General features: G+C 34.5%; 2 protein-coding genes across 2 annotated transcripts in view; one reads left to right on the forward strand and one right to left on the reverse strand.

Annotated features, from left to right (window-relative positions):
- Window positions 1-375: 375 nt before the first annotated feature.
- Window positions 376-42694, reverse strand: LOC145268231 (adaptin ear-binding coat-associated protein 1-like). Its single transcript, XM_080123552.1, has 7 exons — window positions 42549-42694; window positions 23187-23287; window positions 16076-16177; window positions 12433-12514; window positions 7647-7755; window positions 3656-4008; window positions 376-1209 (listed from the first exon to the last, which is right to left on the reverse strand). The coding sequence occupies exons 1-7, from the start codon at window positions 42635-42637 to the stop codon at window positions 1173-1175; spliced, it is 873 nt and encodes a 290-aa protein (XP_079979678.1). The 5' UTR covers window positions 42638-42694; the 3' UTR covers window positions 376-1172.
- Window positions 42695-79908: 37214 nt separating this feature from the next.
- Window positions 79909-118397, forward strand: part of LOC145268232 (DNA fragmentation factor subunit beta-like) — a 71781-nt gene continuing 33292 nt past the window's right edge. The window contains exons 1-3 of the mRNA XM_080123553.1: window positions 79909-80228; window positions 110213-110342; window positions 114329-114523. Of these exons, the coding sequence (XP_079979679.1) occupies window positions 80097-80228; window positions 110213-110342; window positions 114329-114523 (457 nt within the window). The 5' untranslated portion in view covers window positions 79909-80096. The remainder of the gene's footprint in view (window positions 80229-110212; window positions 110343-114328; window positions 114524-118397) is intronic.

Raw genomic sequence — 118397 nt, forward strand, 5'->3', positions numbered from 1 at the left:
ATACTCATGAATGTGATACTTAAATGTTTATGTAAAAATAAATAAGTATATATATATAATATATATACACACCCACCCACATACACACACACACATACACACACACATAAGTATGAATAATAACAAAAAAGAAAAAAAATTGTAAATATAGGAACAGAGGAGAAGGTAACTCTGAGAAAATAACATGCTGACAGCATTTATAATCCATTTTTGTCAGTAACCAATGAAGAGAGATTAAGCCTTGCCCTTTTGCTAATTCATACATCGTGGAATAAATATTTTTCTCTGCTTCTTTTCATATATAAAAAGAAGGAAAAAGGTGTAATTTCCTTTCTTGACTTTCGGGAGAGAAATTGTGTCCTGCTTAAAAAAATCTTTTTTTTTTAGAGTCATATGCAGGTGATAAGTGGTCCAATCCAGCTAATAAAATGAAAAGTCTAAGAAATATAATCTTGCATTCTGAAGAAATCAAGATGTCTCTTGATACAAAAGAATTCTTCAGTGTTAATCACACAGATATTCAAATATATGTAAACAATATTAGTGGCATTAATTATAATAACCATTACTCCAACAGTGTTGTAAAAAAACAAAAAGTAGAAAAAAAATTTCAAAAACCTTAGAAAACTATAAAAAAAAAAAAATGTCTACCTTTAAAATAAAATAAATTGTAAAAAAAAAAAAATAACGTTAAAAACTAAGATTAAAAAAAAGAAAAACGTTCTGAAAAACCTTAAAAGGATATCAAAAACAAAAGTCCAACTTTTAAAAATAAATAAGTCTTAAAGAAATAAAGTTAGAAAAAAAGATATTTAGAAATAAAAAAAAAATATTAAGAGAAATTTTCTTGAGAATTAGACCAAACCTGAAGTTGAAAGTAATGAAAGGCGCTTTTTGAACAATTGATGAAACAAACTCAGATATATAAAAAAAATAAAAAGGAACATAAAAAAGAGACACTGAGAAAGAAGAAAATAAAGGCTGTAAGCATTATGAATTCACAGAAACAAAGAATTGGCGGGGATGATAGTGAGAGTATAGAGGAAATAAAGAAGCAATGATATATTCATCTCAGTCTGCTGCCGGCAAGTAGTAATGTTCCTCTGTGAATCCTTAACTTCTGACTTTAGCCCAATTATTTTTTTTTCTATTTTACTTGAGGAATTTTCCCATTAAAACTGAACCCAGTTACTTGCAGAACTGTGTGAACTGAAAAAGAAAAGAAAAAAAATTAACAAACAAAAATTACAAATTCAAATTTCAAAGAGCTATTTAGAAAAGAAAAGTAATAATTTTATTAAAAAAAAAACAAAAAAAAAAAAAAAACAGCTTGATTAAAAATAAGAGAAAAGAAAACTGAAACAAAAATGAAAATGGAAAGATCCCAGGTAACATCAGGTGAATTACAGCAAGTAAAAAAAAAAATCAAGAGTCTAGTAAAATATTTGGGATATAAAAAAAAATCTTTATTTACCATTTATTTGAAACTATATTTTATTTTAATAGTCATTTTATTTGTTTCTTTGGGGTATTTTAAAAGGTTTTAAATATTAATTTTAATATTAGCACAACTTGCCATTTGAAAATTCAAATATTTCAGATTTGCATTGAATTTAATCTATAGTCACCGAAACACCAATTAAGCAAAATTTATTGAATTTCTTAAGACGCCTTAAGCTTAAGCCTCAATTTGTAGATATTTTCTAGAATTAAAAACATGTCATGGATTTTGATCAAAATTGGAAGAAGGATTCTAAACATAAGATTTGGTACCATTAAACTTGATTTTAATCTTCATAAAAAAAAAGTTCAAAAAGTGCAACACTGTTCTGGTCAGAGAATTAAATTTACAATTTACTCTTCCTTAAATGAGTATTCTAGTTTACATCTCTATCTCTACCAATACAATCTGATTTTAATCAACATTAACACCCTTACACAGCCTAACATCACAAGTGCATTTGAAAAGTTTTATCACTGCACAATCAGATGAGCCCAGCATATAAAATCAACAGTCTTTGATAAGACAGAGGTACATTTGAAATGAATGTTTCTATTTAGAGCATAATTGAGCCATGATACTTGATCTTGCATTTTGAACTTTAATTCAAGCCATTATATAAAAATAATTTTATAAAATCAACAATATGTTCTCTACAGTGCAATGTAGACTATAATGTCTTGTGGACTGTCACTGCAAGGGAGGCATATGAGCTTCCTCCTGGTGCACTGCAGTGGATCCTTGACTAGAGCAGGCAATCAATTGATTTGATTGAAAAATAGTTAATTTCAATGACAATAAAAATATTGGAAGTGTGAAACGGTCGTTGATCCTCATTAAATCAATTATTTTGTAAAACTCTTTAGGGATATTATTTTGTATATGTTCACTGCACCGAGGATTAAACCAAGCTTGTTTTTTGTGTCTATTTCTCTTATTCTAATTAGGATTATTACTATTATATACTTCATTATTTTTAATTTTATTCTTATTATTTTTATACCTATTTTTATTCTTAGTATTTCTTCTTTCTTTCATTGCCATGTTATATGATATTGTATAGTTTATTCTGCTATGAAACAGTTCATAATAACACTTGGGACAATACTTATGAACCGTAAATACACAATATGATGGTCTCATTTTATATTATGTTGTTTTGATTTTTGCAAATATATATATATATATATATATATATATATATATATATTTCATTAAATAAAATTAGTTTTTGTCTATTAATTCTATTTTCGATCTTCCAAACAACAGTCTTCACTTCTGGCAGGAACTGGCTGATGTAATTATCATATTTATCATACGACCGAGTACTTTTCAATACTTCAGGATTCATCGTCAGGGATAAATTGATCCAACTGGTTTTGAACAATTTATAAATTTTTTTTTATTTGAACTTAGGATAAATATGGTGATTACATCAGCCAGTTCCCACCAGAAGTGAAGACTGTTATTCGGAAGTTGGAAAGGTTCGAAAACAGAATTAATAGACAAAAAAGTCTATTCTATTTAATGAAATATGCCATAGAGAAAAAATGCTGCCTATATATATATATATATATATATATATATATATATATTTATTCACATTTCAGCCCGGCATTGCCCGGGTGTTTGGAGGTGTATGCTGAGCAAAAAAAAAAAAAAAAAAAAAAAAAAAAAAAAAAAAAAAAAGGTCAATTTTTTAAACTTTAACCCCTATTATGACCCCTTAAAATTTATTGTTTTGGGCTCAAATCGAGTTATTAAGTTAGATCCATTTCCAAGAACCCTATATCTAAAATTTCAAGTGTTTAGACCGAAAATTGTCGGAGAAGTTTGGTAGAGTTCTCAAAGGTCAAATCGTTGAACTTTGACCCCTTAACAGCCGAAAACCGATCACATAGATTTCCCAAAATCTCAGTACCCTGTATATCAAATTTCGAGTCTGTAGACTGAGTTATTGTGGAGGAAAATGTACACAGACACACACAGACAGACACATTCACTTTTATAGATTTATATATATATATATATATATAAAAAAGCCATAGGCATCAGGGATTACCTAACTCCCCTGCCTCCTTCATTGTGAAAATGATGATCAGCAAGGTTCAGTTAATCTAAATTTCTAAAATTCTGTTTCAAAAATATTCTTACCTGGTGAAATCACCCCATCCAGATGAATCAGAGTTGGAAGCAGCAGCAGATTTGGAATCTTCATTTGTTCCTTTTGATGCCAATTCAGAAGAAGGTATAGGATTAGTCTTGCTGCCTGGAGCAGCACCAATGCCTGATGCGTCTGCAGATGGATTCATAGAGAGTAGATCCAACAAGGGATGTGAGGCAGATGAAGAAGATGCATCTTGATTTGCAGAGTGTTGGATACCAACATTTGGCCCAGATCCAGGAGGGGGAAGTATTTTTATTCCAGGTCCAGGAGGTGGTGGTAAAAGACCACCAGCGCCACTGCCAGCATGTGGTTTTGGCCGAGATTTTGTTGCAGATTGTCCCTATTTAAAAAAAAAGAAAAAAAAAAAAAAAAGAAAAAGTTACTCAAGGCAAGGCATGAAGCCATTTGATGTAAAGAATTAACAAGAACAAGAGATGATTATTGCAAAGACAGAAGATGCCTATTGACCTTAGTCTTGAAAAGACCAAGGCTGTAGGCAGGAGAAAAACAGTGAGCAGGAAGAGAGTTCCACAGTGTTGCAGTTCTTGGAAAGAAGCTACTGGAATAAGAAGCTGTATTATAAATATGGGATTATTCCACAAAATGAAAAATAAGGCACACACAGAATTTGAACCAGAAGAGGGATCACCTAGCACAGGTATCATTTTAAACTCCTTCATCAAAAATGTGTCGCAGATTTTGTACAATTTCAGCCTTTTTTAGATGTTCAGCTTGTTAGTCAAAGAATCTAAGATAACACTCATATTAAAAGGTCCCTTTTATGCGGTACAGGTTCAAATTTTGTACATTATTATTATATCTACATTAATTTGTCTAGTCACCTGACTAGATCAACCAATCAAGATCTATTCATACAGATTAACCTCAGGGTTAGTATAACCTATCTATAAAACTAAATTACCATAAAAAAATATTCTTAGTAAACCAATAGTTAATATGGTTACCATATTTTTGTTAATTTCTACTTTGATAATTTTTAGTCCCATGCAAGCGACTCTATAAGTCAGTCTGTTGGTCCGTCGGTCTGTCCGTAACACTTTTGTGCTTGGCCTTTTTGGTTAAGATCAAAGGTCTGTTGTTAATAGATGCTGTTCTTAGCTTTTTAAGCTTTTCTTAGCCTTTCTCAAAGTGTAGTATCTGTTCCGGCAGATACTGCAAGCAAAGACCATATGTGGGGACGACCCCACATATAAAACTTTGGTCAATGTAGGGGTAACCCTTCATACCAATTGTCACTATCCAGCTCCTCTACTCCCCGGGGAGTTGGTCCCCATTTCCCCATCACTCCTCATATAAAAAATCGGCCTTGTGCCTAATTTGCTCGGTGGGGGAGCAAATAAATACTGCTTTTCCTGGCCTTTTGGCCAAGATTAAAGTGTAGTATCTGCTCTGGCAGATGCTGCAAGCAAAGACCATCTGTGGGGGCAGCCCCACATATGACACCTTGGTCAATGTGGGGGCGACCCTTCATACCAGTTGTCATTATCCAGCTTCCCTACTCCCCGGGGAGTTGGTCCCCATTTCCCCTTCATTCCTCACATTAAAAATCGGCCTTGTGCCTAATTTGCTCGGTGGGGGAGCAAATAAATACCCTTTTCTTGGCCTTTTGTCCAAGATCAAAGTGTAATATCTGTTCTTACTACATGCTGTACTTATGTTTGTAACTTTGTGATATAAAGTGGGACATCACTTTTCTGTATTAATTTAATGTAAAATGATCACCCACTTTACAACCAATCAGTCTCAAAGCCATTCAAGTCATTCTCCAGATCATTCAAGTTGTTTTTGAAGGATTCCAGTTATTTTTTAAGCATTCAAGTCATTCTTAAGGTCATTCAATTCATCCTTAAGTTCATTAAAGTCATTCTAAGTCATTTACTTTTTATTTATTTAAGTCATTTCAGCCCATTTTTCGGTCATTTTAGTTTATCTTTACGAATTTCATGTCAACCCTACATTCACGCATTCATTCATTACACAAGAGCACGCGACTAATGGCTATCGGCCTTGTTGAGAGAGAGAGAGAGAGATGAACCAAGTTATATGTTCATCAACGTTTCATCTTTATTTCAAGACTTCCTTGGGATGATTAAATTAATTGAAGAAAATAAAATACCAATACAAGATTTGAAAATATACTTGTCGCTTGTTCCATTTCAGAGTTAGTGAGATTTATATATGTCATATTGCCATTTAGATATTTAAAAAAAGATAGGATACAATTTATGTTCATCTTTAAATAAATATAGCTGTTATATATCAAATGTGTGTAATTGAAATGAAATGAGTATCTTTGTTTTGTTATTTATTGACTGATTATTTATATTAATTATTATAAGTAATATTTTTTATAATGTGAGTGAGTTAACCAGTGTCTAAAGTTAAATTTTGTACTTTTAATACAAATTTACTTATTAAAAGTGAAAAATGTAGAAACCTCTATGCTATTTGATTGTGCTTGAGTTTGTAATAAGCATGGATTCAAGAAGTCTTCATCGAAATTTATTTAAAATAAATGTAACGGTTTTTATTTGTTTGAAATTAAAAGAATGATCATGCTGCAATGAATGAAAGAATAATACATTGAGGGAATTGCTATTTTTTATATCTCTTATGTTTATTGAATCTTTTTTCTAGTCCATGTTGTTATATATATATATATATATATATATATATATATTTTCTCGTCGAGTTTCACCAATATAATGGCAATTATGGTGAAACTCATTGTGGACTACAGAAAACACTCAAGGAACATAAAAAACAATATCTGAAGATATATCATCAAAACTAAGTTGATTTTAAATAGATAAATATTTATTACTAGCGAGAGGTACCTGGCGTTATCCGTGTGTGTGTGGGGGGGAAAAAAAAAAAAAAAAAAAAAAAAAAAAGTATGAGGATCGAACCCGAACCGTTGAGGCAAAGTTGTGAAAAACAAAAAAAACGTGCGACGTTAACCATTATTGCCCCACCGCGACATGCTTACGGAAACACGTTTGAATTTATTTAATTACTTGGATTTAGCACGTGCTCGTTTTAATGAGTTAATGAGATCAAGTTTGACTGCAGGATTTCATTCAATGCTGAATGCCCCCCCCCCAAAGATGTTATAGGAAAAAGACTAACCCACATGCGGCGAGCGACAAATATTGAATATTTATCTTCCCGAAATCGAGCAAATTAAATAGACAGGTGAGCTTCGTTGTTAACTGTGAGATATTACAATTTATATGTGATATAAAAAGTTTTAAAAAGTTGTGAAGCGAGCGACTGCTTCTCTGAAAAAAGCCTTTTGTAAACATACAGAAAAAGCAAACACACATACAAACATACATTTTCGCTTTTATATTTATAGATTAAAAGTATATATATATATATCTGCATTGATTTGACTTTGAAAACTTACAAATATATATTAATATTTTGATTTATATGAGCATGTACAAATGCAACACTGATATGACAATGTTTCAATTGGAAGTTATTAAAAATATGGGGTTTTGTCCAGAATTCATTACATTAAATAAAAAAAAAATTGTATGATGTATGGTACCAGAGCTGAAACGAAAATATCATATTCCAAAAATCACATAAATTGATCAAGTAGTTTGATTTTTATAAAAAAAATCATTTTGAAGTGGTTAATAGAAATTCTTAAGTTTTACAACGAAATTTCACATTTGAATTATTGTTCAGTTATCTCCCTTGTTTCTTGACATAATTTTCAAGATGGCGATGAGAGACAGTCATTTCTCTATTACTGATAAAATTTGATTTTCTTAATTAAAAATAAAATTATTTGATCAATTTATATGATTTTAGGAATATGATATTCTCGTTTTGTCATGGGTATGTACATCATAGAGATTTTTGCTTTGTATAAGTCTGGACAAAAAAAAAACACACTATGGTTATATAACAATATTTAAAAATAAAAAGTACGAGAACACTTACAACAATATTTAATTTCATTGTTTGACCTTCCTTTAAACTTAAATCAAGTTTTGGACCTTGATCAAAATTTTTTGATGATTTTTCAAGTTCTGCTTCTTGTTTCAACCACCTGAGAAAAAAGATGAAAGAAAAAAAAGTGTTTGTATTGCCATTAAAAAAAAAAAAATATGCAAAATATCAAAAAGAATTTAAAGTTGTTGCATAAAATGATTATTTGGATTACTATTTTTGTCTTGGTTCTTTCTGTAGATGTAAATGACAACAAATAACATTCTAGATGAGAGCTCATCCTTCAAGGAAACATGTATTGGAACAAATACATTGAGGATATTGCCAAGGCTGTGCAAAGAAAGTGGGCTCCCTCTACTTTGCTAAAATATCAATCACACCAGAAAGCATCTTATACCTCTACAAAGCCACCATTCACCATGCATGGAGTATTTCTGTCACATATGGGCTGGTGCATTTACAACAAGTCTCTCACTCTTAGATAAGGTAAAAAAAAAAAAAAAAAAAAGATGGGGCATACTACTGGATTCCAATCATTCACTTATCTAGTACATTCCAATCAAGAGACCTTTTCAAGATTCTAACCAGATGCAATTGATTGTATCTCTCTTGCACTTGGTTCACCAGGTAGTTTTTGAAATTCATTTTCATGAGTCTGGTTGCTCCACAATTACTGGAATGATGCAGATCTTCCTAAGATTCCAGTTTCTTTTCATGTCATACATAAAACTTTGGTATTTCATTATCTTTTTCCTTTTCAGCTCTGTTTAATTCAGCACCATTAAGAGTACTAACTTCTAAAGTTAAAGTTGTTTCTTTTCATTGTCCCATATTACTATGTCAGATTTAATAGCTTCATTTCCAAAGTACGTAGCTGTAGGAATTGCATAGTCATAATGGATGGTGTACAACTTATTACCAACTGTTGTTTCTGGTATATGCTCCCAGGACTTGCTGCTGCTGCTGCATTTGATATTCACATTTTTACAGATGATCCAGGAGGTATTTACACACTCCATTATTGTGTCGCATTATATAGTAGCCATCTTATAACTGTAAGTGGCTCATACTAGTTCTGTGTGACAGAACTTACACTTTCTGGCATTGCTGAGACCACTCTTCTTCTTAAAAGCATTGCTCACGAAGCCTTGATCTTAGGCAGCCATTGAAGTAACTTAGCCAGTCTATATAACCTTCTTATATATATATATATATATATATATATATATATATATTAGTGTGCATTTAACACACTAATAAATACATTCATTTCTTGTTTAAAAAATAAATAAATAAATAAAAATCCAATTACGCATGCAAAAAGAAATGAATAAACTTTAGAAATGCAAAGATTTCACGAAATACGCCCACGCAAATTCTGCGGGGAAGAAAACTTTAAATGTGTTTTATTAGGTGGACATAGCTGAAAGCATACCATGTGACAAAGTTGTGCACTTTTTGACGAATCAACACCCAAAGAAAGTCTTAATTTTCAATCCCTTTTCCCAGCTTGCCTGGGAGTCTCTCAAAAAAATATATAAATGTTGAGCAAACTTTTCCCATCCTCTTTTCTCCTTCTCTTGTCAATGTCTTTGTTGCTACTTCCTTTCGCTAGCATGACGAAACACACCTATTCACACTTACACATGCATATACAGAAATAATAATGCAGACATTCAACCGCGCACAGAAACATTTACTTTTCACTTCCTTTCTCATTACACACAAAAGAAACAAGCATGTTTCTCAATAAGAAAACAAATGTCATTCTCTTTTTTCTTTCGATCCAGTGAACATTCCAAAAATAACTTTTACATTCATAAAAATAACTGCCAAGACATGATTTTCGAACACTAAAAATGATTTTGTTGTTAATTATTAATTTTGTGTAAATAAACAAAGTTTATTTCGCATATTTGATTTTTTTTATTATTTATTTTTATTTGTGGTGGAAAACAGATCTAATCGGACCTGGTTACCACTAAAATAGTTTTGAGTCAATTCATCCAGAAAATACTCGGCACACTGTCTCTCTGAAGCCAAAATTATACTATTACTTCTATTAAGTATTCTGAGAAATAAGTCTTGGTGTGGAGGAATAGGCTACTCATGTTCAGCACTTCTCTTCATCAGGGTTCTGAAGGCACTGTTTCATTTCATGCGTTCTACACTGAAGTCCCATGATAGCTTTTGCATGCAGAAGGTCTTGTTATTGTAGATTCCCTGGAAGAGTGCATCTCCAAATTGCTCACACGGAACATCGGCATGGAGAGGAAAGAAAATAAACATGAAGACAAAGTTTCTAATCTTCATTGCTGATTGTGACATGCTTTTCTGTACTGCCTGTTGCAGAAGTATAGGTGTAAACTCTAGGGTACTCTCAGAGCAAATTGAGTCCACAAGAAGTGTAATGGTCTTACTGTGAGGCTGGCAGTTGATGTTGACACTACCATCTTCATCATCTATTTAGATGACATGTTGAATGCTGGTGATAACTGCCAACATGCTATCACTGCTTGCTGTTGTGTGTCTTGGGCAATGTTAAGGGAGCTGCTGCCAATCTTTACATCTACAAAGTTTCTTTTAATAATTCCACACTTTATGTGTCACCAGAAACTTGACAATCTGTCTTCAGTGCATAGGAAGCAATATGATTCCATGTAACTTGATATCAACTCATATTCAACTGCAGGAGATCTCGCCTCGTATTGCCATCTTTGCGAGTCTGGGACACTTGCAGCACTCTAAATACCAAAACCAGATGAAGACAACATTATTTACAGATTACATTTTTACACATTTATAAACATGCTGTGCAGCACGTTTTGTTAGTGCAAGTGAATGGTGGGCATTGCAATGAGAGATGCTTTGCTAGAGGAAGAGGAGATGGTGCAGAGAACTGAAAAACATCTCTGACCAGTCAGACCACTCAAGAGATATTCTTCCTATTTAAAAAAAAAAAAAAAAAAAAGCTGCGTGTACGTGGTCTTCCTCTGGTGCTGCATGTGAAATGACGCCACAAAAAATAGTGAAGAAATGATGAATGTGAGAAGAGTGAAGAGCCAAGTTTCAGAAAAATCTAATGGATGGGGCAAAGGTTATGGGGTAAAAAGTATCATTTTTTGCAATTTTGAGGCATTTGTGACCCCTTCTGAGCTCCTGGGAACGCAGAATACCAGTGAAAATGGACAACAAATGGTGCAGTTTCACACCTTAAGACATGTATATTTGAATTCAGCACCATGGAAAACCACTATATAGACATACATAAGTTTTTGAGTAATATGAAAAAAAGAGCTTCAAAAAAGTATGTTTTTTTAGCCCTAAAAGTCCCAGAGAGATGCGAACCAGAATTTTGCCAGGGTCACTCATACTGAATTTATATTAAGAACAATGGCCTCCACATTTTGGTCAAGTTTCAGGAAAATCTAATGGATGAATCAAACACTATAGGGCAAAAAGTGTCATTTTTTACCTCTTTTGAGCCCCTGGGGACACCAAATCCCAGTGTAAATGGATAATGGTACAGTTTCAGGCCTTAACACATGTATATTTGAGTTGACCACTGTGAAAAACCACTATATAGTCAGACATATCAAGTTTTTGTTGAGAAATTTGAAAAAAAAGATCCATCGTTTTTAGCACTAAAAGTCCCCAGGGACACAAACCAGAATATTGCCAGGGTAACCCATACTGGATTTATAATAAGAACAATGGCTTCCACATTTTGGCCAAATTTCAGAAAAATCTAATGAATGGGGCAAAAGTGTCATTTTTGGCCATTTTGGGGCATTTTTGACCTCTTGAGCCCCTGGAGATGCAATGGGAATTTTTGCAAAAAAATCTTTTTTTACTGCGCATATCTATTTAATGAAATACAATTTGTGGTAAAATTTCAGGAAAAACTAATGGACGGTTATCTGGTAATCATCCGGACTGATAGACGGATGCTACTGAAAATATAGGTCCCTTGCCAATAAATTGGGGGACCAAAAAAAAGAAGTTGCTCAGTTGAGGAAAGAATCATGCTGGGATAAACTTTTGTAAGGAAAGTGGTTTTCATAGAAACAGTACTAAACGTCATTTTCAGTGGAAGTCTGTACTCTAGTAACTGCTGAATGCTGAACAATGACTACTAAGAAAAAGCCAGAACCAATCAAGGGTGAAAAAATCCCAAGAGAATAGAAAGAGAGGCAATTATAGGCATCCCTACCCGCCAGAAAGAGAAAGAGTGGGAATTTCAAGTTTAAGGGGCAGTTAGTTCTGGGGAGAGCTAAAAGTCAGTTCGGGTGCGCTTCTCCAGTCAGTTGGGGCCCTTGTGGCTCTCAATAGGGGACCTTGTTAAAAAAATGGGACTTGTGTTTTGGTCTGATCAAGCATTGATTTAATTCTGCAAGTCTTTTATTTACTTAAGTAGACTGGACATGACAGATAGTTAAAATTCTTTGGCCATTAAATGAAGGTGGACAGTTTGGAAAAAACTTGATGTTAGGAAAAAAAAAAAAATCACCGGAAAAAAGAGCAGAGGAAGACAAGGAACAAAGTTTATTGACATCTCAACAGGGCCACTGGGAACACAACTATGGATCTCATCAGAAAGACTGAATGCAGAGAGAACTGGACTTCTGGTTTTGCTTAATGTGAGGACTATTCATTGTAGTGTCAACTAGATGCAGAGACAGCTTTTGCCCAGTGCGACAAAGGTATGACAAAAAAAATATCTGACGGAATCTGTTTGTATTAAGAATTATTTGTTGTAGTAAAATAGAGAACTCACTTGAAATGATCTTGAAGGGAAACATTAAGATCAAACGAATCACTTCTGTCAGTAAAACCAATTCCAATGAACGCACTGCGTTCTGAAATAAAGATTAAACAATTTTAGATTTCTTTAAATGTACTTTTGTTCAACATTTATTTATATTCATATACACATTATTTACTAGATTATATTATATATAAAGATCATATAAAATTTACGATACCAAAATTAATAACAAAAAGTATGAGGTTTTTTCACAAATACATTTCAGGTATAAATGGAAAATGAAAATGGTTTGAAACATTGCTTACACCAACTTCATATGAAAATAACAAAATTGTCTCAGTCAAAAAATAATGTGGTTCACAATCACCGTTTCCTCTGACTTCCCTATCTCCCTCTCCTGAAGTCAGCAGTTTTCAGACATAAAATAAGATCAGTTAATTTTGTGTAAGAAGAAATTTGTGGGTTCAACCTTTTCTCTTTTTTTAGGTGGATTTGCTTATTACAGTCCAATAACTAGTTCTGCTTCTCTTAGGTTGAGTTCAATCCTCACTAATAAATTACAATTTTGATATTATTTCCTTTACTGATTTGGATTTTTTCCGTCATAATTGAAAAGGGCTCCATATTTTATATAAGAAAACAAATTGAATTTGGTTCTTCTTGGTCATTGTAGCGAAATTCTAAAAGTAAAATATTGAATTTCAAGAGAAACTAATGGTATCTACTGAATTGTCATGTCACAGTAATAAACATATCCAAATATTATGAAAAACGATAAGACAGAAAATTAATTATTAATGAAAATAGTTTTGGATACAATTAATGAAAATTGAATGTTGCAAAAAAAAAAAAAAAAAAAAAAAAAAAAAAGAAACCAGAGAGTTCTAATTGTAACAAAAGAGAGGTAAATATTTTCTGAAAACTGAAAATCCTTAGTTAATTTATTAAAACTTAATTTTTGCTAATTGTCTTTGAAAATTGTTTTCACTTTGTTTATTTTGATTTTTTTTCTGATCTTAGTTAAAAGGTGTTTCCATATAAACAGTCGTCTGGACAGAAGTACATCATTTTTAAAATAAATTATAGTGAAGTATTTTATAATGCCAATAACATGGTGCAACAATAACAAACGAAAATTGGCTTGTCACAATCAAAATTTGATATGTCAGCTTAAATGCTATTTAGGTACAACATTTGAAATCTCACAAGTTATCTGTATATGTTAGATTAATATATTGCCAATAACATGGCGCAACAATAACAAATGAAAATTGACTAGTCAGAATCAAAATTTGATATGTCAGCTTAAATGCTATTTAGGTACAACATTCGAAATCTAACAAGATAACTTTATATGTTAGAAGATATATATTTGTTATAGCAACACACATGAAAAAATTTAAATGGCTTAAAATATTTCAATATTGGTATATATAGAAAGAGCTTCATAAGCTAAGAAAGAATCTTTTTAAATTTTTTAAATCCAATTAAAATCAAGGAAGTTATGACTAATTTTATGTCCTGCGTGTTTGGATATTTTCTTCTCTTTAAGACCATATGCATTTTGTCACATTTTTTGCACTACCTTTTCAGTAAAAATGCTATATCTTTGTTAAAACACAAGACTAAGCAATGAAATTTACCATATAAGTGTATTTTTGTGCAAGGAATCTGAATATGCTACTAAAAATATCCAGAAAATGAATGGTTTCCAAATAATCTGCAGTAAATGCACATAAACATGCTGCGATTGCTTAAAAATGCCATGTATTCATTAAAAGAAAAGAAGTTAGAGAACTCAAAATTTAGTTGTAATGCATTTTATGTGCCAAAAACGGAAATCGAAATCTAGAATTGGTTAAAAATGAATATATTGCAATATTTCTTTGGTATTATTGTAGATTAATACTTTCTGCTACCCCTCCCCATCTGACCACCTCTCCAAAATATGTAATTCTACCTTTATAGACAATTGCATGTGAACAACTTGAAAAACTTTAATAAAAGATAACAAAAATTATTTTAGAATTTAATGTAAAATGATTTCCCATTTTGAATCATTCAAGTGTTTTAGGGCAGTTACCCCCCAACCTTTTTCCTATGATAGATAAATCCTGGGTGTTTTTTTGTTTGTTTTCTAAAAGGCGATTATGTGTGGTTTTAAGAGGGTCTTTGTGCAATTATGAGAAGGTGGGGGAGGTTGCCACTCTGACTTTGGGTTAATGATAGGGCTAAGGAAAATTATGTGTGAACATTCTGAAGACTTGATAGAAACAAAACAAAAACAATTTTAGAATTTAGAGTGGGGGTTGGTTTCACATAAATGTAAAATAATCCACCATTTCAAGATGATCCTAGCGTTTTAGGACAGTTGACCAATTTATTTTTTTATGGGAGATTAATCATGTGCACTTTTCTTTAAACGTTTTTATGCTTTTTTTTTACACTTATATGAGCTCACAGAGGAAGTTTGCTTAGTGGGGAGCTCTGCCACTTGTACTTAGTGTTATTGTTAAGGTTTTAGGAGTTTTTGCTAAAGCTGACAAAGTGTTAAAAATTTTGAATTAATGTTATTTTGATTTTTAATTACATTCCATGTCTTTTCCTACCGTTTTTATTTTTTAACTGAGCACCTTCTACAAATATTTAAATATTGATTATTTTTTTTAATTTTTTTTCATTTTTTAATAATCGGGTAGATTAGTTTCCATTTGATAATGATTCACTAAAAACATTTTTTAAGGGACGAAAATTAGAAGTGTGTTACCGTTCGTACATGTGAACCAAAACAATTATATTTCACATTTTCGCTTGTTAAAATATTTTAAAATTTACTACTGCCCAATTTTTAAAAATATTTGTATGGTTGATAACAAAATAGCTCTAACTTAACATGTAAGAAATTTTTTTTATAACCAGATTTTCAATTTAAAAAAAATTGATTTGGAATAAAAATGAACAACAAAAACAAAATGTCTGTTTACGCCATGTTATCGCGGCTGCTGCTATCACTAATACTACAGAAGTCTTGATTCAAATTCATAACGATTTTTTTCGGATATCATGTTTTTAAATTGCTACGTATCACTAGAGAAAACACTGTTCAATCATCTTTTTAACGAATAAACATAGTAAAAAGATTGTTTTATTTAATAGTGAGTGTTACTCAATCATTTTTAAATCTTTTTTTTTAACACAACAAAAAAACGAGTGATCAAATGAATTTCGGACACTCGAAATTATAAAAAATGACATCTCTTTTGGCTAATTTCCAAATTTCATTAAAAAATTCTTCACAGAAACATGGTACGAATGTTGAGAAATCAGGGGGGAGTCATTACAAAATCTTACCGAAAATGCCGTTTTATGATGTTCACATTTTTATCACTTTATTTGCTTAAAACTCTTAAAATATATAATGTATGTTATTATTTACTAATTCATTTGAAAGTATATTCATTTCTGAACAAAACGGTGGTATTTTGAAGACTTAAACTGCTTTGGTTTTTAAAATGTGACTATTTTAGCAGAAACCCCTTGAAATCTGTGATTATCGAAAGCATTTTAACGGCCATGTGTATTACTATTTGTTACATGTTTTATTTGCAAATATTTTTCAAACAAATAAAATTGTCCATCAAAAATGCCTCACCTCCTTCTTGAATCCGGATAACAAAATATCTGCTAGAGTCCATCACTGGCTCAACAGCCACTCCTGGATAAGAATCCACTGGGCATTTTGCAAATTCTTCACCTGTAACAATAATTAACAGATTAAAATATGTTTTTCTTTTTTGCATTAATGTTAAACAATTCTAATTTCATATTGCTTGTAACAGGGATACAAGTAGCTAATGGCAAAAAAAAGACGTCTCTACAAAAAAATATTGAATTTCAAGTGAAGCAAATAGTACATATGTAATTGCCAGGTCTCAAATGGTAACATATCCAAAAATTACAAAAAACGATAAGGTAGAAAAATAATTATTAATAAAAAAGGCCAAGATCACAGTGTAGTATCTGTTCTTATGCTGCATTATGCTTTTTTTGATCTCGGTTAATGGAGGAGAAATCCTTTATGACTGATATATTTTTTATTTTTGTAACTATCCAGAGTGCCCCTTTTTGGGGAGCTGGTTTTCCCCTACATTAAAAACAACCTCGTGTCTAACTCTGCCCTTGTGGAGAGACAAGTAAAAAAAAAAAAAAAAAAAAAAAAAAAATTGTGAAATGAAGTAAAATCAATGTATTACGCTTACCGAAAAAGAGATAAGTTGACAGGGGAGATAATTAAGTTCTGTTGCTTACGTCACATGACAAACGTGATTCAAAATGTCAGACAAAATTTATTCCCCATATAAACTTTAGCGAAAACAGTTTTTCATTAATAATTATTTTTCTACCTTATCGTTTTCTGTAATTTTGGGATATGTTATTACTTGCAACAGGACAATTACTTAGGTACCATTTGTTTTACTTAAAATTCAATTTTTTTTTTGTTTGCATGATATAAAAGCACAGAATAATTGAAATGGAGATGAAGGTGTGTATGCATCTGATACTACTGAAGCCCCTCTCCCCCATCAATTGTTAGTAAGTAAAAAAAAAAAAAAGTTGATCAATGGAACAAAAGTATAGGAAGTGAGTTTAGTAGAAAGACAACAGGGAAGAAGTTGTTCACCAAGGCACATAAGGGGCATTCAAAATAGGATTGTTAATCAAGGTGTGGCAGTCATTGATAAAAGAGTAGACATAGAGGTCAATATATTTAGCATTTACGGTCAGTTTTAGGAGTGGCAGAGAGTTTTAAGACAATTTACAGACAGTCTTGAGTTTGCAACAGTTGAAGACAGCTTACAGTTTTGGACAGTTGAATGCAGATTGTAGCTCATAAATCAAGATGTAGATGTTAATGCTTAGAAGGTCGATGGGGTCTCACATAGACAGACAGACAGACACAGACGACTACACCAAAAGTACAACTGATATATATATAGAATGCGTCAAAATTTGTGTTTCTGCATTTTCTCTTGTGTTTTATATTTTATACATGTGAGCCATTGCACACCCCTTGGCAGCTACCAATGTAAGAGATAATGACACAACCAAAAGAGAAGATGAAAGAGAAAACAACCAGGGAAACAGGAAGTTGGTGAGTAGGAGAGCATGTGGTTGCACATGTGTGGAGAAGATAGTACAAAAACAACAAAATCAACTTTGATAATGTGTTAGTGACAAGTAGTAAAAAGTATTTAATTAGTGAAATATTAATCTTGATAAAAATAAAGACAAATCAGTTTCAACAAAGTAAAAATTAAGAGAAAAACAACTAGTACACATTGGAGGTGCGGGAAGGAGGCAGGAAGTCATTATTTCATGAAACAAGTCATTCAACTCCCCTACCCCAATCATGAATCACTTGCAGATAATAATTTTGATGGTTATTCATGCTAGTAATCTATAATATAAATCTCACATGTCTGTTTAATCTCACCATTCTGTATGTATGTATGTATGTATGTTTGTCTGACAAGACGTTGCAAATCATCATCACGTATGTTTGTATGTCTCACAAAAACTTACGACAGAGGCAACGGATTTTCACAAGATTGGTATCGTTTTGAAGTTCAACCCTTCAGATGACAAATATAGAAAAATTATCCAAAACAATGAATTCCTTCACCCTCAACTGGGCACTTTTCTATAGGGAGGGGTCGCTTTTTTTACCAATATTTTCAAAAGTCATTTCCTCTTTTCAAGTGTCTAACCTTAATTTAAACCTGTCACTTCTGGTTTGGTGATGGGCACAACAGCTAACATCACATTTTTTTTTTTTTTCACTCTCTTTTCATCCTTCGTGGTATGGATTCAAGCGTGCCTGCCTACTACCACTTTTTTATTTTGCGCTCGCAATTTTTCTTTTTTTGCTCAACCAAATCAACACCCTTACACATACAATTCTTTTCCGCCTTTGCATCACGGGTTCGAGCCTGCCTGCCTACTACAACCTTTTCTTTTGCTCAACACAAACCTCCAAACACCTGGACAGTGCTGGGTACCCATGCTAGTAATAATATAAATAAATGACAAATTTTGATATACAAAATTTACTCTTTTCTCCTCACAATTTTTTTCTCATTAGTTTTTTTTTACACTTCAAATAATGTTACTATTTTCAGCGATAGACAATTTATTTTTTGCGGGAAAATGTTGCAGGAGTAGGAGTTTGATTTCATGGCAAATCAACGCATTGGGTCATTCTATACGAGATATGGTTTGTACATGTATATGATTTGTATAACCTGAAAATAAATAGTTTGTCAGGTAATTCCATTGAATTATGCTCCTCCCCACCTTTTTTATTTGACCCATGATTTAGTGTTAAGTCTTGTGCTTTTTTAGTATCTTCTGTTCTATAGTATTTGTTTATGGTATTTTGATAGTTTCCTTTCAATTCCATTTTTTTCTATTGTGCAATATCTGTTGCATAACTCAGGTGTTTCATTTGTAGTTTTTGTTTCTTGTTTGTGTCTGGATTGGGATTGCTGACATGACTTTTTGTGCCGTTTAGATTTGGTTGAGGGCTGTTTATACTGAGTTTTATCTGTGTGTAGGTTCCACCAAGGAAGGTTGTATTTTGGAAATCTTGATGGTTTTGATTTTGGAGAGACTTTGGTATTTTATGATGGTATTAATTGTTGTTCTGGACTATCTTTTGTTGTGAAGATAAAGTTTTGGCATGAAAATTGTTTAGACTGTTATGTGGATGCCTGTAGTTCTTTTATGAAGGTTAAGAAACACATACATACATACATATATACATACATACATACACACAAAAAAAGGGATTATTATCAAATTGTATTTAAGTCCATTTTTTTATACAATCCAATCTGAGTTTTGTTTGTTTTATTGATTTACTATTAAAACAAAAATCTAGTTTGATCTCTAATGTGCTGAGTCATATTAAAAAGATTCAAAGTATTAGCTGTTGAAATCTTATATGAACTATAAAGCCGTTCATTTATGTTACATGTATTTTGTTCATTTTTTTGTTCATTCATGTTACATTTTTTTTGTTCATTCATGTTACATTTTTTTTGTTCATTCATGTTACATTTTTTTTGTTCATTCATGTTACATTTTTTTTGTTCATTCATGTTACATTTTTTTTGTTCATTCATGTTACATTTTTTTGTTCATTCATGTTACATTTTTTTTGTTCATTCATGTTACATTTTTTTTGTTCATTCATGTTACATTTTTTTTGTTCATTCATGTTACATTTTTTTTGTTCATTCATGTTACATTTTTTTTGTTCATTCATGTTACATTTTTTTTGTTCATTCATGTTACATTTTTTTTGTTCATTCATGTTACATTTTTTTTGTTCATTCATGTTACATTTTTTTTGTTCATTCATGTTACATTTTTTTTGTTCATTCACGTTACATTTTTTTTGTTCATTCACGTTACATTTTTTTTGTTCATTCACGTTACATTTTTTTTGTTCATTCATGTTACATTTTTTTTGTTCATTCATGTTACATTTTTTTTGTTCATTCATGTTACATTTTTTTTGTTCATTCATGTTACATTTTTTTTGTTCATTCATGTTACATTTTTTTTGTTCATTCATGTTACATTTTTTTTGTTCATTCATGTTACATTTTTTTTGTTCATTCATGTTACATTTGTTTTGTTCATTCATGTTACATTTGTTTTGTTCATTCATGTTACATTTTTTTTGTTCATTCATGTTACATTTTTTTTGTTCATTCATGTTACATTTTTTTTGTTCATTCATGTTACATTTTTTTTGTTCATTCATGTTACATTTTTTTTGTTCATTCATGTTACATTTTTTTTGTTCATTCATGTTACATTTTTTTTGTTCATTCATGTTACATTTTTTTTGTTCATTCATGTTACATTTTTTTTGTTCATTCATGTTACATTTTTTTTGTTCATTCATGTTACATTTTTTTTGTTCATTCATGTTACATTTTTTTTTGTTCATTCATGTTACATTTTTTTTGTTCATTCATGTTACATTTTTTTTGTTCATTCATGTTACATTTTTTTTGTTCATTCATGTTACATTTTTTTGTTCATTCATGTCACATTTTTTTTGTTCATTCATGTTACATTTTTTGTTCATTTATGTTACATTTTTTGTTCATTTATGTTATATTTTTTTGTTCATTTATGTTACATTTTTTGTTCATTCATGTTACATTTTTTGTTCATTCATGTTACATTTTTTTTGTTCATTTATGTCACATTTTTTTGCAAGAAATAATTGGGATTTTGCCTTATGTTTACACTGATTTTATCCAATAATTATTGCTCCCATTATGATTAATTTTTAAAACAACTTTATCTTTGCATAAATTCTATATTTGCTTGATGCATTTTTAGTTATACACTGAAAATTATACAGCACATGAGACACCAAATTTTTAAATTTCCAATGAAGCAAAACGGTCATAATTTAGTGGCTAATTGAATTAGCAAAATAAATTGTGTAACACTTTTTATGTTTTACGACTGAAAACTGTTCCTCTTGATTCTCCCTCTGCTGAAATCCTTAAACCCTAATTGATCTAAAGTTTTTAGATATAATGAAAATAAAGTTTGGGATGCTCATTATTTATTTGATCAGTTTAATAAAATTTGTATCCATATAAAAAACCACCGAATTTGCCAAATATTTTTTGTTAAATAACTCATCAATGATTTTTGCCAATTTTTCAATATTTGTTGTCCGAAGGGTCGAGCTTCAAAACAATACCGATCTTGTGAAAATTGGTCGCCTCTGTTGACTGTTTTAGGCAGACATACAAACATACATTTAAACAGACAGGTGAGATTTATATCATAGATATAAAACTAACCAGACTTTTTGTTGCGTTGTAGCCTGTGGCTTTAGAATGAGTACTTTATGCCAAATTGATGGTTGAATATGGTTAAATTTATATTAATTTTTACATTAATCCTAACTGTGGATCGAATGAATACCATAATACTTAGTTTGCTGCCCTGTATCCTAATATAGGTCCATACAAAATTTCAGCCAGATCATCCCAGTAGTTTCTTAGAAAAATTCTAGAGTAAACGTAACTAATCCCCATTAATCCCTAACCGTGCATTGAATGGATACTATAATACTTAGTTTGTTGCACATTATCAAAATTTAGGTCCATACACAATTTCAGCCAGATCAGACTAGTAGTTCTTGAGAAAAAGTGTAACGAACAGACAGACTAAGAGAAATATGATATAGATTTTTTGATAATTATATTAAACTAGCTTTATCTATTTGTTATTACCCTAAAGTCTTGAATTTTTTCTTTAAACAAATTATTTATATTTTTTAAAATTAGAAATTTTTAAAAATGTTCTATACAAAGAAATACTGAATTAAGACTACAGTTTTATGAAACTTTTTGACACTAAAAGTGTTCAAGGTTGGTAAAGACGTGGTTATACATCATCAAAGTTGATGTTGACCCTAGCTCAGGTCCAAAGGTTTACATTCTCAGATTTCTGTATTGGTTGACTATCGTGATATTCCTAAGTTTTATGCATTCTCTAATTAGCTTAGCAGCCTCTTTCTATTGCTAACGGTTTTATGATAATCTATTCTATAAAGGAAAGCCGTCTGTGTGTTTGTATGTCCAAATGGAAATTCATGTTGATCCGGGCAACGCAGAGTATCCGTGCTAGTGGTTTAATAAAGGAAAAAATAAGTGTTTGCCCTGGTCCCAGAACTGGCTATACATCACTATCTTGGCTGCTACGGATTATTATGTACAGTCCATGTTCATCCAGGAAGAGTCGGTGCAACCCATTCCTGGGTGAATGTTGCCTTAAGTCAAATAAAAGTGTATTACAAGCCCAAAACTTGAAGTGATTACAAAGTGAATCTATTTGTAGCTGTAAAATTATATTTCAATAAAATAAAAAAATATTGATATTCAATCTTTAAGTATATTTGCTACATGTTAAATTGCAATCTAATTTCAAAACTAAAAATTAAATAATCACACTAGGATGACATCTTTTGAAAAGAGAAATTAGAATGCTGAACGAATATAACCCCCCACCACCACCCCTCAAACCAAATTAAATATTTGCACCTTATTATTAATTAAAAGCAAAGAAAAGAAATAAAACCTACCTATATTTATTTATAACTAACAGGCTGCCTGGAATTGCCCAGTCATAAAATATGCATAAATATGATATTTTAATTCATGAAAGGTTGGTGCAAAAATAATGTCCTTCCTTATTAGATATACATATGTCAAAAACCAACGTTATTTTTGCACCAACCTAATATCAATGTACAGCAAGAAAAAAAATTAACTTTATAGGTATATAGATTTGATTCTATTCTGATGTTTATTTTAACCATGGTTTCTTTTGTATTTTAAAACATGTTTAAGTATTAAAGAAATGTAAAAATGCCTGGTACACCTTAATTCTTTTTTATGGAGGAAGGGAAGTCTACATAATTGTTTAAATTAAAAAATTTTCTGCTTTTTAATGATTAGAACCTATATTATTTATTAAATTAAATAAAATGGTATTTTAATCATTTTCACCGTTGAAAAGTACAAAATGTATTTATTGTTATTATTTTCATTTAATGTAGAGTTAAGAAAAATGGTGCATCAACAAAAATGTCAAACTTATTAATATTGTTTGTAATCTTAAAAAGAAAAAAAAAAAGAATTCAGAAAAAATATCACACACACCTGAAACTTTATCCTCCAACCTAAGTAATATGTTTTTTCCTTTAGCAATTACTCTTAACCTTCCCGTCCAGTCCGGGGTATCAAGTTTCCAATCGGAAGCTCTGAAAAAAAGTTGAAAAATAAATAAATTTAATAAAACAAAAAATAATGCAAAAGTCAGTTATATTTTTTTTTTTATAAAACATTTGTGAATACTTAACTTTTATCTAAAGAACTTTCCTAATATTTCTAAAATAACTGCTTTCTAAATATTTCATTTCTAAGGATAATTCATAAATACCTATCATTCTAAAATTTAGTTATTTACATTTGACATAAACATTTGTTGCCAATTAGAATTGTAGAGTTAAAAAGTGAAACTAAAAATTCATTGCTTTAGAAGTGAAAAACAAAAAATTAACCTATTAAAAACAATGTCCAAATTACTTCCAAGATACAGTACATTTTTCAGCATACTTGATTGGGATTATTATAGTATTATTAAAATTATAAATGTCAAATAAAAAGTTTTTAAAACTATAGAAGAAACACAGGGAAGAAACAAACAGGGGGAACAAAAATAAACGTGGGTGGAGGCAAAAGGGGGGGGGGGGTTCAAAGGAAAAACTTGAAAAGGAAAGATAGGTGGGGAAAAAGAAAGATGGGTGGGAAAAAAAGATGGATGAAAAAAAGGAAAGAGAGGGAAACAAGAAAAAGAAGGAACAAAATAAAAAGAGGGGGAAAAAAGTAAGAGAGGGGGAAAAAGAAAGAGAGGGGAAAAAGAAAGAGAAGGGGAAAAAGAAAGAGAAGGGGAAAAAGAAAGAGAGGGTGGGGGAAGAAAGAGAGGGTGGGGGAAGAAAGAGAAGTGGGGAGAAAGAGAGGGGAAAGAAGGGGGAAAAAGAGAAAAAGAGATGGGAGAGAAAAAAGAGGGGAGAGAAAAAAGAGGGGAGAAAATAGAAGGAAGAAAAAAGAGAGTGAAGAAAAAAATAGAAAGGAAATAGAAAGAGAGGAAACAGAAAGAGAAATAAAAAATGATGGTGGCAAAAAAAGAAAAGGGGAAAAAAGACAGGGTGGGGGGAGATCTGGGAAAGAAAAGAAAGACAGGAAAAAAGATGGGGGGGGGAGAAAGAAAGACTGGGGGAAAAAAAGAAAGAAAGACTGGGAGTGCAGGGGGGGGGGGAAAGACAGAAAAAAAAAAGAAAGATGGGCAATGAAAAAAAAAAAAGCCAGGGAATAAAAAAGACAGGGTAAAAAAGACCGGGGGGGGGGGAAAGACAGGAGTAAAAAAGATGGGGGGGGGAAGTTGGGGAAAAAAGGAAGATGAGGACAAAAAGAAGAAAGATATGGGAAAAAAAGAAAGATGGGGAAAAAGAAAGATGAGGAAAAACACATAAAAAGGGAACAAGGAAAAAAAAGGAACAGGAAATAAAAAAGAAACAGGAAATATAAAAAGGAAACAGGAAATATAAAAAGGAAACAGGAAATATAAAAAGGAAACAGGGAATAAAAAGGAAACAGGGAATAAAAAGGAAACAGGGAATAAAAAGGAAACAGGGAATAAAAAGGAAACAGGGAATATTTTAATTAATGCAGAATTCTTATTTCTTATAAACAGAAATACCGTAGGTATGAAACAATGTTAAATTCCTTTAACAAATGTAAAAAGGAAAAAAACTGAGATATGTACATGTGAGTATCATGTTTTTTCTAAACAGTTCACTTCTTGAAAGTAAAAAAAATAATACTCGAGCTGAGATCGAAACCAAAACCAAAAGACAGTGAGTCAAATATGATAACGATTAGGCCAGCTTGACATGATCTTTAAAAAGTGTTTTCAAAGCTACTTATTCTTAACATAAGTGGTCTGTCATGTGAACCATTCACACATGCACATTTGTGAAACAGTTGGCAAACAGATAAAAAATCCGATGACCCCCACCCACATACCAATTTTGAGCACTTTTTTTCGGATGAAAACCGGTTAAAAAGTTGTCCATATACCTGAATACCCTATAAACCAAATTTTAAGCCTGAAGATCATTAATTCGTTGAGTATATAGGTTGAGAAGTGTCCTCACATACACACGTTATCAATTTAAAAAAAATTATAATTCCATTTTTTAAATAATTTTACTTTTGACTCCCAGGTAGGATCAAAATATGGTATCTATTCTGTTTTGTCAGAAGAGGAGAAATTCTGCTCAACTGACAATTTTTATTTATCTCCTAGAGGCCCTTTTCGGCAGCTCAATTTTCTCCTCGAGTCCAAATCTACTTTTGTTGGAAGGAAAATAGAGACCGACAAAGCTATTCAAACAGATGCAAGATGGAAAAAAATCTAGAATTAAAATATAAACATTGTGGCTCTTATTCCTTGTCAATTGTAGAAATTTCTAGCAATACTTTCAAAGGTCTTACTAAGGTTCTCTTAATCTTCAATCATATTTCCTGATTGTAATACAAATCACCTTAGTTAAGAATATAAAGTGAGGTAGAAAAGAAAGATCAATACAAAAATCATTTCAGCTATAAAAAATAGAGATACATAATCCAAATTTAGAACTTATGCAGATGAGCTGTGACTAAAGTAATTCATTATTACAAAGAATGTATTAACATTAGGATAATCAGTTTTAATAGCATTTAGGTTGTGTGAAAAATAGAGAACACAATCAAAACATCAAGGAGAGAGAGAGAGAGAGAGAGAGAGAATAGAAACAAGAACCAGAGAGAAAAAGAAAAGGAAAAGATATAGAGAAAAAAGAGCAGGTGAGTGAGGGAGAAAAGAAAGACGAGAGAAAGTGAAGAGAAAGGGAGAAAGAAAAGGAAAAGAATAAGAGAGAGAAGAGAGAAAAAAACGAAAGAGAGAGAGAAAAGGAAGAGAACGATAGAAAGAGGGACAGAGAATGAAAAGAACAATAGAAAGAGGGACAGAGAATGAAAAGAACGAGAGAGAGAGGAAAAGAGAGAGAAAAGAACGAGAGAGAGAGAAAAGAAAAATACAAGAGAAAGAGAAAAAGAAAAAAACAGACGTAAAAAGAGAAAAAGAAAAAAACACGAGAAAAAGAGAAAAGGAAAAAAACGAAAAAGAGAAAAAGGTAAAGAACAATAAATCCAGAGAGAAAAGCAAAAACACGAGAAAGAGAGAGAAAGGGAAAAGCGAGAGGGAGAGAGGGAGAGAGAGAGTGAGTGAAAAGGGTAAGAAGAAGAGAGAGAGAAAACGAAAAGAACAAGACTTAGAAAAAGAGAGAGAAAAGGAACAGAATGAGGAGAGAGAATAGGGAGAAATGTAGATAGAAAAGGAAGGGAAAGAGAGTAAAAAAGAAAAAAGAATGAGAGAAGGAAGGAGAAAAGGTAGAGAAGGAAGGAGAAAAGGTAGAGAGGGAAGGAGAAAAGGTAGAGAGGGAAGGAGAAAAGGTAAAGAGGGATGGGAAAAGAATGAGAGAGAGAATGAAAAGAACGAGACGGAGAGACAAGGGAGGGAACGAACGAGACGGAGAGACAAGGGAGGGAACGAACGAGACGGAGAGACAAGGGAGGGAACGAACGAGACGGAGAGACAAGGGAGGGAACGAACGAGACGGAGAGACAAGGGAGGGAACGAACGAGACGGAGAGACAAGGGAGGGAACGAACGAGACGGAGAGACAAGGGAGGGAACGAACGAGACGGAGAGACAAGGGAGGGAACGAACGAGACGGAGAGACAAGGGAGGGAACGAACGAGACGGAGAGACAAGGGAGGGAACGAACGAGACGGAGAGACAAGGGAGGGAACGAACGAGACGGAGAGACAAGGGAGGGAACGAACGAGACGGAGAGACAAGGGAGGGAACGAACGAGACGGAGAGACAAGGGAGGGAACGAACGAGACGGAGAGACAAGGGAGGGAACGAACGAGACGGAGAGACAAGGGAGGGAACGAACGAGACGGAGAGACAAGGGAGGGAACGAACGAGACGGAGAGACAAGGGAGGGAACGAACGAGACGGAGAGACAAGGGAGGGAACGAACGAGACGGAGAGACAAGGGAGGGAACGAACGAGACGGAGAGACAAGGGAGGGAACGAACGAGACGGAGAGACAAGGGAGGGAACGAACGAGACGGAGAGACAAGGGAGGGAACGAACGAGACGGAGAGACAAGGGAGGGAACGAACGAGACGGAGAGACAAGGGAGGGAACGAACGAGACGGAGAGACAAGGGAGGGAACGAACGAGACGGAGAGACAAGGGAGGGAACGAACGAGACGGAGAGACAAGGGAGGGAACGAACGAGACGGAGAGACAAGGGAGGGAACGAACGAGACGGAGAGACAAGGGAGGGAACGAACGAGACGGAGAGACAAAGGAGGGAACGAACGAGACGGAGAGACAAGGGAGGGAACGAACGAGACGGAGAGACAAGGGAGGGAACGAACGAGACGGAGAGACAAGGGAGGGAACGAACGAGACGGAGAGACAAGGGAGGGAACGATTGAGACAAGGGAGGGAACGATCGAGACAAGGGAGGGAACGATCGAGACAAGGGAGGGAACGATCGAGACAAGGGAGGGAACGATCGAGACAAGGGAGGGAACAATCGAGACAAGGGAGGGAACAATCGAGACAAGGGAGGGAACAATCGAGACGGAGAGATAAGGGAGGGAACGAACGAGACGGAGAGACAAGGGAGGGAACAACAGCGAGAGGTGGGAGGAAACGACAGAGTGAGGTGGGAGGGAACGAGAGGTGGGAGGAATGAGATGGGGTTGGAATGAGAAGGGGTAGGGAACGAGATGGGGTGGGAATGAGAAGGGGAGGGAAGAGATGGGGTGGGAATGAGAGGGGGGAGATAACGAGAAGGGGGAGGGACTGAGAAGGAGAGATTAGAGGGAACAGGGAGGGATTGGAGAGAATAAGAGTTTGGAGGGAAAGAGAAGTAACGAGAGGGAGAGAAGTAACGAGAGGGAGAGAAGTAACGAGAGGGAGAGAAGTAACGAGAGGGAGAGAAGTAACGAGAGGGAGAGAAGTAACGAGAGGGAGAGAAGTAACGAGAGGGAGAGAAGTAACGAGAGGGAGAGAAGTAACGAGAGGGAGAGAAGTAACGAGAGGGAGAGAAGTAACGAGAGGGAGAGAAGTAACGAGAGGGAGAGAATTTACGAGAGGGAGAGAAGTAACGAGAGGGAGAGAAGTAACGAGAGGGAGAGATAGTGAGTGAGAGAGACAGGAAGGGAAGAGAGACCCAAAAGATGTGCGAGACGAAAGATCAAGAGAAAAAAGGGGGGACGCAAGATCAAGAGAGACGGGGGGGGTACGAGAGACCAAGAGAGACGGGGGGGGGGTACGAGAGACCAAGAGAGACGGAGGGGGGTACGAGAGACCAAGAGAGACGGAGGGGGGTACGAGAGACCAAGAGAGACGGAGGGGGGTACGAGAGACCAAGAGAGACGGAGGGGGGTACGAGAGACCAAGAGAGACGGAGGGGGGTACGAGAGACCAAGAGAGACGGAGGGGGGTACGAGAGACCAAGAGAGACGGAGGGGGGGTACGAGAGACCAAGAGAGACGGAGGGGGGTACAAGAGACCAAGAGAGACGGAGGGGGGGTACAAGAGACCAAGAGAGACGGAGGGGGGTACAAGAGACCAAGAGAGACGGAGGGGGGTACAAGAGACCAAGAGAGACGGAGGGGGGTACAAGAGACCAAGAGAGACGGAGGGGGGTACAAGAGACCAAGAGAGACGGAGGGAGGTACGAGAGACCAAGAGAGACGGAGGGGGGTATGAGTGACCAAGAGAGACGGAGGGGGGTACGAGAGACCAAGAGAGATGGTGGGATGTGGGGGTACGAGAGACCAAGAGAGATGGTGGGGTGTGGGGGTACGAGAGACCAAGAGAGACGGTGGAGTGGGGGGTACGAGAGATCAAGAGAGACGGTGGAGTGGGGGGTACGAGAGATCAAGAGAGACGGTGGGGTGGGGGGTACGAGAGATCAAGAGAGACGGTGGAGTGGGGGGTACGAGAGATCAAGAGAGACGGTGGAGTGGGGGGTACGAGAGATCAAGAGAGACGGTGGGGTGGGGGGTACGAGAGATCAAGAGAGACGGTGGGGTGGGGGTACGAGAGATCAAGAGAGATAGTGGGGTGGGGGGTACGAGAGATCAAGAGAGATGGGTAGGAGACGAGGATTAAGAGAGACGGGTAGGAGGCGAGGATCAAGAGAGACGGGTAGGAGGCGAGGATCAAGAGAGACGGGTAGGAGGCGAGGATCAAGAGAGACGGGTAGGAGGCGAGGATCAAGAGAGACGGGTAGGAGGCGAGGATCAAGAGAGATGGGAGGAGGAGGTGAGGATCAAGATAGACGGGGGTAGGCGAGGATAAAGAGAGACGTGGGAGGCGAGCGATCAATAGAAACAGAGGGCGAGCGATCAAGAGAAACGGGGCAAGCGATCAAGAGAGACAGGGTGAGCAATCAAGCGAGACGGAGGGGGAGAGGTCGAGCAAGAGAGGGGAGAGATCGAGCAAAAGCAGGAAAAGTCAAATAAGAGAGGGGGAAAGGTCAAGGGGGGATATCAAGAGAGACAAAGGAGGATCAAGAGAGACAGAGGGGGAGAGACTAAGAGAGAGGTATAGGGGAAAAGGTCAGTAGAAGATGGAGGAGGCCAAGATCGAGATGGATAGCAAGAAAGATTGAAGAAGTCAGATAAAACGAGGCGGTTGTTTCACAGACAATGACATTTACTGAGAGGAATGTTATTTTTGGTCAGCAAAACTTATAAAAATCATCTCAAGCATAATTCAAATGCTAAACCAGACAATGAATGAGACATGAATCAACCTTTAAAAAGCCAAAAAATATTTTTCACTCCATTGATTTATTTCCAAATAATTAATTCACTGGAAATCAAAGATTTTCGATTCTCTGTGATAAAGCAGAATCATGACATGTAATTTTCAGTAACAAATAAAAAATTATTCTAGATTCTCTAGATAGAGTGCAATGTAGAATAAGTTACTGCATGGAGGCATGTGTAGCTTCCTCCTAGGCAATTTAACAGATTTCGCTGACAATAAAAATATAGGAGTGTGAAATATTTGTTTATCATCATTCAATCCCAGGCAACGTTAAGTCTCCCTGCTAGTATTTTATATAATTATGAATATTCTAAATCTTGTGAATTGAAAGCCATGTTTAATTTCAGAAGAGTTTTCGGTGAGTAGCTATTCTGTACAAGTCCTGGAGACAGAGTTTTCAATGGGTAGCTGTTCTGTATAAGTCTTGGACTTTAAAATTTTGCAGGAAAAAAGCAAAAAAATCTTTCTTGCAGGGACTTGAAAAAATTATGTGTGAGAATGCTAAAAGATTCAATTAGAACAATTCTAGTTTCTGATTGGTTACTGTGGCTACATTTGATTGGTCAGTTCCTATTGCCAGTGTCTATAAAAAAAAACTTATAATTTAAAAAAAATCATACTCTTTTTATTAGATCAAAAATATTGCAACATTAACTGTTCTTAATTTTTTCTAACACCAAAAATGTTTTTTTTCGCTTGATTTTTTTTGAACAATAATCTAAAGCAAAGTAATTTATTTTATCGAGACATGGAGAGAAATGACATGAGTAGATGACGTGGGAGTTGGCAACCTATAGGAGTGTGAGGGTCAAAAGCTTAGTGATTGTAAGAGGAGGGTCACACAGTTACAGTGTCATGGAGTACAACAATGTTATTAAATATGCAAATAAATTTTCTGTGCGTTTGAAGAAAACAAGTATTAAAAATAATATGCTTATATATTTGAGCAGAGTAAACCACAACAAAAAAATCCAGTTTGGAATCCTGATAAGCGAATGGTGATACACTGCAGCACCTTTCCAGCAACTCCTGCAGATGTGATGGCTCTGACCATATTGGCTTGCCTTTCTGCCGCACTTTGTTTGCAATGCCGAGAGGTAACTGAGCAAATCTAGGTTTCCTTATCACTTGCCCAAGCCTACATCCAAAGAGCCAATTCCATCTTTGGACTGTAGAGCCACAGCACATACTGCAGTGCACCAGATTAGATGCAGAATGTCATTGTCTTATTAGATATAAGGTTACTATCAATTTTCAATCCTTTCCTAGTACTGTTCATCCTTCAACTGCGTATTGGCTTGCCTTTCCATTGGACAGTCTTCAACACCAAGAGGGGAGGGACCCTGGTAACTGCGTAAACTTAAATCGCTATATCACCCGCCCAGGCCTACATCCATCCAGAGAGCCAATTCCAGCTTCGAAAAGTAGAGTCTCAACAGATGCTGCAGTGCACCAGACTAGATATAGAATCTCATTGCCTTATTAGACAGAAGGTTGTCATCATGTTTAAGCTTATTTTACTACAGGAATATCGAAAAGGAAAATTACAAACATATTGCAGGAATAAAACAAATTCTTATTACAATTAACAAAAAAGAACAACCATTTTTTTTAGACATTTTTATACTGAAACAGAATTAAAACCGAAAAATGACTTAATGAGAAACCGCCACTGTGATTTGGTTTATTTATATCGAGTCCTGATTAAAGTGGCATGCTAAACAAAATTTACACTGCAGACAAGAGGTTGCCGACTATCGATAAGATGGATGTATAATAAAAGTCTTAAAAACAGGATTAGATCTGATGACCTCAAATGACGATTAGATCTGGACAGTATAGGGAATGTGTACTTGGTTGGTTTGATTACATCAAAAGAACGGATGAGAGTGTTTGTAAATGTAAGACAATTGAGGTATTTATGCATCACTACAGGCAATAATGAGCAGGAACAAAATTTTAAATTTTATAACACTTCTAGGTTGGTAATAACGAACAGAATAAGAACATCTATCCTTCACTTCAAAATCTATAGATTCCTGGCCTTGACTAGCACATTCCCAAGCTTGCAAAGATGTATTTGAAGAAAACGGAAGGTTATATTGGCTGAAAGATTGTAAAAATGACTAGATAGAATAGTAGTCCGAATAAATCACATTATCAATCTTCATCTAAACAATTCCAAAGTATGAAAGTAAAGAAGCATTTACTTCATTAACTCTTTTAATAAAAACATTGGCATCGAATGTCCATGTTAATTTTTATGAAGCTATTTTTCGTTATTTTCTAAGAATTGAAAGGATAAAAAAATAAGTTATTATTCACTATCACGGTTACCTGCGGCATGCATAACAAAATAGAAGGTTTATAGAGTAATAAATTTTAAATTTCTCTTTCTCTCTGTCTACTTGTTATCCCTCTTTCCCCACTCCCCTTTATCATTCCTTACTCTATCAACCCTTTCCTTGCAAATGGGAGAAAAATCATTAATCAATTACTACATAAAAGAATAAATAAATCGCTCCAAATGCCCGCCTCCACTTATTTTGTCCCTTTTAACCCACAAAAGAATGAACATTGAAAAAAGAATTAAAAAAAAAAACTATATTTGGTCTGAGGCAATGGCCAAAAAAGAATATCAGCAGTTTTTTAGTTTGAGCTGGACACACAACTTTCCTTTCTGCAATCTGCTTTATCGTTATTTTCATGGCAAGTGCTCCGCTGAGCTCCAATCTATGGTCCCCCCCTTGCTAAACTTTCACAAGAAACACCCGTCTAGCAGAAATCACTATCAATAATTTCCCCAACTCTTTATCTGTACCTAAACCTAAACATAGATTCCATGAGCAAAGCTTCTTTATTAGAACTGCATGCCTGTGGAATTGTCTTCCGTTTTCCTGCTTTTCAGCTGACTACAATTTTCATTACTAACGATTGCTATATTGTCCAATTTCTACTGTACACTCTTTAACCCTTATCCTCGAGTGGCCTCAAGGCCTTGATAAGTGGTGATGCCTATGTAAAAAAAATAAAAAAATCTTAAGATCTCTATCATTCCAGTAATACGAGCAACTATACTAATGAAAAAGAAATGCACTCATAGAAAAACTACCTGGCAAAAAAAAACAAGTGCAAGCGAGATTCAAGCAATTGCTCTTAAAGGGACGGTCAGAATCTTAAAAAGATCTCTTGGTTAGAATATATAAGATAACAGATGAATCTTTGGCATCAAGTAGGCTGCCACATCCCCTGCTTGAACAAACAGATAAGAAGATCAAAAAAGATAAATAAATAATAACAGACTATCTGTACCTACTTAGTATCTCCCCACCCGAGTATCTTTTCTTATTTTGATTTCACATTTATTTTTAAAATTAGAAATACTTTAATAGTTGGAAAAAACAAAAAAACAAAACCCTACTTAACTTTATAAATAACTAACCTAGGTGGCCGGCGCTGCCCGGGTGTTTGAAGGTGTGTGTTGAACAAAAAAAAAAGTGGTAGTAGGCAGGCAGGCTCAAATCCATGACGCGAAGGCAGAAAAGAAAGTGAAAGAAAATCTGACATTTTACCGGTACTCCATGACATGACCGGAAGTTCGGAATTTAAAATTAGGCAAAGTCAATCCAACTAATACGATGACTTGCAAAAAAGGTTTGCAAAAAATCGACCACTCAACTGCCCAGTTGAGAGTAAAGGAATTAATGTTTTTGGCCAATTTTTTTATATTTGTCATCTGAGACGTCAAGCTTTAAAACGATACCGATCTCATGAAAATCTGTCGCCTCTGTCAAAAGTTTTAGGCAGACATACATACATACAAACATACATACATTTAAACAGACAGGTGAGATTTATATTATAGAGAAGAAGCCAAATCACCAAGGAAGCCGAGAGAGGGAGTGGGGGCTGATTATGTAAAGAATGCAGGAAGGAGAAACTGACATTTGTCTGGAGTATGAGAAAAAAAAAAGAAGGCGTTTGCTCAGTTATGTTGTAGTGAACATTTTATCTAATCTCATTTCACTAGGCTAAAATGTTTTCGTAAAATTTTTAAAACATGCATTGCAACATTTAATGCTGTTGAATTTTTTTTTTAATATCAATACATTAGCAATTAATAGTAAATAAAAAATCAATGTTCTACTGCTTAATTTATGCGCCCACAAACGATCTCAACTGTCTTTTTATACAAATATTTAACTGCTACTTTTAAAATGCTCGATTTGTTTGTCTATTTACAAACAAAGCGTTTGCGTTATGCTAAGTAAGCAGCACGCAAAATCATTTACAAAAGTGCTCTACTCAAGAAGAAGGGCGCAGCTTGCACACACACACACACACACACACACACAGCTTTGTACCAAAATTAAACATAGAATCACTACCTAGATCTACCAAGAGCATGGTGAAACCATGGATAGTTGAGATCATGCTTCCAGTAAAATTCTGCTCCTTTACACAAGGCCAAGACGACTTAAGCGTCGCTGCTCAACAACATCTCTAATCACTGGTCACCAGAGTTGTAGCCGCCTTTCTTAGCTAACTGCAACCCCATTTATTATTTCTTCTCGGATGTGATCAGGGCCAATGCCCAGTAAGCATGCTCACAACACAGTCAGACTTTGAAAGATTGTGAAGGCAGTCACTGCTACAGACAAGGACATGGTTGCCAAAGCACGAGACTTTTTGTGTCCATCTTGAGATGATGATCATTTACACCATGGCAACCATGTCCTTGTCTGTAAAAGTAAATACTTCCATAATGACAGCCATAACTAACTACTGGCAAAGAAACGGTCAGGTTCATATACAACTTTTGTTTTTATTGCCTAGTTTGTTGTCAAGTGTCGGATTTTGCTGCGACACCTTATATACATATATACACATACACGCGTGTGTGTGTGCGTGTTTATATACATACATGGAGTGTTTATGCATATTTCAATGTGTATGTGACACATATGTATGAATTTAATAGAGAGACTGCTCCACCCCCTTTTTAGCACAGCATATCGTTATCTGAGAATGTCTTCCTCTTCAGATAACATCTACGTTTAATTTTTTAACACTATCCATTACTCTTGAAAAATCATGTGATTCTTATTGAAAAAAACAAAAACAAAAAAAAACAACACTTTCCTTAATTTCCTCATTTTATAATTAGATCTGCTGAATTTCTGATGTTGGGCAGAAACAAAGTGTAGTATCTGTTCTAACACTGCATTTCATCTTTTCTGTCTTCGATCAGTGAAGGAGAAATCCTTTTAGATGAAGACAATTTTTATTTTTGTCCTAATTCATAGTTCTTTTAAGAGACTTCTTTTTTCCCCAAGTGGGGAAGAAACAAGTAAAGACGGATTCAGATTTCTTTAAATTAAAAAAAAATTGCTAATCAATGCAGATTAAAAAAAAAAAAAATTGAAATTTCATTTCCATTTTCGATAAGTAAAGTCTATTTAAATGTCTATTTGTCCCTCCTCAAGAGGATAAAATTAGACACGAGGTGTACATTAAAATGTGGAGGAAAAATATTCAGCTTTCCAAAAGAAATTCTTTGGATTGGAACAAAAATAAAAATTTCTAAGAAGAAGAATTCCTTCTCCTCTGACCGAGACCAAGACAGATACTATACTTTTATCCTTTCCAGAAAGTTTGTCATTAATGGTAGATTTTAAAAACGAAATCATTACTCATCCTGTTGATAAAATTCAATAAATTTAAGCTAGCTGTACCTACCTCATGTTTTATCCCTACTTATTTGCTCCTACCCACGAGGGCAAAGTTAGAAAATCGGTTTATAATGTGGGGAAAATTCAGCTCCCTAAAAACGGTCACACTAGATTAGGACAAAAATAAAAATTACTTCAGCCAAAAAGGATTTCTTCCTCATTGACTGAGAAAAAAAAAGTGTAGTAGCATCACAAATCAGAACAGATACTACACTTTGCTTCTAGCCAAAAGTCAGAGATTGTTATGCATTTAATCAAATGCTATGGTAATGTTTTCACATTGATTTATAAAATTATTGGGCGAAAATAGCTTCCAAAACTTTTTATTTTATACATAAGAGTTTGCTAAGAATTTTAAAGACAATTTAAACTAGTTTCTATTTGCTTCCAAATTCCTTAAAAATTTCTAAGTAACACAAAATAATTTATTCCATTTAAAAACATGTTTTTATTAAGAAAAGATTAAAATGACCGACTTCTTTACAGAGAAACTGAAATTCATTGCGGTAGATTTATCCAAATTACTGAAAGGCACATTGAAATTAGGGAATAACTTATCCCTTATTTACTTTCCTCCCCATGAGAGCAAAGTTAGACACAGGGTCGATTATTAATGGGGAGAATCCAGCTCATTCATATGGGCACACTGGGATGGAACCAAACATTTTTAATTGGTCAGTCTGAGGATCAAGATAGGTCTGCTAAATCACACTAAAATACACACACACACACACACACACACACACACACACACACACACACACACACACACACACACACAACAAAACAATCACAACTATTGGCTTATCGATTTTCATATTTATATTGTGTTTTTTAAAGACTGCGATAGTTTTAAAAGGAGAAAAAGAAAAGAAAAGAAAGAAAAAGCCCGACATTCAGAAAACCAATAATGTAGCTAGTGTATGTAGCCTTGGCTCAAAATGTAGTATCTGTTCTTTCTCAGAAGTTTATCCTCTTTTCAGAAGGAGGAGAGTACACTTGTCATTCTCATTCATAAGAGTGCATTTTTGTACCCATTTAAAAGAGGACTAACCCATCCACCCATATTAAAAACCAAAAAAGCAAAAAGGAAAAAAAAAATAAAAAGTAATATTTTTATCAGGCATTTTAACTAGAACAAAAGTGTAGCAACTGTTCAGTTCCAGGTGGTCACTCTCCCAGAAATTACCCTGTATGCCAGATTCGTTTGTCTCAATCTAGAACGGAACTGAGTTTTCTCTAACATTAACAAGACCGATAGCCATTAGTCACGTGCTCTTGTGTAATGAATGAATGCGTGAATGTAGGGTTGACATGAAATTCGTAAAGATAAACTAAAATGACCGATAAATGGGCTGAAATGACTTAAATAAATAAAAAGTAAATGACTTAGAATGACTTTAATGAACTTAATGATGAATTGAATGACCTTAAGAATGACTTGGATGCTTAAAAAAATAACTGGAATCCTTCAAAAACAACTTGAATGATCTGGAGAATGACTTAAATGGCTTTGAGACTGACTGGTTGCAACGTGGGTGATCATTTCACATTAAATTAATACAGAAAAGTGATCCCCCACTTTATATCACAATAAGTACAGCATGTAGTAAGAACAGATACTACACTTTGAAAACTAAGAACAGCATCTATTAACAAGAGACCTTTGATCTTAACCAAAAAGGCCAAGCAGAAAAGTGTTACGGACAGACCGACCGACGGAGTGACTTAAAGTCGCTTGCACGCGACTAATTAAAATCGACTTTATGTAATATGTCCTCGTGGGGAGAGGGGGGGGACAAAATAAAAAAGAAAAAGGGACACATTTATCAGAGCTTTTGGTTATGATTAAAATGTATGGGTAACATACTTAAAGTTAGATATGCAGAGAATAACCACCGACTCATACTTTTAAGACCTTTGTACCTAATTTGTTAAAACTGGACCACTGTTCTTTTAGCAAATAATACAAAGTGTAATATCTGTTCTGTCTTGGGAGGCTGTCTTCACACCTCCTTTTGGAAGGGGTGGGTTTTATTTCTTGTTACTCAACGTTCATTCGCGATGAGCATGCATATATATTTTTTATTCCCAATACAAAGTGCTCCTATTTTGGGGGAACAGCTGGATTTTACTTCCATTAAAATAAAAGTTTAAAATGTACCTATTTACTATGCCTCCCCACGGGGCAGAGTTAGACACCAGGGTCGTTTTTTAACGTGGAGAAAAGGTACAAAAATAAAAATGGTCTCAGTCGTGAAGGATTTCTCCTCTAACGAAAGAGAACAAGAAAATGAAGTGCAGCATCTGAAGAACAGATGGTATTTATTTGCTCCCCCACCGAGCAAATTAGGCACAAGGCCGATTTTTAATGTGAGGAGTGAAGGGAGGGGGAAGGGAAAAAGGGGACCAGCTCCCGAGAGGTGGGAAATGGGAGCTGGTTAAAGGTCAGGCATGTGGGGTTGCCCACACATCTGGTCTTTGCTAGTCATAGCTAGTCATAGCTTGCAGTATCTGCTGAAACAGATGGTATTTATTTGCTCCCCCACTGAGCAAATTAGGCACAAGGCCGTTTTTAATGTGAGGTAAAAACCAGCTCCCCTAAAAGTAGGCAAAAAGGGGGCACTCTGGTTACCAAAAATAATAATTGTCCCAGTATAGAGGGTTTCCCCTCCATTGACTGGTACAAATTATCTTAAGTGCAGCATCTGCCGGAACAGATACTACACTTTGATCTTGTTTATATATTTTATTGAGAAAGAAAAAATTGAACATAAAAAACGTACAAAAAATTCAATTCAACAAAATTAGGCACAAGGCCCTAACTTGACCAAATGTAATTAAGAGACCTTGCGTTCGTATTTACTTGTCGCCACCCCCACGAGGTTAGCCCTCGTAGGGGGCAGTGGCAAGTAAATACGAATGCAGCAGCTGTTCTAAAAGCTAAGACAACAGATCGGAGGTCAGCGCTGTTTATTTTTGCCACTTTGAACAAACACGAGACCTGGTGATCGACTCGCAACTTTTCTAGCATTCTGAAAATCAAACGAAACAGACATATGCCACGTGTTGTCTGGAGTCAGTTTTTGACAATGATAAATTTTATCATATGTTCACGAGTATCACGCTTAGTAAACGTGTACTTTTTTTTTCTTCTCATTATCGGATTTTAAATTATGTAATGAAAAAGGCATATTGCTTTTCATTTTTTTTTTTTTCCAACAACGTTTTTTTTTTTTTATGATGACTGTACTCGTTAGTGTCAGTTCCGTTAAACATGTTTGAACATTTCAATTACCTAAATAAACAGGTGCTAAGTAAATCAAAAACAGATAACATCTTGTGTGTGTGTGTGTGTGTTTCTCGCCTATACGTAACTTTAATCATCAAGTTCCGTCCGTCTTTACTGATATTCTCCGCCAGCTGATCTGATCTACACGAATGCCCTGGAAAAGTCACTTCTGGTTAATATTTACCAGTTTTAAAATATTCTGTTATTCTGAAACTGAGACAAGTTCGTTTACATGTTTTAAAACTGGAAAACATTAACAAGATGTGATTTTTCCAGAGCATTATCAGATCAGATGACAGAGAATGTCAACAAAGACGGGCGGAACTGGATGACAGCCCTTTAATAAATGCATACTGGCTTTTTAAATTATTCGCTATTAATCAGATATTTATCGAAAATAAAATAAGGAAAACTGAAATGAATTAAGAAAATGTAAACATGTCTAGCATTTTGAATAATTTTTTTCTAAGCAATATGGTCTCCATTTGAGCAAGCCGCATAATTACAGCTGTTTTGATGACTGTACCAACTAAAGAATTACCTTTTAAAAAGATTTGTTATGGTATTCGAGTCTGTTTTGAACGAATATAACATTTAAAACTGACGCCGACAAGTAGTTTTTATGGTATCAAGACTTATCCAATGTATTCCGTATTATTTTCACTGGTCGACATGTTTGTTTGCGCGCGAAAACAAACATGGCGACCAGTGAAAACAACACGGAATGCATTGGATAATCAGTCTTTAAAAACTACTTGTCGAAGACAATTTTTCGTTCAAAACAGACCTATATATCCTTAAAAATACAACCTTTTAAAAGTAAGTATTTAATTAGTACTCTAGCAAACATTGATCGCTGTTTTAATAAAAAAAATAATAAAAAGATTGTTGAAACAAAACTTAAATTTAAAGAAGTGAATGAAACAGAATTTGGGGCATTTTTTTCAATGGCTAATAAAATAAAAATGAAGCGAAAAATACTACCAAAGGCAAGATAAGTTACTAAATATTCTATTTACATAGACAAGTTTTTTGTGTTTTTAACTTAATTTAAAGCATTTATTTACTTTGAAACAAAACAACTGTTGAATTAGAATGAAAAATGGCAGTTTCATTAGAGCCCTTCAATGTGAATAATCACTCAATGATCGAAAATTAAGCAAAATATTGGTAGAAACTAATCCAATGTCACCAATCATGCGAAAATATAATGTTCTACAAGTATTTTGTTTAATTTTCTATTTTGGAGCGATTATCGAGGATCTAAATGATTTAACAAAGCCGCCATTTCCTTTCGTTCTAACTTAGACTTTACACTACTTTAGTGTCAAAGTAAACAAACGCTTTAAAATAAGTTAAAACGCAAAAACTTATCCAAGTATGCAGAAGAGTAACTTACCTTGCCTTTGGTAACGTTTACTTATTGTATCTTTTTTTTTTTTTTTTAATCTTTTTTGTTTTGTTGGTTCTAATCAAAAATGTTCTAAACCCGTAAAAACGAATAAGTAACAAAATTGGTGGGTGTTTCTACGGTTATAAGAAAATTTGATTAAAACTTTTTTTATCTAAAAATTAAAATTCTGTCGGTCACAAAACAAACTTATGTATTTCTGCAGTCTAAGGATCTTGCAATTTCTTCAAGTTAAATTCAATTTTGACGGTATCTTTTGTTTATCAAACTGGCAGTTGAAAGTATACAATGATTAAAAAGCCCCACCCTCTTCATGTTAAGAAGAAGAATGGCTTTCTAAATAATAGCGTTATTGTTTCAGAATGATTCATAAGCGGACGAAGTACTCAAATTAAAAATAGGTACTTATACACTTATTGAACAGTGCTGGCTGCTGAGCTGAAATAATGTTATTTAGAAAGCCATTCTTAACATGAGAGGAGGGTGTTTTGTAACTATTCTGTACTTTCACCAAACAATTTAATAAAAAGGAGTGCTCATGCAGATAGTGATCCGCACTATTTTTTAAAATCGTATTTCCAAGTTTAATTAAAGTTTTATATGTTTTTTTTTATTCAATTGTAAGGTTAAAGTATAGAATAGTTACAAAACACTCTCCCCATGTTAAGAATGGCTTTTTTTTAAATAATAACGTTATTATTTCAGCACGTCACTCTCTGCATGAGTACCAAAAGATATCGTAAAACTTGAATTTAACTTGAAAATACTATTTCAAAATAGCGCAGTTCAATCAGTGTCCAACTTGTACAATCTACAAGCACCATAAATAAATAAAATATGTAAACATTAAAAATGAAAATATTAAGTTTCTAGCATTCAACTTAATTGTTTTTATTAATATTCGTAAAAGTGTTTTCAAAATACAGGATTCAAATAATTACAATGAATTAAAATACGAAAAATAGTTGTCTTATTACTCGATGTTGCCCGGGTGGATAGTTTTAGGAAAGGTAAAAAAAAAAAAAAAAAGTCATGTTTACATTTTTTTTTCATTTTCATTTAAAAGAATTTGTTTGAATTTTTCCATTTTTTTTTTTTTTAATTTTTTTAAAAATTCCAATATGTAATCAATTAATAGTAAATAAACGAAAGAAAAACAAATCAAAAATATTAATGTACATTTATCAAAGTTACATATGGGCGACAAACAAATACACACGAATTTTTTTTTTAACAGTTTTAATCGTAATGCAGATTTGTCGTATCAAACATTAAAATGCATGTATTTTATTCGTACAATTTAACAAAAATTCAAGATAAGTAAATAAACTGAACTTGTTTGCAATAATAATAATTTTAATGCGAATAACAAAACTATTAAAACAAAACACGAGAAAAATTTTTAAAATTATTTTAGAATATGAAATAGAAAAGAAGATAGCGACGTTTTTTTTTTTGTTTTTTAATAGGAGCTATGTTTATTTGTAAAGATTCGTTTGTTTACTTAATTACTTTAATATATTTCTCGTAGAATATTGAAATAAACATCTAAGACATCTATTATTGTTTTAATTGAATGAACGAGCAGGTCTGATCAACAAAATCATTTACAATACATATAAAAAATAAATAAAATCTTTAATATTAAAACTACATTAAAATACAACCGATATATTATTTTTGAATGTAAGTTATTCATCCAACATTTTTTAATTATTTATAATTGAAATATATATATATATATATATATATATATATATATATACAGCATTAGAAGTTTACTTTTTCAATATATAGTAAAAAATAAAAATGTGATTAAATATAATGAAAACGAGGTACATCTTTTAAACCTGATATACACTTTCTTCCATTATTAAATAATTCGTTAACGAGCAAATATTAATTAATTAATGTGATTACATTTAAATGCATAAAAATTTGTGTTAGGAAAGAATTCTAAGTCGCCATGTTGAAGGCGCTTCGTAATAAATAAACACACCCATTTCGCCGAAGACGACGGGTTTAGGGCTAGTTCTTTCGATCTAAAGTGCCCGGAAAGTACCTGAATGTCGGGCCTAAACAAAGGAAATATATATCTTTGACTGTAGACCTCTTACCTGTATCCTCTGTTGGATGGACGGGGAGGAATTCGAAAGACAAACACTTCATTTTTTACGCAGACGACGGACTCGTACTCGGCGGCCATGATGGTTTGAGAACGAGGCTCGCTCTGCGTGGACAGAGGTCAAAGTTTAGAAATGACGAAGAGTAAGAGTTGGAAAGAGCGCCAAATACATTTTACCCAATGACATATGATATACCATACATAAAGAGATTCAAACAATTACACTTAAGGAGGCTGTTAGAAACTTAAACATGTCTTTGTTGAAATGTATGAGATAGCGGGGGGGGGGGGGGGAAATGTTTGGCATCCGATAGGATGCCCCATTCCCAGCTTGAATAAAATTATAAGAAAATAAAACAAAAAAGGAAGATAAATATGCGTCATTTTCTTTTTAAACATGAGAATATGGAAAAAAAAACAAAAAACTTTAAAATTCTATTTAATGAAGCTGAAATAAATTGATTATTTTTAATTTTAAACAAATATTTTACAATGTTTAATGCTTAGAATTAAATAAATCTATGGTAAAAATGACAAAAAGAAATGTAATGCGGATAAACATCTTGCTACCCCCCCTAAATCTTGTTGCTATCACAGTAGCTTCAATGGCAACATGTCTTGTTTGGGTTAAATAAAAGTAAAAAGAAATAAAAAAAAAAAGTAAAATAAATAATTAGTACATATACAGACTTTCACGCGCACAAAAAAATAAAATAAAAATAAAAATTCATATTTAATCAATATGAAAGAAGTTCTAAAACGAAATCCAATGTTTTTGTGTCTGAATTTTTTAGATAAGGATTGATGATTCGTACTATTTGAATTATTTCGACTACTGTTCTCATTTTGAGTGCTATTTTCTTATAACGTTTCGATAAATGTAACCTTTGACCTTCTCCAGGGGTATTTTGTTGAACTCGGGAATCTGGATGGAATTTTGAACGGAACTCTTTATTTAATCCACTGGGGTAGCATGCTCTCATTTTGTCAGCCATGACTGGATAGACTCCTAAGTAATTTGCGATTGTATTTTGAGTGTTGCCTGCATTAAAGATTGAACCTTCAACCTCCAAAAGAATGTCACTTACAATTCAATTTTACCAAGTACTTTATTCATTACACCACCTTGTGGCACATGGGATATTGCAGCCTTGCAATAATACAGATCTTTTATTTATTTACTATTTATTACATAACAGCAAACAAAGGATTCTGATTCATAGTAGTAAAATAAATTAATTTCTTAAAGTTAACAAAGGAAAGGTAACTTTCTTTTTTTTTTCTTTTTTTTTTTACAAGCTGGTTTTGAACTTTGTCATAGCAGGATAGGTTGCTCCGAGAAGTTACTGTTTAGACATGGCAACAGCACTCCATTTTAGAACATATTTGGCTCTTAAACAGGTAGAGGATTGTGTTGGAAATGAGATACCTTCTGGAGCGGTAGAATGATGCAACCATTTTCCGGTGATCTTGGCAACAGATTTTGAAAAAAAAAAGCAGAACACAACAAGCACCAACTAAGATCACACAACAGATACTACACTCTGACCTTATCCAAAAGGATACTACACTCTGATACTTACCCATAGAGTGTTTTTTTTTTACATAGGCAAACCACTTATCAAGGCCCAGAGACCACTCGAGGATAAGGTTAAGAGTGTACAGTAGTCAATTGGACAATATAGTAATCGTTAGTAATGGAAATTTGGTAAATTTGTAAACTTAAGTGGAACGGCTCATCAAGAGCTCGTTTACGTTGGACTTGAAGACAACCATATTGTAGTCAGCTGGAAAGCAGGAAAACAGAAGACAATTTCACAGGCCTTCAGTTCTAAGAAAGCAGCTTTGTTCATGGAATCTATACTTAGGCTTAGGCACAGATAAAGAGTACAAGGAATTATTGATAGTGTTTTCAGCTAGACGAGTGTTTCTTGTGAAAGTTTGGTGAGGGGGGACCATAGATTGAAGCTCAGTCGAACACTTTCCATGAAAATAACAATAAAGCAGGGCAAACTCGCAACATCTCTTCTGTGAGATAGAGGTTGCAGAGAAGAGAAAAAGACATCTCCTACGAGGCTACAAAGTCTATTTTGAACTCTATCAAGGCAGGACAAATCCTTTCTAGCAGCTCCTGCCCAGATGTGACAACAGTACTCTATATAGATAGAGAATTGCATCAGCAGTGAGATATCTACTGGATCAATAGAAGGATCCCACCATTTTTCCAGCGGCCTTGGCAACAGATCTAATATACATGTTCCATTTAAGATCAGGAGTAAAGGTCAAGCCCAGAAGCTTGTCAAAACATGAGGCCTCCCCAAGACGAGAGCCATTCATTTCAATTGATGCTAGATGGCGATCAGAATGTTGATGATGTAAAGATAGAAGCTTGGTTTTAGATGCATTAAAAGTAATCAGCCACTTCTTTTCCCATTATAACACTTGCTCAAGATCAGAGGAGAGAGAATTGGAGAGAACTTGGTCATTTATGGTCTTAGATTTGCTACCATAGATAGTAGTGTCATCGGCATAAATGTCTACGAATTATGTAAGGATGTGATTTGGAAGATCATTAATGTAGATCAGGAAAAGAGTTGGGCCCAGGATGGACACCTGAGGGACTCCAGTATTAATACTGTGAGCTTCTGATTTTTGCCCATCAACTACTACTCTTATGAACCTATCAGAGAGAAATGATTTAATAGTTGAGAAAACATTTCACGCTATACCATAGCTGGAGATCTTGTGAAGTAAACCTTTATGCCACACCCTATCAAAGGCCTTTGATATGTCAAGAGCAATTGCCCTAAAAAGGTTTATGGTTATTTAAAACCCTTACAAGTATCAGTTGACAGAATGACATTCATAGATATCATTTTTTTTTAAATTTTCTTATCTTTTTGGTTTTGTTGGGGATGGGGCATCCTACCGAATGATAGACTTTCACCCACTATTTCAGTGACTCCAACCAAAAGATTTTTTTAAGATTCTAACGGTTCCTTTAGGCACAATTGTTTGTATCTCTCTTGCACTTGCTGCACTGGGTATATTGAATAAGTAGTTTCTGAAATCCTTTTTATGAACTCGGTAGCTTCTATAATTATTGGAATGATGGAGATCTTCCTAAGATTCCAGTTTCTTTTCATGTTATGCATAAGACCTTGGTATTTTATTATCTTCTCTTTCTCTCAGCTCTAGTTAAGCTAATATTATTAGGGATACTGCTATGTTTTCCCTTTTGTCCAATATAGATAGATAGGCATGTGCATAATTAGTAAAGGAAGTCTGTATTTCTCTCTGTGTGTGTGCATGGTCAGAAACTACACAAGATACATTTGCTATATTTCTGTGTGTGTGTGTGTGTGTGTTTGTGTGTGTGTGTGTGCGTGGTCAGAAATTACACAAGATACATTTGCTGCATTTCTGTGTGTGTGTGTGTGTGTGTGTGTGTGTGGTCAGAAACTACACAAGATACATTTGCTGTATTTCTGTGTGTGTGTGTGTGTGTGTGTGTGTGTGTGTGTGTGTGTGTGTGTGTGTGTGTGTGGTCAGAAACTACACAAGATAAATTTGCAAACCTTACATCATTGGATTCAGTGTGACCCCAAGCTGGTTATAATAATAAAAAAAAAACAATACTCTAATATTAGTTCTCTTTGGGTCATCAAGGACCAAATTAGTGCGGGAGGCGTCGGGGTGGGTGGGTGATGGTGGGCTAAAATATTTTTTTTCATTTTTATTTGCAGTTGTTTAAAAAATAATACTGAAACTAGGTCTTATAGTCAGTGATGTGTAGTCGGGGTGCTGATGAGGTGGTGACTACTAGGCATCCAAATTGGAGAGGGAGACATCTAATCATATTCAAAGTATCCCTTTTTCTCATATTTCTCAGTACTAGGATTTATATTTGAGTCTTTGAACTATACAATCAAGGAATTGACACTGCTGGTCATCACCTAAGTACCACTTAGCTTTCTTTTTCTTTCTTTTTCTATTATATTGAACTAGTTTCTAGGGAGGAGGAGAGAATGGGAAGGCAGTCGAAGGGAGAGGTATATTCATAAAGTACAAAAAGAAAAGAGAGAGAAAAAGAAAAGAGAGAGAGAAAAAGGAAAGAGAGAGAAAGAAGATTAAGAAAAAAGGGGGCAATCAGAGGGAGAGATGTGTTAAAAAAATACAAAAAAGAGAAGCGAAAGAATGAGAGAGAGAGAGAGAGAGAGAGAGAGAGAGAGAGAAGAGAGATAAAGAAAAGATAGGAGAAGAGAAGGAGACGAGTTCAAAAAGTAATTTGACTCTAGAGAGAAAGATGTTTTTAAAGAAACACACCTTTTTTTGTTTTTGTTTAACTCTTCTATTTTGTTAGCCGAGTAATACTAACCCTACTAGCTAAAACTATTTCCCATTATATGATATGCTATGTAATTAAAAAGAAACAAAGAAAGTTCTTACCTGTGACTCAAAACGCTTTTTACAAAACGTTTTTTGTTCAAGTTATTTTTTTGGCCACTTGATTAGAATTGGTCAGTAGTTGTGAGTTAACAGATTGGTAGTTGAATTCTCTTTTTTTTTTGGCTAAAATACAAATGAAAATCATTTGACCAATTAATGACTTGTCTGTACGTTAAACACTTTTGGGTTTATTTGTTTTTCTTTTTTTTATTTTTTTTTTTACTCTTTTTTTATTCCAAACACGGCGTGCATATATCAAGCTATCATCTGCACCATTCTATTATAAGGCTGTGGAGCCTGGCCGATGAGAATTAGAGATCCACAAAAGTTTAAGGGGCTTGATCTCGACTGCTTGCATCGCATCTTTCGTGTTTGTTGGCGGCAGTTCATTTCAAATGCTGTTGTTCATTCTTGCTGCAACATATGAATAAAGAATTATTGTTATTAATCCTTTTCTGTCCCCATCCCACAACCAATTGTCAGTGATTTGCAACAAAGATCAAGTTGAATAAGTATCCTCTGTCTTCCATCAGTTTTTAGTTGATTTAGTCCTTTTGAAAGTATATCTGTATATATTAAGCTCTTGTCTGCAACATTCTATTATATCTCTGTAAAATCTGGCCAATGAGAACAAGTGAGATCAGCTTGAGGTGCTTGGTCCCTATTGTTTACAGCGCATCTTTTGTGTTTGTTAGTAGCAACTCATTTCAAATGCTGTTGTTCATGCTTGCTGCAACATATCTTCTCTGCAACAAGTTTTTCCTCTCAAAATGACTTCGTTGGTTCAATCACATTCTTCATCATTACCCAAATGATTTCATCCACAAAGTTATTGACACAGCTTCCCCTCAGGATTGGAAAAAATGATGAAGAGGTCAGCTAAAAACCTGGCTCAAAACAGTAAAACATGACACCCAGCTGATCCTGACATAAGGTTTCCTGCTGGAACTGTGATTGGCTAATATCTGCTACTGTGGTGGACCATCATGCTTGGTCAGCATTTGTTTGGAGTGCAGCAAATTCTCTAGATGAAACCGGCTCAACTGCTCCAGGGTGAATGCCAAAACAAATACAAACAAGACATATTGCCACTTGGATGTAAATGGCTACTATTTGGGACCATATATAAAGGGGAGTTGAGCAATGAGATGGGGAGTTGAGCACTGAGATGTCTGTTTGTGTTACATTTAAACTTTTGTATGTTAGTACAGTCAAGGAAACAGGAAGCAGGGAGGGAATTCCAAAGTCTGGCAGCCCACGGTAAGAAACAATTAGAGTAGGAGACTTTCTAGCATCTAGGGACCTCAATGGTAAAGAGGTGGGATTTTGCTGCTTGTCAGGTTAGCCGGGAATATATGTCTAGGGGGCACAACTACTATGAGCTCATTTCATCAAAGTACTTTATAAAACAGGCACAGGGATGCAACATTTCGGTGATGGGACAAGGGTTGAAGTTTGGCTGATAATGAGAGACCTATTAGATTTGAGACCCATTTTTGGAGTCTGACTAAAAGGGAGAGACTAGTGGCAGAAATTATGTATTTATTTAGATGTGTATTCTTTTTAGAATGCTCTAAGGTTTCTTTATGAAAGTAAAGCTACTACTACTACTACTAGTAATAATAATAATAACAACAATGATGATGATGATGATGATGATGATGATGATGATGATGATGATGATGATGATGATGATGATGAGGAGGAGGAGGAGGAGGAGGAGGAGGAGGAGGGAAAATTGACAAAAATTCTATTAATCACTCCCTCACTCACATCTGTGATAGCTCCAACTTCAGCTGATACAATGCAAAATAGTTGTGAATGGTCAAAGAGAAAAACATAGGGAGGAGAGCACTATTCAGACCTTCACTGGAAAACTGCAGAAAGTGCCGGAACATCAGAAAGGCTTTATGGATTTCGATTTTCGGACTCACTTCCTCATCTTCTGTGTTTTTTCCACTACGTTTCGGCCATATCATCCTTCGGCCTTCTTTAGGTGTATCTAGAACTCGGGAAATGTTTTTTTGGAATTTCGAACCCAACCCTTTATTGTTATGGGGGTACCATGTTCTCGTTCGATTCAAGCCGTCCCTGCTGCTACCGCTTAATGCTGTTGCTGCTGCGTCTATCGCTGTCACTGTCATTGTGTTGTCACTGCCACTGCTTTCGCTCAGGATTGAATTCAGCACCTTGGAGACTTGCAATGTCTGTTCCAACATCTTAGTCGCCTCCGCCATGTGTCACTAGGACGATAATGTATCAATTTTGGAAACTGTTAAACCTAAGTTGTTATTCTTGGTTCTCTCTTTATGATTAGAGGTTCCCAAATTGTGTTCAGTTCTATACTCAGTTTGCTCAGGAGGTTGTTATGTCCTAGCATGTGTGCTGTTTTCTTTTTTTCTTTTTGTTTTTTTTTCCCCCTTTCCAGTGGGGCTCACTGTTTATTATTTTAACTTCATCCCAGAGGAGGCTATGGTCACCCTTTTGCTTCCATACATGGTAGGCTATACCCGACTTTTCTGTCTCCCCTCTAGTCACTGCTTTTCGATGTTCCTCCACCCTTACTTTAAGAGGGTGGCATGTTTCACCCTTGTAAACCTTGCTGCAGCTGCATGGGATGGAATGTATGCACGATACACAGATGTCTTGAACCCACACTCTGTGCGTGTTATGAGTATATCCAGGAAGGCCAGTTGGTTATCTGTTTCCTTCTCCATTGTGAACTGTATGGACGGTTGCATTGTGTTCACATGATCCTGTAATATCTGGACATCTTCCTGATGAGGCCAGAGTATGAAAATGTCATCAACGTATCTGAGTCACATTGTTGGCTTTAAGGGAGCTGAACCTAATACCATGTCTTTGAAGTATTCCATGTATATATTCGCCATTACTGGTGACAACGGCGTACTTATAGCCAGACCTTCTTCTCGTCGATATATTTCAGTACCCATTCTGAAGTAGGATGATTCCATGCAGAAGGTCAGCATTTCCATTATGTTCGGCAATGGTACACATGTGTGCTCTTGTATGGTAGGGTCTGATGCTAGTTTGTCCCTAATTACAGTTAGTGCCTCACTTGTTGGGACTTTGGTAAACAGACTGACTATGTCAAGGCTAACCATTTGGTGCAAACCGATGGGTGCATCCTTGATCAGTTCTGTAAAGTGGGCTGAATTCTTAACAACCTCAGCAGCCACCAGCTAAGTCACTCAGAGGAAACAGTACTGAATAAAGGTCTCAACTTCGCAACAACCACCAAATGCATTCCATACCTAGGCATAATAACTAATATTGAGGAGGTAGCCTTGAGAATCCCCACGAGCCAAGGTAATGAAATAAGATGGAAAGTAAGACAAGTACTGGAGAAAGCCAAGCCACCCAAATCAAACATCACACGGGAAGATAAGCTGGCTATATGATCCCTACAGAGTGACAGCAGTATAATAATACTGCCAGCAGATAAATGTAATGCCACTGTGGTAATGGACATGTCGCAATACTCTGAAAAAATGGCAAACCTAATTGTAGATGGTAGCTACGGTAAAATAAAGGAGAACCCAACTCTGAAAACCGAGAGGAAGCTGTCACAGATCCTAACTAAGAACAAAGAGAACATCGCACCAACAAAGTATAAACAGCTGGTCCAGCATTACAGTAAGCTACCACACATGTACGGTCTCCCCAAAATACACAAAGACGGTATTCCACTAAGACCTATAGTGAGCTGCCGAGGCTCAGCATTACATCCACTGAGCCGCTACCTTGTGGATATAATAAGCTACATTAGCTAGAAATAAAAAAAAAGATTCTTTGTTTCTTTTCCTCTCTTAGTTTCCCCTCTCTGTCCTGCTCTAAGCAAGTCTGACGACCTAGTCCACAAATTCCAAAATTTCATCATGACGAGTTTCAAGAAAAAATACACGATTAAACCCGGTTCTCCAACTTCCAACGTAGACCCCTACTACCATGTCTCCTTCTCCAACATCAGGGGTCTACGTTCTAACCTTCCAGAGGTTGAAACCCAATTACAGGAGACTAAACCAGACCTTTTATTTTTAAGTGAAACTGGTATCGGACAGGCTATTTCCCTAGAAGAGTTCGCAATTAAAGGATACTCTAACTTAACTTCTAAATCTGACCCCTAAGATCGCCATGGGCATGGAATATGTGCCTATATTAGGGATAGCTTTCCATGTGGTAGGGACATCTCCAGGGAAGATCCTAACTTACCCTATATGTGCTTCCGGGTTGCTTTAGCTCACACTACGGCATTTATATTTACTCTCTATCGCCCTCATAACAGCAGAGTTACTATCTTTCAAAGCATATCTGAGAAAATTGACCAAGTCTTATCTGCTTATCCTTCAGCTAACATTCACGTATGTGGTGACTTCAATGTTCACAACGTCGAATGGTTGACCCACTCTAACAAGACCAATGATGAGGGGAGGTTTTGTCATGATTTCTCCATTGCCTATGACCTCACTCAGATTATTCAGGAACCCACCCGTATGCCCGACAATGACGGCCAGTATGCGAGCCTACTAGACCTTTTTCTCACAACTTGCCCTGAACTATGTTCAGTTTCCGTTCTGTCGCCTCTTGGCTCTTCCGACCACTCTGTTGTATCAATTAAGATAAAAATGAAATGTAATAAGTCCTCAGACGTACCTCTCCATCGTACAGTATATCGATTCACTAAGGCTGACTGGGATAGCTTCCGTACAGTTATATCTGATCTACCTCTGCATTCCATGTTTAAAAAGGATGTGTCCTCTATAGTATTAGACCTGACGGAATGGTTAATTGTAGGTATTGACCGTTTCATACCCTCGAAAAAGTTTCAGCAAAAACCTAACAGCCAGCCATGGTTCTCTCCAGAATGTGCTGCTGCCATTGCGCACAGAAATCACTTTTTCCACTGTTTCCAACGTAATAGATGTATGGAAACTAAAGGCGCTTTCAGGACTGCCAGCAACCATTGTAAGAAAGTAATAAAGAATGCAAGAGAGTTGTATGCTCAATCTGTTAAGTCCAAAGTGGCTGAACAGCGGCTTGGTTCCCACCAGTTTTGGCAAATAGCAAACAGAATCCTGAACAGAAGTGTGTGCTCCATCCCAACTATATTCAATGGACCTTTTTTTTTTTTTTTTTTTTTACACAGTGATCACCACTTATCAAGGCCCGGAAGCCACTCAGGGATAAGGGTTATTGCAAGTACATTACGTTAGTGTGGAGATTTGATGGAGTGTTTACTTAAGGGGGCGGTTCATTAGGAATTTGTTAACATTAGACTTGAAGACATCCAAGTTGTAGTCCGGAGGGAAGCAGGCAGACAGAACAAAGTTCCACAGGCGTGCAGTTCTAAGAAAGAAGCTTTGTTCATGGAATCCGCGTTTTGATTTAGGCACAGATATAGAGTGGGGGAAATTTTTCACAGTGGATTCAGCTAGACGGGTGTTTTTCGTGAAAGATTGGCGAGGGGAGACCAGGGGTTGGAGTTCAGACGAGCACCTGCCATGAAAATAACGATAAAACAAGGATAGGCTCACAACGTCTCTTCTGTGAGAGAGGGGTTGCAGGGTAGAGAAAAGGGCATCCCCCACTAAGCCACGAAGTCTATTTTGAGGTAATCTCGTTAGCATCAGACAAAGCCAAACTCTTTGTCAAGAACTTTGCAGCTAATTCTACCCTTTGCGACCAAGGCCGCCAACCCCCAATATTTCCTCCTGTATCAGAAAACACGCTATGTGATATACGTATATCTGTACGTGATGTTGCCAAGCTAATCAAAAACCTTGATTCCAGTAAAGTAACTGGCCCTGACGGTATTCCAATTATAGTACTCAAAAAACTTCAACCTGAACTAGCGCCCATACTTACAAAACTGTTTAAACGTTGTCTTAAGGAGAATAGTTTCCCATCTCCCTGGAAAATTTCATCAGTATGCCCTGTATTTAAGAATTCAGGTGATCGCTCATCCCCCTCTCAGTGCAGACCAATAAGTCTTCTGTGTGTCATGAGTAAGTTGCTGGAATCTGTGTTAAATACAGAAGTAATCAACCATCTCAACAAAAATAACCTTCTTGTGACACTCAATATGGTTTCCGTTCTGCTAGATCTACAGCAGATGTGCTTACAGTTATATCTCATAGGATTAGCAAATCTCTCGACGGAGGCAACCTTTCTAGGGCAATTGCTCTTGACATACCTAAGGCCTTTGATAGGGTATGGCATAAAGGTTTACTTCACAAGATCTCTAGCTATGGTATTGCTGGAAATGTCTTCTCAATTATTAAATCATTTCTTTCTGATAGGTTCATAAGAGTAGTAGTTGAGGGGCAAAAATCAGAGGCTCACAGTATTAATGCCGGTGTCCCTCAGGGGTCCATCCTGGGCCCAACTCTTTTCCTGATCTACATTAATGATCTTCCAAATCACATCCTTACATTATTTGTAGACATTTATGCTGACGATACTACCATTTATGGTAGCACATCTAACACAGTAAACGACCAAGTTCTCTCCAATTCTCTCTCCTCTGATCTTGAGCACGTAGTACAATGGGGTAAGGAGTGGCTGGTTACTTTTAATGCATCTAAAACCAAGCTTCTCTCATTACATCATCAACATTCTGATCCACATCTGGCATCAATTGAAATGAATGGCTCTCGTCTTCAGGAGGCCTCAAGTTTTGACAAGCTTCTTGGCTTGACCATTACTCCTGATCTTAAATGGAACACGTACATCAAATCTGTTCCCAAGGCCGCTGGAAAAATGGTGGGATCTTTCTATCGATCTGGTAGATATCTCACTGCTGATGCTATTCTCTATCTATATAAGAGCCAGGTACGTCCAAGGATGGAATACTGTTGCCACATCTGGGCAGGAGCTGCTAGAAAGGACTTGGCCTGCCTTGATAGAGTTCAAAATAGACTTCGTAGCCTCGCAGGAGATGTTTTTTTCTTTTCCTTGCAACCTCTATCTCACAGAAGAGATGTTGCGAGTTTGTCTTTGATGTATCGTTATTTTCATGGAAAGTGTTCGACTGAGCTTCAATCTATGGTCCCCCCCTCGCAAAACTTTCACAAGAAACACTCGTCTAGCTGTAAACACTATCAATAATTCCCCCCACTCTTTATCTGTGCCTAAACCTAAACGTAGATTCCATGAACAAAGCTTCTTTCTTAGAACTGCAGGCCTCTGTAATTGTCTTCCGTTTTCCTGCTTTCCGGCTGACTACAATATGGTTGTCTTCAAGTCTAAAGTAAATAAGTTCTTGATGAACCGTTCCATATAAGTTATCAAATTTACCAAATTTTCATTACTAATGATTACTATATTGTCCAATTTCTACTGTACACTCTTTAACCCTTATCCTTGAGTGGCCTCTTGGCCTTGATAATGTGGTGATGCCTATGTAAAAAAAAAAAATATAAATAAATAAATAAAATAAACCCATTGGCAGGCAAGTCAGCAACACATGTTAAGAAATACTACTGGATCATGTGAACACAATACAACCGTCCATACAGTTCACAATGGAGAAGGAAACAGATAACCAACTGGCCTTCCTGGATATACTCATAACACGCACAGAATGTGGGTTCAAGACATCTGTGTATCGCAAGCCCACCTTCACCGGACAATACCTAAACTTCAACTCCCATCACCCATACAGTGTCAAATATGGAATCGCATGCTGTCTACAACACCGAGCACAGACAATAAGTAGTGACCCTCATACGTACCATCAAGAAATGACTAGGCTAAGAGATACCCTTCGATGTAACAACTACCCTGATAGCATACTATCAACTAGAGAAAACAATCAAGTAAGGGAAGAAAGTGAGTCACAAAAACTTCCAACGGTCTGCCTACCGTACATACAAGGCGTCTCTGAAAGAATTCAAAAGATATGTGCCCCTTACAACATCAGGGTAGTATTTAAAAGTGAGTCAAATCTAAGAAGACACCTAGTCAAAATAAAGCCACCAATGGAGGAGAACCATGTTGAGTGGTGCATTTTAGTGGAATAGAGATAAAAATGAACAGGAAGTCAAAGGAGGAAAATAGACACACGTGTTGACTGATGAAAAGAACTCTTTATTAAGGGGGAGAACAAAAAAGGGATTATGGGATATGTACAGGGAAAGGGAGGTAATAGAGATACAAGAGTTATCGGACTTTCAACACCCCCGCTTGCTCTTAAAGTGTGAACATATTTTTTTTTTTTTTGTGTTTATAAAAAAGAATATGCGTATATATAAGAGCATCATATTGGCAGAAAGACGAATTTAAAGTCCAAATAAAAGTGGTTTGAATTTTTCTAGTTTTGCTCGGGTTGGGTCATGATGTCTGCGAGCATGTCTGTTGTGGGGCAATAGATAATTTTTATGTTGCCGTTGTTCAAAGCATCCCTGATGAAATGATATTTTATGTCTATGTGTTTGCATCTTTGTCGATGCACTGGGTCTCTAGAAAGTGCTATAGCGCTTTGACTGTCCTCGAATATTTTAATGGGTGTGTATTCCTTGTACCAGTCCATTTCTTTTAGTAATTGTGTGAGGTACATACCTTCTTGGGTTGTTTTTGCTAATGCCACATATTCGGCTTTGCATGTGGATAACGCTACTGTGGGTTGTCTTTTCGACTTCCAGGAAATGGGTGGACCACCTTTTGTTAAGCTGAAACAGTATCCAGATATACTGTGTCTGTCGTATTGGTTTGATGCCCAATCGGCCTCACTGTACGCGAATAACTGGAGTTGATCATTTGATTTTGTATAGCATAGTTGGTGTTGCATAGTACCTTTTATGTACCTCAGTACATGTTTGGCTGCCGTCCAGTGCTGCTCATGCGATTTTGATAAGTGTTGGGACAACTTGCCGACGATATAGCTTATATTTGGTCTGGTACAGATCATCATATATATTAGGCTGCCGACGACTTCATGGTACTTTCTGGGGTCGATGAGGTCAGAGTCATTTTCGGTTAGATCACACTTTAGTTCACATGGAGTTGTCCTGGGTTTGCAATTGGTCATATCGAACCTTTCCAGTATTTTTGTGCTGTACCGTTCCTGGCTCATCAGTATACGACTTTGAGTTATGTCGAAGTCTATTCCTAGGAAACGCCGGAGTTTTCCAAGGTCCTTCATCTGAAATTCGGACATCAACATCTGCTTGGTAGTGTTGAGTGAATCATTATTATTGTCTGCGATAATTAAATCGTTGACCCATGAGATGACGGTGATTCGTTCCTTGCTGTTGTGTCGCATGTAGACGCAATGATCCACTCTATTCTGAATTAAACCATTTTTGGTGAGGTGGTCGTGCAGGGTTTGATTCCAATTTCTGCCCAATTGTTTCAGTCCATATAGGGATTTGTTTAACATACAGACTGGTTTCTCACCCGTTTTCCATCTCACTTCAAATCCCTCTAGTTGCTCCATGTAAATCTCGTGGTCAATTGGGGGCATGGAGGTACGCCGTTTTGACGTCCATTTGGTGTACGATGAGATCGTATTGGATAGCTATTTGCATTAGTATGTGGATTGATGTGATGTCAGCTGTTGGGGAGAAAGTCTCTGTATAATTTACCCCCTTGGTTTGGTTGTAACCCTTTGCAGCAAATCTTGCTTTATATTTTGGGGATCTGTCAGGGTTTTCTTTAATTTTATATACCCATCTACTGCTGATTGTTGTTTTGCCTTTGGGTAGAAGTGTCAGCTTGTACATGTCGTTTTCTTTCAGGGAATTGATTTCCTCCTGCATTGCTTTGATCCAATGGTGTGCCACTGGGGAGGTCGTAGCTGCTTTATAGGTGTGTGGTACACCATGTGCGACTTTGTAGCAGTAGTCGAGATTGACAAGTGTGTGACCACTCTCGTCTTGAACTGTTGTTACATAGTCCTCTAAGTAGCTGGGCATCTTGTGTTCCCGCTCTGGGTATCTGCGTGTATAACTGCTTTCTTCTATGATATTAAGTGGTTTATCAACACTAGACTGTTCTTGGTCTTCTTTCGGTTTTAGATTTTTTGTCAAATCTCTTTGGAAGAAGTCCTCGTCATTATTGCTTGGTGGAGAAGTTTGGTTTTGTTGTACGTCAGAGTTGTTGATGTATTTTACTTGTCTGTGTTTATACACTTTCCCACTTTCAGGGTGGTAGATTAGGTATGCTGGGCTGTTTCTGTCGTATCCGATAAATATTCCTCTCTGACATTTTGGGTCCAGTTTCCCTCTTGTGTTGGAGTAGGTGTAGCACACCGAACCGAAGATGTGCATTTTTGAGAGGTCGGGTTTCCTCCTGGTTATTTCATAATATGGAGTTTGTTTCAGGCAGTTGTTGAAACACCTGTTTCGTATAACTGCGGATGTCATGACAGTATAGGTCCACAGGGTTTTGGGTAATTCACTCTCTATGATCACGCATCTTGCCATTTCGAACAGTGTCCGCCAATTTCTTTTGGCTGTTCCATTCTGGTGAGGTGAGTATGGTGCTGAGGTCTCATGTTTAATTTTGTTTTTGCGGACTAATTTCTGGAAATCGTTCGACTTAAATTCTGAGCCCAGAAGCTTGTCAAAACATGAGGCCTCCCCAAGACGAGAGCCATTCATTTCAATATATTTTTTTTCATTTTTATTTGCAGTTGTTTAAAAAAGAATACTGAAACTAGGTCTTATAGTCAGTGATGTGTAGTCGGGGTGCTGATGAGGTGGTGACTACTAGGCATCCAAATTGGGGAGGGAGACATCTAATCATATTCAAAGTATCCCTTTTTCTCATATTTCTCAGTACTAGGATTTATATTTTGAGTCTTTGGACTATACAATCAAGGAATTGACACCGCTGGTCATCACCTAAGTACCACTTAGCTTTCTTTTTCTTTCTTTTTCTATTATATTGAACTAGTTTCTAGGGAGGAAGAGAGAGTGGGAAGGCAGTCGAAGGGAGGTGTGTATTCATATATAACTCATCCTTGAACTATAGACAATTAATATCACTCAAATTCCAGAGAAGGCCAACGGTCATTGCCATTGCTGTTGTGATAACACAAAATGATTTGCAATGGTTACTGAAAGTTGTGGAGAGTGCTGGAACACCACTTGTTATTGCCAGCAAGCAACCACTAGTACTGACTTGTGTGAGAACTCCTAGTGAGTAAATTATACTAAAATGAAATATTGGGCATGGAAATGTGAATGAATAAACTCATTCAAGCAAGAAGACCAGACATAATAATATTCAATAAGAAGGAAAAAATCTGCCAAAATGTAGATTTCGCCATTCTAACAGTTCACAGAGTGAAAATCAAGGAAGCAGAAAATTAAGCAAATGCATTGAATTTGACAGAGAACAAAATGAAATATAAATAATAGTAGCACTAGCAAAAAGAATTGAAAAAAGACTAAGAGAAATTGGAATCAAAGTGAAACTTGACACTATACAAAACAAAAACAGAGTATGGACTGTGCTGAAATAATAACGTTATTATTTAGAAATTCATTCTTAACATGGGGAGGGTTGGGGTTGTACTTTCAACTAACAATTTAAGAAACAAAGGATACCATAAAAATTGAATTTAACTTGAAAAATCCTATTAAAAAATAGCATGGTTCATATTCTGCATTAGTTATCAATAATGAAAATAACTGAAATATTAAGAAAAATCCTTGAGTGCAGAAACAAACCCACATGAGGAGATAATGTTAACCAACTACAGATAAACTGATAAACTGAAATTATTATCAGAGTAAATAGAAAAATAACATAGTTTGACTCATTGCACCATTTAACAGGAAATAAAAAAAAACAACAACAAAAAATAACAAAAGCACACACACATGCGCATACAGGCGGCGATGACACTGCCAATAGTTAGTTAGTGACACAAAAATGTTTTTGAAGGAGAAGAGGGTAATATAAAGACTTAAGAGGAAGAGCAGCATCCACACCTCCATTGAAAGAGCATAGAGAGTACTAGAATTCTGATGATACGTGCTGTCATCCAAATTCTGGGAAAAAAAAAACTAGCAACCGTTATCAGTAAGAAATTAATGGTAAATGGCTGTTGCAAAAATGCAAAGTGATTTTCAACAGTTTTTTTCTTTATTGATCTTTTTATGGAAATTGGTTCAGACAAGGCATGAAGCCACTGTAATGAGCTAACACAGATGGAAGATGAGCATCGCAAAGATAGGAAATGCCTATCGAACTTAGTCTTGAAAAGATTAAGGTTATAAGTAGGAGGAAAACGGTCAGTAGGGAGAGAGTTCCTGAAGCCTGCAGTTCTTGGAAAGGAGCTATTGGAATAAAAAGCTGAATTACAATGAGATATCATTACAATAACAGCAAATTGATGGAGACCACTGGACCAATGAGTCAAATGAGCAGGAACAAACGAAGCAGAGAATAGATCAGACAATTCTGAAAGACACATGCCATAATAGTATTTATTGAAAAGACTGAGACTAGCAACATTAAATATGTTTCTGTGCCTTATGAAGAACCCTCAAATGGGACAGATTCATCAACTCAAATATAACAACAATACTCTGTTGCAGAAGGGCGAAAAGATGTGAAAGTGCCAATCAACCGTGCAAATTTATTTCTTTTTTTACATGGAGTTCACCACTTATCAAGGCCCAATGGCCACTCAGGGATAAGGGTTATTGTGTGTACAGTACTCAATGGGATAGTGTAGCAATAGTATTGGAGAATTGATAAGGTGTCATTACTTGGGGGGTGCGGTTCATCAGGAATTTGTTTGTGTTGGACTTGAAGACATCCAGGTTGAAGTCGGGAGGGAAACAGGCAAGCGGAACAGAGTTCCACAGGCGTGCAGTTCTAAGAAAGAAGCTTTGTTCGTGGAATCTACGTTTTGATTTAGGCACAGATAAGGAGTGGGGAAAATTATTGACAGTGATTTCAGCTAGTCAGGTGTTTTTTGAAAAAGATTGGCCAGAGAATGGAGCTCAGACGAGTACTTGCCATGGAAATAACAATAGAACAAAGACAGGCTCGCTACGTCTCTTCTGTGGGAAAGAGATTGCAGGGAAGAGAAAAGGGCATCCCCCACCAAGCCACGAAGTCTATTTTGTACTCTGTCAAGGCAGGATAGGCTGTTTTTAGCAGCTCCTGCCCAGATGTGGCAGCAGTACTCCATCTTTGGACGTACTTGGCTCTTATATAGATAGAGAATTGCATCATTAGTGAAATATCTTCTGGAGCGGTAGAAGGAAGAGTAGCAGTAGAAGGCAAAGAGGTAATGGCAATAAAGAAGGATAACAAACACAGATCCATTAAAGACGCAAGTATCCTGTCTTATTGTTTACCAAGAAAAAGGGTAAAATGTATGGTAATGGATTCAGAATTAGCCAGAGCAAGACGGGTGTCTCATGAGGTTGAGATCCTTGGGTCCTTGAGGTAGGAAGCTGGATGTCAGTGAGCACTGGAGCAGGTAATCAGACATCAGTGGGCACTGGAAACAGGTAGCTGGACATCAGTGGACACTAGAGCAGGTAGCTGAAAGCTGCTGAAGTGGCTGCAGGAGTAAGCTGACGTCGTTGGAGTCACTGCTAGACTCGATCCACTTGACTGGGCTCATCAAAATGCCTGTTAGAGCGGCTCCTTGCTTGCTCCTTGTGTTCTGACAATTTGTGAAAGCTGTTTGTTTCATGAAAAGCTATTCATGTTACAGTTGACTAACACCGAAAAAGAGAGTGCTGTAATTAATTTTAGATGGGTTTTCTTACATACAAAAATATTTATGGCGTTTATTGTATGTATATCTTCTATTCTTCGCCCCAAAATAAAAAGTCTGTTATTTAGTTTTGTTGCGAAAAATTGAATTTTGTTGTTCTTTGTTGTTGGAGAAAGGATTGTTGTTAGTTTTAGTGGGCATAGTCATGGTGTATTTCCAGGAGTGTCATATTTCAACCGACAGCTGTTTTTGTTTATGAACATGGGAGTGGTTATCTGGCAAACCATGACAACTCCATACATGGTCTGATAGTAGATTTATAGAAATAGAGAATAGCATCGTTTATCAAAAGAAAAGGAGAGTACTGGAAATATCCTCATATGAGTTGTAATTGTTCAAATTCCAAGAAAAGCAATTTGTTATTGCCAGTCAGCAATCACTGATAATGACCCATGTGATGATTCCTAGTAACTAAATAATAAGATGAAACGGACTCAGACGGATGCAAGAGAACTGACACTTCCTGAGTGTATACAAGGATCATTCCAAAAGTAAAGCCTCCTATCTTGAAAAGCTATGCAAACAGGAATAGCACTATTAAAATGAGCAAACTTTTGTGCTCCAGAATTTATTTTTCTACATGATCACCACCATCTCAATGCCCTTTTATCAGGAATTCAATGACACATCTCTGCTTCTGATGCACGTCCATGACAGGGATTACTTTTTCTTAGAGTCTCACACCGTCAACATCTGCAACAGAGTTATGAATCTTTCAGTTTATGAATGCATATGTTCAGTCATCATAACAATGCAATTTGCAATCCCCTCTGATCCATTCAGGAAAATAAAAAATAAGAGGCATTATTTTGGAATGCCCCTCGTATATAAGAAATCTGGTACTTATTCAGAATAAGGACTGTACCAATACCATTGTCGGAATTTTTTGAGCAGTTTGCATAAAATGCTGGAAGGTGCCCAAATGCTGAGCTGTGAAATTGCTGGAGTCAAAAGGAAAATAAAGCATACAGAAATAATTAAGGAAACATTAATTTGTGCTGTTAGTTTATTATGAAAAGAAAACTAAATATTTATTTTGCTTTGAACAAAAAAGTTCCAACGATAAATATTTATTTTGATTCAAACAAAAAAGTTCCAATGATAAATGCTTATTTTGATTTGAACAAAAAAGTTCCAACGATAAATATTTATTTTGCTTTGAACAAAAAAGTTCCAACGATAAATATTTATTTCAATTCAAACAAAAAAGTTCCAACGATAAATATTTATTTTGCTTTGAACAAAAAAGTTCCAACAATAAATATTTATTTTAATTCAAACAAAAAAGTTCCGATAAATATTTATTTTGATTCAAACAAAAAAGTTCCAACAATAAATGTTTATTTTAATTCAAACAAAAAAGTTCCAACGATAAATATTTATTTTGATTTGAACAAAAAAGTTCCAACGATAAATATTTATTTTGCTTTAAACAAAAAATTTCCATCGATAACAGGATCCTTATTCCACGTAAGTAACAGAATATCTATGATTTTACACCTGCCCCTCCCCCACCACAAAAACATGGTGGCAGTAAAGATAAGTTTGTACTATAGGGAGTGGTCATAAAAAGTCTTAGAGACAGGGAGAGAAAACACCATTTAGACCTGAGTGGAAGTGCATAGAAAGTGCTGAAATCTTGAGGATAGTGTTGCGGACCAGGATATAAATACCCTAACTCGCTACAAGAAAAAATAATGAAACGAATTGAATGAAGGAAACAAAGAACTTAAATGCTGGAATAAAATAAACATGTTGTTTATTTTCTGTTGAGAAATGTAAGTCTTGGGTATACACGTGTTCATTCGGCCATTGACGACTACGTGCGTGGAAGGAAAGGGGAATGTAATAGAGAAACGCGAAGTGGCAAGCCGGCCTGTAGAAAGAGAGGGTTAAGCTCAGTAGAGAGTCGTGCACATGTCTGTGGTGATGGACCAAAACGAAGGGGAGATAGAGTGAGAAAGTCAATCCAGTTCATGGAGAGAGAAAGCGTATAAAGTGTATGTGTGCTTATCTCACATTACAGTAGCAGGGAAAGTGACGTTCGGTTCGTTGACTCAACAGGTCGAACGCTGATCCAGACGAAAAAGGGAAGTTGACAGGTTTTGTTGTCTTTTATACTGAAGTTAGTGTTCTGACTGCTCATGTCTGGCTTTCATTTTAAAGGAAGTGACGTTACAGCTCGGGTGTGTGTGCGCACATTAGCGCGTGTGTGTGTATGCGCATGAATGTGAGTGTGTGTATGAGGATGTGTATATGCGTGTGTGTATGTGTATGTGCGTGCGTACGTGTGGGTGTGTATATGTGAAGAAAAGCATGTTCGAACAATAGTTATTGTCACTGAAATTCACTCTAAATAATTTATGTGACTAAAATAAGAATTAATCAAGCGTGCTTGTTCAGAATTCTCCTTTATATTAAAAAAAAAAAATGAATCATCTGTATGTTAAAATCCTGTATTCCAAAAATCACAAAAATTTTCTTCTTTTCTATTTTTAAATAAGAAAGCCATTTTTAACCGAGTTTGATTTTTATCAGTACACCCATGTTAAAAATGGCTTTCTAACATTATTTAATCATTTGTAGTTTTCTCCCTTGTTTTCAAGATAGCGTTGCGACATCATCCCTGTTCCCTTAGCCACAAAATTGGATTTTTCTATATATAAATAAAACTACTTGATCAATTTGCATGATTTTTGGAATACAATATTTTCCTTCCATCATACATATTCTTTTATTTTTGTTTTTTAATATAGGGAGAATTCTGGAAAAGCACCGAATGTTAGTTATATTCAGAAACGAAATTTTTGATAGTAGACTGGATAAACTATATTGATTGGATTATTTGATAGGTAGCATCAGGCAGAGAAAGACAGAAAGAATAAGAAAGTGCAATAAAAAGCAAAACATTAGAATGTAAACTACATTCTTAATTCAACACTTCACTCATACGTTTCTGTGATAGACATATTCATATTTAAATAAAATATATGGACTAACTAATTAAACTCTGACGATGTTGCTACCTTACACGCTTGCTTGTTTGTCACCGTGCACATTTAACTTGTTTTAGATGGTAGAAGGAAGAGCAAATGATGAGTAATAATAATAATGCATGCAATGATGTAAATTGTTAAGAGGGAGAGAGAGAGAGAGAAAGGGAGTGAGAGAAAAACGTATATATATTTTTGGTAAAATCCAAAACGGTAGAATTTAAAATTTCAATCCAATAGGTAAATTCTAAATGGTCCAAAATAATCCAAAAGGCAGAGTTCCTATATATATATATATACAATAGAACCCTGGAATACAGTGGCCCTAGGATACGTTTTTTCCAAGTTACAATGTGGAATACAATGTTTTTCTGGACCCTAGTTACGGTATTTGCCCTGCCTTATGGTGCTATTTATAATGTTATTTGATTATATACACGTGCATTATATACTGTACTGTATTTTGTTACTAATTTTTAATGTCGTATCCCGGGGTTCTACTGTATATATATTAGTGATGGAATGATCCCAATATTTTTCCCGATTCCAATACAATTACCAATTCCATACTAAATTCCCAATTCTGATACAATTACCAACTCTGATCCCGATTCTTTATAAATGTCTAAATTTTTTACTATAGAGTTGTTATTTTATTTCCAGTTACCATAAAAACACGTTAAATATGCAGATATTTTCTCAAACATAAAAATACATTTGTTTATAGATATTAATTTTATTGTTAGTTTAAAATCGATAAATATTTATTATTTTAACATTACTGCCAGCAGTTGAAGATTTTGTTTTAAACAAGATTAAATAAAACAGATAATTAAAAGAATCGTTTTTGGTATCGAAAAATAGGCACGCATTTTCCTGATTCCAACACCGATTCTGATGCCTCCAGGTTGTCAACTGCTGTGATTCCTCATTCACATGAATTAACCAATATCCCACCTTGGCATCAAGTTTACTGAACACTTTGGCTTTTACAAAGGCTGGGCTTAGTTCTTCTACTGTTGGCATTTTCTGCAGACATCTCTTGAAGCTAGTGTTGAGTTTTTGTGAGTCCAAGCATTTTTAGAGAGACCCATTTTTCTTTGTGTTGAATGCCAAACTGGAGCACCAGTCTGTGTGTTCCTTGACTTTTGGAGCACATGTACTGTTAATTTCCTCTTTCAGTTTGCCTCTAGGTGGATACTGCATTTATATGGAGTGTTGATGAAAGCTTCTGCATCTTCCTTTAGTACAGGGTAGAACAATAAAATTGTCGCTCTAGAAAAGAGGACATGATTCCATTTCCATTTGATGAAAGCCGGTTTTCTTTTTTTGTTGCAGACCATCTACTAGTTGGCCAATTGTATACAAATCCCATGAGTGATGGGAACCTTCTATGATGTCTGAAAGTGACACAATGTTCAATGAGCAAAATTGGAGATGCGCCACTGTACAACTCATGCTCTCTAACAATCCAAGTTATGACACCAGGACCATTGCTAGCACCCTCCAAATGCATTGCTTGATTTCCACAAATAACAAGGATGTGCCCAGGGGGATGAAAACAAAGTTCCCGGCCAGGGCTATGATCTTTCGTGTGGTTTCAAGTGAGAGTCACATCATTCCACCTCACATCTTTGAAGTCCACCAAAGTGTACCTATATGTGCTGAAGAGTATGGTGATTCCCTAGTGCAATCAGGTGGCCGCTGGCAGACCCTGGGTGTGACAGCAAGACTCTGCGCAGGCTCTCAAATCCAAAGAGACTCAGGCTTGGCTTCAGAAGGAGTGCTATAACTTTGTACCCTTCTCTCACTGGCTCTCCTCCTCCCCCGACCTGAACCTGCTAGACTACTTTGTTTGGTCATGCGTCAAGAACATCACCAACATGACCTCCCACAACATCAAAGCCAGCCTGATCGCCGCCATCCACTGAGTATTCACTAAGCTTCTGCCAGTGCTTGTGGAAAAGGCATGCTCCCAGTTTCTGAACTGTATCGAGGCGATGATTGAGGCTGAAGGCAGCTACATTGAATAGACGCCAGCTCTTCTACATAATCAAGTTACCTGAATTGATTTTTTTCAATAAAAGTTTTAAAATAAATCTTATTGTTTTCTTTAGGGCAACAACTTTATCATTCCACCCTGTAGTAGTTTGGTGGTCTCACTAAAATTTCAAATCCTATCAAACTACTTGGTGTATTTAGATATCAGTTGGGTGACAGGAGAAATAGGCGTATTTAAAGACTTTTGAAAGTGTCCACATGTATGGTTATTAGTTTCAGCTTTTCATATGTCAGGAGCCCTGGCGCTTCTACAACATAAAATGCTGTATTTGACTGGTATGGAAAGCTGATGGTTCCAAGACACTGAATCCCATGTGGTGTGTTCTGCATTTCAGGTGGTGTAGGTTTCGTCCCTGGCTTTCTTTGTTATACTATCCATCCATTTAGCACTGATAGTTAGAGAGTGGAATTGCTATAGGTAATCATTTTTATCACTTCCAGTATTGATGTAGTCAATGTTTTCGTTTTGTCTCCTGCATTCAGTCCTCCTGTCGAAATTTGTTGCTGCATCACAGTCCGCACACTTCCTGCTTTGGTTAATCCATATATACAATAAAAGTAGCGCAGTTTTTCCCCTCTGCACCAAAATACTGTAGGTTTACAACAACAGATGCCACATACAAATTTATTATGTTTACACTATTAGGCATTACCTTATTTAACTATAGAACAACATTCTAGACACATTAATTTATAATATCAAAACATTAGATTTAATCCTAGGAGCGACATCATCATCATCGCCATAACCTACAGAGGAAATAGTTCCCATTTTTTCCCCTATCCACCAAATACTCCAACGTCTCCCTCTTATACTGCATATTTTTATTCACAGGGTACTTACATTTAGACCCCTTCCTATGTAACTGATCTATTTACTATTTGACGTAGCATTTACCTTCCATTCTATACTAAAATACTAATGAAATAAAACTATTCCCTTCATTTGACGAACACTTTGCCAACTTACTGTCCTCAATTACCGATACAGACATATAATTACATTTTAGCCAACTATCATAATACAACAGTTTGATTTGTTTTTCTTTTCTTTGAGGAGATTGGGGGTTGGGCAGCAGCAGCAGCAGCAGCAGCAGCAGCAGCAGCAGCGGCAACAACAACAACAACAACAACAACGACAACAATAACCTTACTTTAATTTTTTTTTGCAGGTGGGGGAGGGGAACGCTTCCACTGAGCAACACCAGTTAGCAGGTGCTGCTAGTGCTATATATTCTTTCAGTTTGTAGTATTCTGAGCTGATTCAGCTGATCGTTTCTGGTGGTAAAGGCTTTATATTTCTGACTATTGGTCAGAACATAGCCTTTTCGTTTGGTATAGAGCATTTTGGAAAACTTCATATAGTGTTGAGAATATGATGAGCTCTATAAGTCTCTCACTCAACTCCTCATCCATGAAATCACATTTTTGTGCTAATGTTCTGGTTCATGTAATGAAGTCATCAAATAATTCATTTGACTTGTGGTGGTATTGCATAAGATGAAGTCGAGTTAGGGTTAGGGTTGGGTTATGCTAAAATTAATATTCGCTCTAAGAAGTTCCACAGGTCCTTGGGTGATTTCTTTTTTTGATCAGTGAGGCATTTGGCCCCCCTATACCTCAGCAAATTTTACTGATTTGTTTTGCTTCATCATTTAGCTCTTCATTTATATATGGATTCATTTTTTTTTTTTAAAGCGTTATGGATTCTTTCAGATCTGGGTAAGAACGGTTCACCATTGGCAGGAGATGTATCATATTATTTTCTTCATTTTTATTTTTAATTCACAGCATTTATTATTTCTTGTCTTCTGACAAGAGTTCTATATTTAAGGGATATGAATGACAAAGCAATGCCTACTCATGATATGCAATATGGCGTCGCGTGTCTTATTCCACCGTACAGTGTTTGCTGCTTTATTTTTTTTGTTTATGCTGTTCATCTGTTATTTTGTGTTCTGTAATGCTGTTCATATATATAATGCATAAGTTCAGTCATGATAGCAATGCAATCAGACAGAATAAAATAGCAGGCATTATTTTTTGAATACACTTCATACAAGTAAATACATTTTCATATATATATATATATATATATATATATATATATATATATATATATATATATATATATATATATATATATATATATATACCAAAATATATGTACTTATACAAGTATACACAAAGAAATCCTTATATAAATATCTTATATATATATATATATATATATATATATATATATATATATATATATATATATATATATACATTTACAGAATTTAGATATACAAGTATATTTATACATATACAATAATTTTATTTAAAATATTTATTATTTTTTATCAATAGGTATTAGTGTTTCAAGCTTATGCAATCTTCAGTGTAAAAAATAATTACTGCCGGTCAGTTAAAAAATTCAATCACAGTTGCAAAATCACCATTAATTCTGCAGTCAAAACTCATAATCTAATATATAAAAGGCTATATGTCTGTCTGTCTCCATATTTTCAAACTCTAATTGTCCGAAACTAAAAGTTGCAGAGCAGCGCTAGGGGTCTCAAATGATTTGATTTTTTTACAGACCGTTCTTTTATGGGTTAAATTAGTTTTTAGGGGTCAAAAAATGGGTCAAAATTGAAAAAATCATTATACATTTTGTATAGTTATATTAGTTTATTTTTAATTGTTTATTTTTAATCAGTTCCTCCTATGAGTGTCACGATGGTACAGTAGTAACATCACCAGCTTTGAATGCCGCAATTTTAGTTTCGATTCTAGCTGATGGTACCCAAATATTTTTTTTTTCCTTTTGAAGTCACGACTCTCTAATGATATATACGAAATCTAGACAAATTAAAATAATAAAATATCATATTTAAGTGTATTTTATGCCCGGGCAAAGCCCCTCCCCCTGTTAGTATATATATATATATATATATATATATATATATATATATATATATATATATATATATATATATATATATAAGAACAAGTAGTTAATAAAACATGTTAAAAAACACTTTGAAAAAGAGTTAAAAACATATTTAATTTTAAAATTGAAACACTAAATAAGTAGATAGTCCTTAATTCACAGAGTTTCAAAGAAATACTTTCCTTCTCATCAGAGGGTAGGATGCGGGATCGGATTTTGCTTGCAAAAGTATTTGATGAAACTGCAAGTAAGTTATAGATCTTACTTGATAACAAAAAGTGAAGCAGAGAGAATAGAGTGAATAAAAATGTGATTTCACGTGAATGGATATTCTGGTGAAGGGTAAAATATCCAATGACGGTAAAATCCAAAGATGCAGAATCCAAGAAAGTTAGTTAAATTTCCATTTGCACAAGTAAAATCCAAAGGAATCGCGTAATTGGAGATGATACAAAGTAATCCAAAAGGCAGAAATTCGTGGAATAATTCACAAATAGGTACAAGGAAAAGGGAAAGAATTCCAATATATTATTAAATGAAAGATAAAATGTGCTTAAAAAAATTTTACAGCTCGACTGTCGAGGCAAGGCTGAATTAAGGAAAATGCGTGAAGAAGAAGCAGAAAAAGGGAGGAAGGAAAAAAAAGTTGAATGGTGATTGGAATAAATTTAAAATAGAAAAACCAATGTGAAAATGATCCAGACAAGATGACGTTAAAGGCGGCAAAATTTTAAGCAAAAAAGAGGTCAACTGAAATGTATACGTTATCATTTAAGAAATAAATTATCAGTAGGAGTTTTTGAAGGAAACCAAATGAAATAAGAAGAAATACAAAATAAATACATACACATGTAAATACAAACATAGTACATATATATATATGAATACACACACACACACACACACACACACACACACACACACATATACATACACATACATATAAGTAAATAGATGAATAAATAAATAAATAAATAAATAAATAAAAGTTTTTTTTTTAAATGTAGAGGGAAGAGAAAGGCCGGTATCTGCAAAATCCCAGATAAAACAAATAAATATGTAAGTAAATAATGATGTAAGTATGTAAGTAAGTATGTAAGTAAATGCATATAATAAAGTATGTAAACATTCATGTAGAATATAAATGTGTAGGTAAATTGATATAATTGATAGATAGGAATATTTAAACGCTAAAACAAAAATTGCAGATGAAAAAACGGCCCAAAAAAGGAAGAAATAAAGAATTACAATAAAAAATTATAAAATTATAAAATATTTAGAAAGTATATAGAATATATATATATATATATATATATATATATATACGATAATGTTATAGAAAAGAATATATATATATATATATATATATATTCTTTTCTATAACATTATCGTATATATATATATATTCTTTTCTATAACATTATATATATATATTCTTTTCTATAACATTATCGTATATATATATGTATATATATATATATATATATATATCTAAAATTATCGTATATATATATATATATATATATATATATATATATATATATATATATATATATCTAAAAGGTTAAAATAATGTAATTTCAAATTTACCATAATTAAATTTGGACTTATATTTGCAGAAAGAGATCAGTTCGTTTTTAGAGTTTATTATATTGCTATAGGAGAAGTTTATAATTATAGTTATAACTTCGGTTGTGCAAAGGCGACATTACTTAGAGCCTGGAGTATAAGACTTAACCTTTTTTAGGGTAGTCCATTTGATTGAGAAAGGGGTATTGTTAGAATCAAGTATTTTAATTAAAGTGGTTAGAGAAGTTCCTTGGTTATTATTAAAATTTTGGTTGTTAAAAGAAGAAATGTGGTTTGATATTCTTTTCTTAATTAATGTTGAAGTAGCACCGATATATGTATATACTTTATTAAAAGCTCGAGGTCTGAAATTAATATTAATTTGCTGATTTGTATTAGAGAAATAGTTTGAATTTTGTTCATTGTGTTGAACAAATGGCGGGACAATGATTGTATGAGGACTGTTTTGTAGGCGATAATGAGTGTTGTTAGTATTAGGATGGCTGTTAGGAGAAATATTATTATTCTCATTATTATTATTATTATTATTATTGTTATTATTGTTGTTGCTAGTTGTATGATTATAGATGGAGGGGCTGCTCGTGTGGTATATTGGATTAGTAACTATATTAGATGGAGGATGGGAAGAGGGATAACTAGAAAAAAAATATTAGTGTCTGTTATGGGAGGATTGCATGGGAGCTCAGTAATTGTGCATGAATATATAACATCTTTATTGATGCAATCATCATTAAGTGGGCAAAGATGTTTGTTTAATTTTTTTGCTATTAGATGTTAAGATTCTTTGTGCTAAATTAGGCATAGTTGAATAAGAAATCCTTATTGAGTTTGTATTGAAAATAGAACTATATCTGTGTGGGCATTTGAAAAAGTTTTGTACAATGTTGAAGAATTCCTTAGGTATATTAGTTTTGACCTTTACGCTAAATGGAGGATTAAACCAAATATTTTCCTTTCTCCTGGTGCGATGGGTAGGTTAGAGGTATTATGATTAGTATTTTGGTTTGGATTATATATGTAGGTTCATTGCAATTGATAGCGGCAGATCTTGTTTTTTTAACTGTTTTTTTTTGCGAGTCATATTGTGTTTGATTACAGATTTAAGGCGGCCAGCAGGAGGAGCATAATGGTTGTATTTAATCTGTTCATTGTTTCCTGAGTTCCGTAAGGCATTATTGAAGAAAGTAGCATTTTGATTAAAAGTTTTTTATCGGCAGAAAGAGTAGAAATTCTTCTAGAGACGGATGGTACTATAGATTTTATAATTGAGTTGGGGTGGTTAGAAGATTTATGGACATATAAAAGCGTAAGGTTTGGCTTGTGATAGGGGCTATAAGTCTCGGTGTTAAGATTAAGTGTAATGTCTAGAAAATTTGAAGTTTATTTGTTCGGTTCGATAATTGTAGAAAGGCCAAAGTTATTAAAGAAGTTATGTAATTTTTTTAATTGTTTTGTTGTACTCTCTTGGCCTGGCTGTTGTAGTGAAAAGGGCATCGTCTCTATAAAGGCTCCCTTGGACATGTTTAAAGTGGTATTTAAGTTTTTTCAGTAAGAAGAGCCCCACTAAATCGGTAACTTCTGCAGAGTCAGAAGTACCAATCAAGATGTCAAAATTATTAGGGGTGTCTTTCGCGTCCAAAACTTATAGTTAAATTGTGTAAGGGACTTTCTCGCTAGGAGAATTAATTTAATTTCTAAATTAGTTAAGTCAGAATTTCTTTTAGCAAAGAGTAGAGCCTTATTCAAAAAAATCACAGAAATTGATTGATAATAATTTTGGATGTCAAAGGTTATGAAGTTAAGGAGGTGTTTATTTTTAAGGGAGACAAACCAATTAACAACGGAACCTGAATTTAGTCAAAGAGGGACACTTACTTTTTCTTTAATAAGAAGGATGATTCTATCTAAGATATTTTTGCTTACAGCACCTAAGTCAGATTTAGATGGGCAGATTAATCTGATGGAGGGGTTGTCATAAAAATTAGGTTTATGATCCTTGAGGGTAAATCTAGGGGTACATGGAGAAATTATTTCAGTGAAGTTATGAATATTCATAGAAGTCTGTAAATGTTTAACCTCAAAATTAATAGAATCTAAAGTCTTACAAGGGACTATTTTATAAGATTTATTAAGTTCTTTATACAAAAGTCTTTTATATGTAGGATAGTCAAGTTTATAGTGATTTTTAGTCTTATCAGCAGGGACGAATATACGTTTATTCTTTTTAATTTTCTCGGCAAAATTACTTATTTTTCAAGTAACTGGATTATAATGGTGTTTTTGTTTCTTACATTTAATTTTTTTGACTAAATTTAATATGGAATTCTCAAACTCCTCAAGGTAAGGGTTGTATTTGGGGTGGGCAGTGGCTTTTAATCAGTAAAATTTGGTAGCAAATCTTTCAATTTTCTTTTGTTCTCTATGAGAGTTAATAGTGAGTTCATTTGTTAAGATTTCTGGGTGAGGTTGGTCTTCAGAGGAAATAGGCGCTTTTATTGTTGATGCTTAAGTCATGGTGATAAGCCTTCCACCTTGTATATTTTAGGAAAGTTTTCAAAGCTAGACTAAATTTGCGGATATATTCTTGTTGGGTAGGAATAGGGATATTTTTTGCAGGCAGAGGAATGTGTTCCTACTCAAACATATCTGGAGAGAATAAAAAAGCTCAACCTGGCAGGAGCTTATAATAAAATAAGAATTACAATTAAGTTTACCAAAATGATTCAAAATGGCAAAACTAAAGTAAATTATAAATATTAAAGAATTAATATTTATAGAGTAATCTCAGCCAGATGTAAAAGCTCGATAAAACCAAATAGGAGATAGAGCTTATAATAAGAACAAGTAGTTAATAAAACATGTTAAAAAACACTTTGAAAAAGAGTTAAAAACATATTTAATCTTAAAAAGGAAACACTAAATAAGTGGATAGTCCTTAATCCGTGGAGTTTCGAAGAAATACTTTCCTTCTCATCAGAGGGTAGGATTTAGCAAAATGCGGGATCGGATTTTGCTTGCAAAAGTATTAAATGAAACTACAAGTAAGTCAAAGATCTTACTTGATAAGAAAAAAGTGAAGCAGAGGGAATAGCGTGAATAAAAAAGTGATTTCACGTGAATGGATAGTCTGGTGAAGGGTAAAATATCCAATGACGGTAAAATCCAAAGATATATATATATATATATATATATATATATATATATATATATATATATATATATATATATATATATATATATATAATAAATTCCCCTGCTGTCACCATGAAGTGATTGTTGTTAGTATTTAATGAGAAAGTCGTGCCGAATGATGGAGTGAGTGTGATAGTAACTTTAATCAGGAGAGCACCAGGTCAGTAATGGTTACATCCAGTCCAGGTAAGCACAGATGAATATTATTTGTGGTACTATAACAAGATAGACCGATAGAGAGAGAGAGAGAGAGAGAGAGAGAGAGAGAGAGAGAGAGAGAGAGACAGAGAGAGAGACAGAGAGAGAGAGAGAGGGGTATATTATAACATCACAATGTATTTTGATTTGTGAATTGTTTTTCACTATTTGGTCACCACTTATTAAGGCTAATTTATTTAATCAAATAAAAAAACATTACAGTTTAATTCAGGCATTACAGCCTGTTTGTTTTGGGGAACGAGGAGGGGGGTCGAGTATCATTAATTTGAAAAAAAAAATACTTTCACCAAAATACTGCATTCACTCCATGGTTTTAATCTTACTTAAAAATCCCCAATGGTTTCAATGAAATTTTAGCAAAGCCAAGAGCCACCTGAGGATAAAGCTTAGTGAGATAGCAACGGCAATTGAGAGATGGTAAATACTGTTAAAGAGTTAACATTGATTAAAGATAAGAAGTGCGGAGTAGTTTATAACAAGAATTTTTTGACTCTATAATCAATAATTATACACCAATGCCAAAGTAAGAAAGTTTAAAAAATATATTTTTAGTTCATGTTATCAATATACCTGAATTTCATTATATATATATATATATATATATATATATATATATATATATATATATATATATATATATATATATACATATATATATATATATACTAGCAAAAGTACCCGTCGTTGACTGGGTTCAAAAACAGCCTACAGAAAATGGACTCTGATTTATGAAAGTATGATAGGTTATGAAAAGGATGGGTTGTAAAGAGATAGCTTCGAATTTGGGGATATCAAAACCAAAGCAAAATATGATGAAAGTAAAAATAAAATAGATAAACCCCATAATTTATTATACCATACCTGTTCACACTGAAACACTTATCACAATATTCTGTGGATCTATATTAAAAAAACCTTGTTAAACTTTGTGATATTTCCATTCTATGGAGGTCAGGTGCGAACGCAGACCCCACAATTTTATTATACTATCCCTATTTAAGTTAAAACATACTTATCAAAGTATTATTATGTACATCTACATCAAAAACACTTGTAAACGTTTTTTTTTTTTAATTTTTAAATTTTTTTTATTTCCACACTTTGTGAACCAGGCGCGTACGCAGACTTCACAATTTTAATGAATCATCATTATGCCAGATCAAACATACCCATTCCTGTTTCTCGATACATCTTCTATCATTATATGTGCTCAGTTTTCGATAATAGTCAACCATATAGGAGGCTATTTGTAACCAGACACACACACAGACGTTCAGCTTTATATTATAGATATATATTGTATTCTTATGAGATAAGTCATTGGTACCGTCGGTTTCAAGCCCGATAATAAAATCCAGCCGAGTGCTCAATTAAAAGGAAAATCCAAAAATAAGAGCGTATTTGTGTTTTGTACTTTGTGTACAGAAAGTTGTTAGATGAGACAAGTCATTGGTACCGTCGGTTTCAAGCCCGATAATAAAGACCATTTAAGATATCCATATCAAGCTCTCTTCAGCCAATACTCAACTGAGATGAGTATTGGCTGAAGAGAGCTTGGTATGGATATCTTAACCGGTCTTACTTATCGGGCTTGAAACTGACGGTATCAATGACTTGTCTCATCTAACAATTTTCTGTACACAAAGTACAAAATATAAATATGCTCTTATTTTTGGATTTTCGTTTTAATTGAGCACTCGGCTGGATTTCTTCCCCCCTCCCCCAAAAAAACTAATCATATATATATATATATATATATATATATATATATATATATATATATATATATATATATATATATATATATATATATATGTCTCATAGGTAGTAAACGACAAAGTTCTCTCGGATTCTCTCTCCTCTGATCTCGAGAGCGTGGTTCAGTGGGGGAAGATGTGGCTGGTTACCTTTAATGCATCCAAAACCAAACTCCTATCCTTACATCATCAATGCTCTGATCCCCATCTGGCATCAATTGTGATGGTTGGCTCTCGTCTGGGTGAGGCCCCGTGTTTTGACAAGCTTCTGGGTTTGACCTTTACTCCTGATCTGAAATGGAACACGTGCATCAAGTTTGTTGCCAAGGTCGCTGGAAAGATGGTGGGATCCTTCTACCGCTCCAGAAGATATCTCACTACTGATGCAATTCTCTATCTATATAAAAGCCAAGTACATCCAAGGATGGAATACTGTTGCCATATCTGGGCAGGAGCTGCTAAAAACAGCCTATCCTGCCTTGACAGAGTACAAAATAGACTTTGTGGCTTAGTGGGGGATGCCCTTTTCTCTACCCTGCAACCTCTCTCCCACAGAAGAGACGTTGCGAGCCTATCCTTGTTTTATCATTATTTCCATGGCAGGTGCTCGTCTGAACTCCAATCTCTGGTCCTCCCTCGCCAATCTTTCACGAAAAACACCCGTCTAGCTGAATCCACTGTGAAATATTTCCCCCACTCTATATCTGTGCCTAAATCAAAATGCGGATTCCATGAACAAAGCTTCTTTCTTAGAACTGCACGCCTGTGGAACTCTGTTCCGTCTGCCTGCTTCCCATCAGACTACAACTTGGATGTCTTCAAGTCCAATGTTAACAGGGGTCTTCGTTCTAACCTTCCAGAGGTTGAAACCCAATTACAGGAGACTAAACCAGACCTTTTATTTTTAAGTGAAACTGGCATTGGACAGGCTATTTCCCTAGATGAGTTTGCAATTTCAGGATACTCTAACTTAACTTCTAAATCTGACCCCCAAGATCGCCATGGGCATGGAATATGTGCCTATATTAAAGATAGCTTTCCATGTGGGAGGGACATCTCCAGGGAAGATCCTAACTTACCCTATATGTGCTTCCGGGTTGTTTTAGCTCACACTACTGCATTTATATTTACTCTCTATCGCCCCCACAACAGCGGAGTTACTATCTTTCAAAGCATATCTGAGAAAATTGACCAAGTCCTTTCTACTTATCCTTCAGCTAACATTCACGTATGTGGAGACTTCAATGTTCACAACGTCGAATGGTTGACCCACTCAAACAAGACCGATGATGAGGGGAGGTTCTGTCATGATTTCTCCATTGCCTATGACCTCACTCAGATTGTTCAGGAACCTACCCGTGTGCCCGATAATGACGGCCAGTATGCGAGCCTACTAGACCTTTTTCTCACAACTTGCCCTGAACTATGTTCAGTTTCTGTTCTGTCGCCTCTTGGATCTTCCGACCACTCTGTTGTATCAATTAAGATAAAAATGAAATGTAATAAGTCCCCAGACGTATCTCTTCATCGTACAGTATATCGATACACTAAGGCTGACTGGGATAGCTTCCGTACATTTATATCTGATCTACCTCTGCATTCCATGTTTAAAAAGGATGTGTCCTCTATAGTATTAGACCTAACTGAATGGTTAATTGTAGGTATTGACCATTTCATACCCTCTAAAAAGTTTCAGCAAAAACCTAACAGCCAGCCATGGTTCTCTCCAGAATGTGTTGCTGCCATTGCGCACAGAAATCACTTTTTCCACTGCTTCAAACGTAATAGATGTATGGAAACTAAAGCCGTTTTCAGGACTGCCAGCAACCATTGTAAGAAAGTAATAAGGAACGCAAGAGTGTTGTATGCTCAATCTGTTAAGTCCAAAGTAGCTGAGCAGCGGCTTGGTTCCCACCAGTTTTGGCAAATAGCAAACAGAATCCTGAACAGAAGCGTGTGCTCCATCCCAACTATTATCAATGGACCTGAGGTAATCTCGTCAGCATCAGACAAAGCCAAACTCTTTGTCAAGAACTTTGCAGCTAATTCTACCCTTTGCGACCAAGACCGCCAACCCCCAATATTTCCTCCTGTATCAGAAAACACGCTATGTGATATACGTATATCTGTACGTGATGTTGCGAAGCTAATCAAAAACCTTGATTCGAGTAAAGCAACTGGCCCTGATGGTATTCCAATTATAGTACTCAAAAAACTTCAACCTGAATTAGCACCCATACTTACAAAACTGTTTAAACGTTGTCTTAAGGAGAATAGTTTCCCATCTCCCTGGAAAATCTCATCAGTATGCCCTGTATTTAAGAATTCAGGTGATCGCTCATCCCCCTCTCAGTACAGGCCAATAAGTCTCCTGTGCGTCATGAGTAAGTTGCTAGAATCTGTGTTAAATACAGAAGTAATCAAACATCTCAACAAAAATAACCTTCTTAGTGACACTCAATATGGTTTCCGTTCTGCTAGATCTACAGCAGATGTCCTTACAGTTATATCGCATAGGATTAGCAAATCTCTCGACGGTGGCAATCTTTCTAGGGCAATTGCTCTTGACATATCTAAAGCCTTTGATAGGGTATGGCATAAAGGTTTACTTCATAAGATCGCTAGCTATGGTATAGCTGGAAAAGTCTTCTCAATTATTAAATCATTTCTTTCTGATAGGTTCATAAGAGTAGTAGTTGAGGGGCAAAAATCAGAAGCTCACAGTATTAATGCCGGTGTCCCTCAGGGATCCATCCTGGGCCCAACTCTTTTCCTGATCTACATTAATGATCTTCCAAATCATATCCTTACATCATTTGTAGACATTTATGCTGACGACACTACCATTTATGGTACCACATCTAAGACAGTAAACGACCAAGTTCTCTCCAATTCTCTCTCCTCTGATCTTAAGCACGTAGTACAATGGGGAAAGGAGTGGCTGGTTACTTTTAATGCATCTAAAACCAAGCTTCTCTCTTTACATCATCAACATTCTAATTCACATTTGTCATCAATTGAAATGAATGGCTCTCGTCTTCAGGAGGCCTCAAGTTTTGACAAGCTTCTGGGCTTGACCATTACTCCTGATCTTAAATGGAACACGTATATCAAATCTGTTGCCAAGGCCGCTGGAAAAATGGTGGGATCTTTCTATCGATCCAGTAGATATCTCACTGCTGATGCTATTCTCTACCTATATAAGAGCCAGGTACGTCCAAGGATGGAATACTGTTGCCACATCTGGGCAGGAGCTGCTAGAAAGGACTTGTCCTGCCTTGATAGAGTTCAAAATAGACTTCGTAGCCTCGTAGGAGATGTCCTTTTCTCCTCCTTGCAACCTCTATCTCACAGAAGAGATGTTGCGAGTTTGTCTCTGATGTATCGTTATTTTTATGGAAAGTGTTCAACTGAGCTTCAATCTATGGTCCCCCCTCGCCAAAATTTCACAAGAAACACTCGTCTAGTTGAAAACACTATCAATAATTTCCCCCACTCTTTATCTGTGCCTAAACCTAAACGTAGATTCCATGAACAAAGCTTCTTTCTTAGAACTGCACGCCTGTGGAATTGTCTTCCGTTTTCCTGCTTTCCGGCTGACTACAATATGGTTGTGTTCAAGTCTAAAGTAAATAAGTTCTTGATGAGCCGTTCCATATAAGTTATTAAATTTACCAAATTTTCATTACTAATGATTACTATATTGACCAATTTCTACTGTACACTCTTTAACCCTTATCCTTGAGTGGCCTCTGGGCCTTGATAATGTGGTGATGCCTTTGTAAAAAAAAAAAAAAAAAAAAAAAAAAATTCCTAATGAACCGCCCCCTTAAGTAAACACTTCATCAAATCTCCACACTAACGTAATGTACTTGCAATAACCCTTATCCCTGAGTGGCTTCCGGGCCTTGATAAGTGGTGATCACTGTGTAAAAAAAAAAAAAAAAAAAGGCAGATAGATAGATGTGTGTGAAAAGATGAAAAGAAAAACAAATTAAACACAGGAATAAATTGTCAAAAACAAGATCTTTACCAGTTTCGTAAGAGCACTAACTTTTTATAATGTATTCCTATTTTTAATCTGTTTTTCCTTTTGTATTTTTTATTTTATTCTATTTATCTCACATCTTGTCGCCATTGCATTTCATTTTATATATCATGTATTTTATCCTCACAGGCTGTTTCAGGTCCCTAGGGCGTCGAGACCAACACCTGCCTCCCACTGCGATCGAAATTTGACCGCTTAGACTCCGTTCTAGTATTTGATAAAACCGTATTTTATAAATTTGTAATAAATAAATAAATAAATAAATAAATGAAATAAAATATGTACCCCGTAATGTAGACAGACATCCGGACCTTTATATTATGAGGGACTATTTTTTGTTCTGCACCGTCGAATATTGGGGTGATCAACATAACAAGGAAGTATTATGACAACATTCTATTCTTTTTCCAAACGGTTTGTTGTTGCTGTAATGCTGATCGTCCTGAAAGTAAATATAATATAAATCAATAACGTTTTCTCTGGTTTTATCGATCGTGCAATTAGCGTACGTGTATTACAAACGAAATGTTTAACTGGGTAAAGTCTTTATTGAGAGGTAAAAGGCCTTACAAAATACAAGATTTGCAGAAAAAAAGAGTTGGCGTTACGGCAGGAAATTTTCAAGAACTCATAACAAAAGGATGTGAACATTTTAAGGTAATTTATCTGAAACAGTGTAAAAACACCTTGTTGACACTTTCTATTTAGGTGCTTCTATAGATTGGTTATCTTTTAAACCAACACATTTCAGGTGGAAACATTCTTACGTACTTATGTGTCATGTTGAAATTGGTATAAATTCCTAAAAAAAAAAAAAATTATGAAAAATGATTCAATAGAAAAATAATTACAATTAAAAATAAAATTTATCGAATTATCAAGTTTTATGGGATGTTTTGATGTGGAAGAGTTGTGCGACCAATTCAGTATAACAAACTGACTTATTTACCCTGATTTAAAATTGACTTGAAGTGTCCGCCATTTTTAAACAATGTAATTGTGGATGGTTTTTATTTTTATTAAAAATACATCTAGCACATCTACTGGATCATTTTTCGTAAATTTTGGAATTTATACTTATTTCGACATGACACATAAGTACGTAATGTTTTCACCTGAAATGCGTTGGCTTTAGAAAATTACCGATCTGCACAAGCACCGCCATTTGTTCTGTTAGACTGTCGCTATTTGCAAGGAATGAGGGATCGAGAGGATGTCTGCTTTTATAGAGTCAGTTCCGAGTTTGACTGAGATTTCCGAGTAAATCTTGGAAACAGTCGAAGCAGTTTATAATTTGAAAGCCGCGAAAAAAAAAAAAAAATGTAAAAAGTCTGACGACACTAAGCATACGAATGGTCGTTTTGGGTTAGGATTAACAACTTTTTAATCATTCAAATAAGTAAATAAAGCTGAAAAACTTTATCAAGAAAAAAAAGGTGGTTTTCAAATCGTAAACTGCTTCAGTCATTCCCCGGACCGATCCAGCCAGGATCCTCCGTACTTTGAAATGCTGATTCCATAAGAACTGAAAAACTCTATGTGTCCATTCGCGACAAATAATTTTGTTAACTTTATCTGTGGTGGTTTGTTTTGTTTGCTATTGATTATCACTCGTCAAAAAAAGAAAAAAGTCACTTAAAAACTACAAAAAAGGATTCTTGTCCAGAATTCCCACTATATTAAAAAAAATAAAATTAAAGAAAAATCTCTATGTACCCATGAAGAAACGAAAATATCACATTCCAAAAATCACGTAAATTGATCATATAGTTTTTATTATTATTATTATCATACTTGCTTCCCCACGAGAGAAAAATGTGACACAAGGTTGTTTTTAAGCTGGGGGGGGGGACCAGCTCCCTAAAAAGGAATACTCTGATAGTAGTCAAAAATACAAATTGCCTTAGTATAGAAGAGTTTCCCCTACATTGACTACAGATAAATTAACTTAAGTGTAGCATCAGAACAGATACTACACTCGGATCTCGAAGGCCAGAATAAAAAAGAATCATTTTTAAGTATCGACGGAAAAAATGGAGGTAGGTGGTAAGATTTGTTTTGACAGAGCCTCTTTTTAAAAATCTACCAAAAATCAAATAATTATCCAATCAATATGAAATTTTCACCAATTATTAGGTGAAGAATAAACTTTATAACAGTGTACTTTTTTTTTCATAATCTATATATATATATATATATATATATATATATATATATATATATATATATATATTTTTGCCTACACCCCCCCTTCTTTATTTGTGGTTACAAATATGTTGAAATAAATCAGCCGAAACTGAACAAAATATATTGTATTGTGGGGAGGGTGAGGATTGTAGATAAAATAAACAAACAAACAAACAAACAAACAACAAAAAAAAAACAACTGCGCACGTATCAGATTTTAAGGCTTAAAATCCGAATTTTGCATGTTTAAATTTTCATCCATTGTCTTTTGAAGTATGAAATTCATTGAATATGTTAATAATAATTATTCTTTTAGATTAGCAAAAAAAAAAAGAAAGAAAAGATATATATATATATATATATATATCTTTTTCATTATTTTTACGAAAAACACTATTTTTAAATCTTTGAAAAATAAATTGATAATTTTCTTTTAGTGAGCCCAATATTGCTAATATACCATTAAGTAGGAAATGCTTTGAAGAATCGATACCAAAAAAGAAAAAATTGATAAATAATTGCGCATTTTACTAAAAATATAATTTCTTTTGATAATTTGTTGTTACGTATGATAGACCATAAATGCCTACACACAATTGTTCGTATTTACAAACAGTTATCTCCCCCTTTTCCTTTTTGCTGTGACTTGTGCTTGACTTAGTTTAAAGTGTGGAGGACTTGCATCTACCTTTCTCTCTCATCCAGAAACACTTGGTCCTGATGGCAAAGTAGGGTCAAGATGACCAAGCACTAGATGCAAGAGTTGTTTCCAACACGTACAGCACCTAACATTCCAAAAATGGTCACCTATCTGGTACTGGCCAGCCTCATTGTTGCTTAACTTTGGGTTTGGGGGTAATGTAAGCAACAAATATGTATATATAATATTTTCACAAAAACAAAACAATAAAAATAAAAATGATGGCAGCATATTGTGTATTTTCATATTTGTTACAATTGTTTTGTGACCATTCGGACGATTTCAAACATTATGTCATTCAAAAATATTAAAAAATAGCGACTCTGGTATATATAAATATTCCAAATAGCCACTCTGGTATATTAATATATGTATTGTATATGGTATGTATGGTATATATATATATATATATATATATATATATATGTTGTTTTGAAAAAAGAAAAACCGAATGATGAATTTATGAAATGATTAACGTTTCGTCCCTATTGCAGAGGACATCTTCAGGATATTATCTGCAATAGGGACGAAACATCGATCATTTCATAAATTCATTCGTTTTTTCTTTTTTCAAAACAACATAACGTCAACCATTGCTGGTATTTTTATTTTATTTATATATATATATATATATATATATATATATATATATATATATATATATATTGGTGTGTGTGTGTGTGGTTCCCTTGTTATTAATTAGAAACTAAATGAAAAATGATTCCATGAAATTAAAAATAAATTCAGTTTCTGAAAATAATAGAATTTATTTTAAATAAAATTAGAAATAAAAAAATTGTTCTGAGGAGAATATGAGAAATAATTTGGAAATTGTAAGAGCAGACTAAAAATGATATTAAAACTGATATATTATAATATCACAAATTTATCTTTGATATGAAAACATTTAAGAAAACAACAGTTTTTTATTCTTTTATTTCTTATTTTATTTTTTTTTTTGTAACCGGTATAAATTTCCAAACGTTTTAAAAGCTTACAATTCAAAATGTCATCTGTCAATTACATTATTGACTCGTTATGAAAATGGAATTATCTGAAATTCAGATATTAATGTTTTAACATTTTTTTTTCATATTCTTATAGTAAACGATCCATAAAAAAATTAGTTTAATTTTTTCATTTCTTCAAAAATATTTTTTAAGAAAATATTTAAAATTTTGATATGTTTTCATTTTAGAGTGAAAAATTGATACTTGATTGTTTTTTGGAAAAATTTTGAATTTAAATTTCTGTCAAAAATTATAGAAAAAATATATTATTCTGATTTTAATATGATAAAATTCAAGGTTTTATCTTTCTGGAAAAATTAAAATTTGTTCAGAAATATTGGATTTTAATAGATTTTAATTAGTTTTAAAAAAAAACATTAACTTGATTTTTCTCAGTGTTTTGGCCGACTATTGTGAGGATTATTCTAAAACAAGTGCAATTTTTAATTGATAATTGTAAAACCTTTTAAAAAATAAAACTTCAGGACAGTATTTTCCTGGCAAAACATACTTTCTCTTTGTTGCACGTGTCCAAATGCAAAATAATTCTTTCTTTAAGAAAAGAAATACAGTCACTTTTGGACTAATTTTATAAATTCATCGACAATTTCTTGGAGAATTGAAAGAGAAAAGACGATCCCCGTAATAGTAAGTAATTCTAATTTTCTAATTTTGGAGAAAAGTAGTATTTCAGGTTTTAGTGAAAACTGACAAATACTTTGTTTTTATTTGAGCTACCGGTATTACCCGAGGCATGAATAAGTTTTCAAAAAACAATTTTTTTTTTTTTTTTTGGTGTAACACTTTTACTTTATTGTTATTTTTTACCCCCTTCCCCTGATTACCTCTTTCTTGTGGCGTGGCTCCTGGCCTTGGTAAATAAGCATATGGTAGCATGTGAGAAAAGAAGTATGCATAAATAGTTTGATAATTAATCAATTGTTTCCATTAACTGAGATAATATTTTTTAGAGGCATATACTTCCTGCCAACTCTAAACAGTTCCATTGTTGATTAGATGATTAAAAAGGACTATAATCAAGTTCAAAATGATGAGCCACCTCTTTAAGTAATCTAATTTACCAAATTTCCACTACTAACGATGGCTGACATGTTCCCCTTGACCACTCTACACTCATTAACCCTTATCCTTGAGTGGCCTCCAGGCATTGATAAGTGGTGATTCCTTCGTAAAAAAAACCCAACAAATTGAGGACCTATAAATGAGATGCATTCCATCCAAAAACGTGTTAGCAATTGACTCGAAGTCAAAATTACAGTTAAAGGTGCAATCCCTGTCTTCTGGCAGAAGTTATAATATCAACCAATCAAGAATTTCATTTTATCTGTGTTATTTCTGACAAGTAAGAAAGAACAGACGAACACAGAAGGGACTGTTAACTGGTTGTTGTTCAATCATTTTATTCAGATTAGAATTTACAGAAAGTTATTGTCAATTTAATGACGAAAAGATTATGAGAAAAAGTTTTCTTTTTGAGTGACGTTCTTTTGTGATACTATTGCGTACGTTATAGCTGTGTGCGAAATGACATCATAGTAAGGAAAAAGAAAAAGAGGGTTTGTTGTACAATTCACAGATTCAAAAAAGTAGCCCCAAAAAATCAAAAATATAACAAATAAATGTTACCAAAGGAAAGATAAGTTACTCTTCTACCTAGCTTGATAAGTTTCTAGTGTTTTTACTTGTAAAATGTTTATTTGGTTCGACATACAACTACTGGCAACTGATACATGAGCACAAGGAAAAATGGCTGCAATGTATTTGTTATGCGGCTATTTTTTTTTTTTGTGCTTGTGTATGGGTTGACATTAGTTGTTTTTCGAGCTGAATAAATATTTTACATTAAGTAAAAACATTACAAACCTATCCAGCTAGGTAGAAAAGTAATTTATCTTGCCTTTGGTAACATTTATTTGTTTTCTATTTGAATTTTGGACTATTTTTTGAAATCTTTGTGGATTGTAAAACAAACCCCAGAAAGACCATAAAATGAATGTGTGCACAGACTGACAAGTACGTTAGAGAAGACAATTACATTCGAAATGTAGGTGATGTCACAGCTGTAATGAGAGGTTACGTGTGGTGGGAGAGTGAGGAATAAAGGTCTTTTCTTAAAATCTAAAATAGCGAGTTGAAGTTCTTTCTTATTCCATGTTTCCTTTGTCACTGAGCTTACAATGTGTTGGGTCCTAGATGTTTACATGTTAACGTGTGGGTAAACATATACGACATTACAGGAGGCCTTTGTGGTGATATCGAGTGGGGTTTAAACATGAGCTTTGGAGTAATATTTCTGTTTGGAGCCATCCTTTACGATAATATTAGAGTGGGTTTTAACTGCAGAAAAATATTTCTTTTTGGAATATGGGTCTCGCTGCTTGTTGAAGTTTAATTTGGGTTGTTCATTTATATTTGAATTGTGGTTTTGACTGACAAGGATTTGTTTGGCAACTACTGTTGCTGCTCTGAGCATCTCTTACTAGGTGAGCTTAGGTTCTTCCTTAGATTTAGAAGTTTAGCAGGTGCCTGACTCCCACAGCATCTGTTTTTCTGATTAGTTGAAGTTGGATCTTTATAACAATCAAACTTTGAGCATTTAGCTAATCAGAATTGATTATTTTTGCAGAAATCATTTTTTTCTGCTTCTGTTGATTCTGTTTCTGCTGCAACTACTGCTAATTTTTGTTGTTCTTGTCACTACTACTACTTTTTTATTTTGATACCTTTGACATTATACATTATATCAGTTTAAGAGAGTTTATGAGATCTTGACAATGATTTTGTAACAATAGAATCAATCATTTATGCTAGACCGACTGACCTGACTCAGGCTTTTCCAAGAGCAGATATGATTTCATATCCCTAGCAATTAGTCAGGGTCAGTAAGTTGATAATTTCTTTGATATGTCATCAATTGAAATCTTAAAGTGAATTGACATTTCCCCTTAACTTGAAAATCAATCTCAACTAAAACAATTAATTCTCATTTTTGCCTAGTCATGGCATTCAATCTATTGTTCAGCTAAAGACACATATAGATCCGCCTTATATCTACAAGTGGATGTATCTAATGTAATCAGGGCCTGTAGCAAATTAGCAAAAGGCTCCAATCCTATCTTGCTTTGCCTAGGGGGCTGAATTACTTGAGACTAGCTACATAGGTGAGGCACTGAGGTTCCATTTAAGTGACAGTGTTGATAAATAAATTTGGGTTAAAATTGTGTAGGTCAATATTTTCATAGTGTGAATATGTATGTGCAAGTAATATATGTATGTAAGTGTTTGGCAGTGTGGTATCGTGTATGTGTGTGTTGGTTTATTTTGTTCTTGTTAGTGTGTGTAAAACTATGAGTAGAAATTTGTCTCTGTTCGCTTGACCTATTAGTATATAAGAATGTGTGTGCAAGAAGGTGACTCGTATGTCAGTCCTTGTTCTTTTCCTCATGCCCAATAGGTTGCAAGGGGGTATTATTAAGTGACGTTCTTGGGTGTCAGCAGTTGTGGCTTATGAAGTCTCTGTGTTTCTAACTTTTGACTGTTTTCTTTATAGGGGTTTCTAACTCTGCATTATTTTACTATTTTCACATGTATGTGTTAATTTTTGGAGCTTGAAACGATTTTCATTAATTAGAAAATATTTGGGGTCCACATGTTGTTCTTGTGAAAGTTTCCTTACTTTGGGGAGTGAGGAGAAAAGCGAATTCCAACAAAGTGAAGAAAGAAAGAGGTTAGCAATTATAGACATTTGCTTTTTAAATTCTCAACCAATCTGTATAATATTATGTAGAAACTGCAAGATTTTTTTTTTTTTCAGAATTTTATTTCGATGAAATCTGTCATTCTGACACACAGACACACTTGAAGGCTAGGAAGAGGCAGAGGAATCTAAGCATAACTTGAATTAATTATCAAAAATCTTATGATAATAGATGCCTTGATTTACTCCTGATCTGAAATGGAACACGTACATCAAATCCGTTGCCAAGGTCGCTGGAAAAATGGTGGGATCCTTGTATCAATCGGGTAGATGTCTCACTTCTGATGCAATTCTCTACCTATGTAAAAGCCAGGTACGTCCAAGAATGGAGTACTGTTGCCACATCTGGGCAGGAGCTTCTGGAAAAACCTTATTCTACCTTGATAAAGTTCAAAATAGACTTTGTTGCCTAGTAGAAGATGCCCTTTTCTCTTCCCTGCAACCTCTTTCTCACAAAAGAAACGTTGCGAGACTGTCTCTGCTTTATTATTATTTTCATGGCAAGTGCTCTTCTGAGCTCCAATCTATGGTTACTCCTCATCAAACTTTCATGAGAAACATTCGTCTAGCTGAAAACACTATCAATAATTTCCCCTACTCTTTATCTGTGCCTAAACCTAACATTCCATAAACAAAGTTTCTTTCTTAGAACTGTATGCCTGTGGAACTGTCTTCCGTTTGCCTGCTTTCAAGCTGACTACAATATGGCCATCTTCAAGTCCAATTTAAACAAGTTCTTAATTAGCCATTCCTCCTAAGTTAACAAATTTACCAAATTTCCACTACTAACAATTACTATGATTCTGATACTGCACACTATTTAACCCTTGTCCTCAAGTGGCCTCTGGACCTTGATAAGTTGTGACTCCTATGTAAAAAAAAAAAAAAAAAAGAAAAAAAAAGATCCATCCCATAATCAAGAAAACCATGGCTGAACACAAAGATGTGGCAGACAACTATGACATTAAACAACAGAAAAAGAATAACAATCCATGATGTGAAGATCCAGAGAGGAATTTTCCAGTGGTATAGTCTAAGTAAACTACTTCATAAAAGTCAGTGTGTCTACAACCTGAGCCAGGGCTGCCAACAAGTTCCAAACAAAAAACAACCACCTGCTTTTTATGGATGACTTTGAACTGTATGCCAGTTTAGATGGTGATTTAAGTTGACTTTTATAGATTGCACATTCCCCAAAGATATTTATTGGAATGGAGTTTGGTCTGCAAAAATATATCAAGTGCTCCATCAAAGCTGTGAAGAAAGTCCAAACTGAAAACAAACATCTTGACAAGTTTATTGGCATCAAAGCTAAAAGAACAGAATCAGTAGAAATCCATTGGAATAGAAGAAAATGACTCAATCCAACATGGTAAAATGAAAGAGAAAATAGGCAGGGAATATATATGTCAGGTACAAAATAAAAACAAAGTAATTGTCATTAACTAGCTTGCCATGCCAATGTGATGAAATAATACCTTTGGCATTATTGACAATTCACAAAAGGACATCAACAGATTAGACACTAAAACAAGAAAAATGCTGACATGGTACAGAGTAATATACAGTAACCAGTGTCTACCAAGGCTGTATTTACCCATAGAAGAAAGTGGTATGAGTCTCTCAGAGATTGGCCAACAACACCAAGCCACTATTGTGAGTACTAGGCAATATCTGATGAGCTCCCAGAATCTAAAACTTAAAATAGTATGATGTTTCTGAATTTTTGAGATGAGGATTGGTTATTTGTATTATTTGGATTCATTGGACTACTGTTCTCATCTTGAGTGTGATTTTCACAACATTTCGGTCAATGTAACCTCTGACCTTCTTTAGGTGTATTTTGTTGATGAAACAAGAGAATGTTAATCCCATGAAGTTAATAACGGGTTCTGTTCAAAATTCTTTCTAAATTCCCGAGCTCAACAGAACCATTCTCAAGTTCAATAAGATACATCTGAAGAAGGTCGGAGGTTACATTGACCGAAACGTTGTTAAAATCACACTCAAGTTGAGAACAGTAGTTCGATGAATCCAAATGATACTTAAAATAGTATATAAACATCAAGAAACAAGAGCTAGTAGAACTACCTACATCACAAAACTGGATAAACATTTTGGACAAGACTATTTTACAAATAAGACAAGAACAGAAAGCAAGCTGACAATGAAAATAGCCCAGAATAGTCGACAAAAATATGTGAAGACCTTCCACTACAGCAAACTGGAAGAATGGGTGCACCAACAGCGTTCCAAGTATTTCCTGAATAAACCATCACAGGAATATATAAAGAAGGTTCTATAGACTGGCTAAAAAGTGGATTACTTCATTATGATCAGGAGAGAATAATGGCTTCCCAAGATCAAGGCTTGATGACTACTGCTTTTGAAAAGATGAGTGGACTTGGTCATAACAGCAAGTGCAGGTTTTGCTATGCAGAAATAAAGTGTGAGTCACCTGACATCCAATTGTAAAGTTCTGCTGGGCGACAGCTACTATATTATACAACACAGTGATATGTGACAAGAGGAAGAAAGTAGTAACCCTAGTTGAAGTAAGTGTCCCTAACGATGCTGAGAGAAAAAGGATAATGAATTATCAAGGCATTATTATTATTACATGAAAAGAAACTGAAATCTCCATCATTTCAGTAATTAGCAACCAGAGTCCTGAAAAAAAAAATCTAAAAAATTACCTCTTAAATATACCTGGTTAACCAAGTGAAAGAGAAATACAAACAATTGCACTAAAAGGAACGGTTAGAATCTTAAAAAGATCTCTTGGTTGGAATGATTGAAATAGTGGGTGAATACCTAGCATCCGGTAGAATGCACCATCCCCCTGAAAAACAAAATGCTAAGAAAAATAAAACACACACACACACACACACACACACACACACACACACACACACACACACACACACACACACACACACACACACACACACAATGGTGGCTGAGAGGATCACTTCACTAAACTTAAGCAGTTACATGTAGTTTTATGAAGCTTTTTATGTTGGAGGTTGGCTTGCCTCTTGAACGTAGGGTTAGTGATAGGTTAAGTAAGTTTTTGTTGTATTATTTTTTCAGCATAAAGTTACCGGAAGTTAAACAATAATCTTTGCTGCCATTTTGATTTTGTTTGTTGATAAGACAGTGTTTCAACAAAATAAAATTCTGTAAAAAAAAATAAATTTAACCATTTCCACATGTTAAAAGGATCCAGTTTTTTTTTTTATTATATTGAGGTGTAAATCTAGCAGAGAAATCTTCCTTGATTTCATCAGAATAATGTATATATATTATTTTCATCCATCCATTCATCTTTCAACCGTAACCATCTGTCATTTCCTGGATGGCTTTCCTCTTTAGAGATTGCATCAGACTATCTTCAACAGTTCGCTTTTTTCTTTTAAACTCCCAAAACACCATTCATTAAATTCCTTTGTCACCTCTTCAACAGCAGCTGAGTGTAAAGCTCGCCCATAAACACTATATTCCTGACACTCTGACCTCTGCTGCATCATCATCATCATCAGTATCCTCATCATCATCTTCTTCCTCCAGTTTAAGTATTTAAGATGCTGCAAGTGTCCTGAACTCTAAGGTAGGCAACACTAGGCAATGTCTAAAGCCAGGTTTTCCTTCGCCTTTTTACTTTTGTTTGCCCCAAACAAAACCTATTGCCACTTGGCTATAAAAGGGGTTACTATTTGGGACATTATGTAGGGAGTTGAGTAGCGGGATGTCATTTAAACTTCTGCAGTTTAGTACAGCTAGGAAAGAAGAAAACATAGAGTGAATACTAATGTCTAATAGTTCAAGGGAAGAAACTATTAAAGTAGAAGGCATTTTATTATCTAGGGATCTCAACAGTAAAGGGGTGGGATTTTGCTGCTTGTTGGGTTAGTCAGGAGTATGTATGTCGAGAGAACACAAGTGCTAGAATTTCATCAGAGCATATTCCATGGCTAAAACCACTTGATCTGTATGACATCCAAAATTCCATTAATATCAAGCTTTTGATAGAGCACTTCTAAAGGGATTTTTTCTAAAATACTCAAATTGTTACATGATATTTAATAAGATGGAAGATTACTAAAAATGTATTTTTTTTTTTTTTTTTGTAATTAAAAATCATTTACTGCGGTTTGACATAGATGCATATAAATACTGTATCTCTCCAAAACTAAATTTCGATTGGAAGAAAAATATTACGTTTGAAGAACATTGTCTAAAGGAGATTATATGTATTGATATGTATCAAAACATAGCTGGTAAACAAAAACATATTGATGACAATGAGACTTTGTTTTCTATATTAACTAGCAGATCTATCCATATATATATATGTTTCAGTTTCTAACCATTTATTATACATATTGAAATAAATTGTGTCGCTCTTTTCTTGCAATTTGAAATGAACGCTAATGCGTTGCAACAATTTTTTTAATTAAAAAAAATGAAAAAATACAACATTCTTCTTCCACAAACGGCTAAAATAATTCACATGAACTCTTTTGAACATTGTTGCAAAGAATGAACGCTGTCCAAAATAGAAATTTCCAGTTTTTTTCAATGTCTTTCATTTTCATTTCAATACTTTTTTGTGACCAAGTGCGGAAGAACTTAATGGTGATGCCTTTTTCTCTTCCCTGCAACCTCTTTCCCACAGAAGGGATGTTACGAGCCTGTCTTTGTTTTATCATTATTTCCACAGCAAGTGCTCATCTGAACTCCAATCTCTAGTCCCACCTCCAATCTTTCTAGAAAAACACCCATCTAGCTGAAACCACTGTCAATAACTTTTCCGACTCTTTAACTGTGCATAAATCAAAACACAGATTCCATGAACGATGCTTCTTTCTTAGAACTGCACGCCTGTGAAACTCTCTTCCATTTGCCTGCTTCCCAGCTGACTACAACTTGGTTATCTTCAAGTCCAACATAAACAAATTCTTGATGAACTGCCCTCTTAAGTAATCCAATCTACCAAATTTCCATTACTAATGACTACTACGATATTATCTTATTGATTACTGTACACTCAATAGCCCTTATCCTTGTGTGGCCTCAGGGCCTTGATAAGTGGTGACTCCTATGTAAAAAAAAAACATATAAATAAAAAATAACATTGCTTCCATGCTTCAAAAAAACCCTCATAACCTTGAAATATCTACTCTAGAAGCATACATGGACTTTTAACATATATATATATAACTACTTAATTTACTCACATAAAATTAATATATGAAAGTATAGATTTATGCGTAAACTTTAAGTATTTACTTCAAAAGTGCTCAATACGTAGGTAGAGCTAGTTAGTAAGTTATAAAATGTATATGGCGATTAAGCTACACTGAATATTCCGTGTTTCATCCACTCTAAGATTCTTCAGGCTTATGCGCATAAGCCTAAAGAATCTTAGAGTGGATGAAACATGGAATATTCAGTGTAGCTTAATCGCCATATACATTTTATAACTTACTATATATATATATATTAATTCACCTGTTATCCCTTTTTTAAAAGATAGAATTGCCCGATCATCAAAGACAAGATGTAAGCAAGCAAGGTTCACAGAGGTTTTAATAATATAGATTCATCTGGACAACACTGATCAAGAATATACTAACTTTATGACTCTTTTGTAGTTTTTGATTTTTAGCTGGACATAAAAACGCATATATACACAGACAACTTATATAATAGATGATTTAAACCTACACTAAGTCGTTTTAAAATAATGCTCAGTTTAATGTATAGGAAATTGTGTATTGAAAGAGCAGACAAACCTTGCCCTACAAATAAAATTTTTTGTTTCCATGAGAAAAGCTTTTTAGTTGGATGTGGTTCACTGAAAAAAGAAGTTAGCAATTGACTGATTTATACAACCTGTTTGTTATTTTTTTCCCCATGAACCATATATGAGATGCCTTCAATAAGTTTCCAGACTTTTTTGTACAGACATTTAAAATTGTCGTAGACTCTGGAAAATTCAGTATGTTATTGCTATACATCTTATGAAATTATTGATCAATTTTTATGATTTCAGGTTAAAATAAACAGCTACAGCAGGAATTGGAATACACCCTACTAAAACCTGATTGTTACAGCTGTTTAATTTCAAAAATGCAATCTGTGCATAAGGACACTTTAGAAGAATGATCTGAAATAAAATTCTATTTCAAACTTGGAAAAAATGCTACAGAAATGTATGGAATGCTTCAGACTGCTTTTGGACTATCTTGTATGAATCAAGCATCAGTTTTTGAATGGCATAAGAGATTCAAAGAAGGCTTAGAGTCTTTGAGGGATGATGAGAGGCGTGGGAGGATAAAGGTAGTCAGAACACCAGACTTAATTGGCCAAATAAAGAACTTCATGGATAAGGATACAATAAGTACACAGTTTGATGTCAGTGTGGGAACTGTACACACAATTACTCATGAGAAACTGAAGATACGGTCGATTTGCATGAAGTTTGTCCCAAGAGTACTGAGAGAAGATCAGAAAGAAAGACGTCATGACAGTAGGGAGATGGTCAAGCTGATCAGTTCAAATCTACTGCTATGATCCAGAGACCAGGAGACAGAGTTTCCAGTGGAAGCATCCTGGCTCTCCCAGACTCAAAAAAGCCTGACAGAACAAATCCACCCAGAAACTGCAATATGATGATCCCTTTTTTGACAGCATCAGCATGATCTACATGCACTGGGTTCCCACTGGACAGAAAGTCATGCAAGAAATATTGAGGTTTTAATTGAGTTCAGAAAGAGATTCTGCTGGAGGAGGCCAGCACTCTTCAAATCAGAACAGTGGCATTTCCATAACTCCATCTTTGTCACAGACTATTTGATCAAGATTAGCATCAAGACAGTTCCTCACTGTTCCTATAGTTTAGACCTTGCTCCCTGTGACTTTTGGTTATTCTCTAAGCTCAAGGAAAATCTTAAAGGCTGTCTTTATGGGATGATTGAGATGAAAGAGGCTGTGATGAGGATCATTGACACACTCACACAAGAGGACTTTCGTAGGGCCTTCCAGAAGTTGTTGGAATGGTACTGCAGCCGGAGGAAATTACTTCAAAAGGGGCTAAAGTTTCATATGTGTACTATCAATAAATGTACCTATATAGAAAAAGTCTGGAAATTTATTGAAGGTACCTTGTATGGAAACTTGTAGCCTACAGATGAAAGCATTTTTTTTTATTTTCTTCCTTTGAAGATTATAACATTGGGTATGGAGCAGCCAAACCAGCTGCCAACATTGCCCTGCTTTTTATTGAAACCAACCGAGAGCTCTTTTTAGTATCCTTGTTGTTCCCTTAAGTACAATTGTCTGAATCTCTTTTGCACTTGGTTCACCAAGAATATTAGTTAGGTAGGACTTCAGGTTCTTTTTCATAAGCCCTGTGGCACCTATAATAACTGATATGATTGATATCTCTCTAAGGTTCTAGTTTCTTTTCATGACCTGTCTAATTGAAATATTATATGTGAGTATGCTTGTAAGTTGGATTTTTAAGCTTCAGGCAACAATATTATCTTTTAGGTGCTTATATAGATTAGTGATCTTTTAAGCCAACACATTTCAGGTGAAAACATTATCATGTACTTGCGTATCATGTTGAAATTAGAATAAATTCCAAAACTTACAAAAAATTATCCAGTAGATGATATGCTAGAAGCATTTTAAATAAAAAAAAAAAAAACTGTTACAATTACGTTCCGTCTTGTGTTTAAAAATGGTGTTACATATTTATTTAATCTAAATTATTGATTACAAATACCTCCCCTGGATCTTGTAAACTCTCCAACATTAAAACATATGAAAGAGCTTTGTATATCAATAAAATCAATAAATTTTATTTTTTCTTGTAATCATTTTTCTACTATAGATCATTTTTCATAATTTTAGAAGTTCTACAAATTTCAACATGGCATTTAAGTATGTAATGTTTTCGCCTGAAACGTGTTGGTTTAAAAGATCACTAATCTACACAAGTACTTGTCTAGATCTTTAAAACCAACGCATTTTGTATCGTTTGGATTATTTAGACTACTGTTCTCATCTTCAGAATCTTAGTCCAAATAATCTGAATAATAAAAATTATCAAGCTTCATCTTAAAAATTCTGAAACATAATATGTGCCTTTTTTTTTTTTTTTGCAGTTAATTTTTCTTTTGTTTTAGAATGAAACTAATTAGTTTTTCTGATTGAATCTTTTAATTAAATATTTTACATTCTAAGCCATTTTAATGCAAAAAAAATGTTCACTTATTTTTTTTATCCCCAAACATGATAGAACTGAGTAAATGCAATATCGCCATCATGTTCTCTCACTCTTAGACAGGGTTCAAAAGAGAACACCCATCTAATAAGACCCACACTATCCCATCGATGAAATGTTGCATCTCACTGCTTGTTTTATAAGTATTTTTTACAAGTATGTGTTTTGACAAACTCAAAGTACTTGTACCCCTTGGACGTAAATATCCCCAACAAACCCAACAAGCAGCAAAATCCCACCCCTACACAAACGAGATCCTTAGATGCCAGAAAGCCTTCTACTCTAATAGTTTATTCCCCTGAACTGCTAGACTTTGGAATTCCCTTCCGGTTCCCTGCTTCCCTGACTGTACTGACATGCAGAAGTTCAAGTGTAATGTAAACAGACATCTTGCTACTCAGCTCCCTACATAGTATCACTGCAAACTATGTCTCAGATAGTAAACCCCTACATCAACGTGGTACTATGCCTTTTGGGATGAAAATGCAAAAAAAAGGTATTATTAGAATCTGATCTTTCTTGGCTAAAAGAAAAAAATACAATATTCACATTGAAAATTTCAGGATGATATAGCTTGAAACAATACTGTATATGGATGACTATAATGCTCCTTATCTTGAGTTGAGCATATCGGGAAATGATACACTATATACCATCGGCATATTAAGTGATGCTCTTTGTATAAACTGATTGAGCTTAGGTATTCGGACGATGTCAAAACATCATTAATTCACTGCCTGCACAGCAGCTGCTGATTGACATATTGCCTATTGTACAGGCGGTCAGGTTTCTATCCTGGCTTGAGGTAGTTGCTGTCTAGCTACATTGATGAGCTGTGATACAGTGAAACAGTACTGTATGTGGATGACTATATATATATATATATATATATATATATATATATATATATATATATATATATAGATAGTAATTTATAAAATATATATGGCGATTAAGCTACACTGAATATTCTGCGTTTCATCCACTATAGGATTTGTCAGGTTTATGCGCGAATTATGTGGTTGTTTCTTGTTTTTATATATGTTGAGGATTTTTAGTTAGCCAATCAGCTTTCTAGTATCCACCGCGCCCCTTCCTATCAGCCAATGGGCATGCATTTTATCGAACAAAGGATCTGTTTTAGAACTATGTTAGTGGTTTAAGGTAGACGTTTTCCTTTTCTTTTTTTTTATATGTATAAATATACATATGTGTACACACATACATGCACACGTGGTGGATACTAGAAAGCTGATTGGCTAACTAAAAATCCTCAACATATATAAAAACAAGAAACAACCACAGAATTCGCGCATAAGCCTGACAAATCCTATAGTGGATGAAATGCAGAATATTCAGTGTAGCTTAATCGCCATATATATTTTATAAATTACTAACTAGCTCTACCTACGTATTGAGCACTTTTGAAATAAATACTTAAAGTTTACGCATAAATCTATACTTTCGTATATTAATTTTATGTGAGTAAATGAAGTAGTTATATATATATATATATATATATATATATATATATATATATATTATACATCTCTTTTCCAGTCCTGGGTATGATCTTAAAATGAACCTAGTTGGAAATGTGGAGTTGGAGTTGCCTCTTAATTACCATTGCTCCCAGGTCCACTTTGACCCAGAGTAGTAATACTTGTTGGGACATTTTGTGCTACCAGATCAAGCTGTCTGAAATTGACATTGAAGCATTTTTTTTTTTTTTTTCAAAAATTGCTAGATTTGTTATAAAATAACTCAAAGTGGTTGATATGCCATAAAACAAAAAACGACCAACATGCATCTCCTTTCAGTATCTTTTAAAAATGATAAAAATGATATTTCTATGATCTCATCTTTACTTAATTATTGTAAAACAGCTCCAATGTCAGAATCTGATATGTCTGTTGGTATCATCAATTCTGAAGAGATGGTTTATCTTATCAGGCCAATTTCGGTTTTCACTCAACTAACAACCCCGAGTGTTTCTATCATTTTTAAAAACAAGATGAGGGTGTAGCTGAAAAATGAATCCAAGATTAATGATATGTGTCGAGTGATCTTTAGGGCAATGCACAATTATATCGCGGCTAATTGAATGAGCAGATTATCCATCTATTTTCTGAGCGAAAAGGAATAGAGCTATAAAAACAGCGACTTTTTAATAAAAGAAAAATGAATCAAAGAGATTTATATTATTTGATGTTTTTTTTCACAATGCTGATGTAAACCTCCAAAGATGTATCTTGTCAAACTTGAGAATTTTTCTGTCGGAGTTGTGAATCTGGACGGAGTTTCAAACGGAACCCTTTATTTAATCCACGGAGATAGCATGCTTTTCCTCCATCGGCCATGACTGGGTAGAAGTCCTCAGTAATTCGCAATTGTATTTTGTGTGTCACTCGCACTGAGGATTGAACTTTCAACCTCTGGTTCTAAATCAATGGGCCCTAACTTTTGCCCGTTTTTAACAGGAAAAAAAATAGTTTAAACATGCATTACTTTTATTTACTTCAAACACAGCGTATTGCTACTGAAGCATAAGGGTTTGCTGTGATAAGGTTAAAGTTTATAGAAAAGAAACTTCTATTAGTTGATACTGTTGAGGAAACAAGGAGCAAGGAAGGAATTCCAAGGGCTAGTGATCAAAAGAAAGAAGGCACTAGTGTTACATATTGGTTTTCCGAATAACACTGATTCACCTAAGATAAGCAAAAGTGGTTGCGATTATCAGTGTTATTAAATAGAAAATATTTCAATAACAGAAAAAGGAATGCTTGGAGAAAAATGTTTGAATGGTGAAAAGAATGTATGAGATACATAATTACAGTTAGGAATTTAGTTTTCATAAACAATGATGTTAATATGTAACAAAGATCAGGTGACTGATTCTTTGTGCTATGTTGCAGATTATTACGGAGTTACATAGAGAATAGTTAGACAGTTAGTCAGAGAAGAGACCAGTTAGAATCAGTTCAAGTATAAGAGTTTGAATTGACAGTCATAGAAGCATTTGGCTAGGAAGACAACGGGATGTAATCATAAAAAAAAAAAAAAAAAAAAAAAAAACGGCATGCACTCCTAGAGCAAAAAAAAATTGCAACCATGAATAAATGTTAAACGTGTGAAATATAATTTAGTTGTCATGAGTTTTCAGAGGAGATAATAATTTGCATTTACAGGAGCATGCCCAGAATGATATGTCATGTGTTGTGACTACAAAAAGGTATGTTCTTCCTTTGTTTGGTGCCAGGCAGATGTTTATTTGTCCCATAAGAAATTGTTTATAAATTTTTATATGTCACATGAGAATTGTGTGTGTATGTATATATATATATATATATATATATATATATATATATATATATATATATATATATATGTATAAACAGTCACACACACCCACAAGGAACATTATATACACTAGATGATCACCTATATTGACACATACTTACACTCAACGCTAGAGACGATCATAGGCAAGCATAAGCATTTACATATACACTCGCTATATAGACCAGCTATATAACACTAGAGTATGAATATAGGGACCTCTACAGAGAAGGGGGTGATTTTGCTGCTAGTTGGGTGCTATGTTGAGGGAGTACAAGTGAAATAAATTCGGCAGAATACATTCTATGGAAGTATTTTAAAGCCAGCTAGGATGCAATACTACAGCTAGGGACTGAAGCTTGGTAGACAATGTAGAACCTATTAAATTAGACTTTTATTGGCATCCTGTCCAAGAGTGATAGGCTTGCACTTGGTGCACCAGCCCAGATGTGGCAACCATAATCTATGCATGGGCAACTAGTAGCTTTATAGGATACTGGCAGAATGTGGGCACATAGATCTTATAATAATATTACCAAACTAGTTCAAGTACCTGGCATTGCCAGGTTGTATTTGATATATGTGAATATTTCATCCTCATACACAATTATCTTATTGATTAAATAAAACACTGATTCATAATGGCTTCTTTTCCATATCACAAACACCATCTTCCAGCAAAAGGATAGACTAAAGACAACCTGGATGCATTCTTGGTCCAGACACTGGCACCTCATAGATTACATTCTAGTACACCAAAGAGACTACAGAGATGTCCTACACACCCGAGTGATGCCCAGCGTAGAATGCCACACCAACCACTGCCTAGTGCATTGAAAAAACCGGCTGCACTTCAAACCCAAACCAAGGAAGGGAGGGCCACCCAGGAAAACGTACAAGCTTAGCAAGCTACAATCAGCTGAAGTGAAAGTTGTCTTCCAGTCCAAGCTCAAAAACGACAGCGGTTCAGAAAAAGTTCCCTCACCTGAGCAACTTTGGGATCAACTGAAAACAGATATCTTGCAGACATCTGAGGAGATCCTGGTGTTTTCCACTAAAAAGAACCGGGATTGGTTTGATGAAAACAACGAGGAGATACGGGGATTATTGGCAAGGAAGAGATCGACCCACAGGCCCACTTGGTTCGGCTATTCTGTCTGTTGAGTGGAGCGGCTTTACGTCACATCTGCAGTATCATCTTGCTCTCCGTCGCAGATAAAATCCTTGCTCATGTGCTCCTGAACAGACTGATATCTTCTATTGCAGAAGACCACCTCAAAAACCCAATGTGGCTTCAGAGCAAACAGGAGCACCGTAGATATGGTTTTCGTCCTTAGGAAATTGCAGAAGAAGTGTCGAGAACAAAACAGGGAACTCTATGTAACGTTTGTAAACCTAACCAAAGCATTTGATGTAGTGAGCAGGAGGGGACTTTGGCTGATCTTGGAGCACCTCAGCTGCCCCACAAAGCTCCTCAACATGAACATTCAGTTGCTTAAGAACCAGAGCAGCTAGATTAGAGTGAATAACCTCTCAGTTCAGCATCTTCTTCAGCATGACTTCTCAAGGGTTCCATCAGCACTGTCTCCGTACCATCCTCAACATTCACTGGAGTCACTATGTCACCAAGACTGAGGTCATCAAGCAGGCGGAGATCACCAGCATCGAGCCCATACTACTGAAGTCGCAAGTACGTGGGGCACTTTCCAGAATGTAGGATGATCGCCTGCCCAATGTAGCCCTATATGGTGAACTCTCTATTGGCCATCGTGACAGAGGGGTACCGAAGAAACGATATAAAGAGTCTCTGAAGAAGTCCCTTGGTGACTGCCATATTAACCACCACTACTCTCACTGCTGACCGTGACACCAGGTGACATACTGTCCACCAGGCTGTCACCTTCTTTGAGGTCTCCTGCACAGAGAATCTATGGGAGAAATGCAGCTGTACCTGATGTGACTTTTGACTGCAGCCACTGCAGCCAAACCTGCTTGTCTCTCATCGGGCTCATCAGCCACAAACATGCCTGCAGTCGACGTGGACAGCTCCCTTCATTGGGACTTCGTTCGTGAAGTTAAGTCACGAAGACAAATCAAGCTAAATTCTTCTCTTCATAGTAAACTAGCAGGGATACCTGATGCTGCCTGATGATCCAACTGTCAAACTTTTTTTTTTTGTTTACTTACCTCCCCATGAGGACAGTAAGACACAAGGTCGGTTTTTTAATGTGGGGAAAAACCAGCTTCCCAAAAAGGGGTATTCTGGTTAGTAACAAGAATAAAAACATGTATCAATCATGAAGGATTTCCCTGAGACAAAAAAATGAAGTGCAGCATCAGAACAGATACTACACTTTGATCTTAGCCTGAAGGCAATAAACGAAAAAAGACTGTCATTTTTATTGTCACTGAAATTGGTGAAATCGGCCATTTTTCAATCAAATCGATTGATTGTTTGCTCTAGTTGGAGACCCATCATGGTGCATCACGAGGAAACTTCACATGCCTCCCTGCAGTGACTAAATACATAGTAGTCTACATTGCACTGTAGAGAACCTACTGTTGATTTTATAAAATTATTTTTATATATAATGACTTGAATTAAAGTTTAAAATGCAAAAGTCAATTATCATGCTTCATTTGTGCTCTAAATTTTGAAAGCGCCGCTGTCATATCAAAAAACCTACTGTTGATTTTATATGTCTGGCCTTACTACTTGTGCGATGGTAATAGTTTGAATTTAAATTTAAGATGAAAAAGTCAGATATGATGTAGTTGTGCTTTAAACAGAAACATTCATTTTGAATATGCCCCTCTCATATCAAAGAACCTACTGTTGATTTTATATGTCAGGCTTTTCAGCTTGTGTGGTAATAAAACTTCTCAAATGCACTTGTAATGTTAGGCTGTGTAAGATGTTAACTGTGATCCAAACCCCACTTGTTCCATCTTTCATCGAATTAAATCAGTCCTGCCATTTTCGAGTTCATAGGGAATAGATTCTCTCTCTCTCTCACACACACACACACACACACACACACACACACACACACACACACACACACACACACACACAAGAAAAAATTTCTTTTTTATAATAGTAGAGATATAGATCAATAATAAAAAAAAATAAACTCAGATTTGGACCAATCACTGACAATAGCAACCTAACTTGAAGTTGAAAAAGCTATAAATGACACAAAAGAAAGAATTGTACATTTATAAAAAGAAAAGATTAAATTTTGTTTACGTCCAAATTTTATCAAAGCTATCTTCAAAAATCAAATTAAATATCACAAGTTGCAATTGCATGGAAGTTCATTTTTTTTTTTTTTTTTTTTTACCTATTTTTCACACTCTAAATTGAGTGTTTGTTTGATATGTAATATGTTTCACCTTGTGTTTGATTTATTGTTTGCTTAGACGAATTGGTTTTATATACCACTAGTAGGCTACCAAGCATTGTTTGGGGCTATAAAAACAAACTAGAAGGTAAAAAGTGTGTGTGGCATCTTTATATTAAAACTTTTATCTCCCTACCTCCCTCAATCTGTCTTTCCCTTTCCTCTATTTTTACACGTCCCTCTTCCTCACCTCCTCTCTTGTTTTAATGTATTGAAAATGCTGCTGCTGCTGCTACTACTACTACTACTACTACTAATGTAACTCTTATTTATAAATTATTTTTTATTTTAGATATTAACTAGTCTGCGTGCCTGGCGTTGCCCGGGTGTTTGGAGATGTGTGAGCAAAAAATATAAATAGATAAATAAATAAAAAGCGCTGGTAGGCAGGCAGGCAGGCAGGCTTGAACCCGTAACACGAAGGAGGAAAGAAATGTGAAAAAAAACATGACGTCTTTGCCGTTTCGTCCATCACTAAACCAGAAGTGGCAAAGGTTTAAATTAAGACTAGTCAATTGAAAAGACGAGGTGACTTTCAAAAATATCGGCGAAAAAAAGCGACCCCTCCTTGTAGAAAAGTGCCCAGTTGAGGGTGAAGGAATTAATGCTTTTAGCCAATTTTTCGATATTTGTCGTCCGAAAGGTCGAGCTTCAAAGTAATACCAATCTCATGAAAATCTGTCGCCTCTGTCAAAAGTTTTAGGATGACATACAAGCATACATACATACATTTAAACAGACAGGTGAGATTTATATAATAGACTAGCGGGGGTGGCCAGCGTTGCCCGGGTGTAGTGAAGTAATAACTCTGTAAATATTATTAAAAAAAATGATGTTAAACTTCTTAAAGAAAAATAAAAAAACAAAATAAAAAAACAGCGAACGAATGTAAAAAAATGAAAAAAAAAAATGTTGAGAAAACCAAAAAAAAACAGCGAGAAAGCAGAAAAAATGGCATAAATAACCCTGTTTCAATACCTCGCGTGTGTGTAGGGGGGTGTAAACTAAAGAATAAGCGAAGTAATAACCCTATTTAAATATTAAAAAAAAAAAAAACGTGCCCGGGTCTTTGGAGTTGTAAAAGAAAAAAAAAGTTTTGGTAGGGAGGTAGGCTTGAACACGAAGCCTCGGGGCTAAGGTGTAAAAAAACAGTCTGGCACATTACCCCAATGCCAAAGAGACAGTGAAGTGAGAATTAACGAAATTAAACATTAAAAAAAAACTACAGGTGATTTAAACTAACATCAACATTTTCTACGTCAAACATGACGTCATCGTCATAGTAGCAGTAGGAGAAAAAATGAAGGAACGATTTTTTTGCCACCTCTCCCTGTACAAAACTGCCCAGGAATTAATGTTTTTGGACAACTTTTCGATATTTGTCGTTGGAAGGTTCGAGCTTGAAAATGATACCGATCTGGCAAAAATATAGACTAGCAGGGGTACCCGGCGTTGCCCGGATGTTTGTAGGTGTGCATGTTGGGGGGGGGGAGGGGTAGATCAAAACAAAACCCTGTTTAAATATTTAAAAAAATGAACAAAAACAAAAAAAAAATGCGAAAAAGTTTTGAGAGGGAGGTAGGCTAGAACCCAAAGCCTTGAGGTTAATAGTCTGATGATATAGCATGATGTCACGAAGGCAGGGACTTTAGAAGAGTCGAAAATAAGCGTTTAAAACCCCAGGTGGTTTTCTAGGTCAAATATCATGCAGTAACAGTAGCAAAGAAAATGAATTCTTAGCACGAATTTTGTAAGATAAAAGTCGCTGAAATAAAAGATATTATGACGTCATTTTGTAGATCTTAGATATTATCATCTCGGTAGCATATAAAAAGTTAGAAGAATGAGAACCACCCTGAAAAAAGCCTTTAGCGGACATACAGAAAAAATGCACACACACACAAACACACACATTTTCGCTTTTATATATATACTAGCAGGGGTACCCGGCATTGCTCCGGTGTTTTTGGGTGTGTGTGGTCAGGCGGGAGTGGGGGTGTTAATGAAAACCTAAAAATAAGCGAAGTAAAAAAAAAAACCCCAGAAAAACGAACATGAAAAATACCCCCCCCTCCCAAAAAAAACATGTGAAAAATGGCTTAAATAACCCTGCTTCAATATTAAGATTTAAAAGATCGAAAAAAAAAAAAGACATCTCACACCACGATTCGAGCTCAAAACGTTTAGATAATGAGGCCGTGCTCTAAACAACTGAGCTAAGATGGCGTCGCCAAAATTGTGTCGCTTTTTCAAATATTTAAAGTAAATCCGGTTATGATGTCGTATGACGCATGCGTAGAAGCGAACTCGTCATGAGAGGACGGTTTTTGCTGAACCCCCCCCCCCCTGTAGAAAACTACTAATTTCAGGGTGAAGGAATTAACGTTGTTGGCCAATTTTTCGATATTTGTCGGGCGAAGGTTGGAAGTTTAAAATGATATCGATCTGGCGAAAATCCGTGACCCATGTCGAAAGTTTCTGTGAGACATACAAACACACATGCATACATACAAACAAACACACATACATACATACAAACACACATTTTCGTTTTTATATATTAGTTTTAGTAGGAAGGTAGGATTGAACTCTGAAGCCTTGATGTGAAGGTAAAAACGAAAGGTAAAAAAAAAGCCAGGCACCTAACCATCTCGGCCACGAGGGGAGAGGAATTGATTAACGTGTTAAGTTAAGGTTTATAAAGTGAAATATACAGGTGTGAGGAAGTTAAGTGGTGTGATGTTTGACCTACTTTTGTGCTGCAAGCCAGTTACTGTTTCCCTCACCCCATCATTCACTTTTCGAAGACATGGCGATGGAAAAATAGCTAGTAAAATAGCTGGTAAAAGTCGGTCAAATTAAATACACACGTGACCCCTGTTCTTAAGTCGTAGATATTACGATTTAGACATGATATAAAAAGTTTTAAGAAGCGAGCCAACCAAGAAGGTCGACAAAAAAGCCTTTTGCAGACATACATAAAAAGTGCACACACATACATTCACACACACATTTTCGCTTTTATATATATATATATATATATATATCTATAGAGAGAGAGAGAGAGAGAGAGATAGCTTATCTAGGACAATGCTGATCAATAATATACTAACCTTGTGGGTGTTTTTTTGTAGTTTGCTTTTTTTTACTTTTAACTGGACATATAAACATACATACACACAGACAACTACTCTTTATCTAATAGATTACTAATCAGCCGATTATTCCAATTATTTTTATAGATTTAATTTTTGAAACATTTTAGTGTTTAACCAATCAATCTTTAGTTTTACAACTCTGATTGGGTAGTTGTTAGAGTGAGCACTAGTTAGCTATAAAAGCAATCATACAATGTAAATCCATATTGATTTGTGGTTAGAGGAATTGTAATTGACAGAGAGATATTTATTCTGACTATCTCTTTGAAAATATTAATTAGGCAAAAGTTATAGCCCGTTGACTTGGAATGAGTGCTTTATGACAAATTGATGGCTGAATATGGTTAAATTTGTGGCCAGTTTTGCATTAAATACTAATCCTTATTAATCTCAAATGGATACCATAATATATAGTTTGCTGCACCTTATCATAGCAAAGGCCCATACAAAATTTTAGTGATATTGGCTTAGTTGTTTCTAAGAAAACTTCTAGAATAAATGTGGTATTGTGGTATCCCCTATCAATATGCAACGGATGCATACTATAATATTTAGTTTCAGCTAGATCAGCTTAGTAGTTTATGAGAAAAAGTGGAACAGACAGACAGACAAACTAAAAGAAATATAATATAGAAATCCTGATGCTATCAGTATTAGACTGTCTGAAATAACAGCTTCACAACCAAAAATGCACCAATTTTTTTTTTCCTAGACCTTCATTAAATTCAGTCCTGTTCTGCCAACCCAAAAACAAAAACAAGATTGTTCTGTCTCTTCATTTTTTTGTTCCTTTCTTTCTTTCTTTCTTTTTTATTAATAGGTAACAGTCTGTGAGGATTAAGGATGAGATTCTAGTAGCTAAGCAATCCATGGCTTGAGAGTGGATATACACTCTGCAATACTCCAATTTTCCTCTGACCTAACCTAGACAGGCGTTTGGAGATGCTCGATCTGATCAATCGGCTAGTTATCTCAAGCCCCACCATATATAAAAACCCCACCAACATCAGTCTATTACGTGGCTTTGACGCATCAATATAATATATGTGGGACACAGAGTGTTTTGGATGACTGACAGCAGGTAACGTGACCGTGATAGTTGAACCATCCTTATGCAACATAATTTCTCACATAAACCTTTACAGTGAGATTGGCAATTTTTCTTTATCCAATATATATATATTTGGAAATGAAAATAGTTGTTTTTTTTAAAAAAAAAATTGGAATAACAAAACAATATCCACACTATCTTTCAAAGTAAGAATATTTTTTTTATGTAGCTTCTGTTTATGAAGCTATAGCAAATAGGGGAATAATATCACTGTATATGCAAGACTAGCAGGATTACCAGGTGTTGCTCGGGGCAAAAAAAAAAAAAAAAGTAAAAGAAAAAAAGAACTATATAGCATTTAAGTAGTGTAATGTTTTTATGTTAAAACTTCTATCTCTCCCTTTCTCTCTAACCGTCTTTTCATCTTTCTCTCTTTCCAATTTTTCTGTCCTTCTCCTCAACCCTTACCTTCACCCCCATCCAACCCATTTCTCCATCTGCTTGTAATATCTTGAAAAACTATAGCTATTTCTTTTAAATGTATTTCTAAATTTTAGATAGGTATACCTCTGTGGTAATACTACTCTAAAAGCTATAAACTTTGTGAGTATTGGTTAGTAATTTTGGACTTTTAGCTTGACATACAAACATACACATAGACAACTGCTCTTTATATAACAGGTAAGACAAAAAATAATATTGGTAAATATGCACTTTGAGTGGGTAAATTATTTGACCTTGATAAAATCCTAAAAAACTTTTTTTTTATTTATTTTTTTTTTGATAAAACACATTAGTAGACCCCCAAAACTTAAATAAAACCATAAAAAGTATGTTTATATATATATATATTTATATATATATATATATATATATATATATATATATATATATATATATATATATATATTTTTATATATATATATATATATATATATATATATATATATATATATATTTTTTTTTTTTTTTATTAGACTCAATAGTAAAACATTGCATGCAATGACAGCTAGGTTCTTTTCTCATTTGAACTAATTTGAAAAAAATAAAAAACATGGCCGCCATTGCATATAACGCCTTACTGTTCTCCACTGAGTTCAATAAAGATATAAAAAATGATAAAAATGAAGCCTTTTATGGTTTTATGTTCTTTGGGTCTAATTATATGTTTTATTTAAAAAAAGAAAAAAGAAGCTTTTTATGGTTTAATGTAAATCAAATAATTTATGCACCTGAAGAACATATTTACCATAATATTATCTATAATTTTTATTTCTTTTAATAATAAAAATCTTGTTTCTTACTCTCAAATCACAAGTAATGCTCACATTAAAAGTGTGAAGTACTCTGCTGATCATGAGAACTGATTTGTTTTCATCTTTTTTTGGAGCGTGAGAGTAAAGCAGATGACAAACAATGGGCAGAAAGAAATTGTCTTTCGGAACCTGGAGCATATCACAGATTCTCAACATGACTAAGGTTGCTGTAAACCATTGATTGCATTTTGTTTCTGAACGGACAAACAATATGGTGTTTTTCTTTTCTAGTTTTTTTTTTCTTTCTGAATTTCTTCTCATGACTACACTTGCTACAAGGAAACACTATTCACAAGCCAGTTCAGAGTGTGAAAATGGGTTCCAATATTTTTCTTGATTCTGATACAATTACTGATTCAGCTGCAATTTTTTGATTCCGGTCCTTTTCAAATTTATAAATATTTAACTATAGAGTTGTTTGTTTTTATGTTTTCATTTCTACAAAAACCCAGTTAATATGTACATACGTCTTCATAAACATAATCAAAAATACATGTTTGTGTATGGGTGATGGTGATCAATTGGTTCTAATTTTATTGGTTGTTTAGAATCAATAAATATTTTAGTACCAGTAATGGAAAATTTTGTTTTATATAAAATAAAAAAATAAATAAAAACAAAACAATTAAAAGAATTGTTTTTGAAATCAGAAATTAAGAACACTTTTTTCCGATTCCGATACACCAAAACTTTCGATTTTTCTAATTCCCAATTCCAATTCCAACTAATCTTCCCATTCAATTTCAACTTGCGATAAGTTATGTATTTTTAGAGTTTTTTGATCAAATTTAGATATAAACAAAATTAGTTTTTTTCTTTATAAGCGTACAAGGTGCCTTCAATAAGTTTCCAGACTTTTTTGTACAGGCATTTAAAATTGTCGTTGACTCTTGAAAATTAATTATGTTATTGCTGTTATTAATTATGAGATGGCTGACCAATTTTTATGGTTTCAAATGAACAGCTACAGCAGGAATTGGAATACACCCTACTTAAGCCTGATTGTCACAGCTGGTGAATTTTAAAAATGCAATTTGTATGTGAGGACATTTTAGAAAAATGATATGCAATAAAATTCTGTTTTAAACTTGGAAAAATGCCACAGAAACGTATGGAATGCTTCAGACTGCTTTTGGACCATCTTGCATGAATCTAGCTTCAAGTTTTGAGTGGCATAAGAGATTCAAGGAAGGCAGGGAGTTTGTGAGAAAGGATGAGAGATATGGGAAGAGTAAGGAAGTTAGAACACCAAAGTTGATTGGTCGAATAAAGAATTTAATAGATAAGGACCTTTGTGTCGCGACTGATTGAACAGTTTAATGTCAGTTTGGGAACTGTACATACAATTATTTGCAAGGAACTGAAGATGTGGAAGATTTGTGCAAAGTGTAAAAAATGATCAGAGAAGATCAAACTATTTAATCAAGATGAGCATCAAGACAGTTCATCACCTTCCCTATAGTCTACACCTTGCTCCCTGTGACTTTTGGTTATTCCCTAAGCTCAAGGAAAACTTTAGAGGCTGTCATTATGAGACAATTGAGGAGATGAAAGAACCTGTGACCAGCTACGTTGAAGAGGGGTTGAAACCTCGAAACATTCATGCCCATAGATTATTGTTTTAAAAATAATAAAAATATTATTTATCTACGTCCAAATAAAATATGGGCGATTTTTTAAGTAAAATGATCTTCAAAGCGAAGACACTACTTAACTGTATTTATCGTTTAAAAAAAATCAACAAGAAATTATATATATATATATAGGATCTAAAATTATAAATGGAATGGACAAAATTTTAAAGGACAGCTTGACAAGTTATTTGATGATATTGAACTCGAAGATGACCATGCTGTAGTCTGCTGTGAAGCAGTCCCTGATAATGTGTTAGGAAAGTTCTTGGAAAGAAACTCTGTTCATGGAAGTTTTGTTTGATATCAGGTATAAAAAGTTTTTTGCAATTATAGTAACCCAATGATTTTTGGCTGTAAATGTTTTACAGATACAGACTGGAGATTGGAGCCCAGTCGAGCACTTACCATGGAAATAGTGATAGAGTAGAAAAATACTAACAATGTTTCTTCTCTGAGAAAATGTCTGTAAAGAAGACAAGAGATGGTGCCTAGATTGCTAAGTCAATTTTGTACAAAGCGTGAAAAGGTGATCTGAGTGGCACCTCTCTAGATGCGGCAAGTAATACTTCTAGGACATATTTGATGTTACAGTTGAGATTTCTTGATTGGAATTTATGAGATAGCAGATGAATGTCTGACATCCTGCAGGATGCCCCATTGTGAGCTCAAACAAAATGATAAGAAAATTAAGAAAAAAAAAAAATTAGATATGATTGTTTCTCCTTTATTTATTTGAGATATTTGCATTTTATCTTGTTTTTGTTTTAGATGAACCCTGACGAAGTGATTGTTGTCCTTGAAAATGATGGTACATGTATTCGCACACAGTCATATTTTTCAAAACTTCCTGAACAAACCGCATTCATTTTCCTCAAACCTGGCGAAACATGGAATGGACGTAAATATCACACAATTTTTATTATTAACCATCTCTACTTGTAATTATAGTTTATAATTTTTATTTGTTTGCATAATTTTTAAACTTAAACAAGAAAAAAAAAATGTTTTAGTTGTAAGGGAAATAGCTCTTTTATATTTTTTAATAAAAAAAGTATAGATTATTCCCCTTGTGATTTTGATTTTCCAGTTATAACTGAAAAATGTTTTAATTTTACTAGTTGCGTGTGCGTGATTACCAAAGTTTTAAATAAGCTATAATGAATTCCACTGGGCAACAATTTTTTTACCTTTTGAATGTTGTCTAGATTTCTACAATTGATTTATGGTATCTTTGCATTGCTGAATCAGGAATATATATCTGTTTTGCTCCATCAGGTAAGGTTTTTGTGTTGATTTGAACAGAAAATCAGATCTTGTGACAAAATCAAGTACCTTTTTGTGGCATTATCAGCTGATTTTTCTTTAACACATATCATCCTAAATCTGCTTTTTTAAGAGAAAAAAATGTTTTCATAACACGTATTGCTTACCTGATAAAAACATTGATTATTGAAAACTGAGTGCTGAGCATTGATAAAGATAAGTCCACAGAAATTGCATGTTGCTTCATCATTGTTCAAACTTTAGGGCTTGAACTTCCATTTCTCTGAACCCCTGGAATGTTCAGTGGAAGGAAGGTCTCTCTTCAGATTCTAACAGTAGACAGCCATCATGACTGCCTTCCAGCCACCCTAATACCAGGTCTCCATCTCTTTCAGGTCCTAATAGAATCTCCCCCACTGCTCCTCACTTAATGAACTCAGATTCTCAGGAAATCGGTCAATATGTGAAAATAGTGCATTTCTACACTCATGTTGCAGCCTAGGTTTCTGACAGCAGTCAGCATGCTGTTGACAAGTTTTGTAGTTTCTGGTCTTATTGTTGTCAAGAAAGTTCTTGACTACCAGAATAAATGCCTTCTATGCTTCCAGTTCCACTTTGTTCATTAAGTTTCTGGATCTCTGAGCTGTCAGATCTAAGGACCATCAAAGATGTCAGCTTTCAACTTCTCCATGATCAGGCCTGGAATAGCCTGGCACAAGCAAATGAAGAAGTCACCGTCCTTGTCCAGAGCCTTGGTGAATTGTTTGATTAAGCTTGGCTTGATGTGCAGCAGTGGAAGAGTATTCTGTCTCTGTCCACCAGAGAGTCGTTGATGACGTTCTTTTTTTTTGCAAGGTACCACTTCCTCGCGCACAGGCCAGCCCTTCTTCACGTATGCTGAGCATTAATATTTTTGAAGATGTTGAGGTTTTATGACTTCAAACTGATCATTTTTTTGACATAATCATCTAAAACTCTCGGACCTGAATATTTCTTGTCATTAAAATAATTATTTCCAACCAAAACATGGCATTTAACCCTCAATAACTTCTAAAATACTCCACACATACACAGATATGAATAAAAATGTAAAAAATGATATGTGACCCTAGCTCAAAAACTTGACCTGATCAAGCAAAATCAATGTAATTTTTGGATTACATGCATCAGATCACTATAAATTCTAAATCTGCTGAAAAAATGCAGACAACAAATTTATTGTTGCTTAGTGCTATATTATAATATTGTTATTGACACTATAATAATGTACTTCATTACAGCAATAACAAATGAAATTTGGCTAAACAGAATCAAAGATTGATATGTCAGTCAATATGTTATGTGGTCCAACTTTTCAAATCTCTGAAGATAACTATATGTTAAACTTGGTTTTTGACCTGGCGTTGCTCGAGAGTATATATTTTCATATTTGCTTTGCATTTTTTAAAAAATTCTTTTGTCATTTATTATTCTTGTACCAAAATATTATTTTTAAATCTATCATATGTATTTGCAAACTTACATCCAAAGATTTTTTTTTCTGTTGCCTGTCGATCTAAAATTTCTTCTACAGGCCAACCAATGATTTTTGAATCCGTAAAAAAAAAAATATTTAAAATGAGGGAAAAAATGCATGTTTCAAAAGAAACTAATCAAATAGCCTGATCTGGTAGCACCAGTACTGATATCTGAAAATACTGGCTTTCTAACCTAAAATGCATCAAACATTGATGTTATAATTTTTTTTTTCTTTTCTCTTAATCCTGTTCTGCAAAGTTAAAAACAAAAAACAATAATTTTCTCTAAAAAACAACCCAACTAAACCAAACTCGATAAAAAAAAAGATATAAAAAACCCGAAGCATAAAATATTTTTTCCTAAAATGCAAAACGGGTTGATATGCCATAAAACAAAACAACCAAACCAAACCAAACTCCATGAATGAATATTTAATGATATAAGGAACTTGAAGCATAAAAACCTTTTTCAAAATTATTGGATTCAGCATTAACTAACTTGAAAACGATTGATATGACATAAAACAAAAGAACCAAAATAAATTGTTTAATTGTGATAGATTTAAATTCATATGAAAAATATTTTTTTTTCTAAAGTTATACTATGAAATAATTTTGATAGATTTAAATTCATATGAAACATATTTGCTTTCTAAATTTGTACTATGAAATAATTGTGATAGGATTAAATTCATATGAAAAATTTTTTTTTTCTAAAGTTATACTATGAAATAATTGTGATGTATTTAAATTCAAATGAAACATATTTGATTTCTTAAGTTGTACTATGAAATAATTGTGATAGGATTAAATTCATATGAAAAATATTTTTTTTTTTTCTAAAGTTATACTATGAAATAATTTTGGTAGATTTAAATTCATATGAAACATATTTGCTTTCTAAAGTTGTACTATGAAATAATTGTGATAGGATTAAATTCATATGAAAAATATATTTTTTTCTAAAGTTATACTATGAAATAATTGTGATGGATTTAAATTCAAATGGAAAATATTTGCTTTCTAAAGTTGTACTATGAAATAATTACTAAGAATTTACAAAATGACTTATTTAAAACAAATGCCATAAAATAGATATTGTGTTTTGGAATTAATCTCAAAAAAGGATTGATGTCTCACAAAATAAGTATATATTTTTCAATGGGAAAAAACCTGAAAAGGTTTAATATGCCATAAACAAATATCATACTTTGGGGTAATTGCGCCACATCCGGGGGTAATTGCGCCACCTAAAAAAATGCCTTACACAGTCTAACATCGCAAATGCATTTGAGAAGTTTATTACCACACTAGTTGAAAAACATGACATAAAATCAACAGTAGGTTCTTTGATATGAGTGAGGCATGCTCAAAAGGAATGTTTCTGTTTAAAGCACAATTTTTCATTTTAAGATTAAATTCAAGCCACTAGCACTGCATAAGCATTAAGGCCAGGCATATGAAATCAACAGTAGTTTGTTTTGTTTAATTAAAATAAATGTTTCTATTTAGAGCACAATTGAAGCATTATATTTGACTTTTGCATTTTAAACTTTAATTCAAGCAATTATATATAAAAATAATTTTATAAAATGAACAGTAGGTTCTCTACAGTGTAATCTAGACTATAATATATTGTGAATTAAGTCACTGTGAAAGGCATGTGAAGCTTACTCTCAGTGCACCATGATGGGTCTCCAACTAAAACAGGCAATTAATTGATTCAATTGAAAAATGGGCGATTTCACTGATTTCGATGACAATGGAGTGTGAAACATTCATTGATCATTATTCGATCTTGGGCAATGTCAGTTCTTCCTGCTAGTATATTATAAAGCAAATAGTCTTTTTTTTTTTTTGGCAAATGATTATTTTTATGTTTTTAAAATAATAAAGAAGAAAAGCCTGTTTATGTCATTAACAACTAAATGTTTAGAAATTGGTGAATATCATTGTTGAACAACAATATTTAAAAAAAAATTATTATTAAGAAATAATAAAACTTATATTTTAATATATAATAAGGAACTATTTGGAATAGTTGCTTTTTGTGAAAAAATGTTTGTGAAAAATTCTCCAAAATTGTTATGCATTAATTTTTCAGCCTATGATCTTATCAATGACGTCTTTGAGAAACTAAATTCTACAGTTTTATCAGTTGACGATCGTAACAAACTTTTGTCATTCATCCTTAAAGATGAAACGATGGAACAATATAAACAGATTCTTGATTCACTGGAGGATGAAGAAAGTAATCTTCTTGCTGAAACACATATCGAACATCAAACTTGGTTTAAAGGTAAGTATACTACTGATGTCTTTTGTTACTCGTATTCACCCTAAACAAGGTATATTGCCACTTGGATGTAAAGGGCTATTATATGAAACCATGTCTATAGTGGCACTATGTTGGTAAGTGAGCAGTGAGATGTCTGTTCACTTTACATTTTAGTTAGAGTTGGGCAAAATTGGGGTGTTCGGAGGTAAATATACAAACAAGTGAGCCATTAGCCACGTTCTGATCAACCAGGTTATGGCCTCAGGAAAAGCCCACTAGAGATGAGTGCATGACAAAGCACTACAATCATCCCAATATTATGCAAATGATGATATCCTCAACCTTTTGAACAAGAGCGGATCCAGACTAGTTAAGCAAACATTAATGGCATGCAAGTTCTCCCAATTTACTCAGTTTGTGAGAGAGAAAGAATTTGAAAATGGGAAGATTGCATTCATTGTCCTAGTCAGAAAATTAAACTTAACACTGGATATTTCTGATGTGTCCCTGATTGTACTTTTTCATGTGGCTAATACACAAAGAAAATGTGTGAAAGCTGGTGATAGACAGAGCCTACTACCCCTTAAGTAAATTAGTTTTTTTTTGGATGATTTGTTTGAGTCACTGCTCTAGGAAGATTGTTGATCAGGACTTAGGAGGCCTCCCTCCCTTAGTAGTAAGCAATATAAGTATGTCAACCATAGTCAAGAGCAACCCAAAAGTTTCTTTTCATAGTTACTACACTAAGATATAGGAGAGGCACCACTATTTTTCCTAGATTACTTCTATTTACCCTTGATTCTCATCTTATAATGATGAGTGTTTAGCAAGGAGTCAGTGAGGGTTGAAGACATGTGTTGCAAGGAGAGAAATTCTGTGGAAATGATATGATGGATGCTTAATGTGAGTCTTAAATACAAGCTTAGATCTGATGACTTCAGAGGAAGATTAAATCTGGACAGCACAGGGGAATGTGTGCAGAATAAGAGACTTTATGATCATGTTCAAAGAAGGAAGGAGAATTCTTGTGTTAGTATTTTCAGAATAGTTGAAATAGTGGAGTTGGATAAGAAAAACAGGGGAGAGGTTGTTAGGATTGATTTGATAATAACAGGAATAAATAAAAACCAGATCGAAGAGAGATTAGTTTGAAGTAAAATTTTAAAATCCAATTAACACACACCAGCATGTAAAACAATGTGTCATCTGTAAAACAATGTGTCATCTGTAAAACAATGTGTCATCTGTAAAACAATGTGTCATCTGTAAAACAATGGGTCATCTGTAAAACAATGTGTCATCTGTAAAACAATGTGTCATCTGTAAAACAATGTGTCATCTGTAAAACAATGTGTCATCTGTAAAACAATGGGTCATCTGTAAAACAATGGGTCATCTGTAAAACAATGGGTCATCTGTAAAACAATGGGTCATCTGTAAAACAATGGGTCATCTGTAAAACAATGGGTCATCTGTAAAACAATGTGTCATCTGTAAAACAATGGGTCATCTGTAAAACAATGTGTCATCTGTAAAACAATGTGTCATCTGTAAAACAATGTGTCATCTGTAAAACAATGTGTCATCTGTAAAACAATGTGTCATCTGTAAAACAATGTGTCATCTGTAAAACAATGTGTCATCTGTAAAACAATGGGTCATCTGTAAAACAATGTGTCATCTGTAAAACAATGTGTCATCTGTAAAACAATGTGTCATCTGTAAAACAATGTGTCATCTGTAAAACAATGTGCCATCTGTAAAACAATGGGTCATCTGTAAAACAATGGGTCATCTGTAAAACAATGTGTCATCTGTAAAACAATGTGTCATCTGTAAAACAATGTGTCATCTGTAAAACAATGGGTCATCTGTAAGACGTTGAATATCAAATACAGCAGCAAGTCCTGGGAAAAAATAACAGTTGGAAATACATACACCAGCCACTATGACTATGCAATTCCTATAGTTATGTACCTTGAAAACAGTCTGCAAAGACCCATAGCACAGTGGATAGAGTACTTGGTGAAATGCAGTTATAAAAGTTAAATTCCTTGAGATTGAAGGTTCAGTCCTCGGTACCGGCAACCTAAAAATACAATTGTGAATTGTTTAGGACTTCTACCCAGTCATGGCTGACTAGAGCATGTTACCCTCTGTGGATTAAATAAAGGGTTCTGTTTGAGATTCCATGCAGATTTTCAAGTTCTACATAAAGATTCCTGAGTTTGAAAAGAAATACCCGAAGAAGGTTGAACGTTACATTGACCAAAACAGTGTGAAAATAATACTCAAGATGAGAACAGTAGTCCGAATAATCAAAATAATACGAATAATCAATCATCATCTCAAAAATTCAGAACTGTAATAGAAAACGGAGCTATTAAACCTAACATAGTGGTATGGGATAAGGAGGAAGGAGCAACTTTAGTAGAAGTTAGTGTTCGCATCGATGCTGAGTTAAACGGAGCTGAAAGGGGGGAAATAACAAAACATGAAAAGAAACTGAAATCTTAGTAAGATCTCTATTATTCCAGTATTTGTAGAAGCAACCAAAATTATGGATTGAGTTAGCTATCAAATATACCCGGTGAACAAAGTGCAAGAGAGATACAAATAACTACACTCAAAAACGGTGGTTAGTATCTTAAAAAGATTTCTCGGTATGAGAAAGCAGGTGAATGTTTGGCATCCGGTAGAATGCGCCATCCCCAGTTAAAACAAAAATGATAAGAAATTAAAAAAAAAATTAACAAACAATAATAAAAACATTATAACCGAAGATTATGCTGTTAATGAATCAAGTGCATTTTTTGTTTTTTAGCATTTAGTATTGTTCATGAAAATAAAATTTATTTGCACGTATAGAAATTCTGGATATACAATTTTTTCTGTTGTGTCAAAATGAAAAGCTTACAAGCGTGATTTGTTTATTTTAAATTGCCGCAATGTGTGTTAAAATATATTTTGTCCTGTTTTATATCATCAAACTGTATAAAACTAGGTATGTTTATATATTTGCACATACAGCATTAACTGTCCGCTTGTGGAACTCTGTTCTGCTGGCCTACTTTCCAGCTGACTACAATATGGTCATCTTCAAGTCCAATATAAACAAGTTTTGGTGAGCCCCTCCCTAAATAATCAATTTCTACCCCAATTTCCACCACTAACTACTAATATGCTGTTATCTCAGTAACTACTGTATATTCATTAACCCTTATCCTCGAGTGGGCTTTGAACCTTAATAAGTGGCGACTCATATGTAAAAAGAAAAAGAACCTTCTAAACTAAATAACTGATCATTCTAAATTCTTGAACAGAGCTGCTAGATGTAAGGGGTCGTAATGTGAGCTATATTTTAGTTTTAGTTTTATGCAAAGGATGTCAAAAAATGGTGAAGGCTTGTCATTAAAATTCAGACACTTGAAATTTTTTTGTGAAATTTTTACAAGTATTAGACATCAATCAATAAATATTTCGCGGAAATATTTTAAAGGGATTTTAGGTATCATAGTATGCATTACATTTCATCCATTGTCATCAATCGCAAATTAAACAAGATTCCCTGAATTTCAATTTCTTTTGAAACCTCTTTTTAAAAAAGTTAAAAAAAGAACAAAAAGAAAGATCATCTCAAACTGAAAAAATTAAAAAAGAGAAAAAACATGTCCAGAATTACCCTTATAGTAAAAAAAAAACAAAATACAGAAAAATCTTTATGATGCATGTACCTATGACAGAACGAAAAGATCACATTCCAGAAAGCATATAAATAGATCAAGTAGTTTTATTTTCATAAAGGAAATCATTTTTAAATGATTAATGGAAATCGTAGGCATTACAAAGCTGATCACACAAGTTTGATTTATTGTGGAGTAATCTGTCCTTGTTT

This window comes from Euprymna scolopes, chromosome 43, assembly GCF_053919585.1.
Source record: "Euprymna scolopes isolate OS-2025 chromosome 43, ASM5391958v1, whole genome shotgun sequence".
NCBI classification, from domain to species: domain Eukaryota; kingdom Metazoa; phylum Mollusca; class Cephalopoda; order Sepiida; family Sepiolidae; genus Euprymna; species Euprymna scolopes.

Coding starts and splice junctions, on each gene's coding strand:
- LOC145268231 (XM_080123552.1), bottom strand. CDS start 42,637: ATGGCCGCCGAGTACGAGTCCGTCGTCTGCGTAAAAAATGAAGTGTTT. Junction 23,288..42,548: donor CCATCCAACAGAGGATACAG/GTAAGAGGTCTA, acceptor ACTTTTTTTCAG/AGCTTCCGATTGGAAACTTG. Junction 7,756..12,432: donor TCCCTTCAAGATCATTTCAA/GTGAGTTCTCTA, acceptor CTTTTTTCTCAG/GTGGTTGAAACAAGAAGCAG.